General features: G+C 52.4%; 5 protein-coding genes, 1 non-coding gene and 1 pseudogene across 18 annotated transcripts; 3 read left to right on the top strand and 4 right to left on the bottom strand.

Annotated features, from left to right (window-relative positions):
- Positions 1-738: 738 nt before the first annotated feature.
- On the bottom strand, positions 739-27,939 carry VWA5A (von Willebrand factor A domain containing 5A). 13 transcript variants are annotated; one of them, XM_073310114.1, is made up of 19 exons: positions 27,655-27,842; positions 23,145-23,204; positions 22,654-22,856; positions 22,208-22,252; positions 20,240-20,462; positions 17,259-17,431; positions 16,507-16,621; positions 10,726-10,898; positions 10,489-10,577; positions 10,191-10,335; positions 9,552-9,631; positions 8,831-8,945; positions 8,538-8,702; positions 5,150-5,253; positions 4,634-4,842; positions 3,615-3,749; positions 2,196-2,332; positions 1,472-1,598; positions 739-1,049 (listed from the first exon to the last, which is right to left on the bottom strand). In XM_073310114.1, exons 1-19 carry the CDS (start codon positions 27,665-27,667, stop codon positions 970-972), a joined length of 2,391 nt encoding a protein of 796 aa, XP_073166215.1. In that variant the 5' UTR covers positions 27,668-27,842; the 3' UTR covers positions 739-969. The 13 variants fall into 13 exon arrangements, 11 of the variants coding, with proteins under 11 accessions (XP_073166215.1, XP_073166216.1, XP_073166210.1 ...); XR_012154723.1 differs by lacking the exons at positions 739-1,049; positions 1,472-1,598 and adding an exon at positions 2,950-3,053 and having other exon boundaries at positions 2,251-2,332; positions 27,655-27,846; XM_073310115.1 differs by lacking the exons at positions 739-1,049; positions 1,472-1,598 and having other exon boundaries at positions 2,243-3,053; positions 27,655-27,846.
- Positions 27,940-46,477: 18,538 nt separating this feature from the next.
- Positions 46,478-77,153, top strand: LOC140897183 (von Willebrand factor A domain-containing protein 5A-like; annotated as a pseudogene).
- A 3,585-nt stretch (positions 77,154-80,738) lies between these two features.
- TRNAK-CUU (transfer RNA lysine (anticodon CUU)) lies at positions 80,739-80,811 on the top strand. The gene has a single exon. It is a non-coding gene; the product is annotated as a tRNA-Lys (tRNA).
- A 406-nt stretch (positions 80,812-81,217) lies between these two features.
- Positions 81,218-82,316, bottom strand: LOC140897185 (olfactory receptor 10C1-like). The gene has a single exon (XM_073309582.1). The coding sequence runs from the start codon at positions 82,241-82,243 to the stop codon at positions 81,218-81,220; it is 1,026 nt and encodes a 341-aa protein (XP_073165683.1). The 5' UTR covers positions 82,244-82,316.
- An 11,256-nt stretch (positions 82,317-93,572) lies between these two features.
- Positions 93,573-94,590, top strand: LOC140897252 (olfactory receptor 11A1-like). The gene has a single exon (XM_073309637.1). It carries the CDS (start codon positions 93,622-93,624, stop codon positions 94,588-94,590), a length of 969 nt encoding a protein of 322 aa, XP_073165738.1. The 5' UTR covers positions 93,573-93,621.
- Positions 94,591-111,634: 17,044 nt separating this feature from the next.
- On the bottom strand, positions 111,635-112,591 carry LOC140897356 (olfactory receptor 11A1-like). The gene has a single exon (XM_073309895.1). It carries the CDS (start codon positions 112,589-112,591, stop codon positions 111,635-111,637), a length of 957 nt encoding a protein of 318 aa, XP_073165996.1.
- Positions 112,592-134,599: 22,008 nt separating this feature from the next.
- Positions 134,600-135,523, bottom strand: LOC140897328 (olfactory receptor 11A1-like). Its single transcript, XM_073309814.1, has one exon. The coding sequence runs from the start codon at positions 135,428-135,430 to the stop codon at positions 134,600-134,602; it is 831 nt and encodes a 276-aa protein (XP_073165915.1). The 5' UTR covers positions 135,431-135,523.
- Between the last annotated feature and the right edge of the window lie 5,659 nt (positions 135,524-141,182).

The raw sequence follows: 141,182 nt of genomic DNA on the forward strand, positions 1-141,182 counted from the left end.
TTATAGCTGTTACACATCAGGATGACAACCCCCATCCCTCCAGACTGCCCGGGGGAGCTGGAGCTGGGCACCCAGCTGCCATCTGGGCCCAGAAAATCTCCCCCCGTCTTTTTGCTCTAGAATTGTTCCTTCCAATTTCAATGCCCTGGGCTGGCAACATCAGGGCCTGGCCCCACAGCCGCTGGGGCTCAGCACAGGAGACTTGGCTGCCGGAGCCCACGTGGCTGTCAGCGTCAGCAGCGTGGGGGGCGGGGGGGGGGGCCGTGTGAGCAGGGGGGAGAGCGTTTGCTGCTTCCCTGTCCCATCACAACACCGCTGTGGCCTCGCTCCAGGCAGGGCTGGAGGTTCCCGAGCTGCAGGGGCATTGGATGCCTGGTTCCCAGGTATCTGAATGGGAACCACGTGCCCAGCGGTGGCTGAGCAGGGGCTGATTTTCCAGGCCTGGCTGCTCCTTCTCCTGCGGGAGCAGAGACCGGTTGGGGGCGTCAGGGATCCGCACAGACCCCACAGCTAAAACCTGCTAAACCCTGCCCATGGCCCATGCCCTGCGTCTGCCACCTGCACCCCATGTGCTCCCCGCTCTCCGGGGCTCCTCCCGGCCCTAGCCAGCCGCCCCGGTGTCCGGGTCCAGCTGCTCAGGGCAGGCCGTCCCTGACCCTGCTGGGAACCCAGTGCCCTGGGGAGCCGTGGGGAGTGCAGAGCCCCGGGACCCCAGGCAAAGCCAGGCAGACAGACAAACCCGGGGAACTGCTTTATTCCAGCGAGGGGCTGGCAGAGACAGGCTCCGCCCGCAGCACTAAGGGCCTGTCAGTCTGGTGTAAGTTACAGGGTCAGTGTAAACAGTTTTCGTTAAACTTATGCAAACCAATTGGCTGCTCTTAATTTAGGATCCCTGGGGGGGCTCTGCATGGCTGGAGGCCCAGGGTAGCTGGGGGGAAGGGTGCGGGGGGCAGGAGGCGGGGCGGGGGCTCAGAGACTGAAGACGGCAGGCCCAACGCTGCAGCCCAGCAGGGTGTTGGCGGCTTCCAGGCATTCGCTCAGCTGGGGCCCTGCAATGAGAAGAGGGTCAGGGGGAGACATCAGTCTGGGGGACAAAGAGCAGAGAGCTCACAGCCCGGGGGGAATGGGACGGGGAGCAGGGGGCTGGGAGCCTGTCTATCCTGGGACTGGAGGCTTCTGGGGGTCTGGCTGGGGAGCCAGAGGCTGTTAGGATGCCGGGGGGCAGGGGACCCTGGGACCAATGGGGGGCAGGATCTCAGGGCTGTGGTTCGCAGGACGGTGGGGTCCCATGGAGTAGCGGTGGTGCTGTGGGCCTGGAGGATCTCGTGTGGGGCGCTGGGCTGTGGGACATGGAGGTCTCAGGGTGGGCTGGGCTGTGGGACAGAGGGTCTCAGTGGGGGCTGGGCTGTGGGGCAGGGGCTCTCTGGTCGAGGCCCTGGGCCCTGCTCCCAAACGCCCACTCCCCTCTCACCTGCGCGGCCCTGCACCCAGCCCACAGCCTTGGCCTCCAGCAGCTCCCACTCGTCGCGCTGCCCCGCAGCCCGGCCGTGCAGCCAGACCACGGCCAGCACCGTGGCCCAGACGCCGGGGGGCACGTCCTGTGGGGGGGAGAAGAGATACTGCCTGAGACAGCGCCCAGTCTGGGGACCCCGCTGTCCCTCCGAGCTCTGCCCCCATCCTCCCTCTCCCTAATGCTGCCCCATCCCCCCACTCTAGGGACCCCACCCCCCGGACTGCCCCATCCCCCCGGGGATCCCCCTGCACTTCCCCAGTGTTCCCCCCATCCCCTGCCCTGGGGACCCCCCAATCCAGCACGCTCACCCCTTCCCCAGGCTCAGAGGATTCCCAGCCCCCCGGCTCTAGCACCGTGGACCCCCTACTCAGATGCCCAGTGGCATTCCCGGGGCTAGGGAGACAGCCTCGGAAAGGACCCAGCCTCGGCCTCCCCATGTCCCCCCCACAGCGCTGGGCTCCCTCGATCCAATGCGCTGATCCCCTGTAAGGGGGTTTCTAACTCCCCTCTGTGGGCCTGTCTTCCCCACTGGGCTCCAGGTTCAGGGGTCATTGGATCCAGTCGCTCTTAGACCCCACCCTCAGTCTGGGTCACACACAGTCTCATCTAGGAGCAGAGAACAGGCCCAACTCATGGCACCTGCCCTGCCATCTCTCCCCTCTCCTCTGCCCCCCACACTCACCTGACTGGGCATCCTCCCCCTGGCATCGGTCTCGCTCACCCCCAGCGCAGTGGCCAGCTGGGGGTCCAGGTCCCATGATCCGTCGGCATTCTGCAGAGACACCAGCCTCAGCAGGGGAGACTCCTCTGGCGCCCGCTCTAGGGAGAGACGTGGGGAGATGGCTCTTGCACAGGGTTATGGATACAGAACAGCAATGTGGCCTGTCCAGGCTGAGGGACAGCCAACAAGCTTAACTGTGACCCCCTGTGCATCCTTAACTCTGCCCCTCCATGGACATCCTTAACTTTGCCCAATCCTTTATCTGCTCCTCAGCACCCTTAACTCTGCCCCTTCCTGCACCCATGGGATGACAATTAATTTGCAGTTGGAGTTAGGAACCAAACTTCCTTGGGCCCCATGAATGTCTCCGCCCCAGTCATTAATCTCACAATCCCAGGGTGTTTCTCAAACACAATCTGACCCCGGGACCATCCCACACTATAGCCTGCAATACAGACCTATGTTCAGGGAGACACAGAAGCGTCTAAGGGTATAGGGGAGATGGGATGTTACGGAGTCTATACGATATTATAGCCATACCTGGGCCAGGGTTATGGGACACAGTTAAGGTTACCTGGGCTACTGCAACTTTGTATTTCCAGACTCTTCCAATTCAGGTTTTAAGGGTAGCCTTAACTTTAAAATTCTGCCTTTTGTGGGCTTCTTCGTTTAGAAACCAGACGGTGCCAACCACGATCTGTGCCCCTGAACTCACCTGTACAAACATCCAAGCCTGGGCCCAGCGTCACAAGGTATTTTTGTCTGGGAATTTAGCTGCGTGTCCATTTCAGAGAAAACTGCTCAGCGACATTTCTGTTCCTAAAAAGCAACTGATTACCCCCTCCGCTGCCCAGTTGCCCCCCCCTTAGCTCACTGATACAAACTCACACCCCAAATTCCAGTTTCACAGAGATTTTTGCCTGGAAGTTTCCTTATTTTTTTTTTTTCATTTTGTTGCAAGATAATTTGTGTCACAACACTTAAAAAACACAGCTGCGGACTCCCCCTCCCCCAGCGTCACACCGGTGTTTTGCCCAGGAAGTTCCTTCGGATCAGATGTCGCTGTTAAACACTTGCCCAGCTCCGGGACCATCAGGGCACGTCTGTCTCGGATCCAAGGAAGTGTCATCCTGGCGTTTGCCGCCCGCCTCGAGTCCTGACTCCCAGCCCCTGCCCCCCTCACCTTTCTGGGAGGCAGTCTCTGGCAGGGTGTCGTGTATGCAGGACTTCCTGCCCTCGCGTCGGGGGCTCCCCTGGCTGAGCTTTGGGATGGGGAGGGAGTCAGGAGGCACGGTGCTGGGGGAGGAGACAGCCAGTACTGGCCCTGGGGAGCTCTGGGGGAGAGTGCCCTGGAGGGGATGGGGGGGGAGCGGCTCTCACCTGGCACATCTGAGCTGTCCTCAAAGTCGCAGACCATGGCGCAGTCCATGGACACATCGGAGGGCCCTTGGGCCCAGGCCATGGGCCCAGGGGCAGAATAACACATCTTCTGCAGGGGGGTTGCAGCCCCAAAGTCTGGGGGGGAGATGGACAGACAGAGTGGGACAGACAGACATGCGAACAGAGACAAGCTAAGAGAAGGAAGGGAAATCCCCCCACCCACGGCACCCAGAGCGAACGCAGCACTGGGACCCCTCCCCCATGCCCCCCAGCTGGGACCCCCTACATCGAGCCCCATCCTCCTCTCCCCCCAGCTCCCTCAGAGTCAGGATCCCCCCTAGCCCCTTTCCCACAGGCTGGGGCCCCCCTGAATCCAGCCCCTCCCCTGCAGCTTCCCCCCAACTGGGACCCCTCATCCAGCCCCAGAGGACACGGGGGTGGGTGCTGCACCCCATGAATGAGGGCAGGATGCTGGGGGGGGGGCGGCGAGAGGCCCCCACTAGCCAATCCGGCTCATGACAGCAATGTGCCCGCCCCTCTGGTCCCTGCCTCTGTCTGGGTCCGACTGTCTGATTCTCGGTCTCTGCCCCAGTCTGTTTGGGTCTCTGGTTCTGGGTCCATCTGTCTGTCCGTACGTTCCACAGGCCCCACTCTCCCGGCTGGGATGGGTCAGGCCCCGTGGGCTGTCCCCGTCCACCCAGCCAGCGCCTGCCACTCCCCCCTGCCCTGGGAACGGGGGCACTGGGGGGCAGCACAGCCCCATGGGAGCTGGGGCAGGGACAAGAGCAAAGGGACATTAGCCCATAACTGTGATGCCCCCCTCCCCAAGCTTCAGGGTCCCTCCTCTCACACTGGGATCCCCCTGTTCTGGGATCCTTCCCATAATTCCCTCCCCCTTCCCTCACCCTGGTGCCAGGTTCCCCCAACAGTGCCAGGCTGGTTCCTCCTCCCACCCGAGCCCGCCCCCCCACATGCTGATCCCTCCCCAGTGCCGGGATCCCCGGCCCGTCCGGGGTTACCTGCCAGCGGGATGTCCCGTCTCACCAGCGGCCCCTGCACCGGCTGCCCCCGCTCCGTGTCCACCCCCACGTAGGCCGTGAGGGAGCAGATGACCCCTGAGGCCAGGCTGGTCGCCAGTGCCCGGTGCTGGTCCCCCTCCGACCCGGTGTCCATGGCCCCCTCCAGCTCCAGCAGCAGCCATTTGGCTGCCAGCCGGTGAACGGGCAGCCTGTGCCGGGGACAGAGTCGCGGGGTGAGCCCTGGACGCCTGGGTTCCTGCCACCGTGGGGAGAGGAGTAGGGGCTAGTGGGATAGTGTATTGTTGGGGGGAGCCAGGACTCCTGGGTTCGATCTCTGGCTATAGGAGGGGAGTGGGGTCTAGTGGTCACAGCAGGGAGTCTGGGAGCCAGGACTTCTGCTTCCTTCTGTGACCTGGGACAGGTCCCATCCCATCTCTATTCTGTTGGTGGTGGGGATGTGGGGGGCAGGACCCGGTGGCTTGGTGAGGATGTGGACCATGGGAGTGTTGCTGTCACCTGTCTCCATCTTGTGGCTGCAGGGGGAACTGCAGCATCTCCTTGTAGGTCTGGTCCTGGACGTGGTACTGCAGGGTGACGCCCCCCACGGCAGTGTCTGGGGGCTGCGGGCAGAGAAAGGGGGTCAGAGGTGGAGTGCGAGGGGGGAGAAGACGCCTGGGGACCCTCCCAGACCCAGGTTACAGAACAAAGGAAAATATGCTTGATTCACAGCAGTTGGGAGTTGTCTAGTCAGCCAACAGCCATCATTAGGATCAGGAGTTAGCGACCCCCTTTGAGATCAATGGGGCTGGGGTAGCAAAGAAGCCTCCAGCCCAGTGGTCACTGGTAGGGGACAGTTATCGATCCCCACGGAGGTCATGTCTACGCTACATACGGCAGTATACCTATGTCACTCAGAGGTGTGAAAAATCCACACCCCTGAGCTCCAGCGCCCTGAGCGACGTAGTTACACTGACCGTAGCCCCCCGTGTCGACAGCGCCGTGTTGGTGGGAGAGCTTCTCCCATTGGCTTAGAGCATCTTCACCAGACATGCACCAGTGTTGCAGCTCCGCCAGTGTAAATTTGTAGTGTAGACCTGCCCTGAGATCAATGCAGCCAGGCTAGTGCAGAGACCTGCAGCCCAATGGCCATTGTTAGAGGTCAGAGTTAACAATCCCCACTGAGACTGATGGGGCTGGGGTGGCACAGAGACCCCCAGAAAAATGGCCATCATTCGGGTTCAGAGCCAACAATCCCCACTGAGATCAATGAGGTTGGGGTAGCAAAGAAACCTGAAGCCCAATGGCCATCATTAGGGACCAGAGTTAACAATCGCCACTGAGATCGATGGGGTTGGAGTAGCACAGAGACCCCCAGCCCAATGGCCATCATTGAGAACGTAAGAGCAGCCATACAGGGTCAGACCAAAGGTCCATCTAGCTCAGTATCCTCCTTCCAGCCGTTTAAACCTGCTGCCTATTAATTTCATTTGGTGATCCCCCTAGTTCGTGTGTTATGAGAAGGAGTAACACTTCCTTATTTACTTTCTCCATACCAGTCATGATTTTATAGACCTCTGTCATATCCCCCCCTTAGTCATCTCTTTTCCAAGCTGAAAGGTCCCAGTCTTATTAATCTCTCCTCATTCAGAAGCCGCTCCATACCCTTAATAATTTTTGTTGCCCTTTTCTGAAACTTTTCTAATTCCAATATATCTTGTTTGAGTTGGGGCGACTAGCTCTGCACACAGTATTCAAGATGGGGGCATACCAGGGATGTATACAGAGGCAATGTGATATTTTCTGTCTTATTATCTAGCCCTTTCCTAATGATACCCATCATTGTGTTTGCTTTTTTGCTGCCGCTGCACATTGAGTGGATGTTTTCAGAGAATTATCCACAATGTCTCCACGAAAAGGAGGACTTGTGGCACCTTAGAGACTAACCAATTTATCTGAGCATAAGCTTTTGTGAGCTACAGCTCACTTCATCGGATGCATCCGATGAAGTGAGCTGTAGCTCACGAAAGCTTATGCTCTAATAAATGTGTTAGTCTCTAAGGTGCCACAAGTCCTCCTTTTCTTTTTGTGAATACAGACTAACACGGCTGCTACTCTGAAAAATGTCTCCAAGATCTCTTTCTCGAGTGGTAACAGCTAATTTAGACCCCACCATTTTAGATGTAGAGTTGGGATGATGTTTTCCAACGTGCATTACTTTGCATTTATCAACATGGAATTTCATCCGCCATTTTTTTGCTCAGTCAGGTTTATATCATTTTTGGTGGTGCCCAGAAAGGGTCCAAGCAGAGCTGTCCAGTCCATAAGATGGACCGGGGCAACTTCCCCGTGGGTACCCGTGCTTCAGGGGGACGTGGGGTCCAGGGCGGCTTGGGGGATTAGCAGGGGGCCTGGCGCTGGCAGCAGCGAGCGACCCGGCCCCGGCCCACTCTCCAGCGCTCTGTCCAGCCGGCTCCCGGCGTCGCTCGGGGGAGGCAGGGCAGGGGCGCGTGCTTTGGGAAAGGGGTGGAGTGGGGGTGGGGCTGGGTCACTTGCTGCTGTTGGAGCCAGGCCCCCTGCTGACCCCACAGGCTGCCCTGGACCTCGCGTCCCCCTGAAGTGTGGGCCCCACAAAGCGCAGGGCCCAGGGTGGTTGCCCTGGTCCGTCCTATGGACGGGATGGCTCTGATTAAATATAAGCCCAAACATTGGTGGAGCCGTGCCCACGTTCCTGAATATGGGTGGAGCATGGGCACCACAGGCCCATATAACTTGCTGCCTATGTTGTGAGATCCTTTTGTAGCTCTTCGCAGTCTGCCTAGGACTTGACTGTCTTGAGTACTTTTGTATCATCTGCAAATTTTGTCACCTCACTGTTTACCCCTTTTCCCAGATCATTCATGAATATGTCAAATAGGTCTGGACCCAGTACACACCCCTATTTACCTCTCTCCATTCTGAAAACTCACCATTTATTCCTACCCTTTGTTTCCTGTCTTTTAACCAGTTACTGATCCATGAGAGGACCTTCCCTCTTATCCCGTGACAGCTTACTTTGCTTAAGAGTCTTTGGGGAGGGACCTTGTCAAAGGCTTTCTGGAAATCTTAGTACACTATATCCACTGGATCCCCCTTGTCCACATGCTTGTTGACCCCCTCAAAGAATTGGAGTAGATTGGTGAGGCATGATTTCCCGTCACAAAAACCATGTTGACTCTTCCCCAACAAATTCTGTTCATCTCTGTGTCTGACAATTTTGTTCTTTACTCTAATTTCAACCAGTTTGCCTGATGCTGAAGTCAGCCTTATCGGCCTGTAATTGCCGGGGTCACCTCTGGAGCCCTTTTTAAAAATTGGTGTCACATCAGCTGTTCTCCAGTCATGTTTAGTTTATCTGTCTGTTCCAAAACCTCCTCTAACGACACCTCAAGCTGGGACAGTTCCTCAGATCTGTCACCTAAAAATAATGGCTCAGGTTTGGGAATTTCCCTCACATCCTCCACCGTGAAGACCGACGCAAAAAATTCATTCAGTTTGTCCGCAATGGCCTTGTCGTCCTTGAGTGCTCCTTTAGCACTGCGGTCGTCCGGTGGCCCCACTGGCTGTTTAGCAGGCTTCCTGCTTTTGATGTTCTTAAAATTTTTTTTTGCTGTTAGTTTTGGAGTCTTTGGCTAGCTGGTCTTCAAATTCTTTTCTGGCTTTCTTAATGATATTTTTACACTTCACTTGCAGGAGTTTATGCTCCTTTCTGTTCTCCTCACTAGGCTTTAACTTCCACTTTTTAAAGGATGCCTCTTTACCTCTCACTCCTTCTTCTAGAGTTACCACCCAGGAGAGGGTGGGAGGTTCCTGGCTCAGTCACTGATCCTGAGCCCTGGGGGCGTCCCGGGGGGGCTCGCTCTCTCACCTGTGGCTGTCCGCGGAGCCGGGCGTAGATGAGGCATCGCTGCCCAGGGAAGATCACCTCAGGGCCCCGGCCCAGCAGCTCCGCCTCCATCCCAGGGGGCAGATCCCAGCTCAGCGAGATCCGGGTCACGGCCGGCTGCAGGGCCTGCTTCAGAGACTGCAGCGCCTGGGGGAGAGACCAGCACACACAGGGTGGAGCCAGGACACCAGGGTCCTATCCCCAGCCTGGAGGTGGGCATGGAGACTGGTGGGTTTGAGCAGGATGGCTGGGAGCCCGGACGCCTGGGTTCTCACCTTGGGCTGCATGCGGTCCTGGCCTGTGATGAACTCAGCGCTGCCCCCTGCTGCCCGGGCGATGCCTTTGACCAGAGCTGTGGAGGCCCCTTCCCCAATGCCGAAGGAGAAGCACCTGCAGGTGGGCAGTGTCCGGGGGGAAGAGGTGTGTGTTAGAGACAGGAGGGGGAGGGGCAGAGCTGGGGGGGCCCATTCAGTGCTGAGGGGCAGTTGGGAGAGAGAGAGGCCAGTAGGGCTGGGGGCAGGGTGAGATGAACAGATGGGCAGATGCTGGTGTTGAGGGTTTTTCGGCTGGTAGGGCTGGGGTGCAGGATTGGGGAGACGATGGGACAAAGGTTCTCCATGCTGGCAGGGCCGGAGGGAGAGAGTATGAGGTTGCTGGGGGGTCGCCAGGTCAGCAGGCAGCTTTGAGGAGATAATGGAGGGCAGGGTTGGGGGGTGCTGGAGGTTCCCAGGCTCGGGGGAGAGAGTTTGGGGCTGCTGAGGGTGTCCATGCTGGCAGAGCTGGGGGGCAGGGTTGGGGGGTGCGGGGTAAGGGTTAGGTTAGGGTTTGGGGCATCTGCCCTGGCTTCCGACAGTCTGACCTGAGGTTGGCACTCTTAGCTGGGAGCCACTCCGCACACCGTGACAAGGTTGGGGGGAATCTAGGGGGCAGAGGTGCTGGGAGGCAGGGCTGGGGGGCACGGTGGGAGGGATGCTGGAGGGCAGGTGCCCCCATTACCTGTGCGTCCCCCGGTGATGCTGCACCTCGGTGATAACCTCCTGGGTGTTCACCACCTCCCCGTCCGTGAACACGAACAGCTGGAGGGGGAGAGACGCTGTCAGAGCCGGGGACCCAAAATCCCTCTGGAGACACCCCCTCCCCCTGGGAATAGTGGCAGCCCCCAGAGAGCCTGTCCCACTGACCCCCCTCCCAGAGACCCCCAGCGGCACTCCTCCCTCCCTCCCAGAGGCCTCCCCGGGGGTGCTGACATACGGGGACCCCTGACTAACTGGGAACCCAACTGTCACCTCTTCCCTGGCCCCTGGAGACACTAACCCGCCTGACTGCTGTGGGCACCTTTCTGGAAGCTCCTTCCTGCCCCCCACCATGTGCCCTCTCTGCCCCCTGGTTGCAGGGCACCCCCCAGTGCTGCCCCCCAGCTCTATACAGAGGTACCCCCTCCGGCTCCTGCCTGCCATGCCCTGCTCCCATCCCCAGGTGCACCAGCCCCCTGTTGCCCCTAGTCCTACTCTGAGCCCCCCAAGTCCTGATCAGCTGGCTCCTGGCTCCCAGCCCCTCTCCAAGCGCCCCCTATCAGCTCCCACCAGCCTCAGTCCCTCTCCGAGGCCCCGGGATGCCCTGTGGCTGCCCCGATACCTGGCGTGGGTGCCCGTCCCGGCAGGGGCTGCGGTAAATGGCTCGTAGCGGTGCCAAGATCTCGGTGCCCCCCAGGTCAGCCTGGAGCTGCTGGACGCGCTGCAAGGACTCGGCCATGGTCTGCTGGGTGTATCCCACACTCTGCCTGCGGGGGATGCCGAGGGGTCAGGGGCCAGGACAGGTGGAGCCAGGGACACCCTGACCCCAGCCAGCCCTGCCCCCAACCCACAGACACCCAAACCCCAGCCTACCCTGCCCCCTAACCCAGTTAGCAACCCCCAGCCCCCCTCCGACTCACGGGTAGAAGGACTCAAACTGAGACCCAAAGCCGTAGATGTTGAAATAACAGCCCAGGGGCAAACTCTTCAACAGCAGGACCAGGGTCTCCTGGGGATGGACAGATGGACGGAGTCACTCCTCTGGTCCAGCCAGCCTGGGCTCCCCCCTACCCCCGGTTCTGCCCCCCGCATGCCCAGCCAGCCTGAGCTGTTCTCCTCCACAGGCCCATCTAACGCGGCCTCCCACCTGGCTGTACCTTGGCGCTGTCGATGCGCTGGGGGGAGTAGTCTCGGCCGTCCATGGGGCACTCCATGCTGCCGGAGCGGTCCAGCAGGAAGATGAACTCCCCGGCAGGGCTCTGGCCCAGCACTGCCTCGGGCAGGCTGGGCAGCAGGGTCACCATCAAGGCCGGGTCGCCCATCAGGGAGCCTGCGGGGAGATGGGGCCAGCCCCAAATGGGGTGGGCATGGGGTGGAGTCCTGTGAGCCTGCGAGAGCCCCCAGTCCCTCCTGACTGCCCCAGAGCCCCACCTATGTCCCTCCCACACACTGCCCTCCCTCTAGATCCCCCACTGCCCCCAGCCCCTCCAGTAACCCCCAACTGCCCCAGAGCCCCACCCCCACTCCTCTGTCCCTCCCCCGACTTCGCCCTCCCCACAGATCCCCCACCATCCCCAGCGCCTCCCAACTGCCCCAGAGCCCCACCCCGTCCCTCCCCCCAGACCTCCTTCTCATAGATCCCACACTGCCCCCAATTCCCAGGCCACCCAGGGGCTTGCCCTTCCATCACCCGTTCTCCCCTGTATCCCCAAACCTGCAGTGCACCCCAGTGTTTACCTGCTCTCAGGAACTCCGCCCTCCCACTCCCAGCTCCACTGAGACCCCCCTGCTCTGGCCCCCCAACACCTCATCTCCAGCTCCTTCAACACCCACCCATAATCATAAGAAGGACCAGACCGGGTCAAACCTCCATCCAGCCCAGTATCCTGTCTGACAACAGTGGCCAGAGCCAGGCGCACCAGAGGGAATGAACAGAACAGTGAGTCACCAAGTGATCGATCCCTTATCGCCCATTCCCAGCTTCTGGCAAACAGAGGCTAGGAACACCATCCCTGCCCATCCTGGCTAATAGCCATTGATGGACCTATCCTCCATGAATTTATCTAGTTCTTTTTTGAACCCTGTTAAGGTCTTGGCCTTCACAACATCCTCTGGCAAGGAGTTCCACAGGCTGACTGTGCCACTGTGTGAAAAAATACTTCCTTTTGTTTGTTTTCAAACTGCTGCCTATTAGTTTAATTTGGTGACCTTTGGTTCTTGTGTTATGAGAAGTAAATAACACGTCCTTATTTATTTTTTCCACACCAGTCATGATTTTATAGACCTCAATCACATCCCCCCTTAGTCATCTCTTTTCCAAGCTGAAAAGTCCTGGTTTTATTAATCTCTCTGCATACAGAAGCTGTTTCATACCCCATATCATTTTTGTTGCCCTTTTCTGAACATTTTCCAATTCCAATGTATCTTTTTTGAGTTTGAGCGACCACATCTACACACAGTATTCAATATGGGGGCGTACCCTGAATTTATCTAGAGCAGCGTTTCTCAAACTGGGGTCCGCGAGGGAACTCCATGGCGGCTGCGGGCCCCGCTGATCAACTCTTCCCCCTCCCTCCCTCAACTCCTCCACGTGGAAGCGGCTGCCAGCTCCCTGTGGCCCCGAGGCGGCCAGTGAGGCTCCACTCACTGCCCCCACCCAAGTGCCGGCTCCGCAGCTCCCACTGGCCAGGAAGGGGCAGGGCAGGGCGTCCCCAAAAAATTTTAAATCAAAATGGGGGTCCTCGGATTGCTGAAGTTTGAGAATGGCTGATCTAGAGGCGATATGATATTTTCTGTCTTATTCTCTAGCCCTTTCCTAATGATTCCTACCAGTCTGTTCGCTTTTTTGACAGTCGCTGTACATCAAGTGGATGTTTTACCCCCGGGGGGAATTCTGCACCACTGCGCATGCACAGAATTTATGTCCAGCACAGATTTCTTTGCTTCCCCTCAAAAAAAAAAAAAAAAAAAAAAAAAGAGGACTTTCTGACGGGGAAGCAAAGGGAAGCCACGAGAGTGGTCCTGTGACCCTCCCCAGCTGCAGGTTTCAGGTTCCCAGGGCAGCCAGTAGAGCGGTATATCACTGTGGGGCAGGACTGGGGAAGACCCGGCTGATGGCTCCGACCCTGTGCTGGGTTCAGCTGCTAGTCCCGGCTGGGCTGGGGAGGGCGGGACTTCCTCTTCCCCTGCAAGGCATCCGGGGCCGGGTCAGACCCACCCCCAGATTTCTCCCCTGACTGCAGAAAGCTCTGCAAAGTCCCCCCCACCCCCGCTGGCCCCACTTCCTGCACCCTTTGCTCCTCATCTGCAGGGGGAGGGATCCCTGTACAGGGAACGGTTCCTCCACCCGCCCAACCCCCTGCATCCAGACTTATACCCAGACCCTCCCGCCAAGCCTCACCCCCCTGCACTCGGATCCCCACCCCACTGAGCCCCACTCCCCCAGCATCTGGACCCCCCCCCGGATCCCCCTTCTCCAGACCCCCCTGCAGAGCTCTATCTCCCCCCACCACCAGACCCCACCCTGCTGAGCCCCAACCACCTCCACCTGGATCCCCCTGCAGAGTCCCATTACCGCTGCACCCAGAACCCTCCAACAAGCTCCTGTGCATCCAGATCCCCCTGTCCACAGATCCCCCACTGAGCCGCCCGCACCCAGACTGCCCCACACAAAACCTTCTCAACCCACACCTGGATCCCCCTGTGACGAAGTGGGACTGTTCTTAATGTTTCCTCTGAATAGTGTGGGAGTGCCTCAGTTTCCCCAATGCAGTTCTTAAGTATCTAGGTAGTGGGATAAGGGTGTATGATCGTTGCAGAGCCCTAGAGGGCAGGTGTGTGCAGGGGTCTGGACACAGAGAATGGCTGACACCCTGTTTCCTGGCAACTGTTGGCCTGGGCCCTTCCCCCCTGCAAGGTGAGAGCTAAAGGGTCGGAGAACAAAGGAATCAGGCGACCTCCTGGCCCTGGAAAGGGACAAAGCCCAGAGGAGGGGAGGCTGGAGGGAGTTTCAGTTTGGGGCTGGCTGGAGACATGGAGTGAAGGGCAGACATGGTTGTCTGGCTCACGGCCCCCCAAAATGGACCCAGCTGAGGGGTCTGGTTTTCTGCACCTACAAGCTCTGTTTTAGACCATGTTCCTGTCGTCTAATAAATCTCTGGTTTACCTGCTGGCTGAGAGTCATGTCTGACTGTGAAGTTGGGGGGGCAGGACCCTCTGGCTTCCCCAGGAGCCCCGCCTGGGTGGACTCGCTGTGGGAAGCGCATGGAGGGGCAGAGGATGCTGGATGCTCCAAGGTCAGACCCAGGAAGATGGAAGTTGTGTGAGCTGCGTGTCCTGCAGACGGGCTGCTCACAGAAAGGCGACTACCCCAGAGTCCTGACGGGCTTCATGGGGAGCAGATCCAGAGCATCGTCCAGGGACTCCGTGACACCCCCACACTTGGATCCTTCCTTGCTGAGCCTGCTTTCCTACACCTGGGGCGCCTGGCACGGACGGGCAGGGCCCTGGGATGTTTCTGGGCCAGGCCCTGTCCTTGCGCTGTGTCAGGGTTGGGTGCAGCCTCACTGCTGAGTCCGTGTCCCGGAGGGAGCTGCACAGTGAATGTTTATGCAAAGTTTATGCTCCTTTCTATTTCCCTCAATAGGATTTAACTTCCACTTTTTAAAGGATGCCTCTAACTCAGGGGGGGACAAACTTTTTGACCCGAGGGCCACATCGGGGTGGGGAAATTGCATGCAGGGCTGGGGCAGGGGGTTAGGGTGTGGGAGAGAGTGCAGGGAGTGGGAGGGGGTGCAGTGTGCAGGAAGGGGCTCAGGGCAAGGGAATGGGGTAGAAGAGGGGTGCGGGGTGTACGAGGGGGCTCAGGACAGGGGGTTGAGGTGCAGAAGGAGTGCAAGGTGCAGCAGGGGGCTCAGAGCAAGGGGCTGAGGTGCAGGAAGGGTGCAAGGTGCAGCAGGCGGCTCAGGGCAGGGGGTTGGGGCGCAGGAGGGGTGCGGCAGGGGGCTCAAGCAGGGTGTTGGGGGTACGGTGGGGGCTCAGGGCAGGGAGTTGGGGCGCAGGAGGGGTGCGTCAGGGTGTTGAGGTGCAGGAGGGGTGTGGGGTGAAGCAGGGGGTTTAGGGCAGGGAGTTGGGGGGCGGGGTGCAGGACGGGTTTGGGGTGTGCGCTCTGGCCCAGCGCCGCTTACCTAGAGAGGCTCCGGGGTGGCAGCGGTGTGCACCGGGGCCAGGGCAGGCTCCCTGCCTGCCTGCCCTGGCCCCGCGCCACTCCGAGAAGCGTCCAGCACCACGATCCTGCGGCCCCTAGGGGAGTGGGGGCAGAGGGCTCCGTGCACTGCTCTTGCCTGTGGGTACCTCCCCCAAAGCTCCCATTGGCCGTGGTTCCTTGTTCCCGGCCAATGGGAGCTTCCGGGAAGGTATCCACAGGTAAGAGCAGCTCATGGAGCCCTCTGCCCTCCCTCCCCCAGGGGCCACAGGGACTTGGTGCCGGATGCTTCCCGGAGCGGTGCCGGGCCAGCGGTGCCACGGGGGTGGCAATCCCGCAGGCCGAATCCAAAACCCTGAGGGTCAGATCCGGCCCGCGGGCTGTGGTTTGCCCACCCCGCCCTACTTCTTTTACTTTGTTGTTTAGCCACGGTGGCACTTCTTTGGTTCTCTCTGTTTTTTAATCTGGGGTATACATATAAGTTGAGCCTCTATTATGGTGTCTTTAAAAAGTTTCCATGCAGCTTGCAGGGGTACCACTTTCTGCACTGTACCTTTTAATTTCTGTTTAACTAACGTCCTCATTTTTGTGTAGTCCCCCTTTCTGAAATTAAATGCTACCATGGTGGGCTGCTGTGGTGTTTTCCCCGCGTGTTAAATGTTACATTTAATTATATTATGGTCACTATTACCGAGTGGCCCAGCTATATTCACCTCTTGGACCAGATCCGGTGCTCCACTAAGGACTAATCAAGAATTGCCTCTCCTCTTGTGGGTTCCAGGACTAGTCATTTAAGATGTCAAGAAACTATCTCCGCATCCCGTCCTGAGGTGACATGTACCCCGTCAATATGGGGATGGTTGAAATCCCACATTATTATTGAGTTTTTTATTTTAATAGCCCCTCCAGTCTCCCTGAGCATTATCACAGTCACTATCACCATCCTGGTCAGGTGGCCGGTAATATATCCAGACTGCTATATTCTTATTATTCGAGCATGGAATTACTGTCCACAGTGATTCTCTGGTACAGTTTGGTTCATTTAAGATTTGTACTTCATTTGATTCTCTGCTTTCTTTTACATAGAGTGCCACTCCCCCGCCAGCACGACCTGCTCTGTCCTTCTGATATATTTTGTACCCTGGTATTACTGTGTCCCATTGATTATCCTCATTCCACCAAGTCTCTGTGATGCCTATTATATCAATACCCTCATTTAATACAAGGCACCCAAGTTCACCCATCTTATTATTTAGACTTCTAGCATTGGTATATTAGCACTTTAAGAACTTGTCACTTTTTAGCTGTCTGCCATTACGTGATGTAATTGAATGGGACTTTCCTTTAGTTGACTGTTTCTCATCAGATCCTACAGATCCATATTTTATCATCTTCCATCCTCTCCTCGGTACGAGGACATAGAGAGCCTCCATCAATAGATCCTCCCTCTGTCTGAACCACGTGCTCCTCTGCACCTGTCGGCTTCCCCCCAGCCCTTACTTTAAAAACTGCTCTAGACCTTTTTAACCCTGCCCCCAGATTCCCCCTGCACCCCTCTGAGCACGCAGCCCCATCAGCCCTATGACCCCCCCATTCCCCTACCATCCCCCTCACTGCCCCGGGACCCACGATCCCAAATCACCGACCAGAACACTCCTCCCCCACATCCCTCCCCCTTGGATCCCCCCATTCCCACCCCGCCGGCCAGGGGCATCAGGGTGCAGGACCCCCCCACCTGGCTCTGCTCCGGGCAACCCAATCTCCAGCACTGCGCTGGGTTTGTGCGGCTCCGCGTAATACACCAGCAGCTCCACGTCTCGGTCCCATGGGGGGGCCTCGGCCAGTGACACCTGGTAGGGCGACAGACACAGTCATCTAGCCATGGCTCCTGGGGGGCAGGGTCCCGCTGGGTCTTGTGTCAGGCTCAATGCCCCCCATGCAGCCAGAGGGGAGGGAGCAACTCTGGGTTAGGTGGGAGGGAGAGAGGGAAAAATATCGCAAGGGCAACACGGGGACTTGGCTCTTCTTGCGGAAAACACTGCAAAAATTCTGACTTTGTTGGGCTAAATCTTTCCAATTTGGAGGTGATATTTTTCCACTCCCCCCCTATTTTCTTTCATTGAAAATCAAGGAGAATGAAACTCCCAGAAAGCAAAGGGAACCAGGGCCCCTCGAATGTCCAGGATTTCACCCCCATGGACTGGTCTCAGCCCCTTGAGATTTTCCCCAGAGAAAGCGGGCAATTCCCCAGATCCACTGGTGTTGCTTGACCCTCTCCCCCGCAACCCCATGCCTTCTGGGACCCACCCCCTGCCCCATCCCAGAGCTCCCACCTCTGTAGATGCCCACCCAGGACCCACACCCAGACAGTCCCCTGGCACCACCCCTCAGCCCAGAGCTCCCATCACCTCCCTGCTCAGAGCTGCCCCCCAATACTGACCTCCCAGTGGGGATGGACGAGACTCAGGTGTCCGGGTGAACACTTACCTGGGCGGTGGTTCGGTTCCCAGATGTGTAGCTCAGGGGGGAGAGGGAGCAGTTGGAGAGCACACGGTCGATGCCGTGGGGCGACTGCAGCGTGGCACTCAGGCTCAGGGTGTAGGGCAGCTCCCCCTGCGGGACTCGTGGGACGCCCTGGGTGACATCCTCCCCATCCCACCCTGCAGAGAGAGACACAGGGTGAGCATGGGGCCCAGGCAGAGAAAGATGCATCCTGGAAGTGAATGCCTGGCTGTGAAGATGGTGTCGCCAGGAGGGCTTTGGCTTCCTTAACCATGAGATGCTGTTCCAGGAAGGACTGCTAAGCAGAGATGGGGTCTACCTAGCGTGGAAGGGGAAGAGCATATCTGGATACAGACTGGCTAACCTAGTGAAGAGGGTTTTAAACTAGGTTTGAAGGGGGCAGGTGATCAAATCCCACAGGTAAGTCAAGAAGATGGAGACCTGGGAGAAGGTTTAGAATTTGGGGGGGGAACATGGACTGTTATAGGAGGGATAAAGGAGAGACAAGACAGAACTGGGTGGGGTGGGGAATCAAACAGTATCTTAGATGTCTGTATACTAATGCAAGAAGTATGGGGAATAAGCAGGAAGTTGCAGGGGGGAGGTTTAGGTTGGATGTTAGGAAAAACTTTTTCACTAGGAGGGTGGTGAAGCCCTGGAATGGGTTACCTAGGGAGGTGGTGGAATCTCCTTCCTCGGAGGTTTTTAAGGACAGGCTTGACAAAGCCCTGGCTGGGGTGATTTATTTGGGGTTGGTCCTGCTTTGAGCAGGGGGTTGGACTAGATGACCTCCTGAGGTCCCTTCCAGCCCTGATAGTCTATGATTCTATGAACTCGAAATGCTAGTAAATAAACACAACTATGACACAGATGGCATCACGGAGACTTGGTGGGATAATACGCACGACTGGAACATTGGTCTAGAAGGGTACTGCCGGCTCAGGAAGGACAAGCAGGGAAAAAGGGAGGAGGTGTTGCCTTTTATTTTAAAAATGGATCCACTTGGACTGAGGTTGAGCTGGAAATAGGAGACAGACCTGTTGAAAGTCTCGGGGTAAGGATAAAAGGGGTAAAGAACAAGGGTGATGTCAGGGCAGGGATCTACTACAGACCACACAGCCAGGAAGAAGAGGTGGCTGGGGCTTTTTTTAATCAACTAACAAAATCATCCAAAGCCCCGGACCTGGCGGTGATGGGGGACTTTAGCTCCTCAGACATCTGGTGGGAAAATAACACAGCAGGGCACAGATTATCCAACAAGTTCTTGGAATGTCTTGGAGACAATATTTTAATTCAGAAGGTGGAGAAAGCTACCAAGGGGGGAGGCTGTTCTAGATTTGATTTTGACAAATAGGGAGGAACTGGTTGAGAATCTGAAAGTGGAAGGCTGCTGGGGTGAAAGTGATCATGAAATGACAGAGTTCATGGTTCTAAGGAATGGTAGGAGGGAGAACAGCAAAATAAAGACAGTGGATTTCAAGAAGGCAGACTTCAGCAAACTCAGGGAGTTGGCAGGTAAGAGCCCATGTGAAGCAAGTCTAAGGGGAAAAACAACTGGAGACAGTTTGGCAGTTTTTCAGAGACGTTATTAAGGGCAGAAGAGGAAACTATCCCACTGCGTGTATGAAAGACAGGAAGTACGGAAAGAGACCACCCTGCCTTAACCAGGAGATCTTCAATGATCTAAAAATCAAGAGTACTATAAAAAGTGGAAATTAGGTATAATTACAAAGGATGACTATAAACAAACAACACAAGTATGTAGGGACAAAATTAGAAAGGCCAAGACGCAAAACGAGATCAAACTAGCTAGAGAGATAAAGGGTACAAATACTACAAAGAAGCAAGAGCAAGGACAGGGTAGGCTCATACTCAACGAGGAGGGGATAATAACAGAAAATGTGGAAATGGCAGAGGTGCTTAATGACTTCTTTGTTTTGGTTTTCACCAAGAAAATTGGTGGTGATTGGACATCTAACGTAGTGAATGCCAGGGAAATGACTGCCTAGGATAGGAGTACTGCGGAAAGGGATCTGGGAGTCATAGTGGACAACAAGCTAAGTACAGTCAACAGTGTAACACTGTGACAAAAAAAGCAAACCTCAATCTGGGCTGTATTAGCAGGAGTGTTGTAAGCAAGACACGAGAAGTAATTCTGCTCTACTCTGCATTGATTAGGCCTCAACTAGAGTATCATGTCCAGTTCTGGGTGCCACATTTCAGGAAGGATGTGGACAAACTGGAGAAAGTCCAGAGAAGAGCAACAAAAATGATAAAAGGTCTAGCAAACATGGCCTATGAGGGAAGATTGAAAAAATTGCGTTTGTTTAGTCTGGAGAAGAGAAGACTGAGGGGGACATGATCACAGTTTTCAAGTATGTAAAAGGTTGTTACAAAGGAGGAAGAAGAAAAATTGTAAGAAGCAATGAGCTTAAATTGCAGCAAGGGAGGTTTAGGCTGGACATTAGGAAAAGCTTCCTGTCAGGGTGGTTAAGCACCGGAATAAATTGCCTAGGGAGGTTGTGGAATCTCCATCACTGGAGATTTCTAAGAGCAGGTTAAACAAACACCTGTCAGGGATGGTCTAGATAATTAATCCTGCCATGAGTGCAGGGAACTGGACTAGATGACCTCTCAAGGTCCCTTCCAGTTCTCTGATTCTATGGGGGGTGTGGGCTATTGGGGGGGATGGGGGGATGCTGGGATATCAGGGGAAGGCCCGGGGGGGGGTCCACATACCCTGGGGTGGGGATTGCAGGGCTGGGGGGGCACTTACCATGGGGCACACAGTAGTGGTCTATGAGGGTCTATGTGGGTCTTTCCCTGTGGGGTACATAGCAGGGGCTAGGAGGTCGCAGGGGGTTACAGGCTGTGGGGTCACTCACTGTAGGGTGCGCAGTGGGGGTGTTGGGAACTACAGGTCTCACCAGGCAGGCTAAAGTGGCAGGGGGATCTGTGAGTCTCACCATCGGGCGTGTAGCGGGGACGCAGCACGGCCGGCAGCACGTAGCGGGCGGCCCCATCAGGCTCCAGCGGCAGCTCGCAGACGTAGCGCAGGGTCAACGCTGCCTCCTCCCCGGGGGGCAGGTTCCCCAGGGAGCAGCTGAAAATGTCGCCCGCGGCCCCCTCCTGCTGCAGCAGAAAGGAGCTCTGCCCCCCGGCCAGCGCGTCCCCGTACAGCTCCTGCGCCTGCCAGAGAGACAGGGTCATCCCGAGATCCCCCTGGCCCCTGAGATTCCCCTGCCCTACCCCCGGGCTAGCATGTCCTCATACAGGTTACTTCTGGGGGAATTCTGCACCACTGCGTATGCCCAGAATTCACGTCTGGTGCAGACTTTCCTCCCTGCAGATAATAATTCTTCCTAAGAAATACTGCAGTTCCACCTTTCTTCCTCCAGAGGCCGCTGTGACACCAAAACAGCCAGGGCGCTGGCTCTGTTCATCACAGCACGCTGCCCGTGGAGCCAGGTTAGGACAGAGTGGGGCACACGGGGCTGCAAGGGGCGTCACGGAGAGGGGTTCAGAAGGGCTGGTGGGGGCGAGAGACTGGGCAGTGGGCTCAGGAGCTTGTGGGGTGACACCACTGAGCCAGGGACTGAATGGGAGGGGGGCTGCAGGGCCACATGGGAACAGGGAAGGGGGATGCAGGGACACACAGGGATGGGGGAGGAGGCTGCAGAGACCGATGTGGGGTGTGGAGACGGGGCAGATGTGGCTGACTGAATGGGAGAGGATTGGTGTGAGCCAGGGTCTGCCTGCGGGAGGCTCCCCAACTCCCTAAAAATCCGCCACTCCCCACAAAAAACCTGTTCTATACTTCTCCCATCCACACCCAACAACCCTCCCGATTCACTCCAGGCTCCTTGCCTCTTCCTCAGCTCCTCCGTTACCCCTGACTCCCATAAGCCTTTGTGCCGCTTCTGAGGCATGCAGGAAATACAGTTCTATACTGGGGGCAGGGATAGCTCAGTGGTTTGAGCATTGGCCTGCTAAACCCATGGTTGTGAGTTCAAGCCTTGAGGGGGCCATTTAGGGATCTGGGGCAAAAATTGGGGATTGGCCCGTGTCATAAATATAAAGGGAAGGGTAAACCCCTTTAAAATCCCTCCTGGCCAGAGGAAAAATCCTCTCACCTGTAAAGGGTTAAGAAGCTAAAGGTAACCTCGCTGGCACCTGACCAAAATGACCAATGAGGAGACAAGATACTTTCAAAAACTGGGAGGAGGGAGAGAAACAAAGGGTCTGTTGGTATGCTGCTTTTGTCGGGGATAGAACAGGAATGGAGTCTTAGAACTTTTAGTCAGTAATCTAGCTAGGTATGCTTTAGATTATGATTTCTTTAAATGGCTGAGAAAAGAATTGTGCTGAATAGAATGACTATTTCTGTCTGTGTGTCTTTTTTGTAACTTAAGGTTTTGCCTAGAGGGATTCTCTATGTTTTGAATCTAATTACCCTGTAAGGTATCTACCATCCTGATTTTACAGAGGTGATTTCTTTACTTCTATTAAAAGTCTTCTTGTAAGAAAACGGAATGCTTTTTCATTGTTCTCAGATCCAAGGGTTAGGGTCTGTGGTCACCTATGCAAATTGGTGAGGATTTTTACCAAATCTTTCCCAGGAAGTAGGGTGCAAGGGTTGGGAGGATTTCGGGGGGGAAAGACGTGTCCAAACTACATTTCCCAGTAAACCCAGTTAGAGTTTGGTGGTGGCAGTGGTTATTCCAAGGACAAATGATAAAATTAATTTGTACCTTGGGGAAGTTTTAACCTAAGCTGGTAAAAGTAAGCTTAGGAGGTTTTCATGCAGGTCCCCACATCTGTACCCTAGAGTTCAGAGTGGGGGAGGAACCTTGACAGCCCTGCTTTGAGCAGGGGGTTGGACCAGACGACCTCCTGAGATCCCTTCCAACCCTGATATTGTGGAAAAAAATTACCAGAATCTTTTTTTCGGTCTGTGTTGTTACAGATGTACTTGCTGGCTGTATTTTGAAATAAATTACCAAAATAATGGAAACTGGCATGATTACATTGTGTTATTTTGACCAAAAAATATGCAGAATTTTAAAATATTGTGCACAGGATTTTAAATTTTTTGGTGCCTGATTCCCCCATGAGTAACAGCTCCTGCACCTCCTGAAGAGACAGGGTAAGCCTGAGATCTCCTTCTCCCACGAGATCCCTCTGCCAGCATGCGCCTGCTGGGAGAGATGGGGTTACGCCGAGAGCCCCTGCCCCCCGACATCCCTCTGCCCTGCCCCCCGGCCAGTGCGTACCCATACAGCTCATGCGCCTGTCGGGAGAGACGGGGTCACCCTGAGCTCCCCCCAGCCCTGCCCCCCCCGGTACCGTCTCTCCCCCCGGGATCTCTGCCCCCCGGTACCTGTTTCTTCTCGCGGAGTTGGGCCTCAATGCTGGCGCCCCCCAGGCGGGCTTGGAAGGCGTAGACGGCCGCCTCGGCGTCCACGGGGAACACGAACACGGCCTCCACGGGCCCTGGCTCATCGTTCCTGTAGAGCAGCTCACAGCCCACATCAGCCACAAAGCCGCGGATCAGCACCGTCACCGAGCCGCTGCGCAGGGGCACTGGGGGGAGGGGTACGTCAGCCAGGGGATCCCCACTTGGGCGCCAGGGGAGGGGGACGTTAGCCAGGGGCCCCTCTGACCACCCCTATGAGCTCCAGGGGAGTGGGACTTCAGCCATGGGCCCCTCTGACCCCCATGGGCGACAGGGAATAGGGCTGTCAGCCATGGGCCTCTCGGACCCCCCGATGGGTGTCAGAGGAGGGGGACGTCAGCCATAGGAACCTCTGACACCCCCATGGGCGCCAGGGGAGGGGGGCGTCAGCCAGGGGACGCCCCGCCCTGACTCACCCGGCTTGTTGGAACTGTTCAGGAGGCCGCAGCTTGTCATCTTGGTACGGGGTCGGGGATCTGTGCTGGGAAAGGGTGTGTGGTGAGATACAGGGTTTCCATGGAAACTGACGAGCACAGGGTGTCCCCCCAGCAATGACTCCAAGACCCCAGCCCCGCTCCCCTGCTCAGCCAGGTCATGTGGCAGGGAGTCCCGCAGGCTCTCAGGCCGAGCTCAGAGATCAGAGTGACAGCTCCTCTCGGGCCCCCGGTCCCATACATGGCGCCAGCCCCCAGCAAGTAGGGGCAGGCAGGGACCGGGGCACAGCTGGGAGCTGGATGGAGAAATGTATGCAGGGGGGGGGGTGGGGATGGATGGACAGACTGATGGGAGGGGGGTGGGGATGGATGTTTGGATGGAGGGAATGGCTGGGAGAGGGGTGGAGAAATGTAGGGGAGCCTCACAGGGCCCTGCGCGTCTGCTGCGGGGGATGGGATGTCCCGCTTGCCAAGAGTGAGATGGATACACCCCGTCTTCAGGGCTCTCAGGGGAGCCAGACAAACAAAATCGGAGAGTGCAGGGGGGTGAGGACGGACAGATGGACGGAAGGGCGGTTGGCAGCGCGGCGGGGGCTGAGGATGGACAGACACATGGAATAGGGGGTTGGACAGTGTGGCGGGGGGCGACGCTGGACAGACAGATGGAAGGGGGGTTGGACAGTGCAGGGGGGTGAGGCTGGACAGACAGATAGAATAGGGATTTGGACAGTGCGGCGGGGGGTGAGGATGGACAGACGGACGGAAGGGGGGCTGGATAGTGCGGTGGGGGGTGAGGATGGACGAAAGGGGGGTTGGACAATGCGATGGGGGGTCTGGGGTGAAGATGGACAGACGGATGGAAGGGCGGTGGACAGCGTGGCGGGGGGTGAGGACGGACAGACGGACGGAAGGGGGGTTGGACAGTGTGGCGTGGGGTGAGGATGGACAGGTGGATGGAAGAGGGGTTGGACAATGTGGTGTGGGGTGAGAATGGACAGAGGGACGGAAGGGGGGTTGGACAATGCGGTGGGGGGTCTGGGGTGAAGATGGACAGACGGATGGAAGGGCGTTGGACAGTGCGGCAGGGGGTGAGGACGGACAGATGGACGGAACGGGGGTTGGACAGTGCGGTGGGGGGTGAGGACGGACAGAAAGGGGGCTGGACAGTGCGGCGGGGGGTGTGGGGTGAGGACGGACAGGCGGACGGAGGGGGGGTGGACAGTGCGGCGGCGGGTGAGGACGGATAGGCGGACGGAGGGGGATGGACAGTGCGGCGGGGGGTGTAGGGTGAGGGCGGACAGGCGGATGGAGGGGGGTGGACAGTGCGGCGGGGGGTGTGGGGTGAGGACGGACGGGCGGACGGAGGGGAGTGGACAGTGTGGCGGGGGGTGTGGGGTGAGGGCGGACGGAGCGGGGTGGACAGTGCGGTGTGGGGTGAGGACGGACGGGCGGACGGAGGGGGGTTGACAGTGCGGCGGGGGGTGTAGGGTGAGGGCGGACAGGCGGATGGAGGGGGGTGGACAGTGCGGCGGGGGGTGTGGGGTGAGGACGGACGGGCGGACGGAGGGGAGTGGACAATGTGGCGGGGGGTGTGGGGTGAGGGCGGACGGAGCGGGGTGGACAGTGCGGTGTGGGGTGAGGACGGACGGGCGGACGGAGGGGGGTGGACAGTGAGGCGGCGGGTGTGGGGTGAGGACGGACAGGTGGATGGAGGGGGGCGGACAGTGCGGCGGGGGGAGGACGGACGGGGGGGCGGACAGTGCGGCGAGGGATGTGGGGGGAGGACGGACAGGCGGACGGAGAACAGTGCAGGGGGGGAGGGCGGACAGGTGGACGGACAGGGGCGGACAGTGCGGTGGGGGGAGGACGGACAGGCGGACGGAGGGGGGAGGACAGTGCGGCGGGGGGTGTGGGGGGAGGACGGACAGGCGGACGGAGAACAGTGCGGTGGGGGAGGGTGGACAGGTGGACGGACGGGGGCGGACAGTGCGGTGGGGGGAGGACGGACAGGCGGACGGAGGGGGGAGGACAGTGTGGCGGGGGGTGTGGGGGGAGGGCGGACAGGCGGACGGAGGACAGTGCGGGGGGGGGAGGGCGGACAGGTGGACGGACGGGGGCGGACAGTGCGGGCGGGGAGGACGGACAGGTGGACGGGGGGGCGGACAGTGCGGGGGGGAGGACAGACAGGCGGACGGGGGGGCGGACAGTGCGGGGGGGAGGACAGACAGGCGGACGGAGGGGGGCGGACAGTGCGGGGGGGGGAAGACGGACGGGGGGGCGGACAGTGCGGGGGGGGAGGACGGACAGGCGGACGGAGGGGGGCGGACAGTGCGGGGGGGGGGAGGGTGGACAGGCGGACGGGGGGGTGGACAGTGCGGGGGGGGAGGACGGACAGGCGGACGGGGGGGCGGACAGTGCGGGGGGGGAGGGTGGACAGGCGGACGGGGGGGTGGACAGTGCGGGGGGGGAGGGCGGACGGGGGTGGTGGACAGTGCGGGGGGGAGGACGGACAGGCGGACAGTGCGGGGGGGGGGGAGGACGGACAGGCGGACGGGGGGGCGGACAGTGCGGGGGGGGGAGGACGGACAGGCGGACAGTGCGGGGGGGGAGGACGGACGGGCGGACGGGGGGGGTGGACAGTGCGGGGGGGGAGGACGGACAGGCGGACGGGGGGGCGGACAGTGCGGGGGGGGAGGACGGACAGGCGGACAGTGCGGGGGGGGAAGACGGACAGGCGGACGGGGGGGCGGACAGTGCGGGGGGGGAGGACGGACAGGCGGACAGTGCGGGGGGGGAGGACGGACAGGCGGACGGGGGGGCGGACAGTGCGGGGGGGGAGGACGGACAGGCGGACGGAGGGGGGCGGACAGTGCGGGGGGGGAGGACGGACAGGCGGACGGAGGGGGGCGGACAGTGCGGGGGGGAGGGTGGACAGGCGGACGGGGGGGCGGACAGTGCGGGGGGGGGAGGACGGACAGGGGGGGCGGACAGTGCGGGGGGGGAGGACGGACAGGCGGACAGTGCGGGGGGGGGGAAGACGGACAGGCGGACGGGGGGGGCGGACAGTGCGGGGGGGGAGGACGGACAGGCGGACAGTGCGGGGGGGGGAGGACGGACAGGCGGACGGGGGGGCGGACAGTGCGGGGGGGGCGGACGGACAGGCGGATGGGGGGGCGGACAGTGCGGGGGGGGAGGACGGACAAGCGGACGGGGGGGGCGGACAGTGCGGCGGGGGGAGGACGGACGGGGGGGCGGACAGTGCGGCGAGGGATGTGGGGGGAGGACGGACAGGCGGACGGAGAACAGTGCAGGGGGGGAGGGCGGACAGGTGGACGGACAGGGGCGGACAGTGCGGTGGGGGGAGGACGGACAGGCGGACGGAGGGGGGAGGACAGTGCGGCGGGGGGTGTGGGGGGAGGACGGACAGGCGGACGGAGAACAGTGCGGTGGGGGAGGGTGGACAGGTGGACGGACGGGGGCGGACAGTGCGGTGGGGGGAGGACGGACAGGCGGACGGAGGGGGGAGGACAGTGCGGCGGGGGGTGTGGGGGGAGGGCGGACAGGCGGACGGAGGACAGTGCGGGGGGGGGAGGGCGGACAGGTGGACGGACGGGGGCGGACAGTGCGGGCGGGGAGGACGGACAGGCGGACGGAGGGGGGTGGACAGTGCGGGCGGGGAGGACGGACAGGCGGACGGGGGGGCGGACAGTGCGGGGGGGAGGACAGACAGGCGGACGGAGGGGGGCGGACAGTGCGGGGGGGGGAAGACGGACAGGGGGGGCGGACAGTGCGGGGGGGGAGGACGGACAGGCGGACAGTGCGGGGGGGGAAGACGGACAGGCGGACGGGGGGGCGGACAGTGCGGGGGGGGAGGACGGACAGGCGGATGGGGGGGCGGACAGTGCGGGGGGGGGAGGACGGACAGGCGGACAGTGCGGGGGGGGGAGGACGGACAGGCGGACGGGGGGGCGGACAGTGCGGGGGGGGAGGACGGACAGGCGGATGGGGGGGCGGACAGTGCGGGGGGGGAGGACGGACAAGCGGACGGGGGGGGCGGACAGTGCGGGGGGGGAGGACGGACAGGCGGACGGGGGGGGTGGACAGTGCGGGGGGGGAGGACGGACAGGCGGACGGGGGGGCGGACAGTGCGGGGGGGGAGGACGGACAGGCGGACAGTGCGGGGGGGGGAAGACGGACAGGCGGACGGGGGGGGCGGAGAGTGCGGGGGGGGAGGACGGACAGGCGGACAGTGCGGGGGGGGGGAAGGACGGACAGGCGGACGGGGGGGGGCGGACAGTGCGGGGGGGGAGGACGGACAGGCGGACGGAGGAGGGCGGGCGGGGGGGCGGACAGTGCGGCGGGGGCCGGGGGGCGGGTTGGACCCCGCAGGGTGCAGGTTTCTTGCTCTGGCTCCGGTCCGAACACCCCCTCCCCCGTCGCGGGCCCCGCTGCCAGAGCCGCGCTGCCCCCTGCCGGGCAGAGCCGGACCTGCCTGTCCGGGTCATAGACCCCGCTCCGCTGAGGGGAGTCCCCGCGGCTGGGGGCCGGCCAGTGGGGCGGGGCTGGGCCGGGCCGTGACTCCAGCCCCCCGGCCCTTGTGTGCCCAGCTCGCGGGGTGGGAGCAGGACCCCTGGGTCCTGCCCCCGGCTGGGGGCCCCGGCCCCGAGGCGAGGGGGCTCTGGGGGTCCTGCGGCCCCGTTACCTTCACTCGCCCGCCCCGTGTCGCAGCGGCTGGGAAAGCGAAACCAACCACCCCTGTTCCCGGATAGCCCCGCCCAGCCCAGCCAGGGAGCGTCTGCAAACTCCCCGCCCCAGCTACTCCACCCCAGGGGCCGTCGGACGCTCCCGCTCTCGTGGGGAACTTTCCTGGCGTCTGCACTGCCCCGGGGGACTCAGCTGGATAAGGACCCCAGTCCTCGCTCCAGCTCCCTTTGCCCGGAGGCCTGCGTGCCCTCGAGGGGCTCCCCTTCCTCCTCCTGGCTGGGCTAAGTCCCCGAAACCCCAACAGGGCTGGGGCTCGTGTCCTTGTCACTTGGGACAGGGGCGAGGGTGTCCCCACTCTGGGGTGCTCTCTCTGCACCGGACGCCTCCCTGCCCCGCTGGCCATTCCGTACAGTTCAAAGCCGATACACTGGAGTAAACAGCAACTGAGAACCAAAACCAGAGGGAAACGGGAAAGTTTCTAGGACAGTGGTTCTCAGACCTTTTTTTCCCCGCAGACCACTTGAAAATTGCTGGGGGTCTTGGTGGACCACTTAATCATAGACGATGCTGGTTGGAAGAGACCTCAGGAGGTCATCTAGTCCAACCCCCTGCGCCAGGCAGGACCAGCCCCAACTAAATGGTCTTTCCTAATGTTGTTTGGACTGTTAGCTAACTATTGTTGGAGGATGGATCTCCACTGTTCTCCATGGTGACAGAGGACAGGACAAGGAGTAATGGTCTCAAGTTGCAGTGGGGGAGGTTTAGGTTGGATATTAGGAAAAACTTTTTCACTAGGAGGGTGGTGAAGCACTGGAATGGGTTACCTAGGGAGGTGGTGGAATCTCCTTCCTTAGGGGATTTTAAGGCCAGGCTTGACAAAGCCCTGGCTGGGATGATTTAGTTGTGGATTGGTCCTACTTTGAGTAGGGGGTCGGACTAGATGACCTCCTGAGGTCCCTTCCAACCCTGATATTCTATGATTCTATGAATTTATGGAAAGCTCAATATAAAAAAACCCTTAACAATAATTATTTATCTCTCCTGCATGCATATTATCTGCAGACACAGCACAGCTGTAAGATGTGAAACAAATCTATGAGTCAACTAGAAATTGCCATGCTCTCATTGCAAATATTAATACAATATGTTCTGATCCTGGAAAGGAGAGGGAAAGGCATTCACTCAAGCTTATGCAATTTCTCTGAGATGTCCACTCTAAATCAGATTAACACTTCATACACCTGGAACAGTAAAAATAGGTAATAAAGTGTAAGCAGTGTCAGGATGAGCTCCACCCTGACATCTGGTGGTGAGGTGTGGCAAGTTGTGGAAAAGAACTTCAGGGGCCCATCTCATTTGCATAGGCACACCCACCACGCCTAGAATGAGACCATAGCTGCCCAAATGGTCACTTTGGCTGCTGTGGGATCCCCAGTGTCTCTGTTATTGGGGCAGGAAGAATAAATTGTTATTACCCTGATTATGGGAACTGTGCTTGGAACTGTACGTGGCCTTTTGTTACGATGGAGGGATTCACCATCATCTAAGTAGCACTCGCTAGGCAAGGGTCATGGGTTCCAAAACTGTGTGAATGGGGAGAGGCTGGGGACAAGTATTAATACTTGGTGGCATGGGCCCCTTGGTGAGGGCCTTACATGCTGATTGCACTTCCTCCTCTCTCCACTGTGGAATATCAGAGCTAAATTTGATTTCATTAGAAGTCTAGTTATAGGCTGCTGAGCTCACTTTGGGCTGACAGTGCACCAGCACTGGGGCTCCCCTACTATAAGCTGAATTCACCTAAGCGCTGAAATCACTGAGTGTTGTGTTAAGCAGTGGGGGAGCCTGAAGATATATTGTGGAGTAGTTTGCGGGACGGCTGGTGAAGCAGTTCAACACGGAGCAGTGTGTGGATGGCAGGAGCTGCTTGTGGGCCGTGGAGCTGAGCGAAGGAGTTCGTGGGGCGGCTGGCGGAGCGGAGCGCAGCTGAGCGAAGGAGTTTTGTGGGGCGGCTGGCGGAGCGGAGCGCCGCTATGGAGCTATGGGGCGGTCAGCTTCAGATCACGTAAGGTGCCTCTTACCCCCATCCCATTTCCACCCAGGTTGGGAGGTAAAGCTCCACCGATAAACTTTCGAACTCTGGGGCTGCCCTGACCAGGGACAGAGACTTTTGGGGCATTGGACTTTTGGGGTTGCTGGACTCAAGAACCAAAGGGAAAAGGGCCTGCCCCAATTTGCCTGGGGTGGGGTTGTTTTTGCTCATGGGTTGTGTTATGAATCTGGTTGGTGGTGTTTCCCCAACATAATGCCACATTGTTTCTCTCTGTTATTAAAAGACTTTTGCTACACTCAGACTATGTGCTTGCGAGAGGGGAAGGATTGCCTCTTGGAGGCGCCCAGCAGGGGTGGTATATATTTGTCCCAGGTCACTGGGTGGGGGCTCGAGCCGGTTTGCATTGTGTTATTGGAATGGAACCCCTAGATATTGAACCTGGCCCTTGTTGCTGCCAACTCTGACGGGCAGAAGGGTTACAAAAGCAACACAAACAGCAAAATAAAACCACAAACAAACAAGTGACAACACTGAAAATACGAAGGGAAAGAAAATATCCAGTGGATGGTTCTGGGTATTTTAAAGGGGTGTTTAGGACCCACGCTGTGCAAGTGCAACAGAGCCCTACAGAGACAGGCAGAGTTTTCCTGCTTTCATATTGTGTGTGTTACCAACTCAAAAACTCACAGTGGGCTCATGGAGTTTCTAGAAGCCCTGGAGCACATGAACACATGGCTTGGAGTTTGCAGACAGATCCCTGCTTCAAAAAGCTTGCAAATAAGGTCTTTATCCTACAAAACACCTAGCAGCATCCCCACCAAACCTAGTGCTGCTTGCTGCTTAAGACAGTGGGAGTACTCTGAAGAGCCAGAACTGTGCCAGAGAACAAAGATCTGGCTATAATGGTTTCCAGACCTCTCCCCAAACGTAATGGAAATCACTTGCCTGGACTAGCAATTTCCATTCAGTTTTAGCACTAGTTTGGAGAGAGCTATCTCTCTCCCTCCGCAGCAGCTACCATGCTGGGGCTGGGAAGGAGGGGGGTGTTTCTCCCCAGCCAGGCAGCCTCAGAGCTGGGGCTGGGGAAGAGGGGGGTCTCTCCCCCACCACAGCAGCCACAGAGCTGGGGCTGGGAAGGAGGGAGGTCTCTCCCCTGCCACAGCAGCCACAGAGCTGGGGCTGGGGAGGAGGGGGGTCTCCTCCCCATCATGGCAGCCACAGAGCTGGGGCTGGGAAGGAGGGGGGGGGTCTCTCCCTGGCGGCTGCAGCCCTGGAGCTGGGGAAAGTTGTCTCTGCATATCCCAAATTTCCCCCACCCTCTCATCTCACCCCACTGCCCCCCGCCTACCTCCTATTCTCCCCAAGGCCACCACCTCACCTTACATGTGCGTCTTCTCGAGGGTCCAGACGCCTGTGCGGCTCCACTAATTAGGGGGGTGGCCCTTCATTCTTTCCTGCGCAGCTGCCCAGGTGTGCACCTTAGAGGGAACTATCTGTGGACCCCTGAATGGAGCTCATGGTGCTCCCTGGACCACAGTTTGAGAACGTCTGTTCTAGGGGACAAGGACCCGCCCCGTGGGGACACCACAACCAGCTGACTCACAGGCTGCTCCTCCCACGTCCCAGGCGCCCTCAGGCTCTGGGTGGCAGGACCCTTCTCCCCAGCGTTGCCCCCCCCCATTGGGATTGGGTTCCCCCCTCCAAGTCCAACCTACAAGGCCCCTGGGCTGGGGGTATCTCCCTCTGCTGGGCCATCTGCCCAGGGTCCCCCCTTGCTCTCCAACAGGCACAGGTGGAGGGGGAGTTACACCTTGAGGTCTACACGGCCTGGCTCATGCAGGGCTCAGTCAGTGCACAGAACAACTCTTTTCCACGTGCACCAATGGTCTGACCAAAGGACCCCAGCCCAGTAATTTACACCTGTGTTTATGTCTCTGCGGAGACCTTCCATGCCACCCTCGGGTGAGCTTGACTGTAAGCACCAGACCCAGGGGATTTTGATATCCTTATGCCCTCTGCCAGCTGGCATCCAGAGGACCTGGGGCACAGGGCTCTGGGGCCTGTTCTGGGGAGCTGTTTTCCAGTCATTCCCCAGCCGGTGCCCTCTGGGGATAATCACAGCTCTGTGGGCCTCGGGCAGGGTGTGTTTGCTACCCGGTTCCCCGCTTGCTGGGGTTGCCGGGAGTCCCTGAATCCCTGGGATGGGACGTGTGCCTGGCGCACCATGCGGAAGCCTGATGCTGCAGGAGGCCCTGGGCAGAGATGTCCCGAGAGAACTGGACAGCCTCGGGCCTGAGCCCCCACCGGAGGCTGGGAGGGTGTTGAGGTAGTGAATGCTCCGGCAGTCTGGAGCAGGCTGGCTGGCTCAGGAGAGAAAGGCTGGAGCAGCCGCTTTTCCTTTCAGGTCCCCAGGGCCAAACCCAGCCCCAGGGAGCAGCTGCCCAGCGGTGCCCAGGTGCTGTCCTGGGGTGCGCAATGACAGCACCTGCTGAATGCCCCCTCCACCCGGACCCCCTCAGCGAGACCAAGGGCTGGCCAGTGGCGCTCATCGGGAAAGTGAGGCCCGCGCCCCTTGGGCTTCCCTGCACAGGTCATGCCAGCGGGCACATCGCCCCAGCAGGCCTCCCAGCCCAGCTCCGTGGCCTGGTGCTGAAGCCTGGGGAAGGGCGGGGAGCCAGAGACTGAGCCTAGGCCCAAGCTGTCTGCATAGCTATGGGTCTGGGCCAAGCCCTGCTGGCACAAGTCTGTGGCTCCATGCCGGGAGCTGCGCTGCTGGCTGCAGTGTGCAGAATAGAGACAGACAACCCCGGGGCACATGGAATGGCTCGCACACCTGTTCTCTCCACAGGTCGGGCTTAGGAGCAGCAGTTCCTGGGCTCCAGCCCACAGCTCTCCCCACTAGGCACTGCTGTTGCTCGACCTTGGGGAACGTGCAGAAGGCTCCTGCGGGAGAGACATTAACTTCTGCCTCTGCGCCTTTGTGCAGGGCTCCGGGGAGCAAGCTGCCGAGAGCCCTTGGAGAACAGAGCCGGATAAAACCCCTTCCCACGGAGCCAGGCAGTGACTGCCAGGGAGCTCGTCTGCGCAGAGCGATGGGTCAGAGTCTGTTTCTGTATGGGCCGGAGGACTGCGAGATGCAGAGGAGCTCTCAGCTTGCTCTGCCTTTGGCCTTGAACTGCTAGCACGATGCCTGTATTCAAGAGAGCGAGAGCTGTCTACACAAGACATGCCAGCGGCACAGCTGCAGTGTAGATGCCGCTCTGGTGCCTAGCACTGCCAGAAACCTGGCTCTTGGAGGCCACAGCGAGGTTGACAGGAGAGTTCATCCCTTGCCTTAGCGGGGTCCCCGACGGGGAAGAGCTCAGCTTCTTCACAGGGCATGAAGTGCTCCCAGCTTGGCAATGCATACCAGCCCGAGACTGGAGTGAATCTGCGACAAAGCTCCGGACGGGACCAGGGGCGCTTTGAGGGAGGGGGAAGCCCCATGTAAGCTGCAGGAAGTCACACGCCCCAGCACAGTGAGGTAGCGGGCCGAGGCAGAGGAGGCCAGTCCTCTGACGCCAGGAGATCAGTTCCCTCCCGAATTTATAAGTGTCACCAAAGCTGCCCAGACATTGGACTTTCCACGGAACAGCAAGTCAAATGCAAAATCCTACGGAATGGCTGAGTGTGTCCTCTACTGACCCACCATGTCCACATGGTTGTTTGCTAGAGACAGCCAGACAAGTGACCTAAGAACAGACACATGCACACACTGGGCACTGGGCATGATGATAAACATGAGCTCTCGTTCTCACTTTGCAAACACCCAGTGTCTTCTCTGCTCTGTTTTCTGCCTTTGAGTCCTCTTTCTCTGATTGCTCTCCATGTCCTCCCCTCAGCACTGGGCAGCTGTCATAAATATAAAGGGAAGGGTAACCACCTTTCTGTAGACAGTGCTGTAAAATCCCTCCTGGCAAGAGGCAAAACCCTTTCACCTGTAAAGGGTTAAGAAGCTAAGATAACCTCTCTGGCACCTGACCCAAAATGACCAATGAGGGGTCAAGATACTTTCAGATCTGGAGGGGGGAGATTTTTCTCTGTCTGTGTGATACCTTTGCTGGGAACAGATCAAGGATGCAAGCCCTCCAACTCCTGTAAAATTAGTAAGTAATCTAGCTAGAAAATGCATTAGGTTTTCTTGTTTTGGCTGGTAAAATAAGCTGTGCTGGAAGGAATGTATATTCCTCTTTTTGTATCTTTTTGTAACTGAAGGTTTTGCCTAGAGGGATTCTCTATGTTTTGAATCTGATTACCCTGTAAAGTATTTACCATCCTGATTTTACAGAGGTGATTCTTTTACCTTTTTTTAAATTAAAATTCTTCTTTTAAGAACCTGATTGATTTTTCACTGTTCTTAAGGTCCAGGGGTTTGGGTCTGTGTTCCCCTGTACCAATTGGTGAGGATTCTTATCAAGCCTTCCCCACGAAAGGTAATGTAGGGCTTGGGGGGATATTTTGGGGGAAGACATCTCCAAGTGGGCTCTTTCCCTGTTCTTTGTTTAAAACGCTTGGTGGTAGCAGCATACGGTTCAAGGACTCCCTCCGGGAACTGATGGGCAGGATCCCCTGGGAGAATAACATGAGGGGGAAAGGAGTTCAGGAGAGCTGGCTGTATTTTAAAGAATCCTTATTGAGGTTACAGGGACAAACCATCCTGATGTGTAGAAAGAATAGTAAATATGGCAGCTTGGCTTAACAGTGAAATCCTTGCTGATCTTAAACACAAAAAAAAAAAGCTTACAAAAAGTGGAAGATTGGACAAATGACCAGGGATGAGTATAAAAATATTGCTCGGGCACGTAGGAGTGAAATCAGGAAGGCTAAATAATACCTGGAGTTGCAGCTAGTGAGAGATGTTAAGCGTAACAAGAAGGGTTCCTTCAGATATGTTAGCAAGAAGAAGAAAGCCAAGGAAAGTGTGGGCCCCTTACTGAATGAGGGAGGCAACCTAGTGACAGAGGATGTGGAAAAAGCTAATGTACTCAATGCTTTTTTTGCCTCTGTCTTCACGAACAAGGTCAGCTACCAGACTACTGCACTGGGCAGCACAGCATGGGGAGGAGGTGACCAGCCCTCTGTGGAGAAAGAAGTGGTTCGGGACTATTTAGAAAAGCTGGACGTGCACCAGTCCATGGGGCTGGGTGCGTTGCATCCGAGAGTGCTAAAGGAATTGGCGGATGTGATTGCAGAGTCATTGGCCATTATCTTTGAAAACTCATGGCGATCGGGGGAAGTCCCGGAAGACTGGAAAAAGGCTAATGTAGTGTCCATCTTTAAAAAAGGGAAGAAGGAGGATCCTGGAAACTACAGGCCAGTCAGCCTCACCTCAGTCCCTGGAAAAATCATAGAGCAGGTCCTCAAGGAATCAATTCTGAAGCACTTAGAGGAGAGGAAAGTGATCAGGAACAGTCAGCATGGATTCACTAAGGGCAAGTCATGCCTGACTAATCTAATTGCCTTCTATGATGAGATAACTGGTTCTGTGGATGAAGGCCAAGCAGTGGACGTGTTATTCCTTGACTTTAGCAAAGCTTTTGACATGATCTCCCACAGTATTCTTGTGAGCAAGTTAAAGAAGTATGGGCTGGATGGATGCACTACAAGGTGGATAGAAAGTTGGCTAGACTGTCGGGCTCAACGGGTAGTGATCAATGGCTCCATGTCTAGTTGGCAGCCAGTATCTAGCGGAGTGCCCCAAGGGTCGGTCCTGGGGCCGTTTTTGTTCAATATCTTCATTAATGATCTGGAGGATGGTGTGGATTGCACTCTCAGCAAATTTGCGGATGACACTAAACTGGGAGGAGACGTAGATACGCTGGAGGGTAGGGATAGGATACAGAGGGACCTAGACAAATTGGAGGATTGGGCCAAAAGAAATCTGATGAGGTTCAACAGGGACAAGTGCAGAGTCCTGTACTTAGGACGGAAGAATCCAATGCACCGCTACAGACTAGGGACCGAATGGCTAGGCAGCAGTTCTGCAGAGAAGGACCTAGGGGTGACAGTGGATTAGAAGCTGGATATGAGTCAACAGTGTGCCCTTGTTGGCAAGAAGGCCAATGGCATTTTGGGATGTATAAGTAGGGGCATTGCCAGCAGATTGAGGGACGTGATCGTTTCCCTCTATTCGACACTGGTGAGGCCTCATCTGGAGTACTGTGTCCAGTTTTGGGCCCCACACTACAAGAAGGATGTGGAAAAATTGGAGAGAGTCCAGCGAAGGGCAACTAAAATGATTAGGGGTCTGGAACACATGACTTATGAGGAGAGGCTGAGGGAACTGAGATTGTTTAGTCTACAGAAGAGAAGAATGAGGGGGGATTTGATAGCTGCTTTCAACTACCTGAAAGGTGGATCCAAAGAGGATGGATCCAGACTATTCTCAGTGATAGCAGATGACAGGACAAGAAGTAATGGTCTCAAGTTGCAGTGGGGGAGATTTAGGTTGGATATTAGGAAAAACTTTTTCACTAGGAGGGTTGTGAAACACTGGAATCCATTACCTAGGGAGGTGGTGGAATCCCCTTCCTTAGAAGTTTTTAAGGTCCTGCTTGACAAAGCCCTGGCTGGGATGATTTAGTTGGGGATTGGTCCTGCTTTGAGCAGGGGGTTGGACTAGATGACCTCCAGAGGTCCCTTCCAGCTCTGATATTGTATGATTCTATGACAAGGCAAAGTTTGTACCTTGGGGAAGTTTTTAACTTAATCTGGTAAGAATAAGCTTAGGGAGTCTTTCATGCAGGTCCCCACATCTGTACCCCAGAGTTCAGAGTGGGGAGGGAACCCTGACAGCAGCCAAGGCAACAAAAGCCCAACTGAACCACCCTGACCAAATTCCGTCTCCTGAGATTCTCCGATCTCAGGGAGTTGCAGATTCTGCACTTCATGGTGTTTCTAGTCCTTTACCTGGCCACCCTGGTACGGAATCATCTCTATCCCACAGCTGAAGATGATTTCTTGCACTGAGATGTGGCCTAATGAAGTTTTGATGCTTGGTCTTGGGTCAGTAGTAGACGTGTTCTGCTTCGTTTTTATATTTGTTTCCTACTTTCACATCTTCGTGGCCTTGCTGAGAATCCCCTCCATGCAGGGAAGGTGTAAAGCCTCCTCCACCTGCCTGCTGCACTTGGTTGTGTTTTCTTTATTTACCTGCACAGCCATGTTCTCTTACTTGCGTCCACGGTCTGTGTCTTCCCCGCAGGTTGTGTTGTATTCCGTGCTGCTGCCAGTCATGAACCCCATCATCTATAGCCTGCAAAACAAGGAGCTAAAGCAGGCTCTGCAGAGAATTGCAAGCAAGATGCTCTTTGCCAGGAACATGGATTTCTCACCCTGAGTTTCTATGTGGAAGAGTTGCAGTGGTTTAACTCAAATCAGTTTGTAAATCCATCTAATTGAGCTGATGCAAACCCACGTGGTCACCTTTATTTTGGGTTAAGGATGCCTCATTTCAGTTTAGCTTAAACCTGTTCCCAAATCACTTAAACTCAACCAATACAAGCTGTTCTTAAACCAAATTTAGAGCATCCAGTTGGTTTGTATAAGTGTAACCAAGTCAGTTTGAATTGACACCGTAAGTCCTCAAACAGGAGGAAGGTCATTGTGTAGACAGGCCCTTGGTGCTGGGCGTAGGGACCGTCTCTGTGAGTTCCTCACTACAATAAAGTAGTGTGACACTCTGCACCCTGGGGGAGTGCCTTGTAACCCTCATATTCCTCATTTGTATATAGTTGTGATATTGCATATAAAGCGGATCTTGTAAGGTGTCATGGGAAAGGTTACGATCTGCTGAAACCCACTCTTCCATCTAAATATGTGTATTGGTTTGAAGTTATGAGAATTGTGTTGCATGGTTGTGACATTCCCCTGGTGTTATGTGGACTGGTGATCTGCTAGGTCACTTCAGTCCTTGACTCTGGGAGCCAGCCTTACCCTGCTCTGCTGTGACAACCCCCACTCCAGGGATGTTCATGCACAGCCTCTGGCATGTAAGCTGCTTTGATTGTGCAACTGAATGACACTAGCCAATATCTCCGGTCCCAGACACAACCCTCGGAACCTCTGTCTTGCAGTGTCCAGTTATGCCCGCAGGACGCTGCAAGCTTATATGAGTTAATCAATTTAACAAAGAAATGAATATGTACCAGGCTTATTATCACAAGGGGAGTCTCTGACGTGCTTCAAACCAAACACACGGTTTCAGGTGTTAATAAATCTGTTAGTTTATTCTTATGAAAGATAGATTTTAAGTGATTATAAGTCAAAGCACAACAAGTCGGATTTGGTCAAATGAAATAAAAGCAAAACATATTCTAAGCTGATCTTAACACTTTCAGTGCCCTTACAAACTTAGATGCTTCTCACCACAGCCTGACTGGTTGCTCTTCAGCCAGGCTCTCCCCTTTGATCAGCGCTTCAGTCTCTTGGTGGTGACGTCAGTAGATGAAGGTGGAAGAGAGAGAGGAAGAGTATGGCAAATGTCTTTCCTTTTTATGTGATATTGCACTCCATAATATTCTATGGAGTATGCTTATGAGTGTGAATATAATGTAACTGGAATATGCTTCATGCAAAAGGTCTCTTGTAAGGTACCATTACAAAGCTTATGATCCACTGAGTGTGGCCATCCCATTTGTTTGCATGTATAATTTCTATGTCTGGAGGTAGGAGAATAAGATATAAGCTTCTATTACTGATGTAAACATGCTAAGTGGAAGCCATTAAGGGTGCCTCAGAATCAATGACCTGTGAATGGGTTTGTTTACTGGCCAGCCTTCCTGTGTACTGTGTTGGCCAGCTCCTAGGTAATGAAGAAGGAGGTCTTGCAGTGACATGTGACCATGTCACTTGGAACTGGAATCCATCTTTAACCTGGTGCTTTTCCATTTAGAAGGAGTGGTGGGGACCCAGAGAGACAAAAGATTCCCACCTTGTGCCAAAGCCATGAAAGGGGGTGGAACAGAACAAAGGGGGCTGCAGTCATGAGAAATCCCCTAGTTACCCCCTGGGCTAGAACTAACAGGAATTGTATCGGGGAAAGGATTGGGCCCAGACTAAGAAGGAGTCTAGTCTGTGAAAGAAGCTTATTTGAATATCTCTGAGGGTGAGATTTACCTGTATTCAGTTTCTTAAATGTATTAAGCTTAGACTTGTGTGTTTTGTTTTATTTTGCTTGGTAACTTACTTTGTTCTGTCTGTTATTACTTGAAACCACTTAAATCCTACTTTTAATTCTTAATAAAATCACTTTTGTTTATTATTGAACTCAGAGTAAGTGATTAATACCTGGGGGAGCAAACAGCTGTGCATATCTCTCTATCAGTATTATAGAGGGTGGATAATTTATGAGTTTACCCTGTATAAGCTTTATACAGAGTAAAACGGACTTATTTGGGGTTTGGATCCCCAAATAAGGGGGCTGGGTTTCTGGGTGCTGGAGACAGGAGTACCTGCTGTGTGGTTTTCAGTTAAAGCCTGCAGCTTTTGGTCTGTGTTTCAGACCCTGGGTCTGTGTTGCAGCAGGCTAGCATGTCTGGCTCAACGTCCCAAGCTGGGATGGAAAACGGGCTTAGAGGTAATTCCAGCACGTCATGTGACAGTCCCAAGGGGTCTCTGTGACCGAACCTATCACAGTGATGTCTGTAGATGGAGGTGGAAGAGATAGGAAGAGCATGGCAAATGTCTCTCCCTTTTATCATGTTCTTTCTTCCCTCTTGGCTTTACACCATTCTTAGGAGTCAGGTGAGAATTACCTCATCCGTAGTCCCAAACTGACCAAAGGAAGGGGGGTGACTCATTCGAGAATCCAACAGATCCTTTGTTGCTGCCTAGGCCAGCAACCTTTGTTCCTGTGAGGCTGGGCTGGATTTGTCCCATACATGCCCTGATGAGGTGTGAACTGCCCCTCTGTTCCTGGAGAGTTTTGCCTGGGCCTGTTTTAAGCCCCAAAGATACATTTTCAGCCTCATAATTATATACATGAAATTACAACCTATAACATCACTATTACAACAATGCTCAGTGCATCATGAGCCTTCTGAAGACACCTGACATGACAAACTTTGCATTGGATACCACACAATCATATTATAAGGATGACCATGGGGGTGTAAGGTGTTCCTACGAGGTACAGAACATTACAATGGTTGTCACATTCAGTGGGTTTGGGAAGTGCCCAGATACTAGCTTCCCAAAGACAATAACCAGGGGGATAGCCAAAGCCCGGGAGGGCAGATATGAAAAAACCATCAACAGCCATTGTTCAGCAGGGAGCTACAATACAATGACTCACTTGAACAAGGCCACACCAGGAGAAGTGCTCATCCTTGCCTGGTGACTCAGCAATGCCCACCAGACATGCCTGGACTTGTGTTCTCCAAGCACATGGACTAAGGGTATAAAACAGAACATAGTGGTCCCATGCTTTGTCCTTTCTCTTCTCCTCCACCTACACTTAAGGCAACGAGAATGCTGGAGTTGAAGAGACTGGTTCCTGGACTAAGAGGGAAAAGCCTGTGTATAAAAGACTGTAACCAACCTGCAATATCCAGTGGGGTGAGAAAAACTGCTTAATCTAGATGTTGCCCAGTCCAATAGGGTTGAGAGTTTAGACTGCATGCTCATATTTTATTTTATTTTGGTAACTATGCTAACTTTTTGCCTATCACTTATGATCACTTAAAATCCATCTTTTGTAATCAATAAACTTATTCTAATGTTTGTCCTTACCAGGGAGTTTGCCTGAAGTGGTTGGTAAATCTGCTCCGGTTACAAAGGCTGGTATATATCCACTTTCCACTGATGAAGTGGTGAACCAATTAATAAATTTGCATTGCTCAAGGAAAGGTCTTGAGCAGTGCAAGACAGGATATTCCCGAGGTACAAGGCTGGGAATTGAGGGAATCTGGCTGGTGCCTTTGTCTATGTGATTTGTGAGTGGCTCTGGGAGCATTCCATGCAATCTAGCTGGCTGTGGGGCTGCACGTGCTGTTGTGCTGAGTGATAACAGCGCCTGGAGGGGTTTGCTGCTTGTCACCAGTAAAGCATTGTGAGGGACAACCCAGATTTGTGAGTGAAGGGAACATAGAGGTCCCACAGTCCCAGGGTGCACCCCGGGGATCCCATCACAAGCAGTTTCCCTAAGTTTGTCCCAGTGGCTTGCCTGTCTGCCTAGCTTTGGCTGGAGTCCCGGGGCGCCGCACTTCCTACGGCTGCCAATGGCACTGGGTTCCCAGCAGGGTCAGGGACGGCCTGCCCTGAGCGGGTGGATTAATGCTCCCAGCTCTGGTTTTCTGGTGGGGCAGAGCAGCTGGATCCAGATGCTGGGGCGGCTGGCTAGGTCCAGGAGGAGCCCCAGAGAGCAGGGAACACGTGGGGTGCAGGTTGCAGACACAGGGCAGGGTTTAGCAGGTCGTTTTAGCTGTGGATCCGTGTGGATCCCTGACAACCCCTCAGTGGTCTCTGCTCCACCAGGAGAATGAGCAGCCAGACCCGGAAAATCTGCCCCTGCTCACCCGAGGGGCAGTGAGGGGTAATTTGATGCTTGGAAAATAATCCCTGGCTGAGATCTCCAAAGCACCTTGGCCATTTGGACGTATGATTCCCATTCAGATAACTGGGAACTGGGTGTCCAGCCCCCCTGCAGCTCAGGAACCTCCAGCCCTACGTGGAGCGAGAACGCAGTTGTATTGTAATGGGACAGGGAAGCAGCACCTAGGAGTGGGCCAAACCCCCACCTATGAGCCCAGGAGCTGGGTGGGGGCAGGCAGAATCCAGGCTCTTTGTAGGTCGTCAGACAGAAAGCTCCATTAAGGTGAAGTTCAAGGTGAGGGGAGGTGCCTGTCCGTGCGGGGTAAGAAATATCCCATGGCTGGTGCCAGGATCCCCATAGCATGTGTTGCAAACCCCAGAGACTCCCTGTCACTGTGACACTGAAAAGAAATATTTCAGGTTTCAGAGTAGCAGCCGTGTTTGTCTGTATCCGCAAAAAGAAAAGGAGGACTTGTAGACTTTGTTAGTCTCTAAGGTGCCACAAGTACTGCTTTTCTTTTTGAAAAGAAATACAAACCCATTCAGCCAGGAAATGCAGAGCATGGCCCCCAAATGCCCTTAACTCTGCCCGGGGCCAGCACAGGATCTTACGATTTAGACAGAGGTGCCCATCTCCCACTTCCAGCTCTGATGTTCCATGTTCAGGCTCCCCTGGCATTCTCCAAACCCCACTCAGCTGCTGCTGAGCCCTGTGAGCTCCCTGTCAGGTCCCTACAGCACCTCCATTTCTGCCCCAGGCCCTGCACCTCCGGCGGGTGCCCAGGCTCTCAGCCCCACGTCCGGCCTGAGGGGGAGGCTCCAAGCAGCTGTTGCGATGCTGGATCCAGTGGTTGTGCTTTGATCTCCAGCTATCTCCTTATGGCTCGTATTCCAAGGCTTCGAGCGCTCGCCCTGGTTCAGCTCCCTGCCCTGCCCTGCCAGCTGGGGAGACAGGCCGGGAGTGTGGGCCTCTCACCTGGCTGCAGCACCCGCACCCAGAGCTCCGGGTTAACCCGGCGGAGGCTCCAACTGGAGCTGTTTCACTCTGGAACAATAATTCACTCGTCAGGGGACGGGTTCTTGCTCTCCTGCCACTGGGGAGCTCTGGGGCACCAGGCTCCAGTGTCACTGACTCACTTTCTGGCGCAACGGCTCCTCTTAGCCATTCCCTATGGCAGCTCCCGGGGACACCCGCAGCTCATTCCACCACTGCTTTCCCCTGAGCCTTTCTGGCTCCCCACTCTGGATTTGCCAGCTCAGACTCCCTCCTCCCAGGCAGGTAGTAACCACAGACTCCACTCCATAGCTCCAGACACGCCTCCCTTGGCCCCGGGAGTGATTGCAGCTCCTGGGCTTTCCACAGGCCCCTGCTGTTCCCGGCCAGCTGAGCTGTGAGAGTGGGGAGTTGACCCGAGTGTGAACAACACTGCCTGAGATTGCAGAGAGCCTGAGCCCATTGCTCCAAGAGGCGGGTCATGAATTCCAAAGAGATGGTAAGTCTTACTGGGGGTTGGGAAGGGAGCATTTGCCAATGAGTCTGAAATGAAATGTGTCAGAAATAGCAACAAACAAATAAAAAAACAATACAAATCCATTTTATTCCTTAGGGTTTTGTTTCACATTGTGTCTGACAAATGACAGCTGAGGGATAATGAGGCCAGGGCGGCCTGGGGATCGACACTGTGATTTTTAGTGTCAGCAAACAGATTTCTGAGGGGAAACTGGGTGCATTTGCTGCCCATCCAAGGCCGGGATTTGGGTCCCCTGGGTGTGCGTGTCTGGCAGGTCGGACCCTCCTTGGGGAAGGCAGCATGGCTGGGATGGACAGCGGGCATGCCAGTGAAATAGCCCCCAGAGGGCAGCAAAGGGTCAGGAAGGCGCAGTTTGGAGACACCCCCAGCCCCAATTCAGTGTGTGTGTGTGTGGGCAGTTTGCAGACATGCCCTAGCACAGTGGTTCTCAACCCGGGGTACAGCTGCCCCTGGGGTTACACAGGGGTCTTCCAGGGGTACCTCAGCTCCTCTAGAGATTTGCCCAATTTTACAACAGGTGACATAAAAAGCACTAGCGCAGTCCCTACAAATGGACATTTCATGCAGCCAATGCCTTGTTTATTCTGCTCTATACACTGGACACTGAAATGTCGGTGCGAGATTTATATTCCAGTCGACTTATTTTCTGATTGTCTGGCAAAAGGGAACAGCTCAGCCATTGGGGAGTCACAGGGTTTTGGGGCACGTTTGCATTTTTATGTCTGATTTTGCAAGCAAGTGGTTTTTAAGTGAGGTGAAATTTGGGGGTACGCCAGACACACCAGACTCCTGAAAGGGGGTACAGTCGCTATCTGGAAAGGCTGAGCGCCACTGCACCAGCACAAGGGGGGCTGTGTGGCGTGAAGGGTTTGCAGACGGTCCCTGGCTCCCAGTGGGTGGGAGGAACTTTGCGGACGTCCCCTGGTTTGCAGTACTGAGGGCGAGGAGTTTGCAGACGCGCCCTGGCGGGGGACGGAGCTAGTTTCCCTTCCAGCTGACTCAGGGCTTCGCTGTCCGGTGACCGAGGGGGAAAGTAGCGCTGCTGCAGATCGGGCCCGTGGGATCAGGCTCCCCAGAGCACCCCCTCCTGGGGTCCATGGCTCGCCCTGGTCCTGCCTCCTGGGTCCAGGGGCCCCTTCCATCTTCTCTGGGTCCTGACCCCCTCCCTTGTCCAGGGGTCCCCCCTGATCCCCAGACCCCGATCTGGGCCCATCCCGCTCATATGGGGCTTTGCCCCTGCAGCGTCTTCCCTCCCTGGGTGTGGGGGCCCTGTGTGCTGGGGCAGTTTGGGGGGGTTGGAGGGAGGTGACCCCTAAACCTTCCTGGTTCCAACTCACCCTCCCACCTTTCTGTTCCTTTTTGTACTTCTCCCTGCATGGATCTCCCGGCGCCCATCCCAGTGGCACCTGTCCTGCTCCCCATGGCTCCTGGGGGCTGTTGAGGGGCTGTTCCCCACTCAGACCTCACCCCGCCGTACAGCGACTCGGGCGCTCTGCCAGAAGCAGCTGCAGCAGCCAGAGCTGCAGCCGGTGGCTTGCTGTAGCTTCCACACTGACTCCCTTTCTCCGGTCTGGGAACTAGGCGTCAGAGTTAAATCCCAGCGACAAACAACCAGCCCTGCTTCCCCGGCAGAGCCTTTCCCGGGGCTTCTGCCATTTCCCGGTCTGTGGTGCTTACCCCGGAGTGGGTGAAGAGGTGCCTGGCTCCCGGCTGTGAATACCTGCTCCGTTGGGACACGGCAGCAGTGCATGCCCTGCTGTGGCACCGGCCCGGGGCTAGCGGTGGCAGGCAGATGAGGTCGCACTGGAGGGAAGGCGCACTAGCCATTGGCACAGCTCACCTGGGGCTGTGGTGGATCCTCTGTGGCGGCCAGTGTTTGATGCGGGACGGATGGGGCTGGGCCTCAGTTTCCCCAGGAGTTTGTTCCAGGCCCTGCGGGTTACCCAGGTGATCCCAATGTTCCCGTCTGTCCTTGGAGCTGAGAATTCTCCAGCTGGCCCAGCGGCGGTGAGACAATATGGGGCCCCAAGAACGGGGTCTGGAGCAGTGTTCCCTCTAATTTTTTACGTGCATGCATGGAATGAATTTTGTTATGTGCAGCAATATGGAGGTGACGTGTGGTGGGGGTGGGGCCCAGGAATTTGGAGTGGGGGAGGGGGGTCAGGGCTGGGGTAGAGGGTTGGGGTGTGCGCTCTGGCTGGGGGTGTAGGTTCTGGGGTGGGGCCGGGGATGAGGAATTTGGGTGAGGGAGGGGGCTCAGGGCTGGGGCAGAGGGTTGGGTATGGGATGGGGTGAGGGCTCTGGCTAGGGGTGTGGGCTCCAGGGTGGGGCTGAGGATGAGGGGCTTGGGGTGCAGACTGCCCCGGGGAGAGAGGACTCCCCCTAGCCCTCTCTCCCCGCAGGAGCTCGGGACCAGGCCAGGGGAGAGGCGCCTCTCCGCTGCAGCTCCGGCAGGGTGGGACTGGGCTGCGGGAGGGGTGCTTCTCCCCACCTACGCGGCCCTCGGTAGCCAGCTGCACAGCCATGCAGCTTAGAGGGAATTTAGGTCTGGAGCCCCTCTTGGTCATGGCAGCTCTGGCATGCCTCCCCCCCGCCAGCACCCTCAGATCCCTGCTCCTCAAGGGGGACTCCCCGTGTGCTCAGAGCTGGGTTCCTGCTGCTGGAGATCCCAGCCCGCTGCTGGCCTTTCATCCCCGCCAGGCCCAGGCGGTCCGGCTCTGGGTCAGGGAGCAAGAGCCCCCAGCTGTGGCCAGGGCTGGACTTCGCAGCCTCAGGCCGGGGGGTTCATGGCGGTCACTCCAGTCCCGGGTGAAGGTAAATAGCAGCGCCCCCCCTCCCCCCTCAGCTTGGAACAGCTGCTCTGTAAACCCCTTCTGTTCTTTGCAGGGCAATACCCTAGCTGGGTGAACAACTCCCCAGTGACCCACTCGGGTTCCCTGCAGCCCGGCACTGCTCCAGCCCCCCCCCCCCAAGGGCTGGGGATAGAACCCAGAAGTCCTGGTTCCATGCCCCCTCTACCCCCGCTTAACCCACTAGTACCCACTCCCCGCCCAGAGCCAGGGATAGAACCCAGGAGTCCTGACTCCCAGCCTCTCCCTACTCTAACCACTAGCCCCTCCCCTGTGCTCTGACCGAACCCCCACCCCTCCTTCCATCTGTCTGTCTGTCCATACATCCCTATACACTGCCCTCTACACTTCTCCACCCACCCCCATTGCTGGCTGGAACTGTGTGTGGGGAGGGGGGCCCTGGGAGGAGCCATCACTGTGATCTCTGAGCTAGGCCCTGTGAGCCTGTGGGACTCCCTGCCACAGGATTTGGCTGAGCAGGGCGGTGGGGTTGGGGTCTCAGAGCCATTGCTGTGGGGTCGGGGTACCCCGTGCCTGTCAGTTTTCCTAGGAATCCTGTATCTCACCCCGCTTCCCCTGCACAGATCCCCTGACCCCGGAGCCAAGATGACTCAGTGCAGCCTCCTGACCGGCTCCAACAAGCCGGGTAATTCAGGGCTGGGGGGCAGGGGTGGGGCTGCGAGGGGGAGGGCAGCCCCATGGCTGACCCGGCCCCTCCCCTGGTGCCCATGGGGTATGTGGGGGGCTCGTAGATGACACCCCTCTCCCCTGGCACCCATGCAGGGGTCCCTGGCTGACATCCCCCTCCTCCAGTGCCCATGGGGGTCTGTGGGGTCCTGTAGCTGACCCGCTGTCCCCCCAGCACCCATGGCGGGACCCCGGCTGATGACCCTGTTCCCCCCAGTGCCTCTGCACAGCGGCTCGGTGACGGTGCTGATCTGAGGCTTCGTGGCTGACGTGGGCTGCGAGCTGCCCTACAGGAATGAGGAGCCAGGGCCCGTGGAGGCTGTGTTCGTATTCCCCGTGGACACTGTGGCAGCCGTCTACGCCTTCCAGGCCCGCCTGGTGGAAGCCTGTATCCAGGCCCAGCTCCGTGGAAAAAAACCAGGTACTAGGGGGCAAGTGTCCCGGGGGGGGGGGGGAGAGGGCGCTCGTGGGGGGAACTGGGGGGGGATCTTGGGATGACCCATCTCTCCAGCGGGCGCAGGGGCTGTACGGGAATGTGATGGCTGGGGGATGGCAGGGGGATGTCGGGGTAACCACGTCTCTCCCTGCAGGAGCTGTATGGGGTGCTAGGGCTGATGGGGGTGGATTCTCAGAGCGCTGCTGGGGGAATCGGGGCAAGCGAGGGTTGGGGGACAGGCCTGGGGGGTCTCGGCGGAGCTGGAGGTGAGAGGGTGGGGTGTCAACAGGCGGACACTGGGGCTCACTGCAGGTTTGGGAGGGCAGGGGCTGGGGGTGAGGGCAGGGGCTGGGGGCGAGGGATCTAAGGGAAGGGCGGGGGGAGGGACAGAAGAGTGGGGGAGGGGCTCTGGGGAAGTCGGGGTCACGGGGTGGCTGGGGAGGGTGGGGGATCTGGGGGGAGGGCGGTGTGGGGGGAAGGGACAGAGCAGTGGGGTGGGGCTCTGGGGCAGTCAGGGGGCGCTGAGTGGCTAGGGACTGTGGGGGACCTAGGAGGAAGGAAGTGCGGAGGGAGGGACAGGGCTGGGGCGCTGGGGGTGGTGGGGGATCTACAGGGAGGGCAGTGTAGGGGAGGGATGGGGTGGGGCTCTGGGGCTGTTGGGTGGTGCTGAGGGGCTGTGGATGGTGGGGGATCTGTGGGGAGGGTGGAGTGGGGAGAGGGACGGGGTGGGGCTGGGACTCTGGGGCAGTTGGGGGTTACTGGAGGGGCTGGGGGCACTGGGGGATCTATGGGGAGGGCGGTGTGCGGGAGGGACATGGATAGGGCTCTGGGGCAGTCGGGGGACTGAGGGCTCTCGCAGGCTCACAGGGCTCAACCCCATATCTGCCCCTTTTGGGGCTGGCCCCATCTCCCCGCAGGCTCCCTGATGGGCGACCTGGCTGTGATGGTGACCCTGCTGCCCAGCCTGCCTGAGGCGGTGCCGGGCCAGAGCCCTGCCGGGGAGTTCATCTTCCTGCTGGACCGCTCCGGCAGCATGGAGTGCCCCATGGACGGCCGAGACTACTCCCCCCAGCGCATCGACAGCGCCAAGGTACTGCCAGGTGGGAGGCCGCGCTCGATGAGCCCTGTCATGAATATAAAGGGAAGGGTAGCCACCTTTCTGTAGACAGTGCTATAAAATCGCTCCTGGCCAGAGGCAAAGTCCTTTCACCTGTAAAGGGTTAAGAAGCTAAGGTAACCTCGCTGGCACCTGACCAAAATGACCAATGAGGAGACAAGATACTTTCAAATCACCCCTCTTGTGAGACTCCCTAAATCCAGGGCAGAACAACAGGATCTTCTTCCCCCTGGATCCCCTCCCTGTCCTAGGCCAACTCCCTGTCTCTTTAAGGAGCAGCTGCTGATATCCCGCCTCCCCACAGCCCATGGCTGCTTAGCCTTCCTGGCTTTGTCTGCTGTGCCCACTCCTCGCACAGCTGGGCTCCATCTGCCAGCAGGGCCCCGTCAAGCCCTGGGTTCCCTCCAGGGCAGCATCTAAAGGTAATTGGCCCCTCCCAGCCCACATTAACCCCCTCAGGGCTTGTGCAGGGGGGACATCCTATCACACCCCCCCTTTGCAGTTTTCATTGGTTGGGGCAAAAAACCAAACTGACTTCCAGCCTGAGCATTAAGTGTCTGGAGAGGCTGGGATGATGGGTCTGCCTACAATAGCATGTCACCGATCTGTGACTGCTAGCAGCAAATATCTCCCACCGGCGGGTGACGGGGCACTAGCTGGGGAGGGCTCTGAGTCACTACTGAGATTCTCTCCTGGGGTCTGGCTAGTGGATCTCGCCCACATACTCAGGGTCTACCTGATCGCCATATTTGGGGTTGGGAAGGAATTTTCCCCTGGGTCAGATTTGCAGAGACCCTGGGTTGTTTTCTGCTTTCTCTGCAGCATGGGGCATGGGTCACTTGCCAGTTTGAACTAGGGTAAATGGTGGATTCTCTATAATCTGAAGTATTTAAATCGTGAGCTGAGGATGTCAGTAACTCAGCCAGAGGTTTGGGAGTGAGTGGGTGAGGGTCTGTGACCTGCGATGTGCAGGTCAGACTAGACAATCACGCTGGTCCCTTCTGGCCTCAAAGTCTATGAGTCTAAGTGACCTCATTGTTCTCTGATTGAGGGGGGAAACTGAGGCAGCCCACAGCAGAGCCACACTCAGCTGCAATGGGGTGCTCAAGGAGGCAATGGTGCCCTTCTATACACCCTGGATCAATTGCATTTGAAACCCATTAATTTCACTAACGCTTTGGTTAGGTCAAAAATAATCATTCATAAAAACGCCCCAGAAAGCCTGCTTCAGTCTGTGCTTGTTAAAACCATCCCTGTTAAGAGCAGGTTAGACATGCCTGGCAGGGATGGTCTAGAGAATACTTAGTCCTGCCTGAGTGCAGGGGACTGGACTAGATACCTCTTGAGGTCCCTTCCAGTCCGACACTTCTATGCTTCTATTAGCCAAGCACCTTCTAAAAAGGACTCTCTCCAGTTAGCCTTGCAGCATCTGTGGCCATACAGAGACCTACAGGAGGAGACATACTGGTCATTAGAGCGTCACATGCCCGAATGAGCACTCCAGGAGGGGTTCAGCCCAGCTCGGAGCTGGGCCCTGCCTGGAGAGCTCTCCAGGGCTTACAGGCCAGCGGCAGACATCAAGATAAGTGGTCCCTCCGAGGGCAATTAGCCTGGCGACGCTGCTGGGAAATGCAGGGCTCAGGGGTGGTCTCGTGGGGGCTGATTAGAAGAGAAAGTCAGAGGCACTAATCAAAGTTAGACAGGGGACAGGACGGGTCTGTTCCTACAGCAAACAGCCTCAATGGGTAAAGTGACAGGGGTCAAGCCGCTTGCTCCCAGGGCCTGGGACAGGTGATGGGGCCTTCGTACATTCCAGCAGGCTCCCAGGGAGCAGGGGAACCTTAGCAGCGGGGAATACAGTGAAACAGACAGATGAACAAGGCTCACTTTCCCATGCAGGTAGCAAAGGCAGCATGGCCCAGTGAGCAAAAGGCAATTCTGGGTTTCGAGGCCTCAGTGATTGATGGGCACTGCTGTCCTGCCCACTGCCCACAGTCCCCAGCTCTGCCCAGGTCCTCGGTCCTAAACCACAGTCCCCTTCTCTTCCACCCCAGGGCTCACACATGCACACAGCTAGGCTGGTGCCCCTCAATCCTGACCTAAGCTCCCTGTAAGCTACACAGCCATGCAGAAGCCTATTTAGCGCCACACGGGGGCTCAGGGAACCCGCCCCACCTAGCCTGGTCCCCAGCCTGCTGCGGGAGGGGCACCACTCCCCCGGCCTCAACTCAGCCTGTGGCCCGGACCTGTTGCGGCCGGGGCGGCGCAGCCCAGACCCAGGTGCGGCTCTCCCCGGGCCTGGATCTTCTGGGGCTGGTGGAGGGATGCTTATCCTGTAGCCCCAGAGGTCCTGTGGCAGGGAGATGGCCTTTCCCCCTCAGCCTTGGTGCTGCTGTGGAGAGTACTAGGGGGAGTCCCCTCTCAACGCCACAGCTCCTGAGCACCCTTCTGCACCCCAAACCCCCCAGAGCCTGCACCCCCAGCCAGAGCCCTCTTCCCCTGTCCCAGCCCTGAGCCCCTCATCCCTGGCCCCACCCCAGAGCCCAAACCCCCAGCCGGAGCCCTCTTCCCCTGCCCCAGCCCTGAGCTCCTCATCCCCGGCCCCACCCCAGAGCCCGCATCCCCAGCCGCAGCCCTCTTCCCCTGCCCCAGCCCTGAGCCCCTCATCCCCGGCCCCACCCCAGAGCGACCTGAACATGCTGGTATTTCCATCGAGTTCTGCGTACCAGCAGCCCAGTCCCAGGCCAGAACTGAGTCGTCTTCATACATCATCCCCCCCACGCCCCCCCACAGAGAGCAGGTGCCGTGGACACAGGGATTCAACCACACACTGAGCAGGTCTCGTTTCCTCCCGCAGGGGACAACAAAACACACACACAAATACACAGCAGATCCCATAGCCTCCAGCAGGGGGAACTGTCACGGAGTCCCCGGGCGATGCTCTGGATCGGCTCCCCACGAAGCCAGGCAGGACTCTGGGGGAGCCTCCTCTCTGTGAGCAGCCCGTCTGCAGGACACACAGCTCCCACAGCTTCCACCTTCCTGGGTCTGACCTCGGAGCATCCAGCATCCTCTGCCCCTCCGTGCGCTTCCCCCAGCGAGTCCGCCCAGGCAGTTTCCTGGGGAAGCCAGAGGGTCCTGCCCCCCAACTTCGCAGTTAGACGTGACTCTCAGCCAGCCAGTAAAACAGAGGTTTATTAGATGACAGGAACATGGTCTAAAACAGAGCTTGTAGGTGCAGAGAACAGGACCCCTCAGCCGGGTCCATTTTGGGGGGCAGTGAGCCAGACAACCACGTCTGCCCTTCACTCCATGTCCCCAGCCAGCCCCAAACTGACTCACCCTCCGGCCCCCCCTCCTCTGGGCTTTGTCCCTTTCCCGGGCCGGGAGGTCACCGGATTCCTTTGTTCTCCAACCCTTCAGCTCTCACCTTGCAGGCGGGAAGGGCCAGGCCATTAGTTGCCAGGAAACAGGGTGTCGGCCATTCTCTGTGTCCAGACCCCTGCACACACCTGCCCTCTAGGGCTCTGCAATGATCATACACCCTTACCCCACCACCTAGATACTTAAGAACTGCATAGGGGAAACTGAGGCACCCCCACACTATTCGGAGGAAACATTAAGAACAGTCCCGCTTCGTCACAGGAACAGCCTCACATGCTGTCCGGGATCCGCCGGATTGGTGCTGTGCCCCCAGCTTTGGAGCAGCTCCTTGCAGAACCCCCTTAGATGGGCTGGACCCCCAGGCCTCACCGCCTCTTGGACTGACCCTCAAGGGCTCCAGCCCTCCCGCCTCACCCCGTGAGCTCCATGGGGTGAGGCCAGCGGAGCCGGAGCCCAGGGAGAGCCATGGCCGTTCGGCAGGGACCAGGATTTGCAGCAACACTCAAGCAGCGCACACGAAACAGCCGGGCCTGTTCGTCCCTCGGGCACAGGGTAATATTATTATGACCCTGCACTTATGGCACTTTGCACGTTGGCAGAGAGAAATGAAAGCGAAAGCAGCGTCGGTTCGGGTCAGCCCGGGGCCCACCCCAGCTGGAGCAGCGCCCTGTGTTCTGGCTGTGTCTGTCTGACCTCCATAGTCTGTTCCCAGGAGAGAGAGAGAGATCCCAGCAGCCACCTCTTCCCCCCAGCTCCCACTTCCCCAGTCCTTCCTTCTCCAGCTGGGGTCTTTGCTCTGCTTCCCGGCTGAGATGGCTGGGGAGATCCAGGCGGCTCTGGCCCTGGCATCAGGTCACTGAGGGCCTTGTTCACGTGGGTCGGTTCTAGCCAGTTCCTTAACAACTCTTTGTTCCCCCGAGACAGGGAGGTGTCACCCACACCTGTGTCTTTTAGCCTTTCCTGAAAACACAGAGTCCTTTCCCCCTGCTGGGCAACCACGCAGCAAATGGGGAAACTGAGGCACACAGCAGGGTCATAATAATATTACCCTCAAAATCCCCCCTTCCTCACATACACACAGTTATATAGCACCAACAACTGTCTTCATAGTGTGAATCAGACTTAGCCCCAGTGACTTAACCGGGGCGGATGCTGCTATACATCAGGGCACGTGAGACTGGCTTTGTCTCCAGAAGTCAGTTTCTAACCTTGATCTCACTGGCGTAAGTTTGGCAAAGGAGAAGAATTCATAATAACGACGGTTTGGAGCATGTGATGGGGATCCAGAGATCTTCATTGCAATCCTGGAGCTGCCCCAGCTTCCTTTGCGCCCTCAACCCAATCCCTTTGGCAAAAGTTTTCAAACTCAGGTGCCCTAAGGTAGCCAGGAAAAGCCCTGTTAATTGGAGTGGACAGATATCTCAGGCCTGCCCAGCAAGCCTGAAAAAAAACAGGCTAAAACCAGACATTAAAGTGAATGTTTCCAAACTGCCTAAGGGATTTGGATGCCCAGGTCCTATTCCTCTCTAGGGGAGTTAGGCAGCTAACTTCCTTAGACACTGGTGAAAATTCCACAAGGCCCTTGAATACCTTTAAAAACCTGTCCCTGGACAATGGGATTAGGCGCTTCAGAAAGTGTGACCCAGCCCTGCTCTGTGCCTCAGTTTCGCCACATGGGGCTGAGGTCTATGGATGGGCTGGATGAGAGCTATGACCAGCATTCAGAAAGCAGCTTTTTAGGAGCTCAGGCTACATTTTATGGGAATTGTGTGTCCAAATCCCCTAGTCAGGACTTGGAAAATCTCAACCTTAAACGCTGTGGGACAGATCTTCAGGTGGTGTCTGTCAGCTGTCAGGCCATTGGGGTCACTGGGCCAGATCCCCAGTTGGCGTGACTCGGTTGTAGCTCCATTGGAGTCACCTCATCCCTGCGTGTGCTCACCTACAGTGATCAGAAGCATTTACCTTCCGAGACAGTGCGTGCAAAACCTGTCCCCGCTGAGATCCAAGGCCGAACTCCCGTAAGCCCCATCTCACCAGGACTGGCACCTGTGTGCATTAGCTGCTGGTGAATTAACAATACAAAGGCAAATCTGTGTGGGAGCCTAGCACCCTGCAAATTGATCTGATCAGCCCTTCGTGTGTAACCGTATGGACTGACAAATGGGAGGGAAGCCTCTGGAAGCGAACCGGTAACCAGCGAGGATAGAGAACAAGGCTGATGTCGGTGAAATTCTGGTTGCTTCATGTGGTCAGCAGAGGGCAGCAACGGCTAAGGAATGAGGCAGAAGCCGCATTATAGGTGCTGGCCGGGAGGAGACGATTCATCGGTCTCTTCTGGCCTTGGTTTATGTGACCATTGTCACGGAGTGTGGGGGAGTCTGGGGCCTGCACCCCTCTTCCTGGGATTTACCGGGACTCTCAGCCAGCCAGTAAAACGGAAGGTTTATTGGACAATAGAAACATAGTCTAAAACAGAGCTTGTGGGTACAAGCAGGACCCCTCAGTCAAGTCTTTCTGGGGGGCAGGGCGCTTAGACCCCAGCCCTGGGGTTCCCTGCGTTCCAGCACCAAACTGAAACCAGCCCCCCGCCCCCAGCAGGCTCCCTCCTGCAGCCTTTGTCCAGTTCCCCCGGCAGAGGTGTGACCTCCCCCTCCCTGTCCTGGCTCAGGTGACAGGCTCTCAGGTCTCCCATCCCCAGTGAAACTCCCCTGCCACATTCCCAGGTCAACGCTCCCCCCTCCCTGCTGCGTCACAACCATCTCCTCGGCCCTCCTGTGTCACACAAGCCCAGCACTAATCTCACCCTGGGCTGTGTTAACAGGAGGGTCGTATGCAGACACGGGAGGGAATTGTCCCGCTCCACTCGGCGCTGGTGAGGCCCCAGCTGCAGTCCTGGGTGCCACATTTGAAGCAAGACATGGATAAATTGGAGAGTCTAGAGGAGAGCAGCAAAAGTGAGCAAAGGTTTAGAAAACCTGACCTAGGAGGAAAGGTTAAGAAAACCAGGGCCTGTTTCGTCTTGAGAACAGAAGTCTGAGGGGCGACCGGATAACAGCCTGCAAATGCCTTAGGGAGGGTTCTAAAGAGGACGGGAATCGATTGTTCCCCATGTCCCCTGAAGGCAGGACAAGCCGTCATGAGCTGAATCTGCAGCAAGGCAGAATGAGGTGAGGACTCTCAGGGGAGTGAAGCTCTGGAACAGGCTCCCCAGGGAGGCTGTGGAATCCCTGTCACTGGAGGGCTTTAAGAACAGGCTGGACAAATGCCTCTCGGGGTGGGTCTAGGTTCCCCCTGCCTGACTCACGGATGAATGATCTATTGCAAGAGGAGATGTGAACATTTGACAAGTGACGTTTCTTGTTCAGAACCATTTCTGGGTCCGTAATTGACTCAGCACAACCAGCATTCCGGGCCCGGGCCCTAGGCTGCTGCGAAGGGGGGTGGGGCAGAGCCCGAGTCCAGCTGAGACACGGGTCCGAGTCCTGTTGTTTCCGGAGTCTGCGCAGTGCAGGGTGGATGAATTAGCACAGCCAGGAGAGCCAGGTCCAGCAAGCATAAACCCAGGCTTCCCATGCAGTGCGGACGCTCAGGCACTTGGAAGCCCCTCGTCTCCAAGCCGGGGTTTCCGCTGCCATCCAGACACGTCGCCACAGACAGGGCTCCAGAGAAGTTCCGTGCCCTCGGGGAGGGGGGGTCGTACAGACTGGGCCAGGCTGACTTTCCCAGAACCGAGGAACCAAAGAAAGGCCTTTGGCTCTGAAAGGACGAGCGGGAACTGGCTCGGACCCATCACACGGCCAGGACTTTCTGTCACGGGGCCTGCGCCTTGGCGGAAGGGTGGGAAAGACTCTGGCCCACTAGGGCCCTATAAGACTGAGGGGGACTCCTGCTTTGCTCAGTGTGTTTACATCTGTTTAATGTCTGTGACGCTTTTACCACAGGAGAAGCCAGGAGTCCTGAGTCCAGGGCCACCCTGCTCAAGCCACTAGGCCATCTCTTCCTCCAGGAACCAGAGCAGAACCCGGGAACACCGTGGGCCAGGCCCCTGCTCTAGTCCCTACCGCCCAAAGCCACCCCAGGGCCAAGCAGAGCAGCTAGGAACCGGGGACCGGATGGGCACAGAGGGGGCGTTACATGCTGGGGTGTTCAGACATTACTAGCTGTGGTGCACTACGGGAGGCCGCGTACATGAGTACAGACAGTCGTACGAGTTGCTTGAGTTATTCTGCGTGTGGATTTTCTCTCTCTATCTGAAGAACGTAGACAGGGCCTGCCTTGAAGGCCACTGAAGTTGGCTGGAAATGGGGATTTCCAAAGGAGCCTACGGGGACTAGGCAACCAGCTTCCGCCGACAGAGTTTATCTGAAGGCCACTGAAAAGACTCGGGCTGAAATTCTGCACCCGCTGGAGTGGAAGGCAAAAGGCCCTTTGGTTTCAATGGGGACAGGATGTCATCACTGGCATTTAAGTCCCACTGTTCATAGCGGGCGGTCAGAATTAGGATCTCTGAGTTCCATCTGCCCTTTGGGGGGAATCTCAGCCAAAGGGCTGCGTTCCTTCCCAGTGCTGGCTCAACGCAGTCGATCAGTTACCCGGTTTCCTGATCCTTCCCCAGAGCCTCCGTGCAGTGCGGGGCATGGGGCGGCGACAGGACCCGGGGGCTGTGCATTACGTTGGCTGAGTTGCCTTCTCAGACATGGAAAGGCTAAACTAGGGACATGACCAACCACAGAGTCACGTGGTGAGAGCAGTTCGACGGGGGTCGAGGCTGGTTAACACGAAGAGGGAAAACTGTTTGCTTCTTCGCTATTTTTCTGCAGTTCCTCGATAAACATAATGCTTCCTCCCCAGGGAATTAAAGAGCTGAGGTCTTCCAGCGTTTGCTTGAGCCCCAGTACGTCCTGAGAAGGGCCCGATGCTGCCCAAGGTGGACCGTCAAGATGGATGGCCAGGTTTTAAGCAGTTCTTCCTTTGGTAGAGAATTCAGCAGCTGGTGAATGGGGACGGATTGACAACACACAGCACGTGGCAAGCGTCCTCTATCTGCTGCCCACTTCCACCTGTCAGCCTTCCCCACTGAATCGCATCTGCCAACCGAACACAGTTCAGCTGGAACATGTCTGACCAGCTCTAATTTGGACAGAGAGCAAATCAATTATGCGTGCAAATCCCTGGGCTACGGTTCACGTTCCCGACTGTCTATCGAAGAGAAATCTGCCATTATGACCAAAGGAGGTTGTTTTTGGACATGCAAAGATCCTGTCAGTCTGTCTGTCACATAGCTGAAGTCTGTGTAGATGGGACTAGGTTTACACTCAATGGCTTGTGCAGGGTGAGGTCAGTGCAGCCACCTATGGGGTGGGGTGCAGGGGCTGTTAATAGAGGGACCCCTCAGTCATTTGGAAAAAGCGAAGAAATTTGTGACATTGACACTGGCGATCCAGAGGACTCCCCCACAATGCTGAGAGGAGGTGGCAGCTGTGAGCAGCATGGGGCTTACTGAACACTGGGTCAGCGTGTGGTGGAGCTGGGGGGCAGCCATGGCTCCTCTTCAGCCAGCAGGAGCCGGATGCATCCGAATTGGTGGCAGTGGGATCCCAGCTGGGGATTAGCTCCGGGTTGGGCACAGGCCGGCCAGGTGGGTCTGCACCCAGTGCTCCCTGCTGGCCCCTGGGGCTTCCCAGTTTGTGGCCCAGGGTAGCTTGGGGGGTGGGAATGGGGATCCCAGTTTGGGGGGGCTCAGAGCCTGAAGACAACAGGGCCAATGCTGCACCCCAGCAGGGCATTGGCGGCTTCCAGGCACTCGCTCAGCCAGGGTCCTGAAACAAGTGGGGGAGGGTCAGGGGGGAGACATCAGCCAGGGAAACGGGACGGGGGGGACACCAGCCGAGGAATGGGGTAGTGAGGGTTGGGGGGGAGACACCAGCCCAGGAAACAGGGGGGGTGTTTCAGGGGGGAGACACAAGCTAAAGGAACAGGGCCGGGCCTGGGGGCAAAGGGCAGAGAGCATACAGAGCGTGGGGGACTGGCACGGGGGACAGGGGAGTAAAGATGCTGGGGGCTGGGCATGGAGACCCCGGATGGGGATTGACACAGGGAGATGCTGGGGATAGGGGCTCTCGAGGGCTGGGCTGTGGGGCCCTGGGGAGCAGGTTTGGGGCTCTGGGCTGTGGGGTTTCCATACCCCTGACCCCCTAGCCCCATCACACCTGCTCACCCCTGCACCCAGCCCACAGCCTTTGCCTCCAGCAGCTCCCACTCGTCGCGCTGCCCCGTGGCCCAGCCGTGCAGCCAGACCACGGCCAGCACCGTGGCCCAGATGCCAGGGGGCACGTCCGGGGGTGGGGGGGGGAGAGAAACAGCCTGAGACAGTGCCTGGCCTGAGGACCCCTCCTGCCCCCCTGAATGCTGCCCCTTCCCCCTGCCCTGTGGACCCCCCTGCACCCCTGAGTGCTGCCCCCCATCCCTCCACCCTGGGGACCCCCCCAGTGTTGTCCTCATCCCCCTGCCCTGGGAACCCCCCAATCGAGCGCTCTCTCCTCAGACTCAGCGGGTTCCCAGCTCTAGCACCGTGGACCCCCTACCCAGATGCCCAGTGCCATGCCCAGGGGATAGGGAGACAGCCTCAGAGAGGGCCTGGCCTGGGCCTCCCCATGTCCACCATGCCCAGCTCTGGGGCCTCTTGATCCAATGCTCCAACCCCCTGTTTGTGGGTTCCCGGCCCCCTGCTCTGGGCCCATCTCACCCACTGGGCTCCAGGTTCAAAGGTCATTTGATCCAGTTGCCCTCAGACCCCTCCCCCCAGCCTGGGTCACCCCCAGTCTCATCTGGGAGCAGAGAACAGGCTCAACTCATGGCACCTGAGCCCCATCTCTCTCCTCCTCTCCTCTGTCCCTGTCCCCTCCCACACTCACCTGACTGGGCATCCTCCCCCGGTGTCGGTCTAACTCACCCCCAGCACGGTGGCCAGCCAGGGGTCCAGGTCCCATGAGCCGTCGACATTCTGCAGAGACACCAGCCTCAGCAGGGAAGACTCCTCTGGTGCCCGCTCTAGGGAGAGATGTGGGAAGATGGGGCTGGGACATGGTTACAGAAGAGTGACATGGCCTGTCCAGGCTGAGGGACAGCCTACAACCTTAACTGTGAGCCTCCGTGCATCCTTACCTCTGCCTCATCCATGGGCGTCCTTTACGTGCTTCTCAGCACCCTTAACTCTGCCCCTTCCTGCACCCATGGGATGACAATTAATTTGCAGTTGGAATTGGGAAACAAACTCCCTTGGGCCCCTGTGAATGTCCCAGCCCCCGCTATTAATCCCACTACCCCAGGGTATTTCTCAAACACAATCTGACCCCGGGACCATCCCACACTACAGCCTGTGAAACAACCTATGTCCGGGGAAACACACAAGCATCTAAGGGTGTAGGGGAGACGGGATGTTACAGAGTCTATACGATATTATAGCCATACCTGGGCCAGGGTTGTGGGGCAGAGTTAAGCTTACCTGGGCTACAGCAACTTTGTATTTCCAGACTCTTCCAATTTAGGTTTTAAGGGTAGCCTTAACTTTAAAATTTCTGCCTTTCGTGGGCTTCTTCATTTAGAAACCAGACTGTACCGACCACAATCTGTGCCCCTGAACTCACCTGTACAAACATCCAAGCCTGGGCCCAGCTTCACAAGGTATTTTTGTCTGGGAGTTTAGCTGTGTGTCCATTTCAGAGAAAACTGCTCAGCGACATTTCTGTTACTAAAAAATGACTGATTTCCCCCCTACACCCTGCCCAGTTTCCCTCCCCCTCTTCCTGACCCCCCCAGCTCAGCGATATAAACTCACAACCCAAATTCCAGTTTCACAGAGTTTTTTGCCTGGAAGTTTCGTTATTTTTTATTTATTTTGTTGCAAGATAATTTGCTTCACAACACTTAAAAAACCCAGCTGTGGATTCCACCTCCCCCAGCGTCTGTTTTGCCCAGGAAGTTCCTTCACTTTCTGTGTAGTTGTTAAACACTTGCCCAGCTCCGGGACCGTCAGGACACGTCTGTCTCAGACCCAAGGAAGCGTCATCCTGGTTTTTGCCGCCTGCCCCGAGTCCTGACTCCCAACCCCGTCTCCCAAATCACCTTCCTGGGGTGCGGTCTCCGGGGGGGCACCGTGTTTGCAGGACTTCCTGCCCTTGCATCGGGGGCCTCCCTGGATGAGCTCTGGGAGGCAGCAGAACCAGGACAGGCACTTCTGAGGGAGGCGAGGGCTGGTGCTGGACTTTGGGAACTTCTCGCTGTCACGGAGTCCCCGGGCGATGCTCTGGATCTGCTCCCCACGAAGCCAGGCAGGACTCTGGGGGAGCCTCCTCTCTGCGAGCAGCCCATCTGCAGGACACACAGCTCCCACAGCTTCCACCTTCCTGGGTCTGACCTTGGAGCATCCAGCATCCTCTGCCCCTCCGTGCGCTTCCCCCAGCGAGTCCACCCAGGCAGGGTCCTGGGGAAGCCAGAGGATCCTGCCCCCCAACGCCGCAGACAGACGTGACTCTTAGCCAGCTAGTAAAACAGAGGTTTGTTAGATGACAGGAACATGGTCTAAAACAGAGCTTGTAGGTGCAGAGAACAGGACCCCTCAGCCGGGTCCATTTTGGGGGGCAGTGAGCCAGACAACCAAGTCTGCACTTCACTCCATGTCCCCAGCCAGCCCCAAAGTGACTCACCCTCCGGCCCCCCTTCCTCTGGGCTTTGTCCCTTTCCCGGGCCAGGAGGTCACTTGATTCCTTTGTTCTCCAACCCTTTAGCTCTCACCTTGCGGGGGGGTGGGGGTGGGAGGGGAGGGGGGAAGGTCCCAGGCCATCAATTGCCAGGAGACAGAGTGTCGGCCATTTGTGTACACTGGCCCTTTGCTCTGCAACAATACACCCCCTTATCCCACCACCTAGAGACTTAAGAAATGCATAGGGGAAACTGAGGCACCCCTACAGTATTCAAACGAAACTTTAAGAACAGTCCCACTTCTTCACACTCGCGCAAGGTGAAGGAGATGCAGCGTTGGTTGCCTTTGGCCAGGCGAACAACTCCGGTGAAGGCGCACGGCGCAATGTACAGCAAATGGCCTGCCATCAAATCGAACTCTAGGGACCAGATGGTCAGAGAGATGGACAGACAGGTGGACATGCAGACAGACAGAGACAAGCTAAGGGATGGAAGCAAAATCCTCCCCCCGCTCCCCCCGGCACCTAGAGCCAACACGCCACTGGGACCCCTCCTGCCTGCCCCCAGCTGGGACCCCACCCACACCCAGCCCCATCCTCCTCTCCCCTTAGCTCCCTCAGAGTCAGAATCCCCCCCAGCCCTTTCCCCCCGGGCTGGGACCCCCTGGATACAGCTGCTCCCTGCAGCTTCCTCCTAGCTGGGACCCCTCTTCCAGCCCCAGGGGATGTGGGGGGTGGGTGCTGCGCCCCATGGATGAGGGCAGGACCCTGGGGGATGAGAGGCCCCTGCTAGCCAGGCTTGCTCATGCCAGCAATATGCCTGCCCCCCGGTCCCTGCTTCTGTCTAGGTCAGTCTGCCTGTCTCATGGGGTCTGTTTGTCTGTCTCCATCTTCCCATCTGGGTTCATCTGTCTGATTCTCAGTCTCTGCCCCTGTCTGTTTGGGTCTCTGATTCTGGGTCTGTCCGTACGTCCGCCTGTCCACCCCACAGGCCCCGCTCTCCCAGCTGGCAGGAGCCAGGCCCCGCAGGCTGCCCCCCATCTCACCGGGCCAGCGCCCGCTGCTCTCCTCCTGCCCTGGGGCTGGGAGCACTGGGTTCACCCTCGGGGGCAGGGAGGGTCCAGCAGAGCCACACAGTAGCTGGGGCAAGGAGGGGGGAAAGGGACATTAGCCCATATCCATGATGTCTCCCCATGCATCCAGCTCCCACCCCCCCAACATGGGGATCACCCTTGCTGGGATCCCTCCCGCAATTCCCCTGCCAGTGCCAGGTTCCACACACACACACACCCCAGCCCCAGGTTCCCCTCCCACCCGAGCCCCCGAGCCCCCACCCCGATGCCAGGATCCCCGACCCCTCTGGGGTTACCTGCCAGCGGGATGTCCCGTCTCACCAGCGGCCACTGCACCGGCTGCCCCCACTCCGTGTCCATCCCCATGTAGGCTGTGAGGGAGCAGACGACCCCCGAGCTCAGGCCGGTCTCCAGCGCCCGGCGCCGGTCCCCCTCCGACCCGGCCCCCACGGCCCCCTCCAGCTCCAGCAGCAGCGACTTGGATGCCAGCCGGTGAACGGGCAGCCTGTACTGGGGACAGACAGTCATGGGGTGAGCCCCAGACACCTGGGTTTCAGCCACGCAGGGAGGGGAGCAGGGGTTAGTGGGATAGTGTATTGGAGTGGGGGGGAGGGAGCCAGGACTCCTGGGTTCTATCCTGGCTCTGGAGGGGAGTGGGATCTAGTGGTTACAGCAGGGGGACTGGGAACCAGGACTCCTGCTTCCCTCTGTGAGCTGAGGTAGGTCCCCTCCTGTTCCTGTCCTGTTGGGGGTGGGGATGTGGGGAGCAGGAACCAGCTACCTGGGGGTGATGGGGGCCATGGGAGTGTTGCTGTCACCTGTCTCCATCTTGTGGCTGTAGGGGGAACCGCAGCGTCTCCCTTGTAGGTCTGGTCCTGGACGCGGTACTGCAGGGTGACGCCCCCCACGGCAGTGTCTGGGGGCTGCAGGCAGAGAAAGGGAGTCAGAGGTGGAGTGCGAGGGGGGAGAAGATGCCTGGGGACCCCCCAGACCCAGGTTACAAAACCAAGGGGGTAAATATGCCCAACTAACAGCAGCTGGGGGGGCTGCCTAGTCAGCCTACTGGCCACCAGTAGGGTCCGGAGTTAACGATCCTGACTGAGATCAACTCAGTTGGGGTAGCACAGAGACCCCCAGCCCAAAGGCCATCATTACAGATCAGAGTTACCACACAGGAGGGGGTGGGAGGTTCCAGAATCAGTCACTGACCCCGAGTCCTGGGGGCGCCCTCGGAGGGGGGCCGGGGCCTCACTCTCTCACCTGGGGCTGCCTGCGGAGCTAGACGTAGATGAGGCACCGCTGCCCAGGGAAGATCACGTCAGGGCCCCGGCCCAGCAACGCCGCCTCCATCCCGGGGGGGCAGATCCCAGCTCAGCAAGATCCTGGTCATGGCCGGCTGCAGGGCCTGCGGCAGAGACTGTCACACTGGGGCCAGGAGGCTTGGGTCCGATCCCTGGTCTTGGAGAGGAGTGGGGGCTGGTGGGTTAGAGCAGGGTCGCGGAGGAGCCCAGACTCCTGGGTTCTCTCCCATCACTGGGAGGGGAGTGGAGTCTAGGGGTTAGAGCCAGGGGGCTGGGAGCCAGGACTCCTGGGTTCTCTCCTGGCTTTGGAAGGGGAGTGGGGTCTGGAGGGTTAGAGCAGGAGGGGGAGGGGGGAGCCTGGACTTCTGGGTTCTCACCTGGGGCTGCATGCGGTCCTGGCCTGTGATTAATTCAGCGCTGCTCCCTGCTGCCCGGGCAATGCCTTTGATCAGAGCCGTGGAGGCCCCAGCCCTGATGCCAAAGGAGAAGCACCTGCAGGGTGGCAGAGTCCAGGGGGGTCAGAGCAGTTGATGAGGGGCCAGTAGGGCTGGAGGACGGGGCTGGGGGGGCAGGGTTGGGGTTTGCTTGGGGGAACAGTTGGGGGGCCAGTGGGGGCAGGGTTGGAAGAGCGCTGGGGGGGCAGGTGCTCCATTACCTGTGGGCCTCCCAGTGGCGCTACACCTTGGTGATGACGTCCTCGGTGTTCCCCACCTCCCCGTCCGTGAAAACAAACAGCTGGCAGGCGAAAGACGCTGTCAGAGCCAGGGACCCCAAATCCCCCTGGAGACACCCCCTCCCCCTGGGAATGGGGACAGCCCCCCAAGAGCCTGCCCCACTGACCCCCCTCCCAAAGACCCCCAGCCCCATGAGACCCCCCCATAGCTTAGGTCCGTAGGGGGAGTATGGGGGCTGGCTTGAGGGTGGAACATGATGGGTTGGGCCTGTCTCGGGGGGCTGTCATGGCGGCTGGGGCTGCCACGGAGGGGGCATGAAGAGCTGGGGCTGCCAAGGGGGGGCAGGACTGAGGCTGCCATGGGGGGGTGAGGGGAGGGCAAAGAGCTGTCTTGGGAGGGACAGGGGCAAGGGGCTGCCATGGGGGGCAGGGGAGCAAGGGGCTGCCACAGGGGGGAGAGGGGCAAGGGACTACAGCTGTCATGGGGGTGGGGTGGGGTGAGGGCAAGGGGCTGGGGCCAGACGAGATGATCAGGACGGTTTGATCAGGTGTGATTTGGCCATCCTGATTTCACTCCTGCATGCCCGAGCAATATCTTTATACTCTTCCCTGGTCATTTGTCCAATCTTCCACTTCTTGTAAGCTTCTTTTTTGTGTTTAAGATCAGCAAGGATTTCACTGTTAAGCCAAGCTGCCATATTTACTATTCTTTCTACACATCGGGATGGTTTGTCCCTGTAACCTCACTAAGGATTCTTTAAAATACAGCCAGCTCTCCTGGACTCCTTTCCCCCTCATGTTATTCTCCCAGGGGATCCTGCCCATCAGTTTCCTGAGGGAGTCAAAGTCTGCTTTTCTGAAGTCCAGGGTCACTGCCTCCCAGGTTCCCATCCACTTTAGCTTCTGCTACTAATTCTTCCCGGTTTGTAAGCAGCAGGTCACATAGTTACTTGCAATGTACCAAGAATGAGGGACATAATTTTATCCCCCTTGCCCAAATCTTGTAAGAAGTGGACTCTGAATCCTCAAGATTTATAATGATCTACATGGCACTTCCAGGAAGAGACACTTCAACACCCCATTATCCAAAGGCTCCTTGATGTACAATATATCATGAAAAGATTCCACAACATAGTAAAAACTTGAGAAATATAGAAACGAACCATAATGGCCTGGAACTGTAGAGTCAAAGGGGATTTGTCTAGCACCTTAGTGGTGGTTTAAATGCTATAGTGATAAGAGCAGTAGAAATACCTAACTGATGAATAAAGGATGTCAGAAATACTCTGTCGGGTAACATTCTGGGAAGCTATAATAAAGCATCATAAGCTCGCAAGGGCAATTTTTTTCATTTTTTTGGATCACTTGTGTTCAATATGGACTGTAGCTTGTGTACAATGTGATAAGATAAAGTACAGTTGTGCAGAATGGGAGTACTAATAGTATGTAGTCTATTGGTAAAACTTACCCTAGTGTGGAGGGCCTGCATAATACCCTCTGCTGCCAATGAAATCCTCAGTTATGTTTTAGGGATGGATAAAATCTATCTATCCCAATATGCCTGGGTTCTTTGGCTGATCTCGATAACACCTCCCTCCCTCTACCATATTCCATGATCTCTTTCAACATTTCATAGAATCATAGAATCATAGAATATCAGGGTTGGAAGGGACCCCAGAAGGTCATCTAGTCCAACCCCCTGCTCAAAGCAGGACCAATTCCCAGTTAAATCATCCCAGCCAGGGCTTTGTCAAGCCTGACCTTAAAAACCTCTAAGGAAGGAGATTCTACCACCTCCCTAGGTAACGCATTCCAGTGATTCACCACCCTCTTAGTGAAAAAGTTTTTCCTAATATCCAATCTAAACCTCTCCCACTGCAACTTGAGACCATTACTCCTCGTTCTGTCATCTGCTACCATTGAGAACAGTCTAGATCCATCCTCTTTGGAACCACCTCTCAGGTAGTTGAAAGCAGCTATCAAATCCCCCCTCATTCTTCTCTTCTGCAGGCTAAACAATCCCAGCTCCCTCAGCCTCTCCTCATAACTCATGTGTTCCAGACCCCTAATCATTTTTGTTGCCCTTCGCTGGACTCTCTCCAATCTATCCACATCCTTCCTGTAGTGTGGGGCCCAAAACTGGACACAGTACTCCAGATGAGGCCTCACCAATGTCATTTCCTGAAGCCAATGTACAAACTTGGCCTCCATTGGCTCCAGCCCAATTTACTTCTGGTTTCCTAACTTCTACGATGTCCAGTAGCTTTGGATACCTTCACCTGCCCGCCCCCTCCCTCGGAGCCCTGCGGCAGCTCCCGCCGGCCCAGCTCACCTCTGCTCCGCCTCCTCCCTGAGCATGCCGCTGCTCCGCTCCGCACTCGCTGGCAGAGTGGCCCAGGAGCTGGCGCTGGGATAGAAGGCTGCCTGAGAAGGCAGGTGGACGACTTGTCTGCTGGGACATCGTGACCCTGCTGGAGGCAGGGGCCATAGAGCGACCTGGCTGGAAGGCTGAGTCACAAAGAGGGGGCATCCCGAGCCAGCTGACAGAAGAGGACACCCAATGGGGTGAGAGCTAATCGCCAGGCCTAGCAGTGAAGGGCAACGCGGTTGAGATTTCCAAAGGGCCGAGTGGAGGAGGATGGCCACAGCCAGCCACGTGGCAGTGAAAGGCGGCGTGTGATGGCACTCATAGGTGTGCGCAGCACATTTCATTAGGGTGTGCACCCAGGGAGCTCTGCCCTAGCTCCGCCCCCGCCCTCCCCCCATCCACTCCCTCCCACTTCCTGCCCCCGACTGCCCCCCTAAGAACTCCCAACCCCCACACTGTAACTGCCTCCCTAGGACTCTACCCCCTACCTGTCCCCTGACTGCCCTGACCCTTATCCACACCCTCGCCCCCGGGACTCCCACACCTATCCAACCACTCCCCGCCCCCTGACAGGACCCCCAGAATTCCCAACCCCTCCAACTCCCCCGCTCCCTGCCTGCCCTGACCCCTCTCCACACCCCACCCTGATAGGCCCACCCCAGAACCCCTGACCCCTCCAACCCCCCTGCTCCTTGTCCCCTGACTGCCCCCTCCAGAGACCCCCCCACCCCCTAATCACCCCCCAGGACTCCACCAACTATCCAATCCCACTGACCCGACTGCCCCAACCCCTAGCCACACCCCTGCCTCTGGCTGTATTTCAAGGAATCCCTGTTGAGGTTACAGGGACGAACCATCCCGATGAGTCGAAAGAATAGTAAATATGGCAGGCGACCAGCTTGGCTTAACGGTGAAATCCTAGCGGATCTTAAACATAAAAAAGAAGCTTACAAGAAGTGGAAGGTGGACATATGACCAGGGAAGAGTATAAAAATATTGCTCAGGCATGTAGGAATGAAATCAGGAGGGCCAAATCGCACCTGGAGCTGCAGCTAGCAAGAGATGTCAAGAGTAACAAGAAGGGTTTCTTCAGGTATGTTGGCAACAAGAAGAAAGCCAAGGAAAGTGTGGGCCCCTTATTGAATGAGGGAGGCAACCTAGTGACAGAGGATGTGGAAAAAGCTAATGTACTCAATACTTTTTTTGCCTCTGTCTTCACTAACAAGGTCAGCTCCCAGACTGCTGCACTGGGCAGCACAGTATGGGGAGGAAGTAAGCAGCCCTCAGTGGTGAAAGAACAGGTTAAGGACTATTTAGAAAAGCTGGACGTGCATAAGTCCATGGGGCCGGATGAGTTGCATCCGAGAATGCTAAGGGAATTGGCGGCTGTGATTGCAGAGCCATTGGCCATTATCTTTGAAAACTCGTGGCGAATGGGGGAAGTCCCAGATGACTGGAAAAAGGTTAATGTAGTGCCAATCTTTAAAAAAGGGAAGAAGGAGGATCCTGGGAACTACAGGCCAGTCAGCCTCACCTCAGTCCCCGGAAAAATCATGGAGCAGGTCCTCAAAGACTCAATCCTGAAGCACTTACATGAGAGGAAAGTGATCAGGAACAGTCAGCATGGATTCACCAAGGGAAGGTAATACCTGACTAATCTAATCGCCTTCTATGATGAGATTACTGGTTCTGTGGATGAAGGGAAAGCAGTGGATGTATTGTTTCTTGACTTTAACAAAGCTTTTGACACGGTCTCCCACAGTATTCTTGTCAGCAAGTTAAAGAAGTACAATGGGTACTTCAATGGGTAGCGATCAATGACTCCATGTCTAGTTGGCAGCCAGTGTCAAGTGGAGTGCCCCAGGGGTCAGTCCTAGGGCCGGTTTTGTTCAATATCTTCATAAATGATCTGGAGGATGGTGTGGATTGCACTCTCAGCAAATTTGCGGATGATACTAAACTAGGAGGAGTGGTAGATACGCTGGAGGGCAGGGATAGGATACAGAGGGACCTAGACAAATTGGAGGATTGGGCCAAAAGAAATCTGATGAGGTTCAATAAGGATAAGTGCAGGGTCCTGCACTTAGGATGGAAGAATCCAATGCACCGCTACAGACTAGGGACCGAATGGCTAGGCAGCAGTTCTGTGGAAAAGGACCTAGGGGTGACAGTGGACGAGAAGCTGGATATGAGTCAGCAGTGTGTCCTTGTTGCCAAGAAGGCCAATGGCATTTTGGGATGTATAAGTAGGGGCATAGCGAGCAGATCGAGGGACGTGATCGTTCCCCTCTATTCGACATTGGTGAGGCCTCATCTGGAGTACTGTGTCCAGTTTTGGGCCCCACACTACAAGAAGGATGTGGATAAATTGGAGAGAGTCCAGCGAAGGGCAACAAAAATGATTAGGGGTCTGGAACACATGACTTATGAGGAAAGGCTGAGGGAGCTGGGATTGTTTAGTCTACGGAAGAGAAGAATGAGGGGGGATTTGATAGCTGCTTTCAACTACCTGAAAGGGGATTCCAAAGAGGATGGATCTAGACTGTTCTCAGTGGTAGCTGATGACAGAACAAGGAGTAATGGTCTCAAGTTGCAGTGGGGGAGGTTTAGGTTGAAAAAGATTTTCCTAATATCCACTAGGAGGGTGGTGAAACACTGGAATGCGTTACCTAGGGAGGAGGTGGAATCTCCTTCCTTAGATATTTTTAAGGTCAGGCTTGACAAAGCCCTGTCTGGGATGATTTAATTGGGGATTGGTCCTGCTTTGAGCAGGGGGTCGGACTAGATGACCTCCTGAGGTCCCTTCCAACCCTGATCTTCTATGAACTACACATTGATGCACATGATGTGACTGCTTTGACAAATTTAGATTAAAGTCGAGATGGTGTCTCAGCTGTCCAATTCCTGGATATACTCCTTTGTAGATTTATTTAGAAAAGTACTGTAATATAATAGTCTTTGTCATTACATCCTTTCATACCAAGGGTATCAAAGTCAGACACCAACTAGTCCTTAAATCAACCTCATAACACTCCTAGAGGTTAGGTATCCTAGCTAGTCTACAACCAGGTAGACAAACACTGAATGGTGGTTACATGATGTGACCACAGTCAAATCGCTTAAGTTGAAAAAAGTGGAGATTAAAACCAAGTTTTCTTAACTCTCTCACTACAACTCTGACCACTACAGCACATGCCTTCCAAAACCAGCACTGTTTTATTCTGACTTGGAATAGGTCGATAATGTGCATGATTTGGATCGGGCAGTTTTATTTCTACCTACCCTATGACAGTTCCAATGTGGATTTTTTAAAGATACTTTAACAGTCTTATGCTCACATATTGATGTTGAACACTTTCCAATGGCATATATGTATTTTTTAAAAAAAATAAATAAAACTATCCCTGTGCATAACTAGGGTAAAATTACTTTTCTAGCATAAGCACAATCAATCAGCACTCGGTATATTAAAAAAAACCAAAAACCACCAAACAGCAGACATATGAAGTTACAACAATTACACTGACAAATTCCAGCAGTATGAAGTAGTATTTACAGCACTCTGCTAACCAGCCATGAGTTCAACTCTTGTAACACAATTCTGAGGTTAGGGAAACTGACATGACACCTTCTCAAGGAAAGGAGATTGTAAGGTTAATAGATTCCAAATGTTTGAAATGCAAGATGTTTTCACTGTGGCAATATCCTGCTCGCCACTGTTATTTTAGCCCATCCTAAGATGTGACATGATGCACAAAGGTAAGTACTATATTTTTATAGCCAAATCTTCTCTGTGCAGATAAACGTGTGATGAATTGACATCAGTAAAGGAGGTAAAATGTCCTTGTTTAATTCACTTTAACAAGGAAGAACTGTAATGATTTTTTTAAAAATAAGAAAATGACAAAGTGGAGTCTGTTGCTCAAAAACCAGAAGTAAAGAAGCCTCGACTAAATCCACTAATTGCATGTGAGACAGACTGCCCTTTAAAATTAAATTGCTTTCCCTGTAAATGTTCAAAGTTAGGGAACTCAACAAGCCCAGTGAAAAAATAAAATAAAATATATGTGTAACCCTTCTACCAGGCCGAGTTGATAGCAGCAAGGGCCGGGTTCAGTACACAGGGGTTCCCTCTCAACAAAACAAATGAAAAATTGGCTTGAGCCCCCACCCAGTTACCTGGGAAAATCTTACACACACACCCCTGGATGCATCAAAGAGGCAATACTTCCCCTCTCGCAAGCACAGAGTCTCGGTGTAGCAGAAAATCTTTAATAACATGAGGTAAACGACATCAGCGTTAAATTGGGAAAACACCACAACTAGGGTTCATCAACCAAACCATGAGCAAAGACCCACCCCAGCAGATTGGGCCATGTCCTTTCCCTCTGGTTCTTGAGTCCAACAAGCCAAACATCTCTTGAGTCCAGCAACCCAAAGATCACCCAAAGTCCCCAAAGTCCAACAACCCAAAAGCCCAGCCCCAGAGTTCAAAAGTTCATTTGCAGAGTGTTACTCCCCAGTCTGGGTGAAAGTAAACGTGTGTGTGTGCGTGTGTGCAAGAGGTAAGGGGCACCTTACATGATCCGAAGTGGACTGCCCCGCTGCTCCATAGGGCTTCACTCCGATCCTCTCCGCTCCGCCCCGCCCCACTCCACCAGCTGTCCCACGAACAGCTCTGCTTGCCATCCCACAAGCAGCTCCTGCCATCCTGTGAACTGCTCCACCAGCCAGTCCCTGGGCTGCTCCAGCCGTCCCACGAACTGCTCTGCTTCGCTCCTTTCTGCTCCGCTCCAAGCAATATATCTTCAGGCTCCCCACTACTTAACACAGTGCTCAGTAATTTTAGCTCTTTAGTGATATCAGCTTGTAGTAGTGGGAGCCTCAGTGCTTGTACACCATAAGCCCAAAGCAAATTCAGCTCAGCACCTATAGCTGGACTCTTAATAGGCCAAAATTAGCTCTGATATTCTACAGTAGAGAGAGAAGGGGGTACAATTGCTGTTTCAGGCCCTCACAAAATGCCTACACCACCAGGTACTAACACCTGTCCCCAGCCTCTCTCAATTCACTGAGTTTTGGAACCCATGTCTCTTGCCTAGCGAGTGCTACTTAGTTGATGGCAAGTCCCTCCATCATAACAAAAGGCCAAGTACAGTTCCACTGTCCTTGACTCACATAATCAGGATAACAATGTATTCTTCCTGCCCCAATAACAGAGACACTGGGGATCCCACAGCAGCCAAAGTGACCATTTGGGCAGCTATGGGCTCATGCTAGGCGGGGTGGGTGTGCCTATGCAAATGAGATCAGCCCCCAAAGTTCTTTTCCACAACTTGTCACAACTCACCACTAGATGTCAGGGTGGAGCTCATTCTGACTCTGCTTACATATGAATCAAAGTAATACAAAACATTTGTCATGTAGCATCTCTTTTCTAAGTGCATTGTGTGCATATTTTCAATTTTATCTGCACACATATATTTTAGAGTCTTTAAATGCAAGAATTCTTTTTAAAATATGCCAAATGGATATTCCCCCTTTTGTCACTTGTTTACCAAGGTTGTGCTATTTCATGATCATAAACAAAATTTCCTTAAAATATTATTTTCCACAAAAATGGATTGTTATAGCAGCAGACATATTGTATACTGCCTCTCTGCTCAGATAGCTACTGGTGGGATTACTATTCTTTCCTGTGACCAAATATACACATTCAGCTACTAGAGACAAGCCATCTTTCCATGTCCCCAGGCTGAGGGGCGGGGAGCTGCCACAGGAGGGATGCCTCAGGGCGGAGCAGGGGGGAGCAAGGTGGAAGTTTCACTTAGGGCGTGAAACATCCTTGCACCAGCCCTGCTGGCTGGGCCCTTGGGGGTGACTCCGTCCATCTGTCCAACCCCAGGAGACCCTGGTCCTGCTTTTAAAGAGTTTGCCCCTGGACTGTTATTTCAACGTCTATGGTTTTGGGTCTCTCTTCGAGTCCTTCTACCCGTGAGTCAGGAGGGCAGGGTAGGGGGGGCGGTATGGGTTGGGGGCAGGGCTGGCTGGGGTCGGGGTGTTCCCGGCTCCAGCTGTCCCGCCCCCTGACCCCTCGGCACCCCCCTCAGGCAGATACACCCAGCAGACCATGGCTGAGTCCCTGCAGCTCATCCAGAAGCTGCAGGCCAACTTGGGGGGCACTGAGATCTTGGCACCGCTATGAAACATTTACTGCAGCCCCTGCCTGGATGGGCACCCACGCCAGGGCACCCACGCCTGGATGGGCACCCACGCAAGGCAGCTGCAGGGTGTCCCGGGGCAGGGTGGGGCGGTCAGAGAGGAGCTGAGAGCCCTGGGGGCAGCCGCAGGGCATCCCGGGGGCTCCGACACAGGCTGGGGGAAAAGGGGCCAGCCGCAGGTTGTCCCAAGGGAGTGGAGAGGGGCTGAGGGGACAGGAGGGCAGCCACAGGGTGCCCCGGGGTGGTCGGAAAGGGGCTGGGGGAGCTGAGGAGGGTTGGGGGTCTCAGAAGGAAATGGGGCCAGGGGGATAAACTCAGACACTTTCAGACCAGAAGGAACCGTCCTGATCATCTCGTCTGGCCCCAGCCCCTTGCCCTCCTAAGGTCCCTTCCAACCCTGATATTCTATGATTCTATGATTGACAGACCCCCTGAGACTCCCACGGCCTATCCAATGCCCCCATTCTCCATCCCCTGTCTGCCCCCGAGACCCTCTGGGCCATACCCAACCCCCCCGGCCCAGTCCCCTTACCACACCGCTGCTCAGAACAGAGTCCCCACCAAATCCCACCCAGTCAGTGTTCCCTCCCCACTCTGAACTCTAGGGTACAGATGTGGGGACCCGCATGAAAGACCCCCTAAGCTTATTCTATGAGTTTAGGTTAAAAACTCCCCAAATTCGCCCTTTTATCTTGGGTTTAAGTAACGCTGCCACCACCAAGTGATTTTAACAAAGAATCAGAGAAAAGGACCACTTGGAGTCCTCTTCCCCCTACAATCCCCCCAAGCCCTTACTCCCCCTTTCCTGGGGAGGCTTGAGAATAATATCCTAACCAATTGGTTACAAAATTATCAAAGACCCAAACTCCTGGGTCTTGGAACAATGGAAAAATCAGTCAGGTTCTTAAAAGAAGGATTTTATTTAAAGAAAAGGTAACCAAGAATCACCTCTGTAAAAGCAGGATGGTAAATACCTTACAGGGTAATCAGATTCAAAACACAGAGGATTCCCCTTGAGGCAAAACTTTAAAGTTACAAAAAACCAGGATAAACCTCCCTCTAGCAAAGGGAAAATTCACAAGTTGAAAACAAAAGGTAATCTAACACACCTTGCCTTATTTACTTACTCTTTTTGTCATATCAGAGACTTGTACAGGATGATTTATAGGAGGAGGAGTTTTTTTTTGACCTGATGCTTCTCTGCTTTCCCCAGAGAACACACCACAAAGCCTTCCCCCCGCCAAAGATTTGAAAGTATCTTCTTTCCCCATTGGTCCCTTTGGTCAGGTGCCAACCAGGTTATTTGAGCTTCTTAACCCCTTACAGGTAACGAAGAATTCTAGGCTACCCTTAGTTGTATGGTTATGACACCCCCCCGGACATCCCCTTGACCAGTGACGTGATGGCACTTACGGGGCGGGCGCAAAGAGAGCCAACCAAGCTGGAGCGCAGTGGTGGAAGAGTGCTATGATTGACGTAAGTCAACAAAGGTCACATGTAGCGCTGGGGAGGTGGCGATTGGCTGGGTGGGCCAATCAGGGGGTTATGGTAGCAGCGTGGGGTTTGCTGTGTGACACAATTACAACAACTTTGTGCAGCTGCTGGAAAAGTTTGTACAGGCAACAAATACACACTGCACAGGCGGGCGGGGGGGGGGGGAAGGGAACCTTGTCACCAGGGGGGCAGGTTTGTAGAAATGTTGGTGGTGCCCAGAACCCACCAAAGCCCAAACTCTGCCCCAACAAACTCCACCCCCAACCTGTCCAAGGGTCTGGGAGGGAGTTTGGGTGTGGGAGGTCTAGAGTGCAGGCCCTAAGCTGGGGCATGGGATTGGGGTGCAGGCTCTGGGAGGGAGTCTGGGGATGGGAGGGGGTGCAGAGGTGAGGGGTGTGGCTGCAGATGTGGGGTTTGGGGTGTGGGAGAGGCTCAGGGCTAAGGCAGAGGGTTGGAGTGCAGGGGGATGAGGTGTTTGAGGTGTTGGAGAGGCTCAGGGCTAAGGCAGGGGGTTGGAATGCAGGGGGATGAGGGCTCTGGCTGGAATTGGGGATAAGGTGTTTGGGGTGTTGGAGGGCCTCAGGGCTAGGGTAGAGGGTTGAGGGTGCGGTGGGGGGTGAAAGCTCTGGCTGGGGGTGGGGCAGGGGTGGGGTGGGGTGGGTTCTGGGGTGGGTTAGGGCTGGGGATGAATTTGGGGTGCAGGCAGGCTGCTCCGGGACAGGGGCCAGAGAGGAGGACTCCCCCAAGCCCTTTCCCCGCCGGCAGCAGCGAGCTCTGGGAGAGGAGCCCCCCTTTCCCGACCTCCCCAGCAGGACACTCACCCCCACTACTGTCACCGCATGTGCTCCTAGGGCCCCTCTCAGGTCCAGGAATCTCCCTCGTGTCCCCCGTGGTGGGTGCCGGGGGTGCTCCGTGCACCATCTCCTCCATAAACTTATTGAGTTTAATCTTAAAGCCAGATAGGTCTTTTGCCCCCACTGCTTCCCTTGGAAGGCTATTCCAAAGTGAAGTGGCCTGTTACTACCCTTCCGGCCATGGGGGAGATGGGGGACGGGGGAGGGAAAGGCAGCTGGTGGGGATTGTTCATTGGCTATAGTTTGTGGTAATAAGCCATAAAGCTAGTGTCTCTGTTCAGTCCCTGCCTGTAATGTTGCACTTTCATTAGCATATTTTTATAAAATCATATAATGTGAATATGTCATTATGTGTGTGTTTATGATGTATACTGTAAAATATGCTTCACGCAAAAGGTCTTTTGTAAGGTATCATTACAAAGCTTACAATCTTCTGAGTGTGGTCATCCTATTTGTATAAATGTATCACTCTTGTATCTGAAACTAGAAATATAAAATATAACTCTGAGGGCCTATTCATAGAATCTCAGGGTTGGAAGGGACCTCAGGAGGTCATCTAGTCCAACCCCCTGCTCAAAGCAGGACAAATCCCCAGTTTTTGCCCCAGATCCCTAAATAGGATTGAACCCACAACCCTGGATTTAGCAGGCCAATGCTCAAACCACTGAGATATCCCTCCTCAAATGCAAAGTGTGGGCCATTAATGGTGGTTTAAAATCTTAATGGCTCCCATTAACCAGGACAATTGACTGTGGATGGCTCCGTTTTAATTGTAAGTCTTCCTGTACACCTGTGTGCTGGCAAGTGGGTAATGAAGTCTTACAGTGACATGTGATCATGTCACCTGAACAGGAATCCATCTTAACCTGGTGCTTTTGCACTGAGAAGGAGGGGGTGGGAACCCAGAGAGGGACAAAAAATTCCCGCCTTATGCAAAAGATATATAAGTAGGTGGAACAGAACAAAAAAAGCAGCCATCATGAGGAATTCCCTAGCTACCACCTAAGATGGAACAAGGGCTGGACCAGGGGAAAGGATTGTGCCCAGAGTAGGAAGGTGTCCAGCTCCAGTCTGTGGGGGAAAAAAACTTATTAAAACATCTCTAAGGGTAAGATTTTCTCTGTATTCAGTTTTTATTACTGTACTAGACTTAGACTGGCTTATTTTATTTTGCTTGGTAATTCACTTTGTTCTGCTTGTTACTACTTGGAACCACTTAAATCCTACTTTATGTATTTAATAAAATGACTTTTTACTTATTAATTAACACAGAGTATGTATTAATACCTGGGAGGGGGAACAGCTGTGCATATCTCTCTATCAGCATTATAGAGGGCGAACAATTTATGAGTTTACCCTCTATAAGCTTTATATAGGGTAAAACAGATTTATTTGGGGTTTGGACCCCATTGGGAGTTGGGCACCATGCTCTCGAATGAACTCACTGAAAAAGGATAAAAGACAAAAACACCCCCTCACCTGCTGTGAACACTTTATGAATAAAGTGATCACTTGATATCAGTCCCTTTCAATGTGTACTAACTACTTATGCTAAACAATCTGTTGCACCTTGTACTTAGCTGTGACACTCTGAGTATTGGGCAAAGGTTGTGACACAGTCACAGGGAGCGCTGCTTCCTGACCTGTAAGGATTCCAGTCTCCATTCCGTGCATTTCTAAAGTACATCCCTTTCCTGGGGGAGCTCAGTACCACCCACAAAATGCTGATACCTCTCTGCTCCCACGGAAAGCCACGGAGGAGATGCTCAGCAGGAGACATGAAACATCTCAGCACTGGGCTGGGAAGGTGCATTGGAATCTGCCCCCCAGGAAAGGCTGGAGAGGTAGCTCAAGACAGAGGGAGGTTTGGGGGGAGGAAGTGGTTTGAGGATGGTGTGGGATGGAGGTGTACTAGGTTTTAAGAAGTAGGTTTATTGAGGAATCGGGCTGGGGGATGGTGAGTAGTGGTGGGGGAAGGGGTTTGGGGCATGCAGGATGTGACACCCTGGCACCCCAATATTCCCCAGGATATGTTTTGTACAAAGTAGGCCTTGTGAGGTATCGTTCGAAAAGTCTTGATCTGCTAGATAGTAATATCTCATTGGATTGTATGTGCTATCATTGTACGTGAAGTTACGAAGTTTGGCTATGTATGTGTTACTGAAACATTGTGAGATTGAAAGCACCCACAAGCAGCATTTCAGGTACAACAGTACAAAGGACAAACAATGCTAATCGCTTACTGAGGAAATGCACACAAGCACAAAGATTACCCCAGGAACCATGTACAATAGAAAGCTTTCAGAGATAGCACTACACAATGGGAACTGTTTGACTCAGATCACAGCAAAAGAGCTTTCCAGCAAGTGGGAAGAAGATATAAAAGGGGGAAATGACATCACGCTGGGACTCGCTCTCCCTACAACAACACACCTGGAAACACCTCAGGAACAAAGACTGAACTGAGGGAAGTGCTGGACCCAGGCTAAAGGGATTTTTAGCCTGTGAATGGAACACCCGGGCATTCCATGCTGTAAGCAAGTGCAGATTTCCCCTGAAGAATCTGCAGCCTGTTTGTATCATCTCTTAGGGCACGTCTACACTGGCAAAGTTACAGCACCGGTAGCTACAGCGCCGCTCAGAGAGTGCAGAAGGGAAACCGCTGTTGTGTGTTCACACTGTCAGCTGCCTGCACAATAGCATGTTCACTTGTGGCATTTGCAGCGGTATTCGGAGTAGTGCACTCTGGGCAGCCACCCCACAGAGCACCTCTTTCTCTTCTGCTGCTAAGACTTGTGGGAAGGCGGAAGGGGTTGTAAGGCATCCTGGGTCTAGTCCCAATGCCCCGTGATGCATTGCTTCACATCCCAGCAATCCCTGTGCTTCTGTCCACTTTTGGCGCCATCTTTCAACAGTTTGTGTACTGCATGCCCTGCCCCTTCGGGTGGCAGGAATGGATCCAAAACTGTTGACCGGAATGCTGCTCACTCTGACCAACATGTCACGAGTGGCAGTGGAGTTATTCCTTAAATTAGAAAGGCAAGAGGAGTGCGACATTGAATCATATAGAATCATAGAATATCAGGGTTGGAAGGGACCTCAGGAGGTCATCTAGTCCAACCCCCTGCTCAAAAGCAGGACCCATCCCCAATTAAATCATCCCAGCCAGGGCTTTGTCAAGCCTGACCTTAAAAACTTCTAAGGAAGGAGATTCCACCACCTCCCTAGGCAACGCATTCCAGTGTTTCACCACCCTCCTAGTGAAAAAGTTTTTCCTAATATCCAATCTAAACCTCCCCCACTGCAACTTGAGACCATTACTCCTTGTGCTGTCATCTTCCACCACTGAGAATAGTCTAGAACCATCCTCTCTGGAACCACCTCTCAGGTAGTTGAAAGCAGCTATCAAATCCCCTCTCATTCTTCTCTTCCGCAGACTAAACAATCCCAGTTCCCTCAGCCTCTCCTCATAACTCATGTGTTCCAGACCCCTAATCATTTTTGTTGCCCTTCGCTGGACTCTAATTTCTCCACATCCTTCTTGTCGTGTGGGGCCCAAAACTGGACACAGTACTCCAGATGAGGCCTCACCAATGTTGAATAGAGGGGAACAATCACATCCCTCGATCTGCTGGCTATTCCCCTACTTACACATCCCAAAATGCCATTGGCCTTCTTGGCAACAAGGGCACACTGTTGACTCATATCCAGCTTCTCGTCCACTGTCACCCCTAGGTCCTTTTCCGCAGAACTGCTGCTTAGCCATACGGTCCCTAGTCTAGATTCTTCCGTCCTAAGTGCAGGACCCTGCACTTATCCTTATTGAACCTCATCAGATTTCTTTTGGCCCAATCCTCCAATTTGTCTAGGTCCCTCTGTATCCTATCCCTGCCCTCAAGCGTATCTACCACTCCTCCCCGTTTAGTATCACCCGCAAATTTGCTGAGAGTGCAATCCACACCATCCTCCAGATCATTTATGAAGATATTGAACAAAACCGGCCCCAGGACCGACCCCTGGGGGCACTCCACTTGACACCGGCTGCCAACTAGACAGGGAGCCATTGATCATACCTGTTGAGCCCGACAATCTAGCCAACTTTCTACCCACCTTATAGTGCATTCATCCAACCCATACTTCTTTAACTTGCTGACAAGAATACTGTGGGAAACCGTGTCAAAAGCTTTGCTAAAGTCAAGATACAATACATCCACTGCTTTCCCTTCATCCACAGAACCAGTAATCTCATCATAAAAGGCGATTAGATTAGTCAGGCATGACCTTCCCTTGGTGAATCCATGCTGACTGTTCCTGATCACTTTCCTCTCATGTAAGTGCTTCAGGATTGATTCTTTGAGGACCTGCTCCATGATTTTTCCGGGGACTGAAGTGAGGCTGACTGGCCTGTAGTTCCCAGGATCCTCCTTCTTCCCTTTTTTAAAGATTGGTACTACATTAGCCTTTTTCTAGTCATCTGGGACTTCCCCCGTTCGCCACGAGTTTTCAAATATAATGGCCAATGGCTCTGCAATCACAGCTGCCAGTTCCTTTAGCACTCTCGGATGCAACTCTTCCGGCCTCATAATTCCTATGGCTGGAGCACAGCTGGGACTGCACAACCTCCTCTCCCCAAATGCCGATGAGGTCCAGCAGCTTGGCATTACTCCAAGCGGGGGATCGCCTGGTCCATGGAGCAGTCATGGCCACCTGAAAAGATGCACTGAGACCACTGCATGCGTCAACGAGCAAACAGGAAGGGGACTTTCAAATTTCCAAAGGAATTTAGGGAGTGGGGATGATGGTTGGTCACCTGAGGGCAGGGCAGTAGAGTTCAAACCGATGACCAGAGAGGTGAGCACAGGCATTGTGGGACACCTCCCGGAGGCCAATCACAGCGCTGTAGTCGACCAGGGTGCCTACACTGGCACCGTGGCGCTGTAGCCCCGGTGTTGAAAGCTGTACGCCTCTCGTCGGGGTGGTGTTTTTAAAGTGCTACAACTGTGCAGATTCTGCGCACTAGGTGGCTTGGCTGTGTGTACACCTTGGGAGTTACAGAGCAGCAAGCTGCTTTACTGGGAAGAAACTTTCCAGTGTAGACAGGGCCTAAGGGTGAGAATCTGCCTAATCACATCAGCCACGCTGTCAAAGGCTCGTTCACCTGCACATCCACCAATGTGATCTATGCCATCATGTGCCAGCAATGCCCCTCTGCCATGTACATTGGCCAAACTGGACAGTCTCTACGTAAAAGAATAAATGGACACACATCAGACGTCAAGAATTATAACATTCAAAAACCAGTCGGAGAACACTTCAATCTCTCTGGTCACTCGATTACAGACCTAAAAGTGACAATTCTTCAACAAAAAAACTTCAGAAACAGACTCCAATGAGAGACTGCTGAATTGGAATTAATTTGCAAACTGGATACAATTAACTTAGGCTTGAATAGAGAGTGGGAGTGGATGGGTCATTGCACAAAGTAAAACTATTTCTCCATGTTTATTCCCCTCCCCCCCACTGTTCCTCAGATGTTCTTGTCAACTGCTGGAAATGGCCCACCTTGATTATCACTACAAAAGGTTTTGTCCCCCCGCCCCACTCTCCTGCTGGTAATAGCTCATCTTAAGTGATCACTCTCCTTACAATGTGTATGGTAACACCCATTGTTTCATGTTCTCTGTGTATATAAATCTCCCCACTGTATTTTCCACTGAATGCATCTGATGAAGTGAGCTCTACTCACGAAAGCTTATGCTCAAATAAATTCGTTAGGCTCTAAGGTGCCACAAGTCCTCCTTTTCTTTTTGCTAATACAGACTAACATGGCTGCTACTCTGAAACCTGCCATTTAAAAAATTGCAATCCCCACTCGTTGGGCATCACAACCTGAAAGAAATCTTTCCTGAATCCCCACGTCTGGCTTTCAAACAACCCACTCACTTCTCCAACCTCATCAGCAGAGCCAGCTCCCTACAGACTCAAAGCGACCACCAGACCCGGCCAGAACCAACTCAAAGTGACGCCAGACCCGGCCAGAACAACAGCAGCAGCCATATCTCCACTGCTACAAGGATCAACACCCATCACAACATACTTGTCAAGATCTATGGATCCTACACAAGCCTATCACAACATGTGGTGTACTTCATGCCGTTCACTAAATGTCCCAATAATAATTATGTGGATGAAACCAGACAATCACTGCGCTCTCAAATGAAGACACTGAAAAATGATAAAAGACAAAAACACCCCATCACCTGATGTGAACACTTTTTTCATAAAGTGATCACTTGATATCAGTCCTTTTCAATATGTTCTAACTACTTATGCTAAACAATCTGTTCCACCTGTGACACTCTGAGTATGTTCCCCAGACCGGAAGAAGAGCTCTTCTGTATAAGCTTGAAAGCTTGTGTCTTTCACCAGTAGAAGACAGTCCATTAAAAGGTATTAACTCACCCCTCTTGTCTCTGTAACATCTGGGGTTAAACACAATCACAACAGTGTGTGGCATTTTTTTTGACAGTTTCTATCTGAGCAGTCTATTATAAGCAGCCTGGCTAGCTAAGTTGGTAGAGCATGAGGCTCTTAATCTCAGGGTCGTGGGTTCAAGCCCCATGTTGGGCAAAGCAAGTAACTTTGGGGCAGGGGAGGGATAGCTCAGTGGTTTGAGCATTGGTCTGCTAAACCCAAAATTATGAGTTCAATGCTTGAGGGGGCCATTTAGAGTTCTGGGCCAAAAATTGGGGAGTGGCCCTGCTTTGAGCAGGGGGTTGGACTAGATGACCTCCTGAAATCCCTTCCAACCCTGATATTCTATGAAGGTTTTCAGATGTCAATTGCCAAAAAGCAAAATTTTTCAGGTTTCAGTTGTTTTAATGAAAAGTCAAAATCTTCTCCCGCACCTTTCCTCTGCAAAATTCCAACTATCTGTCTCCCTCTTATTGCATGTGTGTGTGGGGTGTGTGTGTGTGTGTGTGTGTGTGTGTGCACAAACATCTCTTGTATACTGCATTTCTGTATCCAGGCTCACTTAGACCCTCCTTCTTTCACAATAGGACCCAGACTGACTGATCTTCATTTCATTCAACTCGTCTGGATTCTTTGTAAGGGGCACAGCCCTCCTGACAGTGTTTCTCAGGGACTCCTGGACCTCTCCGTTTCTCAGGCTGTAGATGAGCGGATTGGCCAGGGGCGTCAGGACTGTGTAGCAGACGGAGAACACTTTGTTCAGGGCTCTCCAGGTACCAGATTTCGGTAGCATGTAGACAATCATTATGGTCCCATAGAAAAGTGCCACCACAATGAGGTGAGAGGAGCAGGTGGAAAAGGCCTTTTGCCTCCCGGTGGTGGATGGGATTCCCAGGATGGTCGCAATGATACAAATATAGGAAGCCAGGGTTAATAGAAAAGGGCAAACTGCATCTAGGAAGGAAAATATATAAATAAGTGGGGTGATCTGGCTGGTGTCGCTGCAGGAGAGTTGAATCAGTGAGGTGAAATCACAAAAGAAATGGTCAATTTCATTAGGGCCACAGAAAATTAACTGTGATGTAACACATGTGAATATTGTACAAATTAGAAATCCACTAATCCAAGACCCAGCTGCTAGCTGGAGGCACAGCTGGACATTCATAAGGGTTCCATAGTACAGCGGTTTGCATATGGCTAAATACCGATCATAAGACATGGCTGCCAGAAGAGAGCACTCTGTTGTTACTAGAGAACCAAAGAAATGAAACTGCGTGATGCAGCCGGGAACAGAAATGGTTCTGTCCCCAGTCAGGAGACTGGCCAGCAGCCTGGGCAGGACGGTGGAGGAGTAGCAGGTCTCCAAGCAGGACAAGTTTCCCAGAAAGAAGTACATGGGGGTGTGAAGGTGCTGATCAGCCACAACTAGCGCAACGATAAGGATGTTCCCAGCCATGGTCGCAATGTAGATCACCAGGAAAATGAGGACGAGAAGGGTCTGCAGTTCAGGGAGATCCCCGAACCCCAGGAGGATGAATTCCATGATGGCTGTTTCATTTTTCCCTTCTCCTTTCTCCATGAGTTGCATGCTGTGATAGTGAAAGTGTAATGAGCATCAAAAGATTTGGCTGTACCATGAAATTGCATTGATTTCCATCATTTGATCCCCTAAGAGTTCCCACTGCAAACGGAGAGCTGGGTTTATATTCTCTTAGACCAGAGAAACTGCTTCACTTCCACCTCAGGGCACTGCCACCCAGTTAATTTGCCACTCTTCTGTCCCACCCCCCAACATTTCTCATTCACAGACTCTTAGATTTAAGACCAAAAGGGACCATTGGATCATCCAGGCTGAGCCCCTATGTAACAAAAGCCACAGAATTTCCCCACTTACTCTGCACTGATCTCAATAAGTTGTTTTTGGCTGAGACAGACCTTCCAGAAAGGCAGCCAGTCTTGATCTGGAGATATGAGGAGTTGAAAATCCACCTCTTCCCTTGCCAGTTTTTTCCAATGGATAATCACGCTCACCAGGAAAAATAAACAAAATGTGCACCTTATTTCCCATTGAAACGTGCCTGGCTTTAGCTTCCAGCCCTTGGCTCTGGCTGTGCCTGTCCCTGGGCAATGAAAGAACCCTTTGGTAACCAGGGTTTTCTCCCAATGAAGGTGCTGAGATGCTGTAATCAAGTCACTTCTCCTTCATACACCGAACAGACCCAGCTCTTTAAGTCTCTCACTGGAAGGTATTTCCTCTAGCCCACACATCATTTGCGTGGCTTTTTTTCTGAACCCTCCCCAATCTCTCCAAGTCTGTTTTACACCGTGGCCCCAGCCCTGCACATGGTATTCCAGCATCGGCGTCACCAGTCTGGAGAGGTGAAACCCCCTCCCGGCTCCTATTCTCTGCTCCCGTTTATACAGCCAAGGACAGCGTCAGCCGACGGCCCACCGCACCACACTGGGAGCTGATGCTGGGTTTCTCGCCCTCTGTAGCCCCTACCCGTGCTGTGATGGTGGCCATGGTCACACCCACGAGCTGCCCCGGGGAAGGGCAGGAGGGAGGTGGCACCATGGCCATGCCTGCGAAGAGGGAGTGATGCTGACCCACAGCACAGATGGGAAAGTGACTCTGCCTCCGGCCGTGACCAGGGCCCAAATCAAACCACCCTCGGGGCAGACGCACACGCAGACTCCTCTCCTTCATAGCACAGTAGTGACTGGTCCAGAGACACTGACACTACTGATAACGAATTACCAGCTATGATTGTTAACTATTAATTACTGGCTGTCAGTCACTGATTGTGTTGTGGCAATGGCAGGGGATCAGGTCCTTACTGCGCTGGGTGCTGTGTAAACACCCAACAATTAGAAACAATTCCCAGTTGCCAGACGGGTCGGAGCGCGCTGGGAGGAACTGCAGGCATGGGTGGCAGGTTTGTATAATTTTTGGTGGTGCCCAGAACCCGCCTCTGCCCAAACTCCTCCCCCCAGGTGCCCAAGGCTCTGGGAGGGAGTTTGGGTGGGGGAGGAGGTCTGGGGTGCAGGCCGTAGGCTGGGGCAGGGGATTGGGGTGTAGGGTGCAGGCTCTGGAAGGGAGTTTGGGTATGGGAGGAAGTGCGGAGGAAGGGGGTGCAGGTTCTGGGAGGGAGTCTGGGGATGGGAGGGGGTGCGCAGGGTGGGGGTGCCGGGGTGAGGGTTGTGGGGTGAGGCTGCAGATGAGGGGTTTGGGGTGTGGGAGGGGCTCAGGGTGAGAGTAGGAATGTGGTGGGTGAAGGCTCTGTCTAGGGTTGGGGGGGTTGGGGTGTTAGAGAGAATCAGGGCTGGGGCAGAGGGTTGGAGTGCAGGGGGATGAGGGCTCTGGCTGGGATTGGGGATAAGGTGTTGGGGTGTTGGAGGGGCTCAGGGCTGGGGCAGAGGGTTAGGGTGCGGGGAGGGGGGTGAGAGCTCTGCCTGGGATTGGAGATGAGGGGTTTGTGGTGTTGGAGGGGGCTCAGGGCTCAGGAGGAGGGTTAGGGTGCAGGGGGATGAGGGCTCTGGCTGGGACTGTGGATAAGGTGTTTGGGGTTGGGGGGGCTCAGGGTTAGGGTAGAGGGTGCGGTGGGGGGTGGTGAAAGCTCTGCCTGGGGGTGTGGGCTCTGGGGTGGGGCAGGGCTGAGGATGAGTTTGGGGTGCAGGCAGGCTGCTCCGGGACAGGGGCCAGAGAGGAGGACTCCCCCAAGCCCTTTCCCTGCCGGCAGCAGCGAGCTCTGGGAGAGGAGCCCCCCTTTCCCGACCTCCCCAGCAGCACACTCACCCTCCTCACTGTCACTGCATGTGCTCCTAGGGCCCCTCTCAGGGCCAGGAATCTCCCTGGCCTCCCCCGTGGTGGGTGCCGGGGGTGCTCCGTGCGCCTCCTCCCCTCCTGCTGCCCCTGACTGTAGCCTCACTGGGGGTAAGGGATGGGGCTGCCTCCTTGCCCAGCATGGGGCAGGAGCGGTGACTGCGGGTGGGGGAGCCCCCGGTGGTGGGGAGGGGCCCGCCGGAAAAGGGAAGGGTCTGAGGTGGAAAGGCAGGCTCAGAGTCAGTCTGCCCTGGCAGTCGAGAAGTGGGGCAGATGGAGCTGCACAGAACGCTCTGCTCCGGGGCCCGGGACGCACGCTGGGGGGCTGGGTGCAGCAAGCGGGGGGCCGGGGGACACTCGGGGGAGGCACAGGGGGGGTGCCAGGTGGGCCGGAGGGGGACACCCGGCCCCAAATAATGGTGGAGCTGGGCCCCTGGGCTCTGAATATTGCTGGTGCCAAGGCACCATGTAGAGATATATCTCGCCGCCCCGGGCGCTGCCAGAGGGACCCCCTAACTCAGCCCTGCCAGCCGCTCTCTCACTGCAGCGGTGCCGGGGCCTGGGGTGGGAGATACGGGGGGAGAATGGAAAGTCTGCCTGTGCCCGGTACTCATCCGCCCCCGTTACTGCCGTGTCCGAGCTCCTCGCAATCTGTAACCTGTTGATCTTCACGCCACTCTTGTGACTTAACATTGGGAGCTTGGGTGCTTCTGAAAATCCCACTCGGTGCCTAAATACCTTTCAAAACGTGATCGAAAATGACTTTCCCAAGGTTTCCCAGTAAGGCTGCGGCTGAGCAGAGAAGGGACCCCAGGTCTCCCGTCACAGGCTGGGGCCTTAACAGCTGCGGGCCCCACGCGCTGGGGGAAATGAAGGGAGAGCAGTCAGTGCTCGGGCAAAGGCTGCGACACAGACACAGGGAGCGCTGCTTCCTGACCTGTAAGGATTCCAGTCTCCGTTCCGTGCAGTTCTAACGTACACCCCTTTCCTGGGGAAGCTCAGCACCCCCCACAAAATGCTGATACCCTCTCTGCTCCCACGGAAAGCCACGGAGGAGTCACTCACGAAGCATCTCAGTCCTGGGCCAGGAAGGTACATTGGAATCTGCCCCCCAGGAAAGGCTGGAGAGGCAGCTGAGAACCTGAGGGGCAGGGTCCCTGAGCAAACAACCAGCCGTCGGGGAGACAGAGGGGGACAGCCAGCCAGAGGGATACGAGAGCTGGGTCTCCTTTCTGATTCATCCGTGTCTCTAGCATCAAACCACAAAAAAACTGACTCTGAAGTCCTTCCTCCGGCAGAGCTCCCAGCATGTGAGGACACTGCACGAGAGGGTGTCTCAGACCAAGGGCTGCATAGGTGTTAGGACCTGAATATCTGCTCCGAGGCTAGTGACACTCACCTTCAATCCTCAGCATGCAGCAGCGTGCTCTCCGTGGCCAGGGACTGGGGCTGGTGTCAGTCAGCCTTCGTAGCTCAGTTCCTGGGCAGACCCCTGCCTGTGGCTGCTCGCTGCCCAGGGTGATTGTTGGCATCACACAGACCGTTAGTGCCTCCTGCTCTGGGTTCTTGCTGGGTTTATCAGCGAAAGCAGCTGCCTCCTGGGCCTTGCCACTGCTGTTGGGATTTCCCCTGGGACTGCTGCCGGCGATGCTCTGGGTTCTCTGCAGAGGGGAATTGATGCTTTGTTCCATGTTTAAATGGTGTAACATCATAAGAATGGCCATATGGGGTCAGACCAAAGGTCCATCTAGCTCAGCGTCCTGTCATCCAACAGTGGCTTCAATCCCTTTAATGATCAGATTGAACTCCTACATACCACTTTCCAGACATGGGTCTCAACGTATGTTGCAAAGGGTGGCAAGTGCCCCCATCCGCATTTCACAGGCGAGACAACTGAGGCACTGAGAATGGAGGCAATTCCCAAAGGTAACCCAGCCTTGGCGTAGCTAGGAATACTTTCACCCAGCCACCAACTTGAGCATCAGTGCAACAATCCCATAGGGTGGATCTAGATTCGTTGCACATTGAGCGCTACCCGGCTCCATCCCTAGCTAGGCCCTGACATTCTCTGGCCATCCGGATCCATCCCTAGCTAGGCCCTGATGTCCTCTGGTCTCCTGGATCCATCCCTAGCTAGGCCCTGATGTGCTCTGGCCGCCTGGATCCATCTCTAGCTAGGCCCTGATGCGCTCTGGCTGCCTGGATCCATCTCTAGGTAGGTCCTGACGTGCTCTGGCTGTCCGGATCCATCCCTAGCTAGGCCCTGATGTGCTCTGGCCACCTGGATCCATCTCTAGCTAGGCCCTGACTTCTGGCTGGATGTTCAATGTATGTCCATCACTGGAGACCTTATCATGCCACTGAAGCTTTCGGTGACTGTGTGACTGCTGATCATACAGTGGCAGTGCTTGGTAAACCCCCTTCGGCATTTGTTGGTCATCCAGCCTGACAATATGTCTGTACCAAGAAAGCTGCTAGAACCGAACCGGTGCGGATGGAGGCAGTTGCTGGGTTTGGCTACAAACATCCTCATTCCTGATTTCGTCCTGCCACTTGATACAGAGCAGCTGACGTATGTAAGGGGACTGTTGCCCCCTTACTGACATTCAGTGGGGGTGTTTTAGTTGTTAGCTCCCAGTACTAAAAAGGGGGAAGGGTCGATGGGGAATCAGGACCCTGAGACTGACAGCCCCCAGGAACAATGGGGAGAGGCCAATGCTCCAGGTCAGCCTGAATGACAGGGCAGGCAGGCTAATCAGGGGGTCAGGAGGCCAGGGAGGTCCCGTCCTCCATGGAAGCTGGAATTGCCAGGGTCAGACAGAGTGGGGCTGAGCTAAGGGGAAAGCAAGGGCCCGAGCTGAGCTGGGGAGCAGAGCTGTGCCAGATCCAGAGAGAGCAGACCCTGTCCTGGGAGCAGAGCTGCAGCCCCAAAGCCAGAGGCACAGCCCAGAGAGAGCAGACTTGCCCTGGGAGCAGAGCTGCAGGAATCAGAGCCAGAGGGGCCAAAGAAATCTGATGAGGTTCAACAAGGATAAGTGCAGGGTCCTGCACTTAGGACGGAAGAATCCAATGCACTGCTACAGACTAGGGACCGAATGGCTAGGCAGCAGTTCTGCGGAAAAGGACCTAGGGGTGACAGTGGACGAGAAGCTGGATATGAGTCAACAGTGTGCCCTTGTTGCCAAGAAGGCCAATGGCATTTTGGGATGTATAAGTAGGGGCATAGCCAGCAGATCGAGGGACGTGATCGTTCCCCTCTATTCAACATTGGTGAGGCCTCATCTGGAGTACTGTGTCCAGTTTTGGGCCCCACACTACAAGAAGGATGTGGATAAATTGGAGAGAGTCCAGCGAAGGGCAACAAAAATGATTAGGGGTCTGGAACACATGAGTTATGAGGAGAGGCTGAGGGAGCTGGGATTGTTTAGCCTGCAGAAGAGAAGAATGAGGGGGGATTTGATAGCTGTTTTCAACTACCTGAGAGGTGGTTCCAGAGAGGATGGTTCTAGACTATTCTCAGTGGCAGAAGATGACAGGACAAGGAGTAATGGTCTCAAGGTGCAGTGGGGGAGGTTTAGGTTGGATATTAGGAAAAAGTTTTTCACTAGGAGGGTGGTGAAACACTGGAATGCGTTACCTAGGGAGGTGGTAGAATCTCCTTCCTTAGAAGTTTTTAAGGTCAGGCTTGACAAAGCCCTGGCTGGGATGATTTAATTGGGGATTGGTCCTGCTTTGAGCAGGGGGTTGGACTAGATGACCTCCTGAGGTCCCTTCCAACCCTGATATTCTATGATTCTATGAGTCTAAGCAGCCCAGGAGCTGGAGGCAGAGCTGCAGCAGCCATGCAGAGACCGAGTGGTGGAGCTGGGGCTGGAGCAGTCCGGAGCTGGGTGCGGTGAGCAGCTGGGGAGAGCGAGGGGGACCCTGGGCAGCGGGCCCAGCACAGGGAGATGCCTCAGCCAAGGGGCTCTGCAGGCCAGGCTTGGATCGTAACCCCGACAGGGCGGGGGCGACACTAGGAAGAAGGATCCTACCACTTAGAGCCTGAAAGCGTGTGGCCACCACCAGAGCAAGTGTCCAACCCACAGCATCCCTGCAGCACAGCCAGGGCCTGAGCAGGAGGCCTGGGACTTACAAGGGACAGACTGTGAACTGCCCTGACGTTCCAGAGACACTGTTTGTGATGTTCCCTGCCACAGAGCGGGCTGATGTGTTTCCTTTAACCTTTCCCATTTTCCCTTATTCTTTTTAAAATTAATTGTTGATGAAATAACTTGCATTTGCTTTAACTTGTATGTAATGGTCAGTGGGTCAGAGAAGTGCCCAGTACAGAGAGAGCACCCTGGAGTGGGGACACCCTAGCCTCTGTCCTAGGTGATCACAGCAGGGTTGGGGGTCGAGCCCCCCAGGAATCCTGGGCCCAGCCTTGTTGGGGTTACAAGGACTCTGCCACACAGGAGAGTAGAAAGGGAGTCCTCAAGGGCAGGGAGGCCACTGGGTAAAGGAAGTGGGAGCGAGGACTCGGATCCTTTCTCTAGCCCACTTCACCGGGGTAGTGCAGAAGCCAGGAAAGTTCCCCACAATAGTGGGACTATTCCCCCGCTTAAACGTAGACAACGAGAATCAAAAACCATTATTCCGCCACTTCTCAGCCTGCCCCAGAGCCCTGGTTTCACGGTGGTACAGCAGAGTTGGTATAACCGTGGCTCTATATATCTCTAGCTTTGCCAGAAGCTGGATGTCATAACGTCCGCACGGATATCACTGAGATGCCCAGAACATGGCAGCAGCCGCTGATGTATGAGAGAGCGTCCACATCTTTTGAGCATCTTCCAGCTCCATCTCTGATGACAGCTGCTCCCTGCTAAATGTCCAGTCCACACAGGTTTATAGTGAGGTGCTTGTGATCTGGAGCTGGAGGGTGCTTGATGGTAACAGTAATGAAGTTTACTTTTATCCACCCATCCTGCCACAGCTGCACCCTGTCCCTGATATGGGCCTTATTGGCACCCTCAGCTGGCTCAGAATGGACTGAACTAAAAGTCCAAAGCAGAACCTCAGCCCCTCTGAAACTGGTGCTATGAAGTCTGAAGGAAAATGGTTCCACTGGCCATTATCTGAGCCATTCTGCTGTAGAAGGCAGTGGGGCCAGATTCTGAGCTCAGCTACCCAGCCACCCCCGTGTCATTCTGCGGCCACCCCGTTGTCACTTGGATTGACAGTCTCATCACGTTCGTTAACGCAGGTTAAAATCCTATCAGCTGGTCAAATTTCAAGGCAACCCAACCAATCCAGCATGTCTGGACAGACCCCCATGTAGACAACAAGGTTGTATGGGAGGGGGTCTCAAGGAACCTTAAGACCCCAAGTCCCCCATTAACTTTCAATAGGGCTGGGATTTTAATTGGATTTGGGTGTCCAACTCCCTTAGGCTGGAGGGTCTCACAGTTCATTGCTAACTGGGGCTGGGGTTGCCGCAGGGCCGGGGTGAGACTGTTGTCTAGACCTGTCCTTGAGGGCCTGGGCGTGGGGTGCTCAGACACCCCTCTAGTGTGAGGAGAGCAGCACACGTCCCGTTGACTCTCACCCGGCACGTATGGGTTCCATTTCGAAGGATTTTTTAAATTTAAAAATATCATTATGTATTTTTTTATTTTATGCTTTTAAATGTTGTTTTATATTCTTTTAATTGATTTTTAATTTATAAAAAGAAAAGGAGGACTTGTGGCACCTTAGAGACTAACCAATTTATTTGAGCATGAGCTTTCGTGAGCTACAGTGCTCAAATAAATTGGTTAGTCTCTAAGGTGCCACAAGTACTCCTTTTCTTTTTGCGAATACAGACTAACACGGCTGCTACTCTGAAACCTTTTAATTTATATTTATTTTATACTCTGGCCAGCTCCCTCCAACCTGGGCCCCTCACTCCCACCCCAACTCAGGCCAGCTCCCTCCAACCTGGGCTCCTCACCCCCACCCCCATTCTGGCCAGCTCCCTCCAGCCTGGGCCCCTCACCCCCACCCCAGCTCTGGCCAGCTCCCTCCAGCCAAAGCGAGTGTCAATCTAAGTGATGGGGGTGACCTCAGAAAGATGCTGGGGGTGGCTGGCTGGCCACAGTGACTGTACAGCAAGCAGAGTTTCTCGGAAAATTGTCACTGGAACAATTGTTCATCTGCCTTCCCAGCCCCAGCTTCAGAGGGGATGGGACCCAGTTCAGTCCATTCTGGGCCAGCCAGACGATGCCAAGCAGGGCCCATGTTGGGGACAATGTGAAGCTGCCAAATTGTGGCTAGATTGCATCGTTGGAGCCCTCTGTGGCTCACCTGGTCCGCACACTGGTGCAGAGGAAGCCACAAAACCATGGAGCAAGTGGTGGTTCTCCCCCTTCTGGGCAACCAGCAAGGAGCAGACCCTGTGATCTTCAGGTCTCCTGAACTTTACCCCCTTGGGGTAACACTGCCGAGACCATCCGGAGTCTGACCTCAGGCAGACAAACAACGCACAGTCAACCTGTGGAACTCATTGCCAGCGGATGTTGTGAAGGCCAAAAGTATAACAGGGTTGAAATAAGGACTAGATAAGTTCATGGACGGTGGATCCATCAATGGCTATTAGCCAAGAGGGTCAGGGACACAACCCCATGCTGTGGGTGTCCCTGAATTTCTGACTGCCAGGAGCTGGGACTGGATGACAGGGGATGGATCACTTGCAACTGCCCTGGTCTGTTCATTTCCTTTGAAGCACCTGGCACTGGCCACTGTTGGGTGACAGGACATTGAGCTAGATGGACCTTTGGTGTGACCCCGTATGGCTGTTCTTATGATGTTACACTGTTTAAACATGGAAGAAAGCATCAATTCCCCTCTGCAGGGAACCCAGAGCATCGCCGGCAGCAGTCCCAGGGGAGATCCCAACAGTAGTGGCAAGGCCCAGGGGGGAGCTTCTTTCGCTGATAAACCAGGCAAGAACCCAGAGCAGGAGGCACTAAGGGTCTGTGTGATGCCAGCAATCACCCTGGGCAGTGAGAGGTTCCCGTCCCAGCAGCCACAGGTAGGGGGCTGCCAGGAACTGAGCTCCGAAGGCTGACTGACACCAGCCCCAATCCCTGGCCACGGAGAGCACGCTGCTGCATGCTGAGGATTGAAGGTGAGTGTCACTAGCCTCGGGGCAGATTTCAGGTCCTTACGCCTATGCAGCCCTTGGTCTGAGGCACCCCCTTGTGCAGTGTCCTCACATGCTGGGAGCTCTGCCGGAGGAAGGACTTCAGAGTTGATTGCTTTGTGGTTTTTACCTAGCGACACGGATGGATCATAAGGAGACCCAGCTCTCATCTCTGCCCTTAGACATCCCTCTGTCTCTCCTCCCCGCACCCGCTTGCGCTCTGGCTGGCTGTCCCCTCTCTCCTCTGGACAGCTCATTTTTTGCTCAGGGACCCTCAGGTTCTCAGCTGCTTCTCAGCTGCCTCTCCAGCCTTTCCTGGGGGGACAGATTCCGATGCACCTTCCCAGCCCAGTACTGAGATGTTTCGTGTCTCCTGCTGAGCGTCTCCTCCGTGGCTTTCCGTGGGAGCAGAGAGGGTATCAGCATTTTGTGGGGGGTGCTGAGCTTCCCCAGGAAAGGGGTGTACGTTAGAACTGCACAGAACGGAGACTGGAATCCTTACAGGTCAGGAAGCAGCACTCCCTGTGTCTGTGTCGCAGCCTTTGCCCGAGCACTGACTGCTCTCCCTTCATTTCCTCCAGCGCGTGGGGTCCGCAGCTGTTAGGGCCCCAGCCTGTGACGGGAGACCTGGGGTCCCTTCTCTGCTCAGCCGCAGCCTTGCTGGGCACTTTGAGTCAGTTTGGATCATGTTTTGAAAGGTATTTAGGCACCGAGTGGGATTTTCAGAAGCACCCAAGCTCCCAATGTTAAGTCACAAGAGTAGCGTGAAGATCAACAGGTTACAGATTGTGAGGAGCTCGGACACGGCAGTAACGGGGGCGGATGAGTACCGGGCACAGGCAGACTTTCCATTCTCCCCCCGTATCTCCCACCCCAGGCCCCGGTACTGCTGCAGTGAGAGAGCGGCTGGCAGGGCTGAGTTAGGGGGTCCCTGTGGCAGCTGGGAGACGGCACCGACTCTGCCTGCAGTTCAACACAGCGCCCTCCGAGCCAGGAATTGTTACTAATTGTTGGGTGTTTACACAGCACCCAGCGCAGTAAGAACCTGATCCCCTGCAATTGCTACAACACAATCAGTGACTGACAGCCAGTAATTAATAGTTAACTGTCATAGCTGGTAATTCGTTATCAGCAGTGTCAGTGTCTCTGGACCAGTCACTACTGTGCTATGAAGGAGAGGAGTCTGCGTGTGCGTCTGCCCCGAGGGTGGTTTGATTTGTGCCTGGTCACGGCCGGAGGCAGAGTCACTTTCCCGTCTGTGCTGTGGGTCAGCATCACTCCCTCTTCGCAGGCATGGCCATGGTGCCACCTCCCTCCTGCCCTTCCCTGGGGCAGCTGTTGGGTGTGACCATGGCCCCCATCACAGCACGGGTAGGGGCTACAGAGGGCGAGAAACCCAGCATCAGCTCCCAGAGCAGTGGGGTGGGCCGTGGGCTGGTGATGTCCTTGGCTGTATAAAGAGGGGAGCAGAGAACAGGAGCAGGGGGCGGGTTTCATCTGCAGAGAGCCCTGGTGACACCGATGCTGGAATACCGTGTGCAGGGCTGGGGCCATGGTGTAAAACAGACGTGGAGAGGTTGGGGAGGCTGCAGAATAGAGCCACAAAATCAGTTTTGTGGAGACGTGACTTGAGTAGAGGTCTCAATATCTCCATGGGGAGAAACCACTGGTTACCACAGGGCTCTTCCATTTCCCAGGGACAGGCACAGCTAGAACCAAGGGCTGGGCGCTAGACCCAGACACAGGACAATGGGAAATAAGGCGCAGTCTGCTGCCAGGGTGGGTGATTATCTTTTGGAACAAAGCACCAAGGGAAGTGGTGGAGTCTCCAGCTCCTGAAGCAGTTTCTCTGGTGTGAGAGAATATAAACCCAGCTCTCCATTTGCAGTGGGAACTCTTAGGGGATCAAATGATGGCTATCGACTGAATTTCCTGGTACAGCCAAATCTTTCGATGCTCATTACTTTTTCCCTGTCACAGGATGCACCTCATGGAGAAAGGAGAAGGGGAAAATCAAACGTCCGTCACGGAATTCATCCTCCTGGGGTTTGGGGATCTCCCCGAGCTGCAGATCCTTCTCTTTCTGCTTTTTCTAGTGATCTACATTGTGACCATGGCTGGGAACATCCTCATTGTTGCGCTAGTTGTGGCTTATCAGCACCTTTACATCCCCATGTACTTCTTTCTGGGGAACTTGTCCTGCTTGGAGACCTGCTACATCTCCACCATCCTGCCTAGGATGCTGGCCAGTCTCCTGACTGGGGACAGAACCATTTCTGTGGAGGGCTGCATGATACAATTGGTTTTATTTGGTTCTCTGGTAACTACAGAGTGTTATCTCCTGACAGTGATGTCTTATGATAGGTATTTAGCCATATGCAAACCGCTACACTATGGCACCCTTATGAATGGCAGGCTGTGTCTCCAGCTAGCAGCTGGGTCTTGGATAAGTGGATTTCTAGTTTGTAGAATATTCATGTGTCTTATGCCACAGTTAATTTTCTGTGGCCCTAATGAAATTGACCATTTCTTTTGTGATTTCACCTCACTGTTTCAACTCTCCTGCAGCGACACCAGCCAGATCACCCCACTTATTTATATATTTTCCTTCCTAGATGCAGTTTCCCCTTTTCTCTTAACCCTGGCTTCCTATATTTGTATCATTGTGACCATCCTGGGAATCCCATCCACTACCGGGAGGCAAAAGGCCTTTTCCACCTGCTCCTCTCACCTCATTATGGTGGCTCTTTTCTATGGGACCATAATGATTGTCTACATGCTACCGAAATCTGGTACCTGGAGAGCCCTGAACAAAGTGTTCTCCATCGGCCACACAGTCGTGACTCCCCTGGCCAATCCGCTCATCTACAGCCTGAGAAACAGAGAGGTCAAGGAGGCCCTGAGAAACGCTGTGAGGAGACCTGTGACCCTTACAAAGAATCCTGACTAGTTGAATGAAATGACGGTCAATCCATTAGGTTTCTGTTGTCAATGCAGCAGGGCCAAATGACCCTGATATAAACGTGCTGTATGAAAGACATGCTTGTGCACATACATATTTGTAAAGAACAAAGACGTTTGAAAATATATTTGGGGGGAGGGGTTGGCAGAAAATTTTGACTTTTCATCAGGGACCCAAAAACCTGGAAAATGAAAAAGTCTTGTTTTTTGGCAGGCGAAATTTAAAATCTTCCAGCTGGAAACTGGAAAAAATAATTGGCTGTGGTGTTTTCAGGTTCCTGGCCAAAAGAAAAAAAATCAACATCTGCGAGGGAAGGAAACATTTCCCATGAAAAAATTGTTTAAGCAAAATTCAATTTTGTCTTGGAATTTGCTGTTACTGAAAAGCTGTCACCAGCTCTGATAAATAGTAAGTAAACGGACCAGGAGCCAGGAGCTGGTGCTCAAGAATCTGTATAGTTGTTCATGGGCTTTGTAGGACCAATGCGAGTTGCTGTTGCACACTGCAGACGGCCTTCTTCTGTTCAGCTCTGTATGTGGAGTTCTTAACCAGCCCCTTCTCTGTCACACTGTAGACTCCCTGCCGACGTTTGAGGTTTATGGTTTATTACTAGCTTGTCGCTCTTTCCAGAGAGGAATGGTCCGTGCCCCAAGGAGATCACTGTGGTTTTCACTGTGCTCTTTTCTTCTCAGCTGAGCAGGGGACAGGAGAGAGAGAGGGGGCCCTGGATTCCCAATCCCCCCCACGCCATGTACACACCTTCTCTCCACCCTGCAAGAGTCATGCTTTCCTGTTAACCCATTCTTCCTGAGGGGAGGGGAGCTTGGAGATTCATAGCTTTTAAGGTGAAAAAAGTCCATTTTGGTCATTTTAGTCTGATCTCCTGCTCAGCAGAGGCCAGAGCAGGCCAGCCACGGATTGCTCCCTTAGAGCCAGCGCCCTGGGGGGCTGGTGAAGATCTCCTTTGGGGGAGGTCAGTAAAACTGCCGGGTCCTGCTCTCGCTGTTTCTACCCTGGCCTGGTGCAGAGATGAGGCACCAGCAAGGAGAAAGGGGAATTGGAGAGCCAGCCTGCCCCCCGCTCAGTGTCCTGTGGGGCTGGGCCCAGCTTTCTGCTCCGGCCCGTTGGCTCTCATCGCTCACAGATTTGCTGTGGGGGCTTTTCTGAGTGAGTGGGGCTGAGCCGTCCGACCATCCCAAGGGGACAAGGAAGGAGAGGGCTAAGGAGGTGAATGGTCCTCAGCCCCAGATACAGTGAAGGTGCGATGCTGGTGCCAGGGTAAAGGGGTGAGGAGGCCTGCGGGGAGTTCCGGGGTGAGCCCCAGGGGACAGGAGCGGCTGAAGAAGTGAGGGGGGGGTCGGTAAAGCCAGGAGTTGGGGGCATTTGGGCTGATGTGTGGCGTAGATGGACCTGGGTATTGGGGCCAGCATAAGAGCCCAGTGGGGAGTAAGGGTTGTGGGGCAGTGTGTGTGGGTGCTTGGGTGAAGACGGAGGAAGGTTTTGGGGGCGGAAGTGGTTTGAGGATGGTGGGGGACGGAGGTGTAGGTGGTTTTAAGAAGTGTGTTTATTGAGGAATTGGGATGGGGGATGGAGAGTAGTGGGGGAGGAAGGGTTTTGGGGCATGCAGGGTGTGACACCCTGGCACCCCAATATTCCCCAGGATATGTTTTGTACAAAGTAGGCCTTGTGAGGTATCATTCTAAAAGTCTAGATCTGCTCGACAGTAATATCTCATTGGATTGTATGTGCTATCGTCTTATGTGAAGTTATGACATTTGGCTATGTATGTGTGACTGAAAATGTGAATTTTAATTGAAGAAAAAGTAAAAGAATCACCTCTGTAAAATCAGGATGGTAAATACCTTACAGGGTAATCAGATTCAAAACATAGAGAATCCCTCTAGGCAAAACCTTAAGTTACAAAAAGACACAAAACCAGGAATATCCATTCCATTCAGCACAGCTTATTTTATCAGCCATTTAAACAAAACAGAATTTAACGCATATCTAGCTAGATTACTTAGTAAGTTCTAAGACTCCATTCCTTTCTGTTCCTGGCAAAAGCAACCCACAGACAGAGAGAACCTTTGTTTCTCCCCCCTCCAGCTTTGATAGTATCTTGTCTCCTCATTGGTCATTTTGGTCAGGTGCCAGCGAGGTTCTCCTAGCTTCTTAACCCTTTACAGGTGAAAGGGTTTTTCCTCTGGCCAGGAGGGATTTTAAAGATGTTTACCCTTCCTTTTATATTTATGACAAAAGCTCTTAGAGATGGCACTACACCATGGGAACTCTTTGACTCAGGTGACAACAAAAGAGCTTTCCAGCAAGTGGGAAGAAGATATAAAAGGGGGAAATGACATCACACTGGGACTCACTCTCCCTACGACAACACACTTGGAAACACCTGAGGAACAAAGACTGAACTGAGGGAAGTGCTGGACCCAGGCTAAAGGGATTTTTAGCCTGTGAATGGAACACCCGGGGATTCGAAGCTGTAAGCAAAAACAAGAGGAGGACTTGTGGCGCCTTAGAGACTAACACGTTTATTTGAGCATAAGCTTTCGTGAGCTACAGCTCACTTCATCGTATGCATTCAGTGGAAAATAGAGTGGGGAGATTTTATATACACAGAGAACATGAAACAATGGGTGTTACCATACACACTGTAACGAGAGTGATCAGGTAAGGTGAGCTATTACCAGCAGGAGAGAAAAAAACCCCTTTTGTAGTGATAATCAAGGTGGGCCATTTCCAGCAGTTGACAAGAACGTGTGAGGAACAGTAGGGGGGGGGAAATAAACATGGGGAAATAGTTTTACTTTGTGTAATGACACATCCACTCCTAGTCTCTATTCAAGCCTAATGTAATGGTGTCCAGTTTGCAAATTAATTCCAATTCACCACTCTCTCGTTAGAGTCTGTTTCTGAAGTTTTTTTGTTGAAGAATTGCGACGTTTAGGTCTGTAATCGAGTGACCAAAGAGATTGACGTGTTCTCCAACTGTTTTTTGAATGTTATAATTCTTGACGTCTGATTTGTGTCCATTTATTCTTTTACGTAGAGACTGTTCAGTTTGGCCAATGTATATGGCAGAGGGGCATTGCTGGCACATGATGGCATATATCACATTGGTAGATGTGCAGGTGAACGAGCCTCTGATAGTGTGGCTGATGTGATTAGGCCCTAGGATGGTGTCCCCTGAATAGATATGTTGGCAACAGGCTTTGTTGCAAGGATAGGTTCCTGGGTTAGTGTTTTTGTTGTGTGGTGTGTGGTTGCTGGTGAGTATTTGCTTCAGGTTGGGGGACTGTCTGTAGGCAAGGACTGGCCTGTCTCCCAAGATCTGTGAGAGTGATGGGTCGTCCTTCAGGATAGGTTGTAGATCCTTGATGATGCGTTGGAGAGGTTTTAGTTGGGGGCTGAAGGTGATGGCTAGTGGCGTTCTGTTATTTTCTTTGTTGGGCGTGTCCTGTAGTAGGTAACTTCTGGGTACTCTTCTGGCTCTGTCAATCTGTTTCTTCACTCCAGCAGCTGGGTATTGTAGTTTCCAGCAGGTGGGTATTGTAGTCTCTACAACCTATCCTGAAGGATGACCCATCACTCTCACAGATCTTGGGAGACAGGCCAGTCCTTGCTTACAGACAGCTTGGAGGGCTTTGTAGCTTGTCACAGCAGTATAGTGTAGGAGGGAGCCCAGGCTGGTGGGTCAGCAGGGCTCAGTGGTACCCCAGTTCCAAGTGGCACCCTGGGGGAACCCATCACAAAGGGTATGGGCAGGGTGATGTTTTCTGGGCGGGGGGGGGGTTTATTAGGGGACTTTGTGGTATGAGTTTTTTTGGCGAGATAGGGGTTGGTGTGGCAGGGAGGTGGGATGGGTGGGGGGCCCTGGCAGGAGGTTCTGTTGGGGTGGGGTTTATTTGGGGTGGGGTGTGGGAGGGGTGGGTTAATTCTGTTGGGGTGGGTTAATTCGGGGATGGGGCAGCAAGAGGTTAGATGGGTGGATCTGAATTAATTGATTCCTAGATTTTAAATAATGAAAGAGTCATTCGGATTCCAGGTCTCCTGCATCCCAGGGAGCACTTGGTCTTCCAGGCTACAGAGCCCTTTTCGTATTTGCTGTCTCTGGTCCAAGGCCTCTTTCATTATTTATGCCAAGAGGAACAGCTTCAATGGGAGAGACTGTGGGAGTCCTTCTCCCACCAATATCGCCAATAACTCCAGTGGTTAGTGCACTTACCTGAGGGATGGCAAATCCCTTCTCCACTCTGGGGCAGGGGGAATTGAACCCAGGGTGTGACGCCGGCATAGCCTAAACGTTGGACTCCAAGCTAGGAGGCGTCTGTGTCTAACTCAAAGAGAGGGGCTGAGAGTCCCAAGCAGAGCAAGGCTTTCCCCTCCAGCCCAGATTTAGGTGCTGAACTTCTGGAGAGGGGTGGTGCTGAGGACACCCCCCTCTCCTCATTGTCTCCCATTAGCTAGCTCAGGAGTCTCTCAGCTGAGTGTGCTGTCCTTCTATGGATCCCATTCTTAGGTGCTGATCTCTCCTCCTTCGTTGTGGGGGCACCACACAGGCTTTGTGGAGCCCTGTGATTTTTCTAGGCACCAAAAAGATAGGAGTTGCGACACTCAATGCCCAAGTCCCTTTGTGAATGCACAGACCCACCTCCCCACTGACAGTACCCCTGACTAGAAAACCCCAGCGCCCTGCTCCTGCCACAGCGGACACAATTCTGTGTTGGAATGGGCATTGTCAGTAGTGAGGTGGGACATGAGAACAGTCTGTGGATTAAATCTGGATAGGGGGAAGGCTAGGTTTAGGTGGTGCCCTGTGTGAAGGGGTTGTGAAAGTGGATGAAGAAGCTTCTAAATTATACATGGGTAGTGTTCTGTTGGGGGAGTGGGATCAGTGTTTGAGCACAGGGCAAGTGCAGGTAGCGCCTGTCTATTCTAGTGAAAAAGCAGAATGGGAGTGTGTGCATTATGGGAGTTGTGGGGCATTGCTCAAGTAGGGCAGAATTAAGGTTGTGTAGGCATTCACCTTCTCTCTGTGTTTCCTGGTTTTCAGAAGTCTGAGTTTAGCGGAACACAGCATTCTAGAAGGGCCCGAGCTATCACCAGACACTTTAACTCTACATTGACAAAGTTTTTTGACATTTTATTTCCTAGTTTTTCAAACAGAAGGAGAAAAAGGTTGGTAAAAGGTGATGCCTTTTAGACAGCTGTAGTTCTCATCTAAGTTTGCAGTTGACGTGCCACTGGGGCTCGCTAATAATCAAAAGACTGACCTTTGCTATTGTCCTTTTCATCAGCAGATCCCCAAGAGCTTTACAGCAATACTCCCATTTTACAGATGGGAAACTGAGGCACAGAGCCGCAATGTGCCTTGCTCACAGTCAACCAGCAGGCCAGGTGCACAGCTGGGAATAGTCCCAGTCCAGTGGTCTCTCTGCTGGGCCACAAGATTGCTCTGTGTCACTTGCACTGTGTCACTGTTCCACAGTGTCTCCCACCTCCTGCATGTTTTGTTATAGATTCCTTCTTGTCCTACCCTTGGTACATATGGAGAACAATTGATCATCATCCTCTTTCCAATGACCTGGTACATCTCTGAAGACTGGGATCATGTCCCCCCTCACCCTTCTCTTCTCTAGACTAAACATGCTCAATTTTTTCAACCTTTCCTTATCGGTCAGGTTTTCTAAACCTCTTTATCATTTTTTGTTGCTCTCCCCTGCACTGTATCTAATTTGTCCACATCCCTCTTAAAGTGTGGCGCCCTGAACTGGACACAGCACTTCATCCGAGGCCTCACCAGAGCTGAATAGAGCAGAACAATTCGCTCCCATATCTTACATATATCACTCCTGTCCATTCATCCCCGAATGGGCAATCTAGCCCAGACAGTCAGCAAAGAATAACTTCTATGGGCCTAATCCTAAGGAACTCATTCTGCTCTACTCATCAGGCCATGTCTACACTACAAAACTAAGTTGACCTAACTTATGTCGACATACCGCTGCTGCAGTAATTACATCGCTTGTGCGTGTCTACACTTTGCTCCTTGTCTCGGCGGTGCGCGGCCTCACCAGGAGCGCTGGTATTGATTGTACTGTCAGTGCAGGGCATTGTGGGGAAGGCTCCTGAAAGCCAGTAACAGTCGACATAAGCAAGGCAGCGTCTACACTGACACTGCATCGATCTAACTACATCGACCTTGACGCTACGCCTCTGGAAGCATTATTAAGTCAGCGTAGCAGGGCAGTTACTTTGGCAGGAGCGAAATTTAAGTGTAGAGACTTCCACAGTTAGGTTGATATAAGCTGTCTTGCGTCAACCTAACTCTGTAGTGTAGACCAGGCCTCAGTAGTCAGAGGCCTTGATGTTTACACTGTTTTAACAAGCAATATAGCACTGAATTCCCTCCTGAGGGCTCTTTCAAGGGGATCATTATCAGCAGCCACAGTGGAGATCCCAACAGCTGCCTGAGCCAGCGAGAGGCAGCTTTCCTCTATAAACCCTGGAAGGCTCCAGAGCAGGAGGCATGAAGATGTGTGCATTTCAAGCAAGAAAGTAAGCGCCAGCCCAGAGCAGCAGTAGAAGGTAGGTGTCTTTGCCGAGCGAATGCCGGCTTGTCCATGTGGGGTGGTGGTGCACAACCGTGAGGTGTCAGTTCTACAGGGCACCAAACGTTGTGCACAAAGGAAATTTCAGTGGGCGCCAGCAAGAGTCTATACGAGTCAGTTCGCGTGCAACTTGCTGGTGCCCTTTAGAAATCCCAGTGCTCTTGAGTGCGCTCTCTCACCCTGCAGACAAGCTCTGAGAGCTGGAGACACTGAGGGAAGCAGCCTGGAAGTGGAAACCACGTCCCAATCCCCACATCCACTCAGCATTGCAGTTTCCTGCTGTGGTTTCAATTTAAATCTGATCCTTCCTGGGGTTTGTCCACACAGGGAGTCAGTGCATGGCAGGCTGGGGTGGAAATCTGCAGTGCTCTAGGTTGCCGTGCAGTAAGGGGCCGCGCAGACCCTGCTATCATGCACTAAAAGTCCCCTAGTGGACTTTGCCCTAGTGGTGTTTGAAACGGGGGCAGGTCAAAGTGTGCTAGGGAATCTTGAGTGCGCTGCTGCAGGGTCCATGGAGCGTTAGTACGTGGCAGGCTATTGCGCTGGAGAGTCACACCCCTTAGGCGAGCCCTTTGTCAGATCCTGGGGCTCTCACGGAGGACGAAACAGTGCCGTAGTAGGAAGGAGACCAGCTGGAGCTGTCTCTCAGGTGCACACCGGGACTGTGCATTTCCTGCTCCGTCTCACTTCCTACTCCCTGCCCCTGTGGCACTGCAGAGCATGGCTGGAAGCATGTCGCTGCACTGAATCTGGGCCCAGACACACTCACTCCTCAGCTGGGCTGCAGAGTGCAGCTGGGGTAGAGCATGTCTCTGGTGGCCAAGGAGGGGAGGAGCGGGAGAGGGCGAGGGGTCTGTGCATGGCTGCTGGGGGTTCCCTTTGTGCACGGGGCAGGGCAGAAGCAGTTTCCCTGCTGTGCTGCTGGTCAGTGTCTCAGGCACTAGCAGGAGGCGAGCAGGCTCCCGCCCTGTTCTGCTGGCGCTGACCTGCAGGCTCCTGCGCTGCGCCTGGTGTCTCAGAGCTGGGGGATGAGAGCGTCTCTTCTTTTCCCACCTGCTGAATGGGGCTGGGAATTTCAAGGGAGTCCGGTGGCCAAATCCCCCTGATTTTCTAATTTCTTTAGGTCCCTTTGAATATCCCAACCTCAGAAAAGACTCAGGGGGAGTTTAATTTAAGGAGGAGATGAACAAAAAGGGGATGTGCGAGAGGTTAAGGACTGATGAATGGGACAGAGAAGCTCCCTCAGGGTCAGGGTTAGGGCCTGGGGGCCTTTGGGGGAATCACTTAGGGCCTCAGTTCTCCATCTGTACAATGGGCACAAAAAGGCTTTCCAATCTCATTGCGGCATTGTGGGGATAAATAAGTTAAGGACTGTAAGGTGCTCAGATACTACAGTAATTGGGGCCTGATAATCACCTGAGAAGGAATGTAGATGTCTAGTTACACCAACAAAGTATAAAACATAGAAGGTTTCATGACATAGGCCAAGAATTAACTGTCTGGGGAAAGAAGGTGGGTGACCAATTTTATTGGAACGATAAAAGATGTTACCTCACCTAGCTTGTCTCTGTAATATCCAGCTGCCAACATGGCTACAATATCACTGTCTGGAGAAAACATTCCCCATATATATGAGATTGTGCAAAAGCCTTTAAGGGAGCTGAATACTTTTCTAGAGTATCTAGTATTGGCCACTCTTTAAGACAGGACTCCAAATTAGAGGGATCACTGCTCTTCTCGGGTGTGTCAGTACCTGTGTTCCTGAGTGAGTCTCACAGGTCCAAGTTACGTGGCCCTAGACGACAATATGTGACTTTCAGGACAGTGATAGTGATGATGAAATGCTAAGGAGATTAGAGAGGCTATCAAAATAAAGAACTCAATAATAGTGGGGGATTTCAATTATCTCCATATTGACTGGGTCCATGTCACCTCAGGACAAAATGCAGAGACAAAATTTCTTGATATTTTAAATGACGGCTTCTTGGAGCAGCTGGTACAGGAACCCAGAAGGGGAGAGGGAACTCTCGATCTAGTCCTGAGGGGAGCGCAGGATCTGGTCCAAGAGGTAACTATAACAGGACCACTTGGAAATAGTGACCATGATATAATAACATTTAACATTCCTGCGGTGGGAAGAACACCTCAACAGCCCAACACTGTGGCATTTAATTTCAGAAAGGGGAACTATGCAAAAATGAGGAGGTTAGTTAAACGGAAATTAAAAGGTACAGTGACTAGAGTGAAATCCCTGCAAGCTGCATGGAAACTTTTCAAAGACACCATAATATAGGCCCAACGTAAATGTATACCCCCAAATTAAAAAACACAGTAAAAGAACTCAAAAAGAGCCACCGTGGCTTAACAACCATGTAAAAGAAGCAGTGAGAGATAAAAAGGCATCTTTTTAAAAGTGGAAGTCCAATCCTAATGAGGTAAATAGAGAGGAGCATAAACTCTGCCAAATTAGTGTAAAAATGTAATAAGAAAAGCCAAAAAGGAGTTTGAAGACCAACTAGCCAAAAACTCAAAAGGTATTAACAAAATGTTTTTTAAGTACATCAGAAACAGGAAGCCTGCTAAACAACCAGTGGAGCCCCTGGACAATCGAGGTACAAAAGGAGCACTTAAAGACGATAAAGTCATTGCAGAGAAACTAAATGAATTTTTTGCTTCAGTCTTCACGGCTGAGGATGTTAGGGAGATTCCCAAACCTGAGCCGTCTTTTGTACGTGACAAATTTGAGGAATTGGGATCGGTGAGTATCCGAGTGCGTGTTTGCTGAGTAAGTATCCGAGTGTGTGTTTGCTGGGAGGGCAGTGTGAGAGCCTGAGCGAGTGCCTGATTGGCTGGTAGCCTGCAGGGGGTGGGCATTGGGGCCGTCTGTTTGTTTGTTTCAGGGAAGCCTGGCTGTTTAAAAATAGCCAGAGCTTCGCGAACCAGCTGAGCGGCGGGGAACAGCAGAGCAGCACACAGCAGGAGTTTGCCTGGGAGTTCGCCTGGAGTGAGCCCAGTGAGGCTTACATCTTGCCAACTTCTCTGAGGAAGCTCATAGTAGGAAGGTGATATGGAAGGGGGGGGTTCAGCTGTTGTGACCTGCACTAGATGTGCCATGTTTGTCTTTCTTCCACAGGACAGAAGCGACTTTGTCTGTACAAAGGGCAAGCTGGTCTCCATATTGGAAGAGAAGATTGAAGGTCTGGAGCAACAGATAACGACCCTGCGTTGCATACGAGAATCTGAGGATTTTCTGGACAAAAGTCAGGATATGCTTCTACGGGCACAAAGCTCTAAAGATTTAGAGCAGGTTGCACAGCGGAGCCAAGAGGCCAGTGAAGAAGCTTGGCAACATGTGACTTCCAGAAGAAGAAGGGGGAATGTCCGGGTTCCAGCAATGCGGACACAGGTAACTAACCGCTTTCATGTTCTCTCCACAGGTACCTTTGCGGAGAGTGGACCAGATGATATGTCTGGGGGGAGAAAGCAGAAGGAGACTCCGCTGGTTGGAAGGCATGAGATGCACTGTCCTGAGATGGGGGGTTCCACGACCACCTCTCCCAAGAGAAGGAGGCGGGTGGTGGTGGTCGGGGACTCTCTCCTCAAGGGGACTGAGTCATCTATCTGCCACCCTGACCGGGAAAACCGAGAAGTCTGCTGCTTGCCAGGGGCTAAGATTCGCGATGTGACGGAGAGACTGCCGAGACTCATCAAGCCCTCGGATCGCTACCCCTTCCTGCTTCTCCACGTGGGCACCAATGATACTGCCAAGAATGACCTTGAGCGGATCACTGCGGACTACGTGGCTCTGGGAAGAAGGATAAAGGAGTTTGAGGTGCAAGTGGTGTTCTCGTCCATCCTCCCTGTGGAAGGAAAAGGCCAGGGCAGGGACCGTCGAATCGTGGAAGTCAACAAATGGCTATGCAGGTGGTGTCGAAGAGAAGGCTTTGGGTTCTTTGACCATGGGATGGTGTTCCATGAAGTAGGAGTGCTGGGCAGAGACGGGCTCCATCTTACGAAGAGAGGGAAGAGCATCTTTGCCAGCAGGCTGGCTAACCTAGTGAGGAGGGCTTTAAACTAGGTTCACCAGGGGAAGGAGACCAAAGCCCTGAGGTAAGTGGGAAAGCGGGATACCGGGAGGAAGCACAGGCAGGAACGTCTGTGAGGGAAGGGCTCCTAGCTCATACTGAGAATGAGGGGCGATCAGCAGGTTATCTCAAGTGCTTATATACGAATGCACAAAGCCTTGGAAACAAGCAGGGAGAACTGGAGGTCCTGGTGATGTCAAGGAATTATGACGTGATTGGAATAACAGAGACTTGGTGGGATAACTCACATGACTGGAGTACTGTCATGGATGGTTATAAACTGTTCAGGAAGGACAGGCAGGGCAGAAAAGGTGGGGGAGTAGCACTGTATGTAAGGGAGCAGTATGACTGCTCAGAACTCCGGTACGAAACTGCAGAAAAACCTGAGTGTCTCTGGATTAAGTTTAGAAGTGTGAGCAACAAGAGTAATGTAGTGGTGGGAGTCTGCTGTAGACCACCGGACCAGGGGGATGAGGTGGATGAGGCTTTCTTCCGGCAACTCGCAGAAGCTACTAGATCGCACGCCGTGGTTCTCGTGGGTGACTTTAATTTTCCTGATATCTGCTGGGAGAGCAATACAGCGGTGCATAGACAATCCAGGAAGGTTTTGGAAAGCGTAGGGGACAATTTCCTGGTGCAAGTGCTAGAGGAGCCAACTGGGGGGGAGCTTTTCTTGACCTGCTGCTCACAAACCGGGAAGAATTAGTAGGGGAAGCAAAAGTGGATGGGAATCTGGGAGGCAGTGACCATGAGTTGGTTGAGTTCAGGATCCTGACACAGGGAAGAAAGGTAAGCAGCAGGATACGGACCCTGGACTTCAGGAAAGCAGACTTCGACTCCCTCAGGGAACGGTTGGGTAGGATCCCCTGGGGGACTAACATGAAGGGGAAAGGAGTCCAGGAGAGCTGGCTGTATTTCAAGGAATCCCTGTTGAGGTTACAGGGACAAACCATCCCAATGAGTCGAAAGAATAGTAAATATGGCAGGCGACCAGCTTGGCTTAATGGTGAAATCCTAGCGGATCTTAAACATAAAAAAGAAGCTTACAAGAAGTGGAAGGTTGGACATATGACCAGGGAAGAATATAAAAATATTGCTCGGGCATGTAGGAATGAAATCAGGAGGGCCAAATCGCACCTGGAGCTGCAGCTAGCCAGAGATGTCAAGAGTAACAAGAAGGGTTTCTTCAGGTATGTTGGCAACAAGAAGAAAACCAAGGAAAGTGTGGGCCCCTTACTGAATGAGGGAGGCAACCTAGTGACAGAGGATGTGGAAAAAGCTAATGTACTCAATGCTTTTTTTGCCTCTGTCTTCACTAACAAGGACAGCTCCCAGACTGCTGCGCTGGGCATCACAACATGGGGAATAGATGGCCAGCCCTCTGTGGAGAAAGAGGTGGTTAGGGACTATTTAGAAAAGCTGGACGTGCACAAGTCCATGGAGCCGGACGAGTTGCATCCGAGAGTGCTAAAGGAATTGGCGGCTGTGATTGCAGAGCCATTGGCCATTATCTTTGAAAACTCGTGGCGAACGGGGGAAGTCCCGGATGAATGGAAAAAGGCTAATGTAGTGCCAATCTTTAAAAAAGGGAAGAAGGAGGATCCTGGGAACTACAGGCCAGTCAGCCTCACTTCAGTCCCCGGAAAAATCATGGAGCAGGTCTTCAAAGAATCAATCCTGAAGCACTTATATGAGAGGAAAGTGATCAGGAACAGTCAGCATGGATTCACCAAGGGAAGGTCATGCCTGACTAATCTAATCGCCTTCTATGATGAGATTACTGGTTCTGTGGATGAAGGGAAAGCAGTGGATGTATTGTATCTTGACTTTAGCAAAGCTTTTGACACGGTCTCCCACAGTATTGTTGTCAGCAAGTTAAAGAAGTATGGGCTGGATGAATGCACTATAAGGTGGGTAGAAAGTTGGCTAGATTGTCGGGCTCAACGGGTAGTGATCAATGGCTCCATGTCTAGTTGGCAGCCGGTGTCAAGTGGAGTGCCCCAGGGGTTGGTCCTGGGGCCGGTTTTGTTTAATATCTTCATAAATGATCTGGAGGATGGTGTGGGTTGCACTCTCAGCAAATTTGCGGATGATACTAAACTGGGAGGAGTGGTAGATACGCTGGAGGGCAGGGATAGGATACGGAGGGACCTAGACAAATTGGAGGATTGGGCCAAAAGAAATCTGATGAGGTTCAATAAGGATAAGTGCAGGGTCCTGCACTTAGGACGGAAGAACCCAATGCACAGCTACAGACTAGGGACCGAATGGCTAGGCAGCAGTTCTGTGGAAAAGGACCTAGGGGTGACAGTGGACGAGAAGCTGGATATGAGTCAGCAGTGTGTCCTTGTTGCCAAGAAGGCCAATGGCATTTTGGGATGTATAAGTAGGGGCATAGCGAGCAGATTGAGGGATGTGATCGTCCCCCTCTATTCGACATTGGTGAGGCCTCATCTGGAGTACTGTGTCCAGTTTTGGGCCCCACACTACAAGGAGGATGTGGATAATTTGGAGAGAGTCCAGCGAAGGGCAACAAAAATGATTAGGGGTCTGGAACACATGACTTATGAGGAGAGGCTGAGGGAACTGGGATTGTTTAGTCTGCAGAAGAGAAGAATGAGGGGGGATTTGATAGCTGCTTTCAACTACCTGAGAGGTGGTTCCTAAGAGGATGGTTCTAGACTGTTCTCAATGGTAAAAGATGACAGGACAAGGAGTAATGGTCTCAAGTTGCAGTGGGGGTGGTTTAGGTTGGATATTAGGAAAAACTTTTTCACTAGGAGGGTGGTGAAACACTGGAATGCATTGCCTAGGGAGGTGGTGGAATCTCCTTCCTTAGAAGTTTTTAAGGTCAGGCTTGACAAAGCCCTGGCTGGGATGATTTAATTGGGGATTGGTTCTGCTTTTGAGCAGGGGGTTGGACTAGATGACCTCCTGAGGTCCCTTCCAACCCTGATATTCTATGATTCTATGATTCTATGGAGGGGGGGCAAAGGGGGCATCCTTTAAAAGGTATTTAAAAGCCTAAAGATGCAGAGAAGCACCTAGTGGGGTTTTCAAAATCAGTTAGGGAAGGGCCCAATTCACAAAGGCACTTAGGTGGCTGCCTACCTAAGTGGCACCTTAGGCACCTACAGATCCCAGAGTTAGGTCCCTTGGGGATGCACAAAACTGCTGCTCAAGGGCTGTCAAACGCCGTTGGTGCCTAAACTCACTAAGCTCCTGCTTTTTTGAGGGAAAATTTCCCTAGGTGCCTCTGGGCATGTGCTCAGCAGCCCCAAGCCAGCCATCCTGACAGCTGAGTCCCAGGGCCCTGCACGAGCTGCGGGGAGATAGCCAGGCCTCTGCCTCACTTGCCCGCGGGGCCCAATTGGGTAAGCATGTTCAGAGCTCACCTACCGGATTGGTCCCATATAGGTGAGCTTACACAGGGTGAGGATGGGCTGGAGTATGGGGAAGAGGAGGACCTCCCTCATAACTTTTAGCCCAGTGGTTTGGTTATGTAGCTGGGGCATGGGACCTCAGGTGGTCCCCCCCCTGCGTCAGGGGGAGATGGGACTTGGACAGAGATCTGCCACCTCTCTGGTTTCATATATTCCTAGGCCAGAAGGGACCATTGTGATCATCTAGTCTGACCTCCTGTATAACACAGGCCAGAGATCTGCCCCAAAATAATTCCTAGAGCAGATCTCTTAGAAAAACATCCCATCTTGGTTTATAAATTGTCAGTGATTGAGAATCTGCTGCGACCTGTGGTAAACTGTTCCAATGGTTAATTTCCCCCAGTCTTACACATTTATGCCTTATTTCTAGTCTGAATTTGTCTAGCTTTGACTTCCAGCCATTGGATGGTGTTAGAACCTTTCTCTGTTAGGCTGAACAGCCCATTATCAAATTTGGTTCCCCCTGAAGATACTCTAAGGTAGCAGGTAGGTGCCTAAATCCCTTTGTGAATCTAGCTCCTGGCAGGATTTAAAAAATTCATCTTAACAGTGTATGCACACAAATCCCTGTGAAAATCTGGCCCACAGAGACCAAGCCATTTGCCCCAAGGTCACACACAAAGTCCATGGTAGAGCCATACCTTGAACCTGGATTTCCCACCTCTGGATGTAGAATGTTAACCACTGTACTGTCCTTCCACCCAGCTGTTCAAGGACAAATTCAAGTCTTTTTGGAGTGTATGCTCTTCAGGGGCATAGATTGTGGATAACACTTAACAGAATGAGGTCCCAGTTCTGCAACCTTTGTCAGCTCCCACAACAACATCAATTAATTCCAAATGAATCTTTATTCAGGCAAGTCTGGTTGTGAACTCAGTTCAATTTTTGAAAAAATATTTCTGGGAAATGGTTTATGGTATTCATCCTGATCAGTTATTAATAAATGGATCAATCCAAGTCCTAATTACATTGTATAATTATATCTGTCTACTGGAGCCTGTAAAATTCCAAAGCTAATTAAATAAAGAAGGTAAATAGCCATTGGGAACAATTTTAATGGAAATTAGGCATCAAAATCTTTGACACGGCTTTTAAAATCTTAACCACAGTATAAATCACAAGCCAGACCCTCCACTGCTGTAAATCACAGTTACAGTGACTTCATGGGAGTCACGCTGCATCACACCAGCAGAAGGTCTGGCCCACTGTCTCCAATGGACTGATGCCAATTTACACTGTTGGACTGTTGACTGAAATGGAGCTATGCTGGAAATCTGGCACTTTATTGTCAGTCAAATTCTGAGGGTTATGAGTTTGGGGAGAATATGTTGCACTTCCCATGCAAATAGAGGCAGTGGAATCCTTTCTTTAAGTGCTGAACTCTGCCTTAAGGGCAGGTCTACACAGGGAGTTAGTCAGGAACAGCTATAACCGGGGAATCGCTGGCTGGGGGGCGGGATAGCTCAGTGGTTTGAGCATTGGCCTTCTAAACCCAGGGTTGTGAGTTCAATCCTTGAGGGGGCCATTTAGGGATCTGGGGCAAAAAAATTGGGGATTGTGCCTGCTTTGAGCAGGGGGTTGGACTAGATGACCTCCTGAGGTCCCTTCTGACTCTCATAGTCTATGAGTCTATGAGAGGGCAGCACTGTGGACAAGGATCTGGAGGTTCCCATGGGTCACAAATGCAACATGAATCAACAGTGTGATGCAGTTGCGAAAAAGGCTAATCTCATTCTAGGGTGTGTTAACAGGATCGTCGTATGGAAGACATGGGAAGTCATCGTTCTACTCCACTCAGCACTGGGGAGGTCTCAGCTGCAGTACTGTCTCCCATTCTGGGTGCCACACTTAAGGAAAGATGTGGACAAATTGGCGAGAGTCCAGAGAAGAGCAACGAAAATGATCAAAGCCAATGGAGGCTGTGGAGTCCCTGTCACTGGACGTTTGCAGAACAGGCTGGACAGATGCCTCTTGGGGCTGGCCTTGGTTTATTGGTCTTGCTTCAGCACAGGCGGTTGGACTTGATGACCTGTTGAGGTCCCTTCCAGCCCGGCATTTCTATGGTTCTAACTCTCCCTGTGTGGACATACTATGGGATTTTCAGATGTGCCTATGTGTCTAATTCCCATTGAAATCAACAGATGCTATTCTGAAAAAACACACTAGGTGTCTTACCTGAATCCTCAGGCACCTAAACACCTTTACAAATCTGCCCCAAAATCATCCCTTGTCCTGATGGACAGCAAACCCCAGGTTACTGCAGTCCATGGAGGACAAATGCAGCATGTGGAGTGATAGGCACTTGGCGGATCTAGTAACTCCTGAACAAGGATTCAATGCTGAGGATGCAGCTGGAGTACAACATGGGATTGCCTTGTCTGTTAAATCTGGGAGGCAGGATGGGAGGGGCATGGACCAACTCTGCAGCTAGTACTAACTTGCACAGCTGAACTGATTCAAATGGGGTTATGTCAGTTTACACCAGGTGGGAATGCGGCCCAGGATAGTAGAACCTCAGAGTTATGAACATGAGAGTTACAAACTGACCGATCAACCACACACCTCAATGGGAACTGGATATACGCTATCAGGCAGCAGCAGAAGGGAAAAAAAACAAAAAACAAATACAGCACAGTGCTGTGTTAAACATAAACTACTAAAAAAATTAAAGGGAAAGCAAAATTTTTCTTCTGCACAGTAAAGTTTCCAAGCTGTACTAAGTCAATGTTCAGTTGTAAACTTTTGAAAGAACAACCATAATGTTGTGCTCAGAGTTACAAACATGTCAGAGTTATGAACAACCTCTATTCCCGAGGGGTTCGTAACTCTGAGGTTCTACTGTAGTTTTAATTTTTAAATCCCTCATGCTCCCTTTTTGGCTCTACCTCCTTCGAAAATCCAACAGTCTAGTGGCCACTGTCTTCAGAGCATCATTCACATCCTTGTTTCTCAGGGAGTAGACCAGGGGGTTGAGCAATGGGGTGACCAGGCTGTAGAGAAGGGAGAATATTTTGTTTAGGTTGATGGTTGCGCTTGCCGTCGGCACCATGTAGACCATGGCCAGAGCCCCATAGAAAGTGCTGACCACAATAAGGTGGGAGGTGCAGGTGGAAAAGGCCTTCTGCCTCCCAGTGCTGGAAGGGTTTTTTACTATTGCCGTGATGATGAATGAGTAGGATGTCAGGGTTAGCAGGAAGGGGATCAGGGTGGCTGTAGAGGACAGCAAGAATGCCGCTAAGGTGATCAGGTGGGTGTCACTGCATGACAGCTTGACCAGGGGCATGAAGTCACAAAAGAAATGGTCGATTTCATTAGGGCCACAGAAACGTAGTCTGTAAATCCAGGCCATTATCACTGGGTTGAAGAGGAAGCCACCCAGCCAAGAGCAGGATGCCAGCTTAATGCACTCCCTCGTCTTCATGAGGGATGTGTAACGTAGCGGCCTGCATATTGCCAAGTAGCGATCGTAGGCCATCACCGTTAGCAGGAGGATCTCGGTGGCTGCCTGGGAGCCAAAGATATAAAGCTGCATGACACAGTCGCTGAAGGAAATCGCCACACCCTTCTCAGCCAGGAAACCTTGCAGCATTTTGGGGACGATGTTGGATGTGTACCAGATATCCAAGAAGGACAAGTTCCCTAGGAAGAAATACATGGGGGTGTGAAGGCCTTGGTCAACCAGAATGGTGAAAATGACCAGGGTGTTCCCAGCCAGGGTGGTGAGGTACGTTAGCAGAACCAGCACAAAGGGACCAATCTGGAATGGGTAGAGGATCCTGAACCCGCGGAGGATGAATTCTGTAACATCGCTTTGGTTTCCCCTCTCAACATCTGCCATGTGTGCAGTGTCTAGAGAAAGCACAGTGCACCAATCAAGCACAGACAGACAATAAACCAGAACAATTCAGGGACTAGACCCAGCCTTTATAATGCAGTCCTACATCAATGAATGGCTTTCATCATTGTGGTCACAAAACCAAACACCATCTACTGGAAGAAGGTTGAACACCACTGACGAACTGAGAGAAATGGAATGTCTTACTACCCATATTAGGTTTCAGAGTAGCAGCCATGTTAGTCTGTATTTGCAAAAAGAAAAGGAGTACCTGTGGCACCTTAGAGACTAACCAATTTATTTGAGCATGAGCTTTCGTGAGCTACAGCTCACTTCATCGGATGCATTCAGTGGAAAATACAGTGAGGAGATTTATAGACACACAGAACATGAAAAAATGGGTGTTATCATACACACTGTAAGGAGACTGATCACTTAAGATGAGCTATTACCAGCAGGAGAACCGGGGGCGGGGGGGAGGAGAGGGAGGGGAGAAAACCTTTTGTAGTGATAATCAAGGTGGACCATTTCCAGCAGTTAACAAGAACGTCTGAGGAACAGTGGGGGGTGGGGGGGAATAAACATGGGGAAATATTTTTACTTTCTGTAATGACCCATCCACTCCCACTCTCTATTCAAGCCTAAGTTAATTGTATCCAGTTTGCAAATTAATTCCAATTCAGCAGTCTCTCGTTGGAGTCTGTTTTTGAAGACTTTTTGTTGACAGTCTCTACGTAGACTTTTTGTTGACAGTCTCTACGTAGACTTTTTGTAGACAGTCTCTACGTAAAAGAATAAATGGACACAAATCAGATGTCAAGAATTATAACATTGATAAACCAATCGGAGAACACTTCAATCTCTCTGGTCACTCGATTACAGACCTAAAAGTTGCAATATTACAACAAAAAGTCTTCAAAAACAGACTCCAATGAGAGACTGCTGAATTGGAATTAATTTGCAAACTGGATACAATTAACTTAGGCTTGAATAGAGAGTGGGAGTGGATGGGTCATTACAGAAAGTAAAAATATTTCCCCATGTTTATTCCCTCCCACCCCCCACTGTTCCTCAGACGTTCTTGTTAACTGCTGGAAATGGTCCACCTTGATTATCACTACAAAAGGTTTTCTCCCCTCCCTCTTCCCCCCTCCCTGTTCTCCTGCTGGTAATAGCTCATCTTAAGTGATCAGTCTCCTTACAGTGTGTATGATAACACCCATTTTTTCATGTTCTGTGTGTCTACAAATCTCCTCACTGTATTTTCCACTGAATGCATCCGATGAAGTGAGCTGTAGCTCACGAAAGCTCATGCTCAAATAAATTGGTTAGTCTCTAAGGTGCCACAAGTACTCCTTTTCTTATTACCCATATTAGATTAGTCATGGAGTTATTCAAGGAAAGATGGGTCAAATGGAACAAAATGAGAAGAACAATCACCCATGGAACTGTCACAGATCAGTGGATGAGATTTTCCAAAGCTGTCTCGGGGATTTGGATGCCAAGTTCCCATTAATTGAGCATCCATGTCTATTAGGGCACTTTGAATATTCCCACCTATATATTTACATGCAGTGGGCATGTAGGAGTCTGGCATGCAATTCCCATTAAACTACAAAAACCCCACCTGTAACTCACTGAGCATTATGATCTTTTCTGCCTCAGTTCTGCTGGGTTCCCAGACCTTTTTATTAGTTGCCAACCACTCTTAATATTTGTGCAAAATATCATGTGAACTGTCAATAATTCTCCTTATTTTAAATAAAAAATTTGGGGCCAGAGATCCAAAAGTATTTAGGCACCTAAAGGTGCAGATAGTTGCTTAGTTGGATTGGCAATGACACCGAAGCAGTTTAAGTGCCTAACTCCCATTGCAATCAATGGGAGTTAGGTGCCTAGGTGCATTTGAAAAATTTCAGTAGGCACCTTATCTGCATCTTTAGGAGCCTAAAAGCATAAAAACTATCTGGTCCCTTGTAACTAAATTTAGTTCAGCTCTGCAAAGGAACAACCCTTTTCACACCACAAATGAAGCAAGAAAGATGAAGCTTTGTTCCATGCTGATGAAGTCTCACCGAATTGAAATTGTTACTGTTTTTAGCATTTCAGAGCCTCTGGGGTACAGCCTACCCAAGTGTGGGGACACAGCTTTACAAGTAACAGTGAGAGGCAAAAAGGCATCCTTTAAAAAGTGGAAGTTAAATCCTAGTGAGGAAAATAGAAAGGAGCATAAACTCTGGCAAATGAAGTGTTAAAATATAATTAGAAAGGCCAAAAATGGATTTGAAGTATAGCTAGCCAAAGACTCAAAAAGTAACAGCAATTTTTTTAAAAATACATCAGAAGCAGAAAGCCTGCCAATCAACCAGTGGGGCCACTGGTGATTGAGATGCTAAAGGAGCACTCAAGGAAGATAAGGCCATGGCAGAGAAACTAAATGAGCTCTTTGCATCGGTCTTCATGGCTGAGGATGTGAGGGAGATTCCCAAACCTGAGGCCATTCTTTTTAGGTGATAAAACTGAGGAACTGTCCCAGATTGAGGTGTCATTAGAGGAGGTTTTGGAACAAACTGATAAGCTAAACAGTAACAAGTCGACCAGGACCAGATGGTATTCACTCAAGAGTTCTGAAGGAACTCAAATGTGAAATTGCAGAACTACTAACTGTGGTATGTAACCTATCATTTAAATCATCTCGTACCAGATGACTAGAGGATAGCTAATGTGCTGCTAATTTTTAAAAAAGGCTCCAGAGGCGATCCTGGCAATGACAGGCCAGTAAGCCTAATGTCAGTACCAGGCAAATTGGTTGAAACTATAGTAAATAACAGAATTATCAGAAACATAGATGAACATGATTTGTTGGGAAAGAGTCTACATGATTTTTGTAAAGGGAAATCATGCCTCACCAAACGCTGGTGGAGGGATGATGTGGATTCTAAATCTGAGAAAAAATACAGCTGGATCAGAGACAATTGTATTTGAAGTTTTTGTGTTCTCCTCAGGTGTCTAGAGAAGGGGTGAAATGTTCCAAAGAACTGAAAGGCCAGATTTTCAAAGGTAGTTAAGAGTCTAGAGGTTCAGATAAGCACATTGGAAATAGAAGCCCTCAGCAATTATTTGGTACACTCCCTTTGTGCAAAGGTTAATGATGACACAAGGTACAAGCAGCAGAGAATCAGGGCCCTTATAACTAGACAATGTAGATAAAATGGAAATTATTGTGAAACACCATGACTGCGAGGAGACTGAAGGAACCTCGTTCTATTTAATGTTATCCCAAGATTGACAGATTTCTGCCCATCCTCCCCCCAGCAACTTGAATCAAGAAGTGCAAGAAACAACCTTTCTTAGTCTTTGTAATTAATCAATATTTGGACTCTATACTGCTCTCACTGGTGTCCATTACAAAACTCCCATTGACTTCAATATGAGTAGGACTGGACTATTTTTCTCTGGAAAACATAGTTTACAAGAAAGTGTTCTGTGCCTGATTTTGATCTCACACCAACGTAGCTGCACAGACACTGAAGGCTGTGGTATGACAGATAGAGATAGGCAGGTAGATAACAGGGGTGGGTCTGTAGCTGGTATAAATCAGTGTTGGTCTTTTATAGTCAATGGAGTTACTCTGTTCTACACCAGCTAAGGATTTAGCCACCGGAGTAACTTCATGGAAGTCCATTGTTGTTATAATAATCACTGTAACAACTGGAACATGATAATATATGTCATAATATAGAATAATATATATTATGACATACATTCTAAGAAGAGTATTCCCCATCCTGTGTTAGGCACTCTCCAAACATGTCAGAAGGACAATTCCAGCTTGGAGTCACTCCCAATTTAAGGACAGGCAAGTAGGCAGAGGTGAGGTGAAGGGGAATAACCAGAAGCAACACACATACAATTTGCACTCATATATGTAGCGATAGCAACAAGATTCAGCAAACACAGAGAGGCAGAGCTGGGGGTTGAAGAGGGACTCACATGTGGAGAGGGTCGGAAGAGCTCAGGGAAGCTGGACTATAAATAGGTGGCTTCATGGAACATGGCAGGAAGGTGACCGGGTGAGAATCTAGCCAGAGGGTGGGTGAAGCTGGGAGGCTTGGCAAAGAAGATCACGAAGGAGGGGCAGAGCTATGTAGAGCTTTGAAGGCAGTGACAAGAAGCTTCAATATGATACAATATTGGCTGGAAAGCCAAGGGAAGGACTCAAAGGGGGATTACATGACCAAAGTGATGCGAAAGAAAGAGGAGTTTAGGGGGTCAGTGTGCGTTTCTGGGAGGTCTGAGAGGAAGCTGCTGCAGCGACCAAGAATGAAGTTATACTCATGTAAACCTGGTGAAATGAAGGTCAGAATGAGAGTCTATTATAATTTAGTAAATTGTCTATAGATTCAGATTTTTCATCGGTTCCTCACTTAGATAATTTACGGGTCAGATTCTACAAAGAAAGCAATGGAGTTATTGCGCTTTGCCTCTGTGTAAAACTGAGCACTCAAAATGCAAGGAACCCAAAATGATAGAGTCACTTTGGAAAATGGCAAAAATTGCAGAATAGTCTTGTTTGCTATAATTTCCTTCTGGCACATCTCACATGGTGCAATGGAATATAAATAGCATGTGCTTACCCACTCCGGCACGGTTCAGGGTATTGCTATCCTTGCATCAGTTTTCTCTCCTAATTTACACAAAAATAGAAAAATAAATGAACAAGAGAACAATTCAGGAATGAATACCAGTACCCAATCTTTTAATGAGATCTAATTTCATTGAACAAACAGATCCGATTGAAATCAGAGCTAGTTCCAGGCAGTAGAACCAAAACGTATTCCAGAGCTATTAGAGGCTACTGTTACCAAACCTACTGTCTGTGGGAGAGATAGAAGTCTAACATGCTGGTGTGCAGATGTATCTTGTTATGATCACACATGTGGTTTTCAGGGTATGCTCTTTATACGTGAAATCATGGCATTTGAGGACAGAGTCCTTGAATTCGTCAGAGCTCTGGATCTCAGATGGGCTCATTAAACCAGCTTTATGTCTCATGGGAACTGGAAAGTTGTATTGGAAAGTGGTATTGACATCAAATGTTTTTTAAGCGCTTGCATGTTCTCTCTGTTTTCCAAGCCTTGTCCACACACAGAAATAGCCTTGGGTTTAACTTCAATTGTTGTTTTTAAACTGAGGCCTTCTCCACACACAAACGTGCAGCATTTTAATTAAACTGGTTTAGTCTGACTGGTGCAAACTCCAGTGTGAACACACTTATTGCGGGGCATGAGTGGCTCATTCATAAATTGTAAGGGGAGAAGGGCCCATTAGTAAATCAACTCTGACCTTCTGCAGAACACAGGGCAATGACAAGAAATCAGTCTTGATGTAAAGACTCCAAGTGATGGAGAATTCACCACATTGCTAGATAAATGGTTCAAATAATTAAGTATGCTCATGGGTAAAAAAATTGCCTGATAGTAAGAACTTGAAGCAACATCACCAACATCCACTATTGCCTACTCTAAGCTCTTGTTTCTATGTGAGAAACATTAGCAGAACTGGGATAACTTTCAGTGAAAAGTTTTGATTTTGATGAGTTGGCATTTTATGACTGGAAAAAAGTTTTGCAGAAAAATTCTGGACCACTTCTACTCTTAATTTTCTCTTGGATAAACTAAACAGATGGAGCTTCTTAAATCGCTCACTCAAAGGCAGGTTTTCCAGGCTTTGAAATATTCTCATAGCCCTTTTCCGAGTCCTTTTCATTTTTTTTTACTTAAATTTGTTCCTAATTGACTTAAACTAAACCCAAACATGCTACTCCTAAAAGAAAGTAAGAGTGTCCACAATTGGGGGCTGCGTTGCTTGAAATAAATCAGATTAAATTTCCATCTAGTACAACTCACCATGTAGACAAGCCCTGATTCAGTTAAATGGGTGCAAATTCCTGGGTGGAGAAGGCCTCTTCTACACACAAAAGGAGTACCACTTTAACTGTAGACTCAGTTTGTGGAGAAGCCAACGATTAAAATTCTTGAAGTTGCATTAGGAATTTGGAAGCCCAGTTCTCAAAACTGATGGGAATCATCCAAATCTTGCAGGGGGCCTCTGAAAAATCTCAGTCTTTCGCATGCAAGGGTTGGAAAAACAGAAGAAAATATCTGAATATCATCTATGAGACTTTGGAAATACAGAATAATCACTCAGTATCAACCTCTCATTCCTCACCATGGCACACAGGTTTTGACAAACAAACAATCTGTACAGCTGGTCAGAACATGTTTTGGGTTTGGGAAAATGTTCAATTTTCAGCAATCACAAATCTAAAAACTTTCAGCTGAAAATGGAACAATTTTTGGCCAAAAACTGCTGAAACTAAAACATTTTCAAACAAAAACTGCCACCCTCTACAATTTTTGTTTTTGTTTTGGGGGTTTCGGTTTTCTGATGAAAAATCAATATTTTGCAAGGGAAGACTGTACTTTCCATGACAAATTTTATTTAATCAAACTTCAAGTTGTTTGGAATAAGTTTTGATGGAAAATTTTTGACCAGCCCCAATAAACTGGTTTATCTGACTCAGTTAATTATCCATGTGTACAATGTGCATCAGAGTCACATCTTTACATTGCACTAAGGGGTAATAGAGATGGTTGGAAAATAGCGGTCAAATGAAGTTTGGAGGAAAAACAGCCTGAGGGTGGAACTGATGAACACTTTAGTAATATTCCATCCTCATTTTCTGACCAGCTCCATTGTGTACATTAGAGGCCTTGGAAAGTTTGATTCACTAATGTCTGTAGAAATGGATATGAGAGCTTTCCATGGAAGGCACTGCAGAGAAGCAATTATTTGCAAAATAAACGCCATTTAAAAAACTGAAAAGAAGACAAGCCAAATAATTTTCTTTATTTTTGTAATTTTGTTTTCTAAATGATCAAATATATTGAAGTTGTGTGTCAATAGGCAGAATTTTGGACTTTATGTTAAAGCAAAAACATCTTGTTGACAAGCAGATATGAAGCATGGTGGGCCAAATTTTCAACTGGTGTAAATCAATGGCACTCTACTGATGTCACAGGACAATGTACACCAGACTCTACACCTGTGATTATTACAGTTAATTGGAAAATTAGGATTTTTCCCATGAAAATTTTTACAGGAAAAATTCCCATTTGACAAATTCCACCAGGAAACTCCAGGGTGAGAAATGTTGAAAATGTGGGAAAGATTTTGTGCCACCCTCTCTCTCTCTTTACCATTTCCCAACATTTTCCAGGTGGGAAAAGTGAAAATGCTACTTACATGCACAACTTAAGTAATTTTTGCAAGTTGGAAAACAGACAGGAAGTGCAGAAAATCCCACAATTTTGAAACAAATAATTTCAGAAATACCAACAAATGTTCAGGTTTTTTTTCCAGAAGAAAAAATGGCGTTGAAAGTCTGGAAGAGGAACAATTTCAATGAAATATTTCTGTAAATAAAAAAGTAAAAGAAAAAATTGATTAAACCCTAATTTTGCAATGCACATTTTTTGGTTGGACATTTTTGGGCCAGCTCTACTGTAGAGAATCAGGTTCTCATATCTTATCGCATGAATTCCAAAAGCCCAATAGACATTATTGACCTAACCAGTTAACCTTCAACCAGTTAACAGCGCTTCACCCAAGGCACCATTTAAACTGCAAGTACCTCCCTGACCCATATGTAGGAAATTAGAATGACTGATCTATTGTTGCCATGACTTTTTACATAGTGTTAATTTTCAAAAAACCCTACTTTGATTTACTGTGAATTTACTAATCAAAGTTCAAAACTAATGAGAACTAATCACAAGATGATTGTGAAAGTCAATGCTCTGCTGGAATAAGGACTCAGCTCAAAGTGACAAGCTGTTTTCTACCCCCCTTCTTCAGACTGGGGAGTGTGGCAGCTGTTCTGCTAGGGTGGAATCCTGCCCTATGCTTGGTACCCCATTGAAGTTAAAATGCAGGACGAGGTCCTTGCTCTCCAAATTGCGATTGGAATCTACGGGACCATTTGTTTAGTGAGGCTTGGATTTTCAAATGGGCCAAAGGGAGTCAGGAATCCAAATCCCATTAAAAATGTGTGGGGTAGATCACTTAATTCCTCCAGGCCACTTTGAAAATCACAGCTGTAAGTCATTATCTAATGGGCCTGAATTACCACTGCTTTGTTCCACTTTGTGCTGTGTAACTCCATCCGCATTCAATGGAGTCATATAGACATAAACCTGGAGTAGCACAGTGGGGAACCAGGCCCCATAGGGGTCGCAGAATCAGGCCCTGAGTCAGAAGTCCAGAATCTAGCCCTGTGACATCAGTGCAATTGGGACCCCCAAGATGAGATTTTCAGAGTTACCCAAGGGATTTGGAGGCAAAATTTCCATCGCATTTGATTGGAACTGCACATCCAAATTCCTTTGGTGGCTCTGAAAATCTCATTCTAAGGCTGACCAGTGCCCCAGTGAAGGTCACTACAGAGTCTGCAAAGGGGTGCCCAATATGCCTATTCCCTGACATTTATGACCCATCACTCTCCTCAAAATCTCTTTCACTTCCATGTTCCGCACGCTGTAGGTAATGGGGGTCAGCATGGGGGTGAAGACTCCATCCAGCATGGCCACCAACCTGTCCTGATCCAGCGAGAGGCTGGATGAGCAACATATGTAGCTGAAGATGGTGGTGCTGTAGAACTGATGTACCACCATGAGGTGTGAGGAGGCGCAAGTGGAGAAGGCCTTGTTTTGCCCTCAGCTGACTGGATGGTCCAGAGGGTTTGGATGTAGGAGAGCAGGGTGACCAGAAAGGCACCCAGGCCGAATATCCCCCCTACGATGAGGGTCACCATCTCCCTGAGGTACGTGGAAGTGTAGGATGAAGCCAGCACTGGGGGAATGTCACAGTAATATTGGTTGACTTTGCTGGAGTGGCAAATAGGCAGGGTGCAGGTAGACACTGTGTGCAGGAGGGAGTTGAGGAATCTGGTGACCCACGTCCCTGGCAGTCATCAGAACGCAGAGTCTCTTGCTCCTAATGACCATGTACTGCAAAAGGTTACACATGGCCACTTACCAGTCATAGGCCATCGCCACCAGGAGGAAAACCTCCCTCCCTGCTACAGCCACCAGGAAGTTGACCTGCAACATGCAGCCAGTGAAGGAAATTATGCTGCTCTCTGACAAGAGGTTTTCCAGCATCTTGGGTGTTGTAGCAATGTAGCAGCAGATGTCTTACCAGGAGAAGTTGCGGAGGATGAAGTCCAGCCGGTTGTGCAGCTTAGCCTTGGTCCCTATGGTTAGGATTTGAGGCCATTGCCAGTGAGGGTTATGAGGTACATCAACAGAAAGGCACCAAAAAGAGAGAAGCAAATGGCTGGGCGATTGGAAAGTGCCATAAGGACGAACTTGGCCACGATTGTCCCATTGTCCATTTCTCTGGTTGAAGAGGAGCTCTCCTGCAAAGGGGTAAATGAAAGCTATTTCATAATGTGAAACTCTGTGCATGGGAATGACGGATGGTCTTTGTGTTAAGGCAAAGGAGTGGCGGAGATGGAAGATCTAGGCTCTCATCCACAGGCATGTCTCCACCTGTCTCCCGCCAATAATAAACATTCTTAGTCTGATCCATTTTGGGTGGTTTTTTTGAACCAAATTGAAACTCAGTTAGACATGAAACCCTCTCCTCCTTGGCTGTTTCAGTGGTTCATGGGCATTGTAGTGTGGATGTCTCATGCTTTCATTTTCCTTTCTGAGCTGGACCCCCTGGCTTGATTACATCTCATCTGATTGACTGCAATGGAGGCAGAAACAGGGGAATCTCAACTAGGCGTAGAGAGGTTATTTGACCTCTGTATTTGGAACTGGTGTGTCCATCGCTGGAATCTTGTGTCCATTTCTGGTGTCCACAGTTCATGAAGGATGTTGATAAATTGGGAAGGGGTCAGAGAAGAGACAGAAGAATGACCAAAGGATTAGAAAACCTGCCTTAGTGATAGACTCAAAAAGCTCAATCTATTTAGCTTAACAAAGAGATGGTTAACGGGTGATTTGATCACAGTCTATAAGAACCTACACGGGGAACAAATATTTAATAATGGTATTAGACCCGCAGCAGGGGCCTTCATATGGTATGGGGGAACAGGCAGGTACTGGTCACAGTATTGGTATATAATACTCAAAGTACTCTTTATTGCTTACAAAATAAACCTCATTCATGCCACATTCATACCCCAAACATACAACACCAGAATCCACAGATCAGAATGAAGTCCCGATGGCTAGTTGAGGTTCGGTCAGACCAGATGAGATCAGATCAGATGCAGGGAGCTGGCGGAAAGACCACATCTATATGCAAACAGGGCTCTGGGGTTGTTGAAAGACTACAAATTTCAAATCATAGAATCATAGAATCATAGAATATCAGGGTTGGAAGGGACCCCAGAAGGTCATCTAGTCCAACCCCCTGCTCAAAGCAGGACCAATTCCCAGTTAAATCATCCCAGCCAGGGCTTTGTCAAGCCTGACCTTAAAAACCTCTAAGGAAGGAGATTCTACCACCTCCCTAGGTAACGCATTCCAGTGTTTCACCACTCTCTTAGTGAAAAAGTTTTTCCTAATATCCAATCTAAACCTCCCCCACTGCAACTTGAGACCATTACTCCTCGTTCTGTCATCTGCTACCATTGAGAACAGTCTAGAGCCATCCTCTTTGGAACCCCCTTTCAGGTAGTTGAAAGCAGCTATCAAATCCCCCCTCATTCTTCTCTTCTGCAGGCTAAACAATCCCAGCTCCCTCAGCCTCTCCTCATAACTCATGTGTTCCAGTCCCCTAATCATTTTTGTTGCCCTTCGCTGGACTCTCTCCAATTTATCCACATCCTTCTTGAAGTGTGGGGCCCAAAACTGGACACAGTACTCCAGATGAGGCCTCACCAATGTCGAATAGAGGGGAACGATCACGTCCCTCGATCTGCTCGCTATGCCCCTACTTATACATCCCAAAATGCCATTGGCCTTCTTGGCAACAAGGGCACACTGCTGACTCATATCCAGCTTCTCGTCCACTGTCACCCCTAGGTCCTTTTCCGCAGAACTGCTGCCTAGCCATTCGGTCCCTAGTCTGTAGCTGTGCATTGGGTTCTTACGTCCTAAGTGCAGGACCCTGCACTTATCCTTATTGAACCTCATCAGATTCCTTTTGGCCCAATCTTCCAATTGGTCTAGGTCCTTCTGTATCCTATCCCTCCCCTCCAGCGTATCTACCACTCCTCCCAGTTTAGTATCATCCGCAAATTTGCTGAGAGTGCAATCCACACCATCCTCCAGATCATTTATGAAGATATTGAATAAAATCGGCCCCAGGACCGACCCTTGGGGCACTCCACTTGATACCGGCTGCCAACTAGACATGGAGCCATTGATCACTACCCGTTGAGCCCGACAATCTAGCCAGCTTTCTACCCACCTTATAGTGCATTCATCCAGCCCATACTTCCTTAACTTGGTGACAAGAATACTATGGGAGACCGTGTCAAAAGCTTTGCTAAAGTCAAGAAACAATACATCCACTGCTTTCCCTTCATCCACAGAACCAGTAATCTCATCATAAAAGGTGATTAGATTAGTCAGGCATGACCTTCCCTTGGTGAATCCATGCTGGCTGTTCCTGATCACTTTCCTCTCATGCAAGTGCTTCAGGATTGATTCTTTGAGGACCTGCTCCATGATTTTTCCAGGAACTGAGGTGAGGCTGACTGGCCTGTAGTTCCCAGGATCTTCCTTCTTCCCTTTTTTAAAGATTGGCACTACATTAGCCTTTTTCCAGTCATCCGGGACTTCCCCGGTTCGCCACGAGTTTTCAAAGATAATGGCCAGTGGCTCTGCAATCACAGCCGCCAATTCCTTCAGCACTCTCGGATGCAACTCGTCCGGCCCCATGGACTTGTGCATGTCCAGCTTTTCTAAATAGTCCCTAACCGCCTCTATCTCCACAGAGGGCTGGCCATCTCTTCCGCATTTTGTGATGCCCAGCGCAGCAGTCTGAGAGCTGACCTTGTTAGTGAAAACAGAGGCAAAAAAAGCATTGAGTACATTAGCTTTTTCCACATCCTCTGTCACTAGGTTGCCTCCCTCATTCAGTAAGGGGCCCACACATTCCTTGGCTTTCTTCTTGTTGCCAACATACCTGAAGAAACCCTTCTTGTTACTCTTGACATCTCTGGCTAGCTGCAGCTCCAGGTGCGATTTGGCCCTCCTGATAACATTCCTACATGCCCGAGCAATATTTTTATACTCTTCCCTGGTCATATGTCCAACCTTCCACTTCTTGTAAGCTTCTTTTTTATGTTTAAGATCCGCTAGGATTTCACCATTAAGCCAAGTTGGTCGCCTGCCATATTTACTATTCTTTTGACTCATCGGGATGGTTTGTCCCTGTAACCTCAACAGGGATTCCTTGAAATACAGCCAGCTCTCCTGGACTCCTTTCCCCTTCAAGTTAGTCCCCCAAGGGATCCTGGCCATCCGTTCCCTGAGGGAGTCGAAGTCTGCTTTCCTGAAGTCCAGGGTCCGTATCCTGCTGCTTACCTTTGTTCCCTGCGTCAGGATCCTGAACTCAACCAACTCATGGTCACTGCCTCCCAGATTCCCATCCACTTTTGCTTCCCCCACTAATTCTACCTGGTTTGTGAGCAGCAGGTCAAGAAAAGCACCCCCCCTAGTTGGCTCCTCTAGCACTTGCGCCAGGAAATTGTCCCCTACGCTTTCCAAAAACTTCCTGGATTGTCTATGCACCGCTGTATTGCTCTCCCAGCAGATATCAGGAAAATTAAAGTCACCCATGAGAATCAGGGCATGCGATCTAGTAGCTTCCGTGAGCTGCCGGAAGAAAGCCTCATCCACCTCATCCCCCTGGTCCGGTGGTCTATAGCAGACTCCCACCACTACATCACTCTTGTTGCACACACTTCTAAACTTAATCCAGAGACACTCAGGTTTTTCTGCAGTTTCGTACCGGAGCTCTGAGCAGTCATACTGCTCCCTTACATACAGTGCTACTCCCCCACCTTTTCTGCTCTGCCTGTCCTTCCTGAACAGTTTATAACCATCCATGACAGTACTCCAGTCATACGAGTTATCCCACCAAGTCTCTGTTATTCCGATCACGTCATAGTTCCTTGACATCACCAGGACCTCCAGTTCTCCCTGCTTGTTTCCAAGGCTTTGTGCATTTGTATATAAGCACTTGAGATAACCTGTTGATCGCCCCTCATTGCCAGTATGAGGCAGGAGCCCTCCCCTCACAGACATTGCTGCCTGTGCTTCCTCCCGGTATCCCGCTTTCCCACTTACCTCAGGGCTTTGGTCTCCTTCCCCCGGTGAACCTAGTTTAAAGCCCTCCTCACTAGGTTAGCCAGCCTGCTGGCAAAGATGCTCTTCCCTCTCTTCGTAAGATGGAGCCCGTCTCTACCCAGCACTCCTCCTTCATGGAACACCATCCCATGGTCAAAGAAACCAAAGCCTTCTCTCCGACACCATCTGCGTAGCCATTCGTTGACTTCCACGATTCGACGCTCCCTACCTAGGCCTTTTCCTTCCACGGGGAGGATGGACGAGAACACCACTTGCGCCTCCAACTCCTTTATTCTTCTTCCTAGAGCCACATAGTCCGCAGTGATCCGCTCAAGGTCATTCTTGGCAGTATCATTGGTGCCCACGTGGAGAAGCAGGAAGGGGTAGCGATCCGAGGGCTTGATGAGTCTCGGCAGTCTCTCCGTCACATCACGAATCTTAGCCCCTGGCAAGCAGCAGACTTCTCGATTTTCCCGGTCAGGGCGGCAGATAGATGACTCAGTCCCCCGGAGGAGAGAGTCCCCGACCACCACCACCCGCCTTCTCCTCTTGGGGGTGGTGGTCGTGGAACCCCCAACCTCAGGACAGCGCATCTCATGCCTTCCAACCAGCGGAGTCTCCTTCTGCTTTCTCGCCCCAGACATATCATCTGGTCCACTCTCCGCAACGATACCTGTGGAGAGAACATGAAAGCGGTTAGTTACCTGTGTCTGTGTTACTGGAACCCGGACATTCCGCTTACCTCTTCTGGAGGTCACATGTTGCCAAGCTTCTTCACTGGCCTCTTGGCTCCTCTGTGCAACCTGCTCTATATCTGTAGAGCTTTGTGCCCCTAGAAGCCTATCCTGAGTTTCGTCCAGGAAATCCTCAGTTTCCCGTATGCAACGCAGGGTTGTTATCTGTTGCTCCAGACCTTCAATCTTCTCTTCCAATATGGAGACCAGCTTGCACTTTGTACAGACAAAGTCGCTTCTGTCCTGTGGAAGAAAGACAAACATGGCACATCCAGTGCAGGTCACAACAGCTGAACCCCCCCCTTCCATATCACCTTCCTACTATCAGCTTCCTCAGAGCAGTTTGCAAGACGTAAGCCTCACTGGGCTCCCTCCAGGCGAACTCCCAGGCAAACTCCTGCTGTGTGCTGCTCTGCTGTCCCCGCTGCTCAGCTGGTTCTCCGCCGCTCAGCTGGTTCGCGAAGCTCTGGCTTCAAATGTGTGAAACCTCCATTTATTATCCACTTTGTGACATCATTAGTCGTTTGTCTCTGATGTTTGGGCCTTTCACCCTGTCATAAATATAAAGGGAAGGGTAACAACCCTTATGTATGCAGTAACCTAAAATCCCTCATGGCCAGAGGTGCAGAATCCCCTTAACTGTAAGGGGTTAATCAGTTCAATTAACCAAGTTGGCACCTGACCAGAAGGACCAATGGGAAAAGAAGATACTTTCAAATCAGGGGGGCAGGGAGGTTTTGTTTGTGCTCTCTTTGTTTGGTTCCCTCTCAGGACACACAGAGAGACAAGCAGGTAAAGCAGCTCCTAAAAAGAACCTGAAATAATCCATCTAAAATTACAGCAATTGGAAGTAATAGCAAGGAAATGTGTTAGATTATCTTTTGTTTTAGCTTGTGAATTTTCCCTATGCTAAGAGGTAATTTTATTCCTGTTTTGTAACTGGGAAGCAGAGTCAGAGGGGAATTCTCTGTGTTTTAAATCTTTTTATTTACCCTGTAAAGTTATCTTCCATCCTGATTTTTCAGGTGTGATTCTTTCACTTTTTTTTAAATAAAATTCATCTTTTAAGAACCTGATTGCTTTTCAGTGTCCTAAAAACCAGGGATTTGGTCTGTGTTCACTTTGTTAACTTATTGGTTGGTATATTATTCTCAAGCCTCCCCAAGAAAGGGGGTGAAGGGGTTGGGGGGATATTTTGGTGGGGATAGGGCTCCAAATGGCCCCTCCCTGAATGTTTGTTTAAATCACTTGGTGGTAGCAGCAATACTGTCCAAGGACAAGGGACAAGGACAATTTGTGCCTTGGGGAAGTTTTTAACCTAAGCTGGTGGAATATAAACGTAGGAGGTCTTTCATGCCGGTCCCCATGTCTGCACCCCAGAGTTCAGAGTGGGGAGGGGACCCTGACACACCCACAACTCTGTTCCAGGCAGGCCACCATGATCCAAGACATGCCATTTCCTCCAATTCTTATACATTTTTTTATAGCAGTCCAGCTGGTGTTGTTCCTTATTTACTGATTCTTCATATATTTCCCAGGGACATAACAAAGTTGTTTTGTACAAATCGTCCTTACCCACTTGAAATCTTAAGTTCTTGCTTCAGTTACCAACACGCAATGCACGTATTTATGTCAAACACACTCCATCCATACTATGCCTTGATGGCCTATAGCACATTACATGGATATATGGATACATGGATATCTATAGATATCTATAGGTATAGATATAGATCTACATATGTCCCAACAATAGGTGTGACACCCTGGGACCCCAATATTCACCACCATCATGTAATTAGGATATGTTTTGCACAAAGAATGCCTTGTGAGGTATCATTCTAAAAGTCTTGATCTGCTAGACATTAATATCTCATTGGGTTGTATGTGTTATTGTCATATGTGAAGTTATGAGGTTTGGCTATGTATGTATTATTGAAACATGTTGTGAGGTTGAAAACACCCACAAGCAGACTTTCAGGTACAACAGTAAATAGACCAAACAATGTTAATGGATTAATAAATGCACAAAAACAAGGATTACCCCAGGAACTGTGTACAATAGAAACCTCTCAGAGATAGCACTACAGAATGGGAACTGTTTGACCCATGTCACAGCACAAGAGCTTTCCAGAAAGTGGGAAGAAGATGTAAAAGGGGAGAAATGACATCATGATGGTACCTCACTCTTTGTACAACACGGTTTTGTTTATTTACTAAGGTAATGTGCTTTGATTTGTTTGCTATCACTTATAATCACTTAAAATCTATCCTTTTGTAGTTAATAAAATTGTTTTTGTTTTGTCTAAAATCAGTGTGTGGAAATTGTAACTGGGCGGCAGAAAGCTGTTGCATATCTTCCTCCACATTGAGGCAAGGGGTGAATTTCATGAGCTTATGCTGTACAGTTCTCTGTGCGGTGCAAGATGGTATGATGATGGGTTTACACTCCAGAGGGGAGTGCATGCCTTAGGAGTTGGGAGGTGCCTTAGCTGAGCCTTCCCATGCAGAGCTGATTTCAGCATCTGTGTGTAGCTGCAGTTGGATGTGTGTCTATCTATCTGTATGTGTGCTGGAGGGAGATTGAGGGCCTGTCACAGCAATACAGTGTAAAGGGAGCCCAGGCTGGTGAGTCAGGAGGGCTCAGTGGTACCCCAGTTCCAGGTGGCACCCTGGGGGGAACCGTCAGAATGGGCTCTTCAATCAAGCAGAGAAATGGCTAACAAGATCCAATGCCTGAAAAGTTAAGCTGAACAAATTTAGACTGGAAATAAGGTGTACATTTTTAACAATGAGGGTAAACCACCATTGGAAGAAGTTATCAAGGGTCATGGTGGATACTCCATCACTGACATTTTAAAATCAAGATTGGGATTTTTGTTAAAAGATCTGCTCTAATTCAAATAGGAATTACTTGGGGGAAGTTTTATGGCCTGCGTTATGCAGGAGGCCAGACTAGATGACCACAGTGGTCCCTTCTGGCCTTGGAATGTGTGTATGTTTGAATGGTGCCAGCAGAGGGGCGTCCTCACTGAATCATGGGAGACTTCCGGGAGCCCAGTCCCGGAGCCCAGCCCCCAGAGGAGAACGAAGGAGAGAGGCACCTGAACTACAGCTCCCATGAATTGTTGCAGCAGCTCAGTTGGATGCTCATTGATGGCCAACAGCCCTGCAATAAAATGCTGTGTCTGGGTTGGACAAACTGGCATTTTCATTTCAAATCCTCCTGATCCAGAATAAAATATTTCTTTCCAATTCTCCCTCAGGAAAAAAACCCTGAAACTGTTTGGTTGAACTTCCTGTGGAAAGTGTGGATTCAGCCTGTCATAAATATAAAGGGAAGGGTAAACACCTTTAAAATCCCTCCTGGCCAGAGGAAAAATCCTTTCACCTGTAAAGCGTTAAGAAGCTAGGATAACCTCGCTGGCACCTGACCAAAATGACCAATGAGGAGACAAGATACTTTCAAAAGCTGGGAGGAGGGAGAAAAACAAAGGGTCTGTGTCTGTCTGTGTGATGCTTTTGCTGGGGACAGAACAGGAATGGAGTCTTAGAACTTAGTAAGTAATCTAGTTAGATATGCATTAGATTATGATTTCTTTTAATGGCTGCGAAATTAAGTTGTGCTGAATAGAATGAATATTCCTGTCTGTGTGTCTTTTTGTAACTTAAGGTTTTGCCTAGAGGGATTCTCTATGTTTTGAATCTAATTACCCTGTAAGGTATTTACCTTCCTGATTTTACAGAGGTGATTCTTTTTACTGTTTCTTCTATTAAAATGTTTCTTTTCAAGAACTGAATGCTTTTTGCATTGTTCTAAGATCCAAGGGTTTGGGTCTGTGGTCACCTATGCAAATTGGTGAGGATTTTTACCAAACCTTCCCCAGGAAGTGGGGTGCAAGGGTTGGGAGGATTTTTGGGGGAAAGTTGGTTCAAAACAACGTTTTTCCAATAAACCCAGATAAACGTTTGGTGGTGGCAGTGGAAGTCCAAGGGCAAAGGGTAAAATAGTTTGTACCTTGGGGAAGTTCTGACCTAAGCTGGTAATAGTAAGCTTGGGGGGGTTTCATGCAGGTCCCCACATCTGTACCCTAGAGTTCAGAGTGGGGAAGGAACCTTGACACAGCCAAACTGCATTTCCTGTTGAAAAAGCATTGTGATGGACAGTTCCCATGCAGCTCACTCTATTTGCTACTCTCCTCCACTCAAATAGCAGAATATCTTGCTTTAATCATAGAGTCGACTACGTATCTTGTATGCAGTCCAGCCACTTATCAGATACCTTCATCCTTCCTAATGCACAGCTTTGATTGACTTCTCTCCCTGGCAGCTTTCTCTCTATTCTTAATTTAAATAATATCCCTCTAGATTTTGTTTTAGAAACTCCTAAGCTAGAGGTTGATTCCCCTCTGTTTCTGGGAGGGGCTCTTCTGTTGGTACTTGCTTTCTCCACAGATTTTTAAACCTCTCATCTCCAGCATCTTCTCATTCAGGCAATAGGACATGACAACCTGCAACCTCGTGTCACCCACTCTTCCCTTTTAGTTGTCTCCTCATTTCAGTGACAGCTACTGAAGAAGAGTTTGAGTTCAGCTCTCTCCCTTCCCAGTATAACCCACTATAACCAAGGAACTCTTCGGCATCCCTGCCACGGGGTACCGCTTTTGCCAACACACCCACCCACCCACTTTCAAATGGCCCAAGTTAAACACGGTGATATTTTTGACACGGTCTCCCACAGTATTCTTGTCAGCAAGTTAAGGAAGTATGGGCTGGATGAATGCACTATAAGGTGGGTAGAAAGCTGGCTAGATTGTCGGGCTCAACGGGTAGTGATCAATGGCTCCATGTCTAGTTGGCAGCCGGTATCAAGTGGAGTGCCCCAAGGGTCGGTCCTAGGGCCGGTTTTGTTCAATATCTTCATAAATGATCTGGAGGATGGTGTGGATTGCACTCTCAGCAAATTTGCGGATGATACTAAACTGGGAGGAGTGGTAGATATGCTGGAGGGGAGAGATAGGATACAGAAGGACCTAGACAAATTGGAGGATTGGGCCAAAAGAAATCTGATGAGGTTCAATAAGGATAAGTGCAGGGTCCTGCACTTAGGACGGAAGAACCCAATGCACAGCTACAGACTAGGGACCGAATGGCTAGGCAGCAGTTCTGCAGAAAAGGACCTAGGGGTGACAGTGGACGAGAAGCTGGATATGAGTCAGCAGTGTGCCCTTGTTGCCAAGAAGGCCAATGGCATTTTGGGATGTATAAGTAGGGGCATAGCGAGCAGATCGAGGGACGTGATCGTTCCCCTCTATTCGACATTGGTGAGGCCTCATCTGGAGTACTGTGTCCAGTTTTGGGCCCCACACTACAAGAAGGATGCGGATAAATTGGAGAGAGTCCAGCGAAGGGCAACAAAAATGATTAGGGGTCTGGAACACATGAGTTATGAGGAGAGGCTGAGGGAGCTGGGATTGTTTAGCCTGCAGAAGAGAAGAATGAGGGGGGATTTGATAGCTGCTTTCAACTACCTGAAAGGGGGTTCCAAAGAGGATGGCTCTAGACTGTTCTCAATGGTAGCAGATGACAGAACGAGGAGTAATGGTCTCAAGTTGCAGTGGGGGAGGTTTAGATTGGATATTAGGAAAAAATTGTTCACTAAGAGGGTGGTGAAACACTGGAATGCGTTACCTAGGGAGGTGGTAGAATCTCCTTCCTTAGAGGTTTTTAAGGTCAGGCTTGACAAAGCCCTGGCTGGGATGATTTAATTGGGGATTGGTTCTGCTTTTGAGCAGGGGGTTGGACTAGATGACCTTCTGGGGTCCCTTCCAACCCTGATATTCTATGATTCTATGATTCTATGATATGCCACGAACTAACAGCATTCTGCTTCCATTTCAGCAACGAGACAGCACTATTCCCAAGGATTTGTTCTTAACAGACGTGCGGTCACCTAGGGACACTACCTACTAATGGGCTAGAAGATGCATTTCAAATGTGTGGCCGCATGGTCCTTGCAAACAAGCACTGGCTTTGGTATCTGGAGAGCTGCGTTCTGTTCCCAGCTCTGCTGTCTGATGTTGGGTCTCTGTTTCCCCTTTCGCCTCTCAGTCGGGGATTTTCAATCCCCTCCTATGAAAATCCCAGGTTAGAGCCATGCGAGTACCAAAGTGGTTAACAAAGAGGAGGATTTCTCATCTGTCTCCTCTGAATTCGCTACCAGCTCCAGAAGCTAATGAGGAGCGGCTCTGCGGGAGCCCCAGGTTAAATGTCAGCAGCACTCCATTGCCCCCTCCTTTTACTGCCTGACGTCTACCTGGCTGCTTATCTCTCTCCTCTTCGGACAGCACTTTCCGCTGCTGCTACATCAGCTTTGTTTCCTTCCCCGACTAGTGACTTTTGCCAAGCAGCAGCCTCCACCTAACTGGCCATCCCTTGTCCTGGGGCCCAGGCAAACTCTCTCCCCTCCTTCAGATCCCTTTTCCAAACGCATTTCTTCCCCCGCGATCCCTCAGTCAGTAACTCTGTCAGGAATTTCCTTGAGATACTAACATAGTTCAGAAAGAGAGAGAAAGAGAGAAAGGCACTGGACTTCCTATGGTACCAGTCAGGCACTACCTTAATCTGTTCATTCCTTCCACACTCCATCTGTCTCCGTGGCCTGCTGTTACCTGCCCCACCAACTTCTCTTGTCTCAGTTCAAATAGGGAGATCTTTTCTGCATGGACCATGGGCCTCAGGTCTGCACCTAAGAGTTAGGTTGACCTAGCTACACTGCTCAGGACTGGTGATAGCACTTGGTTGTTGTCCTTGTCAGACAACCCATCAACATTGCCCTGGCTGGGGACTCCCCCTCCAGAGGAAGAAATCTCCAGGTGTTTCTCTGGCCGGTTTCAGATCTCTGTGCTCTGTGACGAGCGACCATTTGAATGGTCATTGGGCCAAAGAGAGAGTGTGTGGATTCATACCCTGGTAGTTAGCGCATTCACCTGGGAGGTGGGAAAACCACATGTAAGTCCCTGGTCCAATGATTATTTAATTATTTTAACAAAGTGGAAGAGTTTGACAGGAGAGATGGGGACACATCCTGCCCCTTGCCCCCACCCCAAGCCCCCTAAGCAGCACCCTACCACTCAGCTGAGAGATGGGAGTCCAAGTTCAAATCCATTATCCGCATCAGGCAGAGTGTGGAATGACCCTGGGCCTCCCACATCCCTGGTGAGTACACTAACCCATATTCATGATGAGTTTCAGGCTGAACAAAACCAGACAATAATTATTGAATGACTCTAGGCACTGAGACTGAAAAAGTGAAAACTTTATAACTGCTAAAACAGAAATTGTCTCCAGCACATGCAAAGACATACAAAGTAAACAGTCTTAAATCAAATTCTAGTATGTTCTCAAGCTGCATTTTTCTTTCTTTGCCAGTCTGTAGTGTATAGAAAATTTTTATAATTTTGTATGGAAATATTTTTTTCGTCAGTTTGAGTGTGCACGGTGAAATCAACACGTACTGATATTTACAGATTAAAATCGAATGCTTCCAAGCCTCTTTGTACTGTGCACAACAATTATTATATAAAGTGGGTACAATGGGTAGATTAGATTTGAATGGCATGTTATTTTAATAGGTGAAATCCTGCTCCATTGAAGTCAATGGGAGTTTTGCTATTCATTTCAGCAGGGCCAGGATATCACCCAATATTTTTGACCCTGGAGGAGTCTTGATGATCTCACTCTATCGGGTTAGCAACTCCCTTCTTCTTTGCCACAAGTCATCACTAGCTATTCTGAAGAAATGACCACACAACACCAAAGAGAACGATCCATTTCCCACATTTCCCACTCCTCAGTTTATTGCCATTTCACTGACAGCTAAAACAATGACCGAACAGTCTCTAAATTCTTGTGAAAGCTGTAAATTTACTGACTGCTTTTCTTAGGGCCTTTTTTACCTCCTTGTTCCTCAGGCTGTAGATGAATGGATTGAGCAGGGGCGTCAGAATGGTGTAGAAGATGGAGAACACTTTGTTCAGGTCTTGCAGTGTCTTAGTTTTGGGGAGGAGATAAACAATGATCAGGGTTCCATAGAAAGTTGTAATCACAATGAGGTGAGAGGAGCAGGTGGAAAAGGCCTTTTGCCGCCCGGTGGTGGAAGGGATTCTCAGGATGGAGGTGATGATACAAATGTAAGATGTTACAGTTAGTAGAAATGGAGGCAGTGAACATACACCCGACAGGACAACACCCAAAAGTTTTATCAGACGGGTGTCGCTGCAGGAGAGATCTATCACTGGGGTTAAGTCACAAAAGAAGTGATCAATCTTACCAGGGCCACAGAAAGGCAGTTGTGACATCAAAGAAGTTATTATGGTAATAGGCAAAAACCCATTTATCCAAGACCCAGCTGCTAGCAGGACACAGAATCTGCCATTCATACGGGCTCCATAGTACAGTGGTTTGCATATTGCTAAATACCGATCATAAGACATTGCAGCTAAGAGATAACATTCTGTGGCTCCAAATAAACCAAACAAATAATATTGTGTGAGGCAGCGCTGGACAGAAATGGTTCTGTCCCCCGTCAGGAGACTGGCCAGCAGCCTGGGCAGGATGGTGGAGGTGTAGCACGTCTCCAAGCAGGACAAGTTCCCCAGGAAGAAATACATGGGAGTGTGCAAGTGCTGATCAGTTACAATGAGTGTGATGATGAGGATGTTCCCTACCATGCTCAAAATGTAGATAACTGAAAAAAGAAGAAAGAGAAGAATTTGCAGCTCATGGAGATCCCCAAATCCCAGTAGAATGAATTCTCTAGCCGTTTTATTGCTCCAGACTGGACCGGCCATAGGTAGTAGTTAAAGAAAATCCCACATCCCCTGAAAGAGAACATAAAAATATATTTGAAGATTAATACACCAGCAGCAAATAATGCCATAAGATTCTTTTTTTTAATGTCTTCTGCTGGTCACTAGAGGAATGCAACCCAAGCTGTAAACTGACAGACAACTCAATGTCTGTAACAGATTTTTGATCTCCAAGAACAGCAGCTTAAAGACAGTCGTTCTAGGGGACGCTGAGTTTATGACACCAAATATCAGGCTAGGTATTCATCTGGTACAGAAGTACAGGTTATATCAGCCTGAAGAACTGCATGGAAAGCACCGGAAGTCCTTTTTATTACTGACCTTGGCACAGAAAGCGGGAATGTGCTAATAAAGTTTGCGGATGACATGAAGCTGGGAGGTATTGCCAATACAGAGAGGGACTGGGATATCAGACAGGAAGATCTGGATGACCATGTAAACTGGCGTAATAGTAATAGGATGAACTTTAATCGTGAAAAGTGCAAGGTCATGCATTTAGGGATTAATAACAAGAATTTCTGTTACAAACTGGGGACGCATCACTTGGAAGTAACAGGAGGAGAAGGACCTCAGAGTATTGGTTGATCACAGGATGACTATGAGCCGCCAATGTGATACGGCCGTGAAAAAAGCTAATGCGGTCTTGGGATGCATCAGGCGAGGTGTTTCCAGTAGAGCTAAGGGGGTGTTAGTTGTACCATTATACAAGGTACTGGTGAGACCTCATCTGGAATACTGTGTGTAGTTCTGGTCTCCCATGTTTAAGAAGGATGAATTCAAACTGGAACTGGTACAGAGAAGGGCTACTAGGATGATCCGAGGAATGGAAAACCTGTCCTATGAAAGGAGACTCAATGAGCTTGGCTTGTTTAGCCTAACTAAAAGAAGGCTGAGAGGCGATATGACTGCTATCTCTAAATATATCAGAGGGATAAATACTGGAGAGGGAGAGGAATTATTTAAGCTCAGTACATAAGTCAGGGGTTTGTTACAGGAGTTGGTGGGTGAGATTCCGTGGCCTGTGTTGTGCAGGAGGTTAGACTAGACGATCATAATGGTCCCTTCTGACCTTAAAGTCTATGATTCTATGATTCTATAACAACAATCTTTTATTTTATTTTTGTGCTGGCTTTAAGAAAATTGGTCAGCTTCATGGAGCTGCATGAATTGGTCATGTTCTACAACAGGGGTTCTCAAACTGGGGGTCATGACCCCTCAGGGGGTCATGAGGTTATTATGTGGGGTATAGTGAGCTGTCAGCTTCCACCCCCAAACCCCGCTTTGCCTCCAACATTTATAATAGTTTTAAATTTTTTTAAAAATGTTATTTTAATTTATAAGGGGGGTTGCACTCAGAGGCTTGCTGTGTGAAAGGGCTCACCAATACAAACGTTTGAAAACCAGAACATTAAAATATTTGGAAAGCCCATTCAATGTATTCTTTGCAGGGGTGTTTTGTTTGATCCCACCCCATACTGCCCTGGTCTGCAGAATGCAAGCCATGAGCATCAAACTGTGATTTCAAAGGACCGAGCATTTACATGGTGAACCAGAATGGCCAGAGTTACACTATCAAGAACTCAAAAACAACCCAAAGATAAAATTCAGAGGTTTGAAAAGGGATATCCCCCTGCCTTAGCATATAGGACAATTAAATAGCTAATTAAATGGGTGGGTTGGAAGAAAGCTGCTTTGTGCACCTACCTCTTAAGTAGCTTGTGCAGGAGACAGGATACTACACTGCGTGGATCAGTGATCTCATCTGATCAAGCTGTTCCTATGGTTCCAAACTATACTCTTCAGGGTGATATTTCCAAACCTGCCTTGGGGAGCGGGGTGCACAGTAAAGAGGGTATGCAAAGCTCAGCCTATACAGCTAAATAATTGTTAGCATCTATCTAGCACTAAGTTTCTCAACAGCTCAGGGAGGCAGATCCCCTCCTGAAAGGTAAAACACAGCAGTGAGCAGAGAGGATGGACTTTATCAGCTGCTCACTCTTGTCCATCTGCAATTCTGATTTACCTGAAAAGAGTTGTGAAGGTTGATTCACCTCTAAAAAGGGTCTATTTCAAGCTGGAATAGTTTGATAGGACTCCTTTTTCAGGATGAAGGTTCTACTGTTCGTCTTCTAATGTCATCTCTCCATGCAGCTGATTTCCTTCAACAAGCAGATTCCAGTTTGGATGTCCTAGTTCTGCTGCGTGTTTTTTGTAAGTTGTGCCTTGTCTAAAAGTGCCAGTCTCTGGTGTCTCATTATTTACCCTTCTTGCAAGAAGGTGAAATCTCCCAGGACACTTCTGCAGATGGGATTTTTGAATCCATGTCTAGGACACTGGGACATTGTTAAGAACATCAAACTCTTAACCTCAAAGGGAACGAGTTGGAGGACATAGAACTTCTAACCTTCTTCATTTTCTCTCTCTTTACCACATATATTAAATGCCTCCAAACTTTGTGAAAGCAGAGTTAAGGTTGCCCAGAGGTGAATCGTGCCCTTCCAGAATGGGGAAAGTCATTAAACTTAAACCTCTGAAAACCAGGCAGTGCAGAGTTAAAGGACACCTGTGTCACTGCAACATGACTTTAACTCCGCTTCCTGGAGCAGGCAATAGCCATCACATCTAAGTATGTCGTGGGGGTGCAAAGGTTAAACTACCGACGGAAGTGGTAGGATTTTCTAGCTCTTGATGTCTCCAGATCAAGACCAGAATATGCTTTTGTCAAACATTAGTTATTAGACTCAATGCAAAAATGACTGGAGAAATTCTCTGGCTTGTTATACAGGAGGTCAGGCTACAGGATCTGTCAGTCCCCTCTGACTCTGAAATCTACGAACCCATAATCGAGAGATGTGAGGAAGGACTAAGAGAATAGGGTGTTGTTGGGGGGTGTCCCACAGATTTGAATTCCAGCCTGTGTCTGCCTGTGCTCCAAGTGTGTTCGTGGTATGAGGCGTAGCTGTGTTGAACCGTGGAGGGATTTGCTGGAGCAGCTGGTGATGAGATCTGTTGCTGTGCTATGAAGCTGCGCTTTGAGAGATCGATGGCTCATTGCATCACTGAGTCCTGTCGGAGGGGCCAATGGAACTCTTTGGACCAGGCTCATGCATGGGGGACAGGAATAGGGGATCAAACACCCCCAGAGAAGCAGGGCCCCCCAGATCCCAACTGGGGCTGGGGCAGCTGCTGCCCATTCCCTCCTTTGTCTGAGGTGTGTTCCTCTTTGTCTCCTGGCCATTGCCCTGAGCAATGGGGCTGTGAATAAGAGGTGTCTCTCCTTATCTCCCCACCCCCATACCAACCAGCTGGATGGGAGCAGGGGAGGGGAGGGGCAAGGGGTGGAGGCTTCACACCGGATAGGGGAATGTGGAGGTGATAAGCCCCCTTCCATCCACAGCCATGTCCCCCTTCCAGTGTTTCTCCCCTCCCCTTACTCTCCCCCACCCTCAATCCTCTCCCCTATCTCCCATCCACATTAATCCACGAGTCGTAGAGTTCAAAGCCAGAAGGGACCATAGGGAAAATTAGGAGCTCTAGTCTGACTCCCGTATACCACAGGCCATTGCATGTCACCTGGCTACCCATGTTTTGGACCCAATAACTAGCATTTGGCTAAAGTATCTTCCGGAATGGCAGCCAGTCTTGGTCTGAATATATCACGAGATGGAGAATCCACCAATGGTTTGTTCCAATGGTCAATCACCCACACTGTTAAAAAGATGGGACTTATTTCTAATTTGAATTGGTCCGGCTTCGTCTTCCAACCGTTGGTTCTTGTACTTCCTCTCTCGACTGTCGTTTCTGATGTTGTACAGAGGATGATACTGAATCAAATGCCTTGCACAAGTCTAAGTAGATCATGTCGGAGTTCCCTTTGCCAACCCAACTTGTCATCTCAAAGAATGAAGTCAGGTTAGTTTGACAAGATCGGGTTTCCATACGACCATGTTGACTGACATTAATTATATTCCTAGCCTTTAATTCTTTATCGGTTGAACCCTGGATCAGCTTTTCTGGTATTTTGCCCAGGATTGTTGTCAGGACAACCAGCCTATCAGTACCCAATCACCCTGCTTGCCTTTTTTGAATATTGGCACAAGATTATCTCCCTCAACCCCCACCCCTTGCCATGGCCCCAAACCCATCTCCTGTCTCCTCCCCCACCCCACACATTCACTCTCACTCTTCACCCTCTAATATTTCCTAGCTCTGAATCCAAAATAAGGATCTGGAAATGCAATGAGTAGCTCACCTTAGAGGCAGGGTATGTCAGAAATCCCTTGACCAAATGACCCTTCAACTTGTTTGTCTTACATTGCACTCGGTTCCATTGCTCAGCATGGCAGAAATACTCACTGGTAAGTGGAGTCTTTCCATTTCCCTCTGTTTGATCAAGGCTAATGTACTTGACAATGCTGCTAAAATAAAACCAGGGGTGCACATCGATTTTAGAGCCCTTTGAAATGATGCTGTCAAACCAGAAATTTTGGTTTCAGGGCAAAACGCCTCACAGGAACCCTTCAGAATGCGGGGACAGTGCCCAGGGCCCATGCTCCGAGAACTGCCAAGGACAGAGCTCAGCTCACAGTGCACGGGTGTAACTTCGGTTCAGCAACCATCGCGTGTGACCTTTGAATTCTTGGGACAGCAGACCCACAAAGGTTCACTCTCTTTGACCTGCTTTCCTGATGCGCTGACCTGGAGTCCCTAACGTAACCCTCAAGAGCTGTGACGCTTCCTGCGGGTACCCAGGGCTGTGTGGTATCCTGTTACCACTTGCCTTGAGCGTGAGGCAGTCTTGTGCCTGACGAGAATCTGCCGACCATGGGCAATACCAGCGCTCCCCCTAGGCCTAGGCAGGCCCACTGTCAATCTACAGGCTAGCGATAGGCTTGCTCTGATCCTTGAGCCCTCCGGAGCATCCAGCCCCTGTTCCACTGGGCCCTCACAGTATTCACAGATCCGCGGTTCCAAAGAAGCCGTGCACCCCTCTCACCAGTTTCACCTCAGCTCGTGGGGGGTATGGATCAGCGTTGACATTGCACTCCCCGTCAGGGCCCGGCCCGAGCTGGGGGAGGAACCATCCAACCAGCGGACCAAATTCGGCGATGAATCCACTCACGTGCTGCCTGAGGCACGTTGTGCATATACAAAGAAGACAACCTCAGCTCATTGCTCTGCTTAACACAGATCTGCTTATAGTGAAATCAAAAATAGGTTTCATTAACAACACACTGAATAAGCCCTGGAAACAAACGGTTCCATATAAAATAAAATCATAACACGCATCCTAGTGCCTAGACATAATTCACAAGATATTCTCATGTCTGCCACAGCAGTGGTTTTCAAACATTTTTTCTGGGGACCCATTTGAAGAAAATTGTTGATGCCCACGACCCAACGGAGTTGGGGATGTGGGGTTTGGGGTGTGGGAGGGGCTCAGGGCTGGGACAGAGGATTGGAGTGCGGGGGTGGGGGCTGTGGGGTGGGGCTGGGAATGAGGGGTTCAGGGTACGGAAGGGAGCTCTGGACTGGGGCAGGGGGTTGGGGTGTGGGGTTGGGGTGCAGGCTTACCTCTGGCGGCTCCTGGTCAGCAGCACAGTGGGGGTGCGGA

Source organism: Lepidochelys kempii, chromosome 13 (genome assembly GCF_965140265.1).
Source record: "Lepidochelys kempii isolate rLepKem1 chromosome 13, rLepKem1.hap2, whole genome shotgun sequence".
In the NCBI taxonomy this organism is placed as follows: Eukaryota; Metazoa; Chordata; order Testudines; family Cheloniidae; genus Lepidochelys; species Lepidochelys kempii.

Excerpts from the sequence above, each read along its gene's own strand:
- LOC140897356 (XM_073309895.1), bottom strand. The coding sequence starts at position 112,591 with ATGGCAGATGTTGAGAGGGGAAACCAAAGCGATGTTACAGAATTCATC.
- LOC140897252 (XM_073309637.1), top strand. The coding sequence starts at position 93,622 with ATGCACCTCATGGAGAAAGGAGAAGGGGAAAATCAAACGTCCGTCACG.
- LOC140897185 (XM_073309582.1), bottom strand. The coding sequence starts at position 82,243 with ATGCAACTCATGGAGAAAGGAGAAGGGAAAAATGAAACAGCCATCATG.
- VWA5A (XM_073310108.1), bottom strand. Across the intron at positions 8,703-8,830 it reads AGGACCGCATGCAGCCCAAG|GCGCTGCAGTCTCTGAAGCA; the intron begins GTGAGAACCCAG and ends TCTCTCCCCCAG. Across the intron at positions 3,750-4,633 it reads ACGGGACATCCCGCTGGCAG|ACTTTGGGGCTGCAACCCCC; the intron begins GTAACCCCGGAC and ends TCTCCCCCCCAG.
- LOC140897328 (XM_073309814.1), bottom strand. The coding sequence starts at position 135,430 with ATGGTAGGGAACATCCTCATCATCACACTCATTGTAACTGATCAGCAC.